At 35.6% G+C, this 120,438-nt stretch overlaps 15 protein-coding genes across 22 annotated transcripts; 6 read left to right on the top strand and 9 right to left on the bottom strand.

Moving 5' to 3' along the window:
- Positions 1 to 4,940: 4,940 nt before the first annotated feature.
- On the top strand, positions 4,941 to 10,214 carry LOC110681882 (monosaccharide-sensing protein 2-like). Of its 4 annotated transcripts, none has more exons than XM_021858036.1 (6): positions 4,941 to 5,219; positions 5,881 to 5,992; positions 6,428 to 6,994; positions 7,357 to 8,288; positions 8,947 to 9,134; positions 9,558 to 10,214. In XM_021858036.1, the coding sequence occupies exons 2-6, from the start codon at positions 5,914 to 5,916 to the stop codon at positions 9,997 to 9,999; spliced, it is 2,208 nt and encodes a 735-aa protein (XP_021713728.1). In that variant the 5' UTR covers positions 4,941 to 5,219; positions 5,881 to 5,913; the 3' UTR covers positions 10,000 to 10,214. The 4 variants fall into 4 exon arrangements, with proteins under 4 accessions (XP_021713728.1, XP_021713739.1, XP_021713732.1 ...); XM_021858047.1 differs by lacking the exon at positions 4,941 to 5,219 and adding an exon at positions 5,283 to 5,411; XM_021858040.1 differs by lacking the exon at positions 4,941 to 5,219 and adding an exon at positions 5,343 to 5,488.
- Positions 10,215 to 11,327: 1,113 nt separating this feature from the next.
- On the bottom strand, positions 11,328 to 15,312 carry LOC110681874 (RING-H2 finger protein ATL80-like). Its single transcript, XM_021858024.1, has one exon. The coding sequence runs from the start codon at positions 12,706 to 12,708 to the stop codon at positions 12,034 to 12,036; it is 675 nt and encodes a 224-aa protein (XP_021713716.1). The 5' UTR covers positions 12,709 to 15,312; the 3' UTR covers positions 11,328 to 12,033.
- A 143-nt stretch (positions 15,313 to 15,455) lies between these two features.
- LOC110681864 (homoserine kinase-like) lies at positions 15,456 to 17,007 on the bottom strand. Its single transcript, XM_021858013.1, has one exon. It carries the CDS (start codon positions 16,785 to 16,787, stop codon positions 15,675 to 15,677), a length of 1,113 nt encoding a protein of 370 aa, XP_021713705.1. The 5' UTR covers positions 16,788 to 17,007; the 3' UTR covers positions 15,456 to 15,674.
- A 225-nt stretch (positions 17,008 to 17,232) lies between these two features.
- LOC110681841 (glutamate receptor 3.2-like) lies at positions 17,233 to 23,495 on the bottom strand. Of its 4 annotated transcripts, none has more exons than XM_021857995.1 (7): positions 23,074 to 23,495; positions 21,462 to 21,735; positions 19,767 to 21,103; positions 19,334 to 19,611; positions 18,942 to 18,973; positions 18,453 to 18,847; positions 17,233 to 18,027 (listed from the first exon to the last, which is right to left on the bottom strand). In XM_021857995.1, the coding sequence occupies exons 2-7, from the start codon at positions 21,724 to 21,726 to the stop codon at positions 17,527 to 17,529; spliced, it is 2,808 nt and encodes a 935-aa protein (XP_021713687.1). In that variant the 5' UTR covers positions 21,727 to 21,735; positions 23,074 to 23,495; the 3' UTR covers positions 17,233 to 17,526. The 4 variants fall into 4 exon arrangements, with proteins under 4 accessions (XP_021713687.1, XP_021713670.1, XP_021713694.1 ...); XM_021857978.1 differs by having other exon boundaries at positions 21,462 to 21,827; positions 23,074 to 23,494; XM_021858002.1 differs by having other exon boundaries at positions 21,462 to 21,677; positions 23,074 to 23,494.
- Positions 23,496 to 24,114: 619 nt separating this feature from the next.
- LOC110681830 (putative disease resistance protein RGA4) lies at positions 24,115 to 29,008 on the bottom strand. The gene is made up of 2 exons (XM_021857966.1): positions 25,150 to 29,008; positions 24,115 to 24,987 (listed from the first exon to the last, which is right to left on the bottom strand). The coding sequence occupies exons 1-2, from the start codon at positions 28,425 to 28,427 to the stop codon at positions 24,984 to 24,986; spliced, it is 3,282 nt and encodes a 1,093-aa protein (XP_021713658.1). The 5' UTR covers positions 28,428 to 29,008; the 3' UTR covers positions 24,115 to 24,983.
- A 490-nt stretch (positions 29,009 to 29,498) lies between these two features.
- On the bottom strand, positions 29,499 to 37,544 carry LOC110681824 (nucleolar complex protein 4 homolog B-like). The gene is made up of 15 exons (XM_021857954.1): positions 36,645 to 37,544; positions 36,136 to 36,228; positions 35,948 to 36,021; positions 35,600 to 35,661; positions 35,449 to 35,491; positions 34,428 to 34,525; positions 33,755 to 33,843; positions 32,598 to 32,699; positions 32,036 to 32,094; positions 31,779 to 31,953; positions 31,511 to 31,684; positions 30,772 to 30,931; positions 30,561 to 30,618; positions 30,363 to 30,468; positions 29,499 to 29,789 (listed from the first exon to the last, which is right to left on the bottom strand). Exons 1-15 carry the CDS (start codon positions 37,146 to 37,148, stop codon positions 29,658 to 29,660), a joined length of 1,929 nt encoding a protein of 642 aa, XP_021713646.1. The 5' UTR covers positions 37,149 to 37,544; the 3' UTR covers positions 29,499 to 29,657.
- A 643-nt stretch (positions 37,545 to 38,187) lies between these two features.
- LOC110681815 (alpha-1,3-mannosyl-glycoprotein 2-beta-N-acetylglucosaminyltransferase-like) lies at positions 38,188 to 47,691 on the bottom strand. Its single transcript, XM_021857941.1, has 19 exons — positions 47,353 to 47,691; positions 46,519 to 46,569; positions 45,582 to 45,669; positions 44,202 to 44,264; positions 43,799 to 43,833; positions 43,626 to 43,702; positions 43,450 to 43,495; positions 43,096 to 43,158; positions 42,175 to 42,241; positions 42,025 to 42,093; positions 41,835 to 41,904; positions 41,596 to 41,657; positions 40,924 to 41,014; positions 40,741 to 40,834; positions 40,399 to 40,461; positions 40,243 to 40,281; positions 39,731 to 39,901; positions 38,913 to 39,039; positions 38,188 to 38,700 (listed from the first exon to the last, which is right to left on the bottom strand). The coding sequence occupies exons 1-18, from the start codon at positions 47,419 to 47,421 to the stop codon at positions 38,923 to 38,925; spliced, it is 1,335 nt and encodes a 444-aa protein (XP_021713633.1). The 5' UTR covers positions 47,422 to 47,691; the 3' UTR covers positions 38,188 to 38,700; positions 38,913 to 38,922.
- Positions 47,692 to 54,499: 6,808 nt separating this feature from the next.
- On the bottom strand, positions 54,500 to 67,279 carry LOC110681805 (actin cytoskeleton-regulatory complex protein PAN1-like). The gene is made up of 13 exons (XM_021857930.1): positions 66,649 to 67,279; positions 63,722 to 64,826; positions 62,058 to 62,267; positions 61,653 to 61,882; positions 60,539 to 60,613; positions 59,638 to 59,709; positions 59,453 to 59,551; positions 59,288 to 59,356; positions 59,083 to 59,197; positions 58,573 to 58,641; positions 57,492 to 57,834; positions 56,846 to 56,957; positions 54,500 to 56,150 (listed from the first exon to the last, which is right to left on the bottom strand). Exons 1-13 carry the CDS (start codon positions 66,784 to 66,786, stop codon positions 55,029 to 55,031), a joined length of 3,759 nt encoding a protein of 1,252 aa, XP_021713622.1. The 5' UTR covers positions 66,787 to 67,279; the 3' UTR covers positions 54,500 to 55,028.
- Positions 67,280 to 73,943: 6,664 nt separating this feature from the next.
- LOC110681794 (protein EXORDIUM-like 5) lies at positions 73,944 to 75,668 on the top strand. The gene is given in 2 exon segments (XM_021857921.1): positions 73,944 to 74,402; positions 74,404 to 75,668. Coding segments are annotated over 2 exon segments (1,038 nt in total). The 5' UTR covers positions 73,944 to 74,139; the 3' UTR covers positions 75,179 to 75,668.
- A 3,209-nt stretch (positions 75,669 to 78,877) lies between these two features.
- On the top strand, positions 78,878 to 79,472 carry LOC110737876 (metallothionein-like protein 4B). Its single transcript, XM_021918229.1, has 2 exons — positions 78,878 to 79,037; positions 79,132 to 79,472. The coding sequence occupies exons 1-2, from the start codon at positions 78,952 to 78,954 to the stop codon at positions 79,289 to 79,291; spliced, it is 246 nt and encodes an 81-aa protein (XP_021773921.1). The 5' UTR covers positions 78,878 to 78,951; the 3' UTR covers positions 79,292 to 79,472.
- Positions 79,473 to 79,746: 274 nt separating this feature from the next.
- LOC110681787 (transport and Golgi organization 2 homolog) lies at positions 79,747 to 82,906 on the bottom strand. The gene is made up of 5 exons (XM_021857915.1): positions 82,536 to 82,906; positions 81,871 to 82,054; positions 80,640 to 80,846; positions 80,273 to 80,464; positions 79,747 to 80,184 (listed from the first exon to the last, which is right to left on the bottom strand). The coding sequence occupies exons 1-5, from the start codon at positions 82,616 to 82,618 to the stop codon at positions 80,059 to 80,061; spliced, it is 792 nt and encodes a 263-aa protein (XP_021713607.1). The 5' UTR covers positions 82,619 to 82,906; the 3' UTR covers positions 79,747 to 80,058.
- A 1,653-nt stretch (positions 82,907 to 84,559) lies between these two features.
- LOC110681760 lies at positions 84,560 to 90,679 on the top strand. Its single transcript, XM_021857888.1, has 9 exons — positions 84,560 to 85,456; positions 86,051 to 86,105; positions 86,203 to 86,281; positions 86,391 to 86,436; positions 86,532 to 86,630; positions 87,837 to 87,905; positions 87,982 to 88,339; positions 88,448 to 88,602; positions 89,408 to 90,679. The coding sequence occupies exons 1-9, from the start codon at positions 84,683 to 84,685 to the stop codon at positions 90,341 to 90,343; spliced, it is 2,571 nt and encodes an 856-aa protein (XP_021713580.1). The 5' UTR covers positions 84,560 to 84,682; the 3' UTR covers positions 90,344 to 90,679.
- Positions 90,680 to 90,726: 47 nt separating this feature from the next.
- On the top strand, positions 90,727 to 95,147 carry LOC110681777 (putative disease resistance protein RGA3). Of its 2 annotated transcripts, XM_021857910.1 has the most exons (4): positions 90,727 to 90,809; positions 92,457 to 92,554; positions 93,000 to 93,282; positions 93,702 to 95,147. In XM_021857910.1, the coding sequence occupies exon 4, from the start codon at positions 93,707 to 93,709 to the stop codon at positions 95,120 to 95,122; it is 1,416 nt and encodes a 471-aa protein (XP_021713602.1). In that variant the 5' UTR covers positions 90,727 to 90,809; positions 92,457 to 92,554; positions 93,000 to 93,282; positions 93,702 to 93,706; the 3' UTR covers positions 95,123 to 95,147. The 2 variants fall into 2 exon arrangements, with proteins under 2 accessions (XP_021713602.1, XP_021713597.1); XM_021857905.1 differs by having other exon boundaries at positions 93,000 to 95,147.
- Positions 95,148 to 95,319: 172 nt separating this feature from the next.
- On the top strand, positions 95,320 to 107,042 carry LOC110737316 (putative disease resistance protein RGA1). The gene is made up of 7 exons (XM_021917679.1): positions 95,320 to 97,404; positions 98,521 to 98,562; positions 101,345 to 104,966; positions 105,091 to 105,164; positions 105,308 to 105,622; positions 106,197 to 106,284; positions 106,496 to 107,042. Exons 1-4 carry the CDS (start codon positions 95,347 to 95,349, stop codon positions 105,099 to 105,101), a joined length of 5,733 nt encoding a protein of 1,910 aa, XP_021773371.1. The 5' UTR covers positions 95,320 to 95,346; the 3' UTR covers positions 105,102 to 105,164; positions 105,308 to 105,622; positions 106,197 to 106,284; positions 106,496 to 107,042.
- A 164-nt stretch (positions 107,043 to 107,206) lies between these two features.
- Positions 107,207 to 112,591, bottom strand: LOC110681771 (bifunctional riboflavin biosynthesis protein RIBA 1, chloroplastic-like). The gene is made up of 7 exons (XM_021857897.1): positions 112,263 to 112,591; positions 111,271 to 111,664; positions 110,933 to 111,148; positions 110,436 to 110,758; positions 108,821 to 108,950; positions 108,216 to 108,512; positions 107,207 to 107,775 (listed from the first exon to the last, which is right to left on the bottom strand). Exons 1-7 carry the CDS (start codon positions 112,310 to 112,312, stop codon positions 107,506 to 107,508), a joined length of 1,680 nt encoding a protein of 559 aa, XP_021713589.1. The 5' UTR covers positions 112,313 to 112,591; the 3' UTR covers positions 107,207 to 107,505.
- Positions 112,592 to 120,438: the final 7,847 nt, after the last annotated feature.

Here is a 120,438-nt window from a genome sequence, read left to right as displayed (position 1 = left end):
AATTGTGGTGGCTAAAACGGAGCAGAATCAAAAAATAAAAGTAAAAAAAAAAATCCAGAAAATGTTAATTAATTCGGTAATAAAACAAAATTTGTATTATTTGGAGAAAAAAAACCAATAAAAAGAAAAAATAAATAAATAAATTGAGTAACTAGATTAAGAAATAATACTAGTATATTTAACTAGATAAAAAAATGCTACTCATATAAATGAGTAACTAATGTTTGTTATAATACGTCTTAAAAAAAATGTTTGTTATAATACTAATTCGGAAACTAACCATACTTGTATTATATTGTGACATTTTTTTTTTTTTTGAATAGCGTATTATATTGTGACATAGTAAGAACCTAAACAAACACATTTTAATACAATATATATGAAGTATTAAATAAGTACATCAATTATAATCCTTAATTAACGATGACTATCATTTCATACATTCCCGTTAAAATGGATGGAGAATTTAGTTATCACTCGTATTTTATAAAAATATCTTACTCCCACAATTGATGATCAAACACAAAATCTTAATTAATCAATTACAGTATTTCATTTTTTTTTTTTTTTGAGTGGGAAAAATAAAGTATAAAAGTCTAAAAAAAAATAGTAGATTATGCTATTTTATCAATTCCCATTTGAACCCTTTTTCTTTAGTTAGGGAGTGGGAAAAATAAAGCAGCATATTCGAATATCAGCCAAAGCACCACACTTGCGGAGTAACTATCATGTTCATGACGCCACTCCTCTTCTCTACAATCAAATGATTGATTGAAATAACATTGCAATGATTTCCAAAACTTGGAGATAGATATTAATCACAAGTAATATAAACCAAGTATCAATGCTCCTAAAGTCCTAATCCAGTAATCCTTAGTGAATAGTTTATAAGCCGACAAAATATTATAAGTTTGTTGTAATTTAGGTGTGTTATATTCACTTTATTTGGACTTATTTATTGTTAATCATCATATTGAGAAAGATTAGTATTATTCATTTGGTTTATAATAAAATAGTTGACTATTACACAATTAATTGCAATATTCTACCTATGAAAAAAAAAATCACAAAAGTGCTAAAAAAATTTGCTAGTAAAACTTAATTTAAGTAGATGTAAATTGACTAGTATCTTGCTTTTGCAAATTTCTGTTTAATTGTCCACTACTTTAATTATATAGTAATTCGATTGATGTTTTGTGGATGATACTTCCATAATCACTTATTCTAAGCACTTCCTCATTAAATTTAACTCATACTACTATAAAAAGTATGTAAATCCCTTCAAAAAAAAAAAAGAGTACGTAAATTACAAGGACTTTTTAAAATGGTAAAGTATTGTGTAGAATGGACTCATGTGAGTCCGATCCGGTCATACAAACAAAAAAATGCATGAACCTCCGCTTAGAAGAAGATCTCCCAGACTCTTTCTCTCTCCTCTCGATTACCACCAATTAGCTCTCATGCAAATTGCATCATAATTCTAGATCACACCCTGTTCTTGGATCAGTACTCCACAATGACCAACATTACACTCCTCAACCTCTCAAAGTTCATCACCCCAGAATACTAAGCTCCTGTTGCTTAAACCTCCACCTTCTTCGCCTGTAAGACGGTCACCAAGGTTCAATTGTGTTATTTAATCTGGGAATTGTAATGTTTATGCCTCTACATTGTCGAAATCGAATGGAAAGACGGTGAGAAATTCGGAAACGAGGAAATTAGCTTTGAGTTTGAGCTCTGATTCAGTTGTTAATGGTGGTAAGAGAAAGCAAAATTCTATGATTGATCGAGAGTTTGTGAGGCGGTCGTCGAGGTTTTCGACTTTCAAATCAGAGATGAGCGTTGAAATCGATCTTAAATTAGGGGAAAAAAACGCCATATTGAAGCTGATTGAATCTCCGAGATCGTTGCTATATTAGATCTTAATTGTCAGATTTTAGATTATAATTGTCATATATTAGATTATAAATATCAGAAATTAAATCATAATTGTCAGAAATTAGGTTATATATACTACAATATAAGATATTAGATATTAGATTATTAATGTCAGATATTAGTTTATTATAATCAGGTATTAGGTTTATTTTGTTTGGTAATAGAATAGTATGTTTTTTTTATCTATTTATTTATTTTTATTTATTTTTTTATAGTGTGGTTAGGTGTTAGGAATATTAGTGTCATGTATTAGAATACTATTGTCAGATATTAAAATATTAGTGTCATGTATAAGAATATTATTGTCAGGTATTAGAATATTACTGTCATGTATTAGAATATGATTGTCAGATATTAAAATATTAGTGTCATGTATAAGAATATTATTGTCAGGTATAAAAATATTAGAATATTATTGTCAGATATTAAAATATTAGTGTCATGTATAAGAATATTATTGTCGGGTATTAGAATATTACTGTCATGTATTAGAATATTATTGTCATATATTAAAATATTAGTGTCATGTATAAGAATATTATTGTCATGTATTAGAATATTACTGTCATGTATTAGAATATTATTGTCAGATATTAAAATATTAGTGTCATGTATAAGAATATTATTGTCATGTATTAGAATATTACTGTCATGTATTTGGTGTTGCGGGCCTTGTGATCGGGTTTAGTTAACCCGTGCCTTTTTGTTGGACTTTTGTTATTGAGTCCGGTCTCACGTGAGTCCGGTCTCACACAAAACCTTTTGTCTTAAAATAGATGTATGAGGGCTAATGTGGTATATGACTCGACATTCACTGTTATGACAAAATTAATAAATACATACAAAGATTAATTAATTAAATTAATGACTATGATTAATTCAAAGACTTTACTGCCTAATTATATGGAGAAGTAAAGATAAAAGAGGTTCAGAATTTGCCAAAAACAGGAATATCCAAATAATTCCAAGTAAAATATCTAGGTTAATCTTTTGAATAATAGTAGCTTATAATAATAATAATTTATATTAACATCACATCACTTTATTATAATATAAAGTTAAACCTTATAAGACCCTGACCTTTCGATTAGTTTCTTTAGTCATTACCACGCACTACAAACTTCTTTTTGTCTCTCAAATGATACAATTGGTAGTATTAGAGATAATTTGTGTCTCAAGAAATCAAATTCTACCACCTCATCCATATTTTCTATTTATCACGTAATCCAAAATTATTACTCTTTATTATGTAATAAATAAATGTTCACATTTATTTTTGTACAATTTATTGCGTATCGACTTAAGTAGTTGGTTTTATTTTATAAGTTGGTCTTATGTTAAGAGAGATGGTAACTTTGTTGCTCACCTATCTCTCGCAAAGTTAATATCGTTTGATGTTGAATAATTTTGGAAACGTTTATGCTCCAGATGTTGAATAATCTAAATAAGATAGATTATGAAAGCAACACAAACACAATTAAATTAGAACAGCCCAAAATAAAATTATATGAGTAGCAACTAATTAAGAAATCATAAGTCATTTTTGTACAGTAATATAAACATGAGTAGAATTCAATTTAAATCCATGAAACAATCAACCTCCAAGTTCAATCAAAAGAATAGTATCATTTCTTTTTTCAAAAAAAAAAAAAAAAAAAAAAGGTTTCAATCAAACGAATATATCTTTATCAAACCTTGCTTTTAAAGATGCATGATCACTAGCTACTAGTCACATCCGCACCAACAATTAATTGTATAATCGCATGATTAAAACTTTATCTTATAAATTAATCTTATATTTTACTGTAAAGTCTGAAATAGATCGTAGGTTGAGTGCATATTATAGAACCAAACTTTAATTTACAAAGTTGCCTGCTTTACAGTGAATACAAGAATTTTAAATCGAATAGCATGATTAAAAAATTGAATGGACATGCATAGTTGAATTGAAAGTGACTAATGTGAGAATAATATATAAATTAATCGTGTGTTTTTTTGAAAATTTGCGTAAATTTTTGTTTTATTCAATTCAGCGTAATCAGAGCTGCTCAAAGATTAATTTACACTAATTGGTGATCTAGAGTAATTCAATTCGTATTTGGAATACAATAACCCAAATTTTAACCATCAGTGTATTAACTTAGCTAGGTAGCAGTTGACTAACCATCAATGTATTCATTTGCATTACCATTATTCCACTATGAGAATAACCGTGATTTATGACTCCTGTCACTTTGTCAAGGTAAGTTTAAAGAGTATTACCAATATCACCTTTAAAAGTTACAATAATGCCCCTGAGATAAGATATCTCATTTATACATTAGGCATTACTCAGCATTTTCCTTAAACATTTAGCCTACAAAATGGATAATAAAAACACATTAATTGTCCAAAACAATCTTATAAATTTCTACTTCTCAAACAAATAAAATCTATACAAATGTAAACTTGTAAATAAATTCACTTTATTGATAGTATTAATATAATCTAGTCATACAATAATTTGCTATTGTGCCAATAAAAACAACATTTTTCTCCTTTTACAAATAAACATATTTTAAACCCAAACTAGTGTGTGTCCCGGGCGATGCCCCGCCCAAATTGCTAGTTTGTACTTCTTTAACTTGATAATTATGTTCAAGTGTTGTATAGCTAGTGTGTGATTTGGGCGTTGTCCCGGACGTTACGGTTTTTTTTTACTACATATGTATTTATTTTCTAATCTTGTGAAAAATAAATAAATTAAATAAACTCTAATTTAAAAAGGAATATATAATGTTAAATATGCGAAATTTAAAACACAAATAAAAGTTGGTGGAGATGGTAAGTGTGTAGCACTTATTTGTGTGAGGTTGAGGGTTCGATTCTTAATAAAACCATATTTTATTAATTTTGTTAAATGAAGTCGCAAGCTTACGTGTTGCCGTGGCACCGTTCCTTTAAAAGGAATAACGATGTAAGTGTATAACAATATAAATCATCATCCGATCCAATAACTAGCTATGTCAACAAAAGAATGAATAGCGCCAAGAGTAAGCACAACATCATCATATGATATTCCAATATTCCTATAATAATATCATCAAAACAGAATAGTAGTATATTTTAGCTTAGCTTGACAAAAAACTCAACAAAAACTGCGTCAATCACTCTGCTTCAAGAGAGAGTCACACTAGAGAGAAAAACACCAAGAACGAACTAAGCTTAGGTGTGTTAAACCAACAACAACAGCAAGGCACCTGTCAATTCACTACACAATCAGTCGGTTGCCAAAGGGCATGGTGATGACCTCAGTTTTTGCAACATTTTTATTTTACCATTTTTTTTTTGTTTTTTTAATTATCTTGGGTTTTTGTTATTTTGTGTTTTTTCACTTATATTCTTGAGATTTTGTTAATACAGTACTATAAGTTAAAAACTATTTTCTTTTTTACTAGCCAATACTTTGTTGGCCAAATTGCAGTTCATCAATGGTTAGAATTCTCTAAGATACTATTTTTTTTTTTATTTAATTTTATCCTCACTGAAAAAGTTTCGATTTTTCTGGAAGGTAAGTAGCAAATTTTCTTGAAAGTTGTATTTTTATTTTATTTTATTTTATTTCAGATTTCAGAATTTATCTCTTTCATATGATTAAGAGTAATTAGAATTATCTGAAATTCTGAACCATTCTGTTTCTAACTTGAAGTATAATTTCTTTTAAAGATAAGTAACAAAATTTTCATGAAAATTGGTTATTTTCTCATTTGGGTCAGTCTATTTTCCTGTTTCTTGCATGGGTTTTTTGTTTTCCTTTGATTTTTTTTTTCTTTCCATTTTTAATTAATTGGGGTTTGCTGTATTTTGCATGTGTCAATTTTTTCTATTTATTTAAATTTCTTTATGTGATTTAAGAATTAACTGATGTTAATTGAGTTTTTTTAATTGTGGGTTTTCTGACAGATTATTGAAGAAGTAGATTAATTTGAGGTAAAAATGAGTGGGGCAGTATTAGTTGCAATCGCTGCAACAGTTGGGAATTTGTTGCAAGGATGGGACAATGCTACTATTGCTGGTAATTTGCTCATTAATTCTTAATTCTTTCTATATTTGATTTTTCAGTAGTAATTGTTACTTTTTTATGCTACTCAAATTTGCCTAATTAAGACTATGTGTAAACTATAAAGTTGGATTTTTGGCCAATTTTACATTATTGGTAAAACATGGGAAAACCCTTGCAAAGAGATGAAATGGGAAAATTGGAAAAAGAAGATGACAAAAAGAAAATTACTGTCTTTTTTCATAAATGATCTTTGTGGTGGTTACTTTAATGGATGAAAATGGAAGTAGGAAGAACTTTAAAGAATGGAGGGAGTACATGATTTTCATATATGCATTATGTTTTTGAGGTTACATTGATTTGTTAGTAATTTTATTATCATGATTTCTGGTTCTAGTAACCAGACTTACTAAGAATTTTGGTGGGGTTTTTATATTTGTTTTATTCCAGGGGCTGTGTTATATATTAAGAAAGAATTCGAATTGGAGAGTGCACCAACTTTGGAAGGCTTAATTGTGGCTATGTCATTAATTGGTGCCACTATTATCACAACATGTTCTGGGCCGATTTCAGATCGTATTGGGCGTCGTCCTATGATGATTATTTCCTCTGTATGCTTCTTTGTTAGTGCCTTGATAATGTTGTGGTCTCCCAATGTTTATGTACTACTCTTGGGTCGGTTATTGGATGGTTTCGGAAGTGGTTTGGCTGTTACTCTTGTTCCTCTTTATATATCAGAAACAGCCCCAACTGAAATAAGGGGTACATTGAATACACTTCCTCAGTTTACTGGTTCTGGTGGAATGTTTGTTGCTTACTGTATGGTTTTTGGGATGTCATTAATGGAAAAACCTAGCTGGAGATTGATGCTTGGGATTCTTTTCGTTCCATCCCTGATTTATTTTGCATTAACTGTATTCTTTTTACCTGAGTCTCCTCGATGGCTTGTTAGTAAAGGAAAAATGATTGAGGCCAAAAAGGTTCTTCAACGATTGCGGGGAAGGGAAGATGTCTCTGGTTAGTCTTCTGCTACTTCCATAGTTATATTTGCACTTTGCTTGTAAACTTAAGCCGGTTGTCAAATTATCTGCATTTTTACTGGAAATAACACTTTCTGCCTTTTTAACTTTTAATGATAATGAAGACTTCCTGGTTAAAATAGACAAGCATGCTAGCAAGAGATTATATAGAGCAACAACTGAGAGTTCAGTGAAGTTAAGCATTATTTGCTGAGTGACAATGAATATGTATGATAATCAATGTTAGACAGACCAAAGTTGATAACAGTCTAACTAAAGTAAAAGGGAGTATAATTGTTGATTGGAGATTGAAAGCTAAAGCAATGTTGTATCATTTACATATGTTTTTTGGATGAACAGCTGAAATGGCTTTACTTGTTGAGGGACTTGGAGTTGGAGGTGACACATCAATAGAAGAATACTTAATTGAGCCAGATGCTGAAAACACTGAGGACCAAGATCCCATGGTTGTCAAAGATCAAATTAAGCTATATGGGTCTGAAGTAGGCCGATCCTGGGTTGCCAGACCCGTCACTGGCCAGAGTATGCTGGGCCTTGCATCTCGCCAAGGAAGCATTCAGAATCCTGGCAGTTCCTTTGTAGACCCTCTTGTCACACTTTTCGGTAGTGTACATGAGAAGCTTCCAGAACAAGGAAGCATGCGAAGTATCATCTTCCCAAATTTTGGTAGTATGTTTAGTATAGGAGGGAAAGATCCTAGAAATGAAGAGTGGGATGAAGAAAATATTCCTGGGGATGATGCTGATTATGCTCACGATGATGAAGATTATGCTGAAGAGGATGAAGACCTACGAAGTCCACTTATATCTCATCAGACTTCAGGTACAGATAAAGCCATGGTTGCTCCTGCTTCGGGCAGCATGTTCAGCATGAAGCCTAGTAGTTTAATTCAAGGAAGTGAAGCTAGTGGTATTGGTGGTGGTTGGCAGCTGGCTTGGAAATGGAGTGAGAGAGAAGGTCCAGATGGGAAGAAGGAAGGAGGATTCAAAAGACTTTATTTACACCAGGAGGGTGATGCAGGATCTAAACGAGGATCTTTGTTATCTCTTCCTGGCGGTGATGTTACTGGTGATACAGACTATGTCAAGGCGGCTGCACTAGTGAGTCAACCAGCCCTTTATTCGAGGGAATTCATAGAGCACCGTGCAAATGGACCAGCTATGGTTCACCCTTCTCAGACTGCTGGAAAAGGACCTAGTTGGAGAGACCTGTTAGAACCTGGTGTCAGGCGTGCATTAGTTGTTGGTGTTGGACTTCAACTTCTTCAGCAGGTAAAATAAGCTATTCCTTCTAAAAAGCATGTGGTGCTAGAGCAGGGCTTGTTTTTCAAATTTTTGTTTTACCTTTTCGACTCTTGCCTACCTTCATCCTCTTAGCCTCTTATAATTCCTTTCTCTTATAGCTGTTGCTGATACATGACATCAATTGATTTGTTTGACATTAGCGACATTTTGGACATGATGGACTGTGATTGTCTGATCAAGTTACAAATTGCCAGTAAACCAAAAGTGGTTTCCTATTGAATAATATAATGATATAATGTCTGAATTTATGTGCAGAACACTGTGTAAAGAATTTAAGTTTCCCTTTGAGGCCTTTTTGTGTATAGATATTTGATTCAAGAGCATTAGTTACCGTTCAAATCAACACCTTTGCCGTTTTAAATATTCCCCTGGGATCAGAGGATTTGGGTGCTATATTCTAAATTTAACACAAATGAATTCATTTTCATGCAAATTTAGACCCACATCCTGTCCTTCATTCTCATTTCCTAATTTTTAGAAATTAACTCTTTTCTTGAGTAGGCTACTGCCAATTTCCTTTAATGTTCAGTATTGTCTAAAATTCGTTTGTGCATTTTCTATTTTTCTTGTGAATTGTAATCTGGCCTTGTGATTCTCACATGAATTTACATTTTTCTTGGTGCAGTTCTCTGGGATTAATGGGGTCCTGTATTACACTCCTCAAATATTAGAGCAGGCTGGGGTTGGTGATCTTCTTTCGCACATGGGTATCGGTTCTTCCTCTGCATCATTGCTCATCAGTGCATTCACCACTCTTCTTATGCTTCCGGCTATAGCTGTTGCAATGAGGCTTATGGATATTTCTGGAAGGAGGTAAAGTTTGACTTTCACCACCCAATGGCCTTTTGTTTCAGTAAAAGCTAGTTATTTTGTGATTGCTTGTCCCTGCTCATTTTTGTTTAGAGGAGGCTTTAATTGAGCCTGAGCCAGGCCTCAAGCCACAGAAAGCAAAGCCTAAGGAATTAGAGTCCATGATTTAGTTTAACCTTGATTCTTCTAGTATTCTTTTCATAATTTTTTGTATAAAAAATGTTGTTATTAGCATATTGCCATATGCTATATTATATTGGGATGTTTTTTTAGTTGTGTTTCAAGTATATTTCAGTCATATCTGTAAATCTGTAATTGCATGATGCATCAAAAAGACTAACTCAGCTTAAGTCAAAGTTATACCTCAAATTTTTATTTAAGCCTTTCCTTTCCTTGTGTGACATATTAATTTATGTTTCTTGGCAGGACTTTGCTGCTGACCACAATTCCTGTATTGTTCCTATCGCTAGTTGTCCTGATACTCGGAAATCTGATAAAGATGGGCACCACTGTGCATGCTGTGATATCTACAATCTCCGTAGTTCTCTACTTCTGCTTCTTTGTTATGGGTTTTGGCCCAATCCCAAATATTTTGTGTGCAGAAATTTTCCCTACCAAAATTCGCGGTCTCTGCATTGCTATTTGTGCACTTACCTTTTGGATTGGTGATATCATAGTTACCGACTCCCTTCCTATCATGCTTAATGCTTTTGGACTAGCTGGCGTCTTTGGCTTCTATGCCGTTGTTAGTTTTATTGCATGGGTTTTCATCTTTGTAAAGGTTCCTGAAACAAAGGGCATGCCCCTGGAGGTAATCACCGAGTTCTTTGCTCTTGGCGCAATACACACTTCCGAAGACAAGGATTGATTTGCAGTTTTCATAGGGTTGCTAAGTGCTAAGGGAACGGATAGTATTCCCAACTCTGGATATTATTGGTCAGTCCAAGTAAATAGTTTTGTTGCAGGTCTTTTGATTACAGTTTTTCTTAAAACTTGGCTGTTTAATTACCCAATTTCAGAGAGTAAATTATTTCCAGTAATGGTGGTCACATTTACGAGCTTGAGTTGTTTTTCCACTTGTTAGTTCCGGTTGTTCATCCCATAATCATTACAGTTTATAACACCCCATAAACACTAGAGAGGGAAAATGTTTTTTCCCTCTTGATCCTCTATTGCCTTCCTTGTCGGACGCTTTTATTCTAGTCTCTTACCGTCTCACAATATTTGACATGAACACTAGACATAACTAATACACATTTGTCTACGTAATTATATTGACATAAACTTAGACTCTATTTCTTTTCCTGATATGAGGCAGGATGTATTTAGCAAACTCAACAAAAAGGGTATATAGAGGGCTTAATCTCTCTTTAGACCACTGACATAAAAAAAATGGAGCAAAAATATATTAACATTCAAAGTTATGAGTTTCATTCTGAACTATAAATACTTTTCTTCCCCTCATTTTGCATTGGACTTGCATTTATTTGAGTTTCTAAGTTTCGTTTAAGGTTTTATTTAACCGAGCATCGAGTAGCTCACAAATAGTTATCTCAAGACCCAAGCCACTAACTTAGTAACTTGTGCAAATAACTCCTAGAAGTGAGACTTTTGAAATTCTATCATGTACAGTAACAACGACGCATACAGTCAATATATGTGGGTCCCAGCATACATTTTCAGCTGCCTAACTTATATTAGTTGAAAACTTGAAAAAGTAGGGTACCTTATGCACAATTAATATACGAGTAACAAAAAATTCTAAATTCTCGAGTTACCTAATAATGACGTCATTTAAGCAAAAGTTTTTCCTCCTTGACTTTCCCTCCCCGTGTCAACTTTCTAGTGGAAGTGTTCGTTGACTACCACATACACTCAAGTAAAATGAAAGAAGTTAAAGCTATGAGTTTCTCTAAGGCATCTGCTAGAGTAAGCAAGGGAGATTAGAATCAGAACCAAATAATTAATTATGATTTGATACAAGAGCTTTTACGATTATGGAGCTTCCACTATAATAGGTATATACCGTATACTCTAATATTTATGCAAGTAAACCAAATAAAAAAGGGGCTAAGAATGCTTATCAGAACAAGAAAATTATTAAGGCACCATATTACTTGCAAGCATCTTGAATTTTAAATAACAGCATTAATCTCATGATTTCATGAACTTAAAATATCTTAAAATCATAACAAATTTAGTGCTGCACATAAGTTCGATTAATATTAAAAACCACAGTATAGTGTACATAAGTGTTCTGCAGCAACATAGTAGAAGTTGTACATAAAAAGCTAGCAAAGAGCTCTACAATGCCAAGAATAGACAACTATGAATTTGTGAATTATGCCCAAGTGCCTGGAACTTGGCTCCTCTGTCACGAACAATTGGACTTATGTTACTATCAGTATTGTATACAGGAAACTCAAGCAAGTCATCCACCGTTGGTGTTTTCACAACAGTTCTGGTCTTTCGTATTTGTTACATCATAACAGTGCTTCTTAAGCATTTTTGTGACTAACTTCCCTGGGGAAGGGGGGCATCTTGGCTGAGAATCAGGGTCTTGGACAAGTACAAGTGTACGACATTATAAGAGCACCAAAGATTCAGTGATGCTGAATTGCTGATGATTGAAGTATTTCTCTGCCAAACACTACATAGTAAATTTGTCTCACTAGACCAAAGCAAAAGCAACCTTGCAGCTTGATATGATCCCCAAACTCATGGCACATACGTATGTAGCAAGATGCAAAATCCCAAACTTCACATAATACCGTAACTGACAATGCTAGAAGAATGTCATAATCAAATGCACTTTGACATATATGGCACGCCCGCTCCAATCAAATGAAGGTAGGTAATTATACCGAAACAATAAGAAAAAACACATCACTTCCTGCTGTTATTAAGGTAAATATGTAAGCATATAGTCTTGAGGCTCTTGCCTGCCCATCACATCAGTCTCTCTCGTATGCACCTCATTGGCAGTGCCATGGAAGCCCTGATGGGCAGAAAATCCTCCACAGTGATGACATTTACCAGCTACTAGAACTAATTGTCTACAAGATGGACACGATGAGTGGGACCCAAGCCATTTATCAATGCAGGTTATATGAAATACATGGCCACATCGTGGAAGAACCCTCATCATTTCTCCATCAGAAAACTCTGTCAAACAGATGGCACAGTCAGCCTGTTTATTACTATCATCTGCTTCACAAAGATACTTCGTTGTAGGCAGTAACTGGAGGGTCTTCTTACTGAGACCTGACGGAGGAGGTGCTGAAGTATGAAAGACTGTAGCTGTTGTGAAAAGATTGAAAGGGCGGTGGAGACACACACAGCGTGCTGCCGTTGCAAGGCCAACTGCACAGATAAGAGCACAAAAGAGAGCAGCCAAGATGACAACATAGTCTGATTGGGTAGAAGTTAGTCCCGCATTATTGGCAGACACTGATGTGTTAACTGCAGAAAGAAGTCTTAGACTAACAACCATGATTTTTCCTTCTTTTCCTGTTCTCTGTAATCTTTTCAAGAGAGGGGGTTGGGTTGTGTTCGTAAAGAGTACAAGGGTGTGCATATAAAGGGTTTAATTTCTCAGAGGTTAAGTCTGAGTGAGCCTCTAGGTCTGCAAAGCTTTTATAGTAATAGTGATACGTAGCAAGTTGCTGTCAACCAATAACAGGACATAAATTATAACTTTCCATCCTGCCCCCTCAAAAAATAATTTTTTAAAAAGGCTTTTTCCTCTCTTGATTCTTTAGAGAGACTAGGTAAGCATGAGCTTATAGAGCATTTTGCAGCTCAACTAAATATCTTAAGGCCCACCATTTAAAACTGTTTCTATTGTAAATATACTAAATAACTACATCTCAGCAAGTAACAATATAAAGACTTGGCAATGCACTCATGTCACTCTTCCCAAGACTACATAAAATGCATATTATTAGAAAAATGAAACAATTATCTTTAAGTAGAATTTTAACCTCCTTTCACAAAATGGTATATAGTTTCACACACATGTTAGGGTAGATAATGTGAATTAGAAATCAGACTGCAAAACTACAGGGAATAAGTAAACTGCATACAAAGTAAAGCACCAACGGTAAACAAATTACATGCAATGAAGTTGTAAATAGTAAGCATCTAGTTCATTTAAGAAGAAATCAAACATACATGAAAAGACACTATGAAGTTTTATAAAACCTTCATTTCACTGAGCAGTGAGCACACTAGCATAAATTGGTATATAATAATTATTGACCTCTTCCTCTTTTTGATAAGTAATATATTGAAAAAAAAAAAAAAAAAGATTAGTAATATATTGAGCGTGTATGCACTGTGCCAGCCTGCTAGGAGATTAAGCTTCTTGAGACAAAGCTCCATAAACAATTGACAGTGTTTGAATAATTATGGCCAATGGACATGAACAAGTGCAATGCAAAAGTATAAACCATAACAAATCCTAACAAGGACACTAATTAACAGGATGTGGAACATGTGTTCTTTCCACCATCATTATATATCTTCTTATAAAACAGCTTTGTATCTGGCACTAACAAGAACTAAAGAGCAAATAGATTACTTGGACAGTGGCAAGTATCTCAGATTTAAACAAATGCTTGAACATGATAATAAGTACAAGCACACAACAGCATGACTGCTGCTCCTATAACCAAGTTTATAAGCAGAGTTCCATTTCTACAACTAGCAACTTTTTTCAATAATTAATTAAAAAAAAAAATGCATATTTTATTGCATAAACATGACAAAAAATTAAAGGAACTTTTGGTAGTGGGATAGACTACATGAAAAGGAACTCTCCACAATGAGCAGAAAAGGTGATCTATAGAAGAATCTGGTTCATTCTTTTACGCCTGTGCTTTTGTTCTCCATTGCCCACCATCCATTTTTCCAACATTAACCTAAATTCCATCCAGAAGTACACTGAATGATTCTCAATCAATAACCTGAAAAGGACTTCTTAATGAAGCTCAACTGGTCGATGATAACAGGTAACATTGAGTTACAGTGGTGACGGTTTCAACTAAATTTTTTAATTAATTATTTGTGTAAGTGAAATAATTGTTAAAGGACACTTTTAAGTTTAAACCCATAGAAGAATATAGCAAATCTAAGCAAATAAGAGAAGGAAGAATTATAGCAGTGTATTATAGATATGCTAAAGTATATTATCTTATAAGTAACAAGTGAAACAGCAAATGTATGAGCCAAGAGTCATTTTGATGGCAGGTGCCCCCAAGGTTCTCTCCATTTATTTGCCAAAAAGTAGAATAAGATAAAGATAACCAATTAGTAATAGACAACAAACAGATAGCAGCAATAATAGAGCAGCAGAAGTATATTCTCACAAAATATCTTCTCCCAGCTCCATACAGTGTCTGCTTCATCACACGAGTATTAGATTGTCTAAATGGGGTGTAATTCATTAAGCATCTGTGCTGGTAAAAGCAAGATTATCAAATTATAATTGAGGTGTATCCGCAGTATACTAACTGCAGTGGTAAGACGGGTAACTGATAAGAAGCATGCAATTTTATCGTTCATTTTCTTATTCCTTCAGCTTAGTGAAGTCATTTCAAACTATTTCAGCCAGCAAGAAGGGAATATGCTCCGCGGGAACTATTCCTACAACCATTCACTCATTATTGAAGATGGAAGGCTCTAAGTCGTAGCTGACCACAATATTTTATTATTTGACACTTTGACAAAAATCGAGAAAAGAAAGGAAGACAAATTCTAAGGAACCCACAGCTTCAAGAGGTTTTGTTAGGATTGTACACGTTTCAGGAGAGCTCCTCTACTTCCCATCTGCCCTCAAAAGATCCTAAGACAACACAACTCAACCAGCACATTAAAAGCAAGAATTCATTAAATCTGGATTCAATGGTGCTTGCCTGCTTGGGATAAAGTACATAGCATTACCACCAATAATTTCCTAGCTGCATAGTATTGCACCCTCTCTTCCAAACATTTCATCAAAGGAATAAAGTATGGGTGGTAAACATAAGGTTTGACTACAAATTCTTCTATTCTCATAATGAGACAACCAGTCGCAGCAACCAAATCCTCGTATAAGGCCTATAATCCTATATTAGTTCTGAAGTCCTTCACCCTTCGCCCTCCCACCTAAAGGGCCATTTCTAGTTTCACCACATCCTTTCACGCTATAAATCTATAATGATGTTCAGAGTTCAGATCACAAAGACCAAACTCAGTCATTAAGTTCCATGAACAAGATCATAATCAACAACAAAGTTCAGCACCCATTACAATTTGTATCAAGGTAACATAATCAACATCAAAACTTCAATACAATTCCAATTTATCATTATCATTAGAGAAATACAAAAAATCAGCAGCAATGATATGAGGAAGAGCTCAAAGCTCATTAGATTCTAATTCAACTCAGCAAATACAATTTATTTCTCTTCCCTAAATAATCTCAAAAGCAGTACTAATCATTCAAAAATGATCAAAAAATACAAAAGCTTTGAAATAAAAAACATACCCCAAAAACAAAATTCATCTGGGAACACTGCTAACAACTCTAGCACCCACCCTATCAAGCTTCTGAACAACAGCAGCAGCTTTCAATCCACCTTCCTTCCAAAATGCTTCCACCATTCTTTCCCCAATCTCTCTCCCCTTTTCCTCATTATCCGTTATCGCCACGGCTGTAGGCCCGGCCCCGCTAATCGTACACCCGAACGCTCCCCCTTCAATCGCCGCCTTCTTCACCGCCATCATTCCAGGAATCAACGGCGCTCGTGTAGGCTCCACCACCTTATCCGATGACATTGCCTTCCCTAACCCCGCCACATCACCCTTCAACACAGCAGCCACCAACGCAGCCGCCTGACTTGAATTCCACACATGATGCGGCATCCCAATCTCTTTCGGCAATGCCGCTCTCATCTTCTTCGTGGGAGCTTCAAACTCCGGACTAACCAGTACAAAGTACAAATCATTAACCTCAGGAAACTCCAGTTTCACCAAATCCAACGGCTCGTAACTCCTGATTAGGATGAAACCCCCCATGATCGCCGGCGCAATGTTGTCGGCGTGATACCCGGAAACCTTAGATTCCGACTCAAGTCCGGCATGTACAAGCTCGAGGTGGGTAAGAGGGGAGCCGAAGAGGGAGTTCACGGCTACGGCGGCGGCGGCTGCGGAAGCCGCCGATGAGCCGAGTCCTGAGCCGAGAGGAAGCCCTTTTTGGAGAGAGAGAGAAAGGCCGACTGAGCGAATGTTGAGGAGTTTCATGGCGGCAAGAGCGGAGATACCAGCGCAGTTGAGAAGGGGATCTTTGGAGAGTTTGGAAGAAGCGTTGCCGGAAATGGAGGAGATGGAGAGTTGACCGGGGTGAACAGAAGGGTCAACGGAGAGAGAAACGAAGTCGCCGAGGCCATCGACGGCGCAACCGAGGAAGTCGAAACCAGGGCCGAGGTTGGCCACGGTGGCGGGGGCGAATGTGGTGACGGAGGTGAGGGTTGGGGTGGGTTCAGTGGAGAGAGTTGGGGTTGGTTTGGAGGAGAGAGAAAAGTTGCAGGTGAATGGGGATTTGTGGATGGTGGGGTGGTTGAGATGAGGAGAGAGATTGATGGGTTTCAATGGAGATTGAGCACAGATTGCCATTGTTGCAGAGATTGTGAATGGAGATGAAGGTGAAGGTGAAAGTGGTGGTCAAGAAATGGAGAAAAAGGTGGAGAAAACAAGCAAAACAACAGATTGAAATAAATCAATTTCATGTACATGTACCCATCCATATAACAAAACCTTTTTAACACTGGTATTTCGTAATACCTAGGGCGGTTCTCTTCAACTTAACTCCAGTTCAGTTCAATTCAATATAAATTAAAACAAGCATATACCTTCACTTCATCAATAACACACCCTTTATTGACCATTATTGTCATGATATGTTACCTAAATGGATTACGAGACATTTTTAATTGTAAATATAGAAACTTTGTTAATTCAAGATTCATACAACATGTAAACCCGTTAGCTAAACATAGAATATCCTTGGAAAAAATGTCAAGTGAATGGTTGAATAAGATAATTAAGCAATTGTATTGGCTGAATTGAAAATTTCTTTTCATTTATGTTACCATGGTAAACACAATTATGTTCATAGTTCATTACTCCAAATGATATGAACATACAAAGGGGAGATTTTGAACTATAAGATAAAACTGTTCTTCCAGTCTTTATCTATAACACTAATAGCCCATTGCTATGGTATTACTACTAATTAAGCTAACCTGTATACATTCAATGATTTCTACATGATATATTTTCAAAAGGTTTAAGGCAAAGTTAATATATATTTGGACATAATTACAAGAAATTGGGATCAGCTTTGATCCTCTCATCAATTCCAAATATTGCTGTTACCATTGTCGTCACGATAACTTCTAAAATTTTCACTTTTAGATGATTTTCCCCCGGATTCAATCTCCACCGGCTCACTACCATGAGTTGGCATTGATGCAGATATCCGTTTCCTTTTCAACTTTCTCTGTGACAGGTCTTCCTTCTTGTCAGCAAATGACAAGAATGTCTTAATTCGTGCAGACCGAGAGCTGCTCTGGCTTGAAGGTTCCGTGTGTTGAGGCAAATGATGCTGGTGGAACTGGTAGAGCATTATGGAGAAGTATATGATAAGAGCGAGGATACAAGCAACACCACATATAAGGAATAAGCCGACGAAATTTTCCAGCCTAAGCTGTTCAGAATCATTTACAACGTTTGATGGACAAGCATGCTTTTGCTTGAGATTACGCTCAGTAATATTTTGCAGGCTGCCATTCTCTGATAGCTGGAGGATGGCTGTTGACATGTCGAGAGCTAATGGAGAGTCTCTCTTAAAAGCCTAAGAAAACAGGTAGAATCAGTGTCTGTCAAACTAAGTTATCAAAGCAAAGAACTGTAAGGCAACAACAGAACACACCAGCTTCAATTAAAAGAATCTGATTAATTTTGGTTTATTATGTTGTCATTTTTATGGTTAGTTTGCAATAAAAGACATACATAATATGACATAATTCAATGGTTAAGCCACTAAGTGTATGGGTTTACTTTGGAACACTTTAGTATACATGGAAAAGTATAGGTTTGCTTTTGAAATTCATCTCCTTCCTCTTTTTTTTAAGTAAATGCAAAATGATATTGCAGCAGGTGAAGCCTGACGATTCCTAGAATTGTTACTTGTTAGTTGTTAGCAAATAAGATTCTGGTGTAATTAATAATGTAAGAAACACAACTAATTACTTATAGCTCATAGTTAGTGATACTCACAAATCCCCAACCACTCTTGGTGAATTCCTGGCCTGCAACTGCAAATTGGCAGTAATTTGAAAGAAAAAGATCGACATATGGCTGTTCATCAACCACAGCAGCAACTCTTCCTGCTTTGAGAGCATCTGCATACTCTTGTGGGGAGTTTAGAGGCTTAAGCCTTGATCTGGGGATATTAAGTTCCTCCCGGAGATAATTCTCTGCATAAGAACCTACTTGGAATCCTATAGGTGCACTACTAGTAATCAACGAGTCGATTCCTTTTATTGAAGATGTTAGCTGTTGGACGGTCAGGAAAGAAGTCAAACTAGCTGTATAGCTTGACTGAATGATCAAAACCACAAACAACCATATGACAAGAACCACTCGGCCAAGTGTGCTCACAGTGTTTTCTCCTAAAAGTTCAGATATTTTCATCAAAAGTCAGAAAAATAAGCCAAGAACATATCCAGAACTGATATTCAGAAAGATTACTCAGAATAGACTTACTGTGGGCAAAAAACAGGGTTGAGAAACTAAACCTGACAATTTGAGAAGAAAATTATGAGTGAGCCATCATATACAGAAACGTACAATTCAGAACTGTAAGTGGTTGTTTGGCTAATACTCTGTATAGACTTGCATAAGAAGTTGAAATTTTTAGTATTGGTTGGTTGACAAAAATTCTAGACATTTGACTTCTTAGAAGCAAATTCAATGGAACAAGTTGTTTAACTAATCCCCAAGATAAGTGGAGACGTGGAGTCGACTTCCTATGTTTTATCAAATAATCTTTGACAAAGGAGCTACATCATGGAAAATGATACTTCATAGTTCATACAAACCAAACAACCACTTAAAGTATCTATCTTCTTAATGCACAATCGTGAATTATGACTTACCATAAAATTGTCATAATCTGTTTACTGGGAGGCCCACGAAATTCATCATTCAATCTGTGTTCAAGGATCCATATAACTGCCCCCACTACAAGGAAAAATACAGCCGTCACCACCCACATGAGTGGTGTAAATGGCCTTAAAAATGCCCAGTCACTAGAGCTCAACTTTTTCACTGGGGCTACTACAACCAACCCTGAATCTGCATATGGCTGAGTGAAGTCTGCAATTCTTGTGCGGTTGGTCACAATTGCAATGTCTCCCACAGCAGCATCGAATTCCTATAATGTCACATCTGAATATCAGTTATCAACACCCTTTATATGGTATTTTAAATCAGTAGAACATAAGAAAGCCTGGGATTAGTGCTTTACAAAAACCTATCAATATAGAACCCAAGAAAGCACAGGTAGACAAGATGAAATGCTATACTTACACCCGTTGTGATCCTTGATACGAGATCACTATAGCTGGGATTTCGATGCCCATCTCCAAAGAATATGAACTCATGAGGAACTGCATATGGCAGCAATTTTATGGCAGCTTCAAAAACATCGATGCAGTATCCACGAGGAGCATGAGTTTGATTGTCTACATAAACAAAGTCAGGAAAGCTGACTCTAAGAGGAACCCCAACTCGTAATTTTCTCCCATCCCGAGGGAAAACCCAACCACGAGGCTGGTTCTTAGTTCCTCCAGGCCACACAACACTGCGTAGCTTCTGACTGGCACCTGAACGATTCTGCGGTCTTTCACGAAGAGTTTCTGGTGCTATAACAGATAACCCAGAATAGTTTGCCCAGTATCCAATCTGCCTAGTTTGCCTACCAACTATGTTAATGACATCATAAGAAGGGTTAGCCAAAGCTCTGTCAGGATTGTACCAAATTGGGCCTGTGAGGCCTGTCATATTGCTTCCCAGTATAAAATTGAGCAAATCTTTTCCTCCATCAAAGATACTCAAAGCACTTAAATTCATATCTCCTCCTCCAACAGCAGTTAAGGCCGGATCATTTGAAAAGGAAATATTGTTGCCTTGGCGCAGAAATGCATCAATAGCACGGGCAATTAACCAAACAGTGTCATAGGCATAAAGCCCATATACGTTTAACCCAGTTGAGCCTTTGCTCAAGTTGTTCCACCTAGAGATAAATGCCTTTTTCTTTTGCGAGTCAGGAGTATGGGGGCGAAGTGTGATTACCCCCTGACTGTTTTTGTAGAGCTTTGGACTTGGAGTACTATCTAAGTTGGCAGGTAACCATGAAGTAGCTATCCAAACATACCCTTCTCCTATCATGCCAAGCTGCTCAGCTGCCTCGAGAATTATTGGACCAAAAGTATTCAAAGTATGCACAACAAGCACCCTTGATTCCTTATTCTTCACCTTTTCAAGTTCCTGTTTTACTACACTCAAATTTCCTCTGATATCAGGGGGAAGAACTGCCTTATAAGAGATCTTGCCACGCTTCTCTGCAAGCTTGTCGCCCAATGCAGTGATGCCATTCCGACTCTGCTCATCATCAGTGAAGATAGCTGTTACCTGTGTCCAACGAAAGTAGTTTACTATTTCAGCAACGGCAGCCATCTGAAACAGATCACTGGGGGCCGTTTGGAAAAAGTAGGGATATTGGATAGGTGATAATGTAGGATCAAGAGCAGAGAATGACAATAGTGGGATGTGCAGTTCATTTGCTAGATGAGAAAGCACATGTGCCATAAGGGATGTCTGAGGGCCAATAATAGCAACAGTATCCGTCTCCATGAACTGCAATGCTGCAATCAATGAATATATTACTAATTAACAGATGTTGAAATTCTCATACATTTTAATGCTTGTTTGACATAATTAAAGGGAAGGGACAAGTGGAGAAGGGGAAAGCCAATCTGCAACATATGCTTCTAAATTTTCTAATTTTCAGACCCAAAGGAGCCTCTATATTTCCTCCCAGTCAAGATGCCTCTCTCATGTTTCATCCATTTTCCTCTAAATATTTTTGGTTAAACATAACAAAGGAAGAAGCCTAAATGCATAAAGCAAGAAACATAGGAAGCAAAAATAGACTTTACTATACTATAATATAAGGAATCAAAAAGTTCCAATTGCAACATAAAAGTGTTTGTAAGAATTTACCTCCCATGATGCTGAGAAATCCATTATAATTAGAATCATGAATTTGGAGAGACAGGGTACGACCACCAAGTACCTTGGGATCAGAATTTATATCATCCACAGCAGCATTCATCGCGATCTTTGAAACCTTACCAGTGAGCGTGCCCAGAGTAAATATAGCACCGATATTCACTTTCTCTGACCCACAAGAGCCTTTAAAAAACATACTGCAAAGAACTAGCAACCATGGCACAATATGAAGCACTTTCATCTTGAAATTAGACATGAAACAGGCCTTCACAGAAGTGCAAGTTCTCTCAATTAGCCTCAATTATACAATAACAATATTATCATGCTTAGGAATCAGCTTCCTTCTTCCTTCAGCCACTACAAACCCAATTAAAATAAGAAAAGTAAAATGGGTGTAAAAAATGAACATATAAAATTAGAAAATGGTTAATAAAGCATCTAAAATATAAATTCTAATTCTCGCAAAAGAACCAAATGCCCAAAGGAACAAGAATCTAAGGTAACTCTAAAGTTAGGGTCACCAAAAGCTAGAAAACAACATATGGACAGGGCAAACAACACACTCAAAAAGTAGAAAGCAAATATCAGGTGATTTTATGCTCAAAACTGTTCTATTATACAAGAAAACCCCATTTGAAACCCTACAGAATCCTTGTACAAAGATGAATACTTTTACTAAAATTCTCATTGTAATCTACTCCATTCGCCCGTCCTTAATTGTTTGCACCATTTCCATTTTTGAGTCAAAGTACATCAAGTTGACCATGAACTTCAATTTATATTTGTAGGATCTTGTTAAATTTGCTTGAACATATATTTTCAAATTACCATTTTTTAAATACACAATTTCAAATATCAACTGTCAAATATGTTTTTTTTTTTTTTTTTTTTGGAGACCACGTGAAAGCAAATGGTGCAAACAATAAAGGACAAAGGGAGTAGTATGCTAAATCCATAAAATAAGCAAGAAATGAACTTTTAAGCAAGAAATGAACTTTTAAGCAAGTTTCAAGCTATCAAAATAATTGGTTTATAAATGACATGGAAGCTTACTTATTAACACAGAAAATCAAGGACATGAAGATTGTAGGAAAACTGATGTTGAATATAAGCTCCATTCATTGAAAAAAGTAGCAATATCACCAGACATAAAGGCGCAAAATGAAGCTAACTACCCACTTAATTAATAAGTGGAAGTTTATTCCAAGATTATAATGTGCTAAATAAAGCTAATTACCCACTTTTTTTTGCAAAATATAATTTTTAAACAATCTTTTTATTATTATTATTATTATCATTTGCAAATCATTAATTAGAAGGCGCAAAATGAAGCAACCGCCCACATAATTATTTAGAGTAAAAAAATACCCACATAATATTAAAGTGAAAATTTGCCCCCTTCATTATTTTTATTTTTATTTATTTATTTTTTATACAAAAAATTGCCCCTTTCTAATTGAGGAAGCAGCAGTTGGGAAAATAGGTACGCAACAACCACATAAGATTTAAAAAAAAAAAAAAATCAGGGAAATTACAAATATAGTAAAAATAAATTGAAATTGAAGAAGAATAATTAAGTAAGAAGATAAAGATAAATACTCACGAGAGAAAAGAAAAGCTGAAAGCTTTACTGGTGAAGTAAGAATCTGCCATTAAATTCAGAAGTAAGCATTATATTTTCCAGAAAAGAAAAATTCCACCCAAGTTGAGTTGACTTTTCTTCTCAAATTAGAAATAGGAATGCAATTGAAGGCTAAAATAGGTAGAGGATTAAAGATAAGGGTGAAATCTGAGAAAGATTTAGGAGAGAGAAAAACACCAAAAATAAAAAAATAATTGCAACAGCACAAATAGCATAAGAACAACATGTATCACTCTCAAGTCTCAAGTAATGTTGTTGTAAAGTATTGTTCATATTATGAACGTGGGAAATGAAAATGAAGGGTGAGGTAGGGATAGTGGAGCGTTAGTGAAAGACTGAAAGTGCATATCTTTATCACTCCAAATTTCCAAATGTGTCAAAAAAAAAAAAAAAAAATCACTCTAAAATTCCAAATAACCCCCCAATTAGGCAATTAGACAAAAATACTGTAATGGGAGTGTTTGAATAGACTATGTTCTCTTCAAATTATTTATACTTCGAAAATAAGTTAGAGTAAAAATATTTTCTTTTAAGTTTTTTAAAATCGGTGGTTTTGGTCTGAACAAGTAAAATTAAAACTAATAGAGTATAAAACATATTTCTCGGCTTCAACCATCAGCTTGTAACGTGTAACGTTTCAATATACAAAAGGGTTTTATAAATCCAACCCCTTTTGGGGGGTAAAAGCTTTTCTTCCCACAATCACACCTTTAAAAAAGCTTCACAACTCACAAGTGAAGAATTTGAAAGATGTGAAACAAATTTGATGGTGGAGTATGTAATACGTTGCACTCAGGGTCTTTCTAGGCTTCTAACCCAACTAATGGAGTTCTGGGCCTTGTGTGGGGCCTTAGACGGACCCAATAAGAACATTCTTCCTATCTTAAGGTATGGTTACTACCCTTTTTTACAAGTGTGTGGCTCGGTTGGTATGTCGACCATGTAGTTGGAAAATGTGTCTTGGCGCCTTGGTGGGTTACAAAAAATAATTACTCCAATTACTTCTGTTTTAAATTAGACATTTTTTTAACTTATATTTTATGTCAAATCGTTGTAAGTAATAAGGAATATAAAACTTCACACACTAATTTAATCAACACTTAGCAAGAATAGTTTCTCCAAAGTATAAATTATCAAAAAATGAAACTTACAAATCTCCCTATGATAGATACTCAAATGACAATTTTGTATATAACGTCAAAGGGAAAAACAAAACGGCAAGAAAATAATTACTGTGAATACTATCACAACAAGCCGACCCATATGCCAATCATAACTATTCATTACTTCATTTATTTGGCAAGAAATAATAATGCATTTTCTACAAAATTTATCAGTTCTCAATCCCCACTATAATGCATCTTTTTGAAATGGAAACTGGTTCTCAAAAATATTGCGCCCTATCTCTGCCTAATGGTACAACACCACCGCTCCACTAGACCAATTTCCAATCTTTTTGTATTTAGAGAATATGTCCTCTTTTATCAAAAGCAAGATGGTGGTGAACTCCATTGAGCAAAGGTCAAGGAGGTAGGACCTAAATCTCCTCATTACAAATATATAACTGTACAAGTGCAACATATAATCATTAAGATGAGTAATGGGCAATAGCATTTGAAAAGTAAATTGTCATAAGACAATCTTTTCTAAGTCAGATGCTTCTTAATAGTACAATAGCCCATAATAACAAAGAAAGAAAGAAAAAAATTCATACGCGTTCCTGAGTACTTTACTCTGATCAGGAATGTGAATTGCCAATTGCAGCAGCGCTTTTGGCCTTTTGGGTGTGTAATGTGTTCATAATTTACAGCAATGATCAGTCTTCAGTTTTCTGACTACTCCAAGAAACGGAAGGATCTGGCCGTGCTAGCTTAGCTACACAGGTGAGAATGCAATCCAAATACATCAGTACCAGAAATAGCTATAACAAAGCCAAGCAGAAATAGCTGGACTCATAGGAGCATAATTAAAAGAATACTAAAATAACTTAAGTTTTGAAATGGAAAGAATGAAGTACACCTTTCTAAAATTACTCACCTGATATCAAGGTCAATTTTGGGGATGTGTTGAATTTTGGGCCAATCATCTCCGTTGGGTTCTTTGCACCTTTCTTGTAGGCCTTGACAGTATGATATACGTAGTGTTTGAAGGGAGGTGAGATTCCGCATTGATTCAGGAAGTGATTTGAGGGAATAGCAATGTCTGAGGGACAGAAATTGAAGAGATGAAAAACTATACATCCGTTCTGGCAGGGCTTTCAGATCCTCACATTCAAAAAGTTCGAGCCTTTGCAGGAAGGTCAAATACTGCATCCCCTTGGGCAGATTCGTTGTATTCTTGAGAGACTTCAGTTCCAAGGATCGTAAGCTCTGATTAAGAAGTTTCCAAGGCACTATGTTATCATTGTTATCATATTCAGAGATTCTCAGTTGGTTGTTGCAGGATATTGATTGAAGATAACACACATTATCTATTTTCAAACTCCTCAATTTGATGTCATCATCTTGTGAATTTCCAGCAGCAGTAGTATCACTCTTCTCATCCCTTATGTTTACCATCATATTTATCCCCAACGTCTCATTGTTGCGATACAACTTCAAATCTTCCAGGCTTGGACAGGGAGGAAATGATGTCAGATTAACGCAACACTCAATTTTCAGTACAGAGAGACGAGGAAAGCTCAATCTTGTTCTGAATATATGATCATCCTCAACTGAAATCACTCTTCTCCACCATCCCTTCAACGCATTCAGATTCATAACCTCAAGAGATTCAAGGGAGGGGAAGAATGTTGTTAATTCTTCTCCATCATTGCTTATGTTGCTGCTTGCATTCTCCATATACTCCAACTTATCTAATCGTTCAAGTACCAGTGATTTCAAACAAGGCAATTTACTGAGAGATGGTATCTGATCCAAGTTCCCATTTCTAAGGTCAATCTTTACAAGATGGGGGAAGGAGATAGCCCAATCATCCTCTACTCTTCCCCACCTTCGAATCATCGTACCTGGATATCCGTACAACGTAAACCCCTTGAGATTTGTATGTGGCTCAAGCTTTTCCATCACAGCTTCAGTGTCAGCACATCCATCACCGAAGTAAATTGTAACTTCCCTGACGCGTTTCATATTCTTCAAATACTCTCCACCCTCATCATTTTTGTCTTCCACATTTTTATAATTTTTACCGATTTTAATATGGATGTCGCCTTTGATGTTATTTAGAGCTTTCAGATCTCTGAGCTCACCATTACATTGTTTTTCATTTGAGACATTATTCTTACCCCCTCCCACTACAAAGTATGGTAGAACATTGAGTTTAGTCAACCTATCAAACCCAGAAGGCATACTTGTCAATCTATTACAATGAGATAAATCTAAATGTCTAAGTTTTACTAGTTTGCAAAAATCTTTTGGCAACTCCTTTAATACACACCATCGTAAAACTAATGTTTGCAAATTATGTAGTTCAACTATCGAATCAGGAAGTACTGTAAGAGCAGCGTAAGAAAGATTTAGGTACCTTAAATGCAGTAGCTTGCCTAAAGAATCAAGCGAGGTTTCAACCCCTAAAAGGGGCAACTCCAAAACCCTCAGACAAGTGCACTTATCTACTTGTGAAACCACAACATTATTATTATGTCCCTGACAAGTATGTATTAACGAACGTATCTTAGAACTACTGAAAGAGCTCCCTGCACATTCCTTGCCAATAAAAGACAAATGGCGAGTCTTGTCTTCTAAGCTGTTTGTACTAGAACTCACTACACAAATTTCCTTCCTCCCTACATCCTGAGCAACATCGTGCATCAAATCATGGATTTTAACTGACTCAATATCACCATATTCATCCCTCTCTACATCTTGAAAGAAGCATCTACGTAACAAAATAAAAAAATGTTCCTCCGCAGCATCTTCTATGCTTTGACCTCTATCGAATGGCACAATGTATCCTTGTGCAATCCAAAGGCTAATCAACATCTCTCTCTCAATTTCAGTATCCTTGGGAAATAATGCACAATAGCTAAAACAACTTTTTAATGAAGAATCAAGATTGTGGTAACTAAGCTTTAATATAGACATAATCTTGTTATCACCTTTACCAATTTCAGCCAATCCATGCATTTCAAATGATCTCCACTTACTAATGCTCTGACCAAATAGAAGACTCCCTACCACTTTGATAGCAAGAGGAATGTTATGACATTTTTTGACAATATTCTTTCCAATCTTAACTAATTCTAGATGGTTTAAGTGTTTGTTAACTTTGACAAATGATGTCATCTTAAACAATCGCCAAGAATTCTTTGGGGATAAACCTTCTAGCTTATAGATATGCTTATCCCCTATAATTTTTGCTGTCATCTCAGAACGCGTAGTTACAATTATCCTACTTCCCTTCTGACCAAACATTAAGAAATTTTTCAAATTAAGCCACTCCTCACGATCCTCATTCCATACATCATCAAGAACAAGCAAGTACTTCTTTCCTCTTAATTGTTCTCCAAGTTGATTTTGCACCCATTCCAACGAAGATCTATCATCAGGCTTCTTATCAGAAACTAGTTCTAGAATCTTACAAAGGATTGTTGTGACATCAAATTTCTCCCCATCTTGATCAGACACACACACCCACAACCTCAATGACGAAAACTCATTTTTAATCTTTTCATCATTGCACACAAGTTGAGCAAGAGCAGTTTTTCCCAACCCGCCCACTCCCACTATAGTCACAAAAAGAAAATCTTCATCAACATCAGGATCTAGCAGCACATCGATGATGACCTTCTTATCATCCTCCCTCCCAATTATATCCTTTGACTCTACATAGGAACAAGTATCTTTTCTTCTCCTACTTATAGGTTTGTTGTCAACAGCAAACCCAAATTTTTTATGATTACTAGCAATAGCATCCAATAACTTTTTAATGTCTTTGACATGTTGTGACATTCTGCAAGCTTGACTCACCTCCTTTTTCTTAGAATAAAAGAAGCGGCGTACCTTCTTTAAAAGTTTGCCATCCCGCTCATCCTTGTTGCTGTCAAGCTCCTTCAACTCGGCGAGGGTGAGAAACTCGTCAAACAAATCATCAGCATCATAAACAGCTGCCTTGAGGTCCTCGATGTAGCCCTGTGCTACAATGGAGAGTTCGCGCTTGGCCTCAGCATCAAGGAGTACATTCTTAATGGTGCAGACAGTTTTGTTAAGGTCTTCAAGTTGAGATTTGTAGCCCCATATGTCACAAATCTCTCTAATGATCGGAGACCCAATAACTTCGATAAGTTTTTCAGCAATGCAGATTCCTAACTCGGCCATTGGAGCTTCAAAGAGATGAAGTGATGGGAATTGGGAATCAAATAAAGAAATGATGTAGTAGGCCTAGTGGCTAATCCGTTAATGCTATTGTATTAAGGTATAATGCTTAGTATAATGGTGGTATATATATAAACATTTTCTCCTTGTTTACTTAATGTATATGTGAGAAGCTTCGTACGCTGAACTCCATAAAAAAACACGCAACCCTTTAAAATACTCGGCTAACACTGATATCAGGATTGACTATAATAGTCTAATGTTAGTATGTTACTGATAATGCAAGGCATCTCTCCTAAAGACCTGGATAGGCGGATATATTACTCATTTAAGTAGCACTTCCTCTATTTTTTGTTTTAATTTCACCATTTGTCATTTCACACTTGCCAATTTAGCAAAAATTATATAAAGCTTATACTTGAAAAGTAGATATTGAAACGAAATATTAGTATGAACTCAAAATAGCGGAATTAAAAAAAAAAAAAAATAGAGAAAGTATGTTTTAAATGTGATACTAAAGCTTAACTTAGTTCATCTAATTTGGATTCGTATTATCCAAACTTGTACTTAAATTATTTTACTTAAACATAATTATTTTATCTATATCTAAACTTATCTAAAATTGTGCAAAATTTTCTGAAAAAAAAAAAAAAAAATCGATATAGCTTATGTTATCTTGATTTGTATAGGTAAAACAAGTTAAGTTGAAACAATCAGGCAATAAAGCAATATTAATTTCTTTTTTATTTCAAAAAAAAGAAAAAAAAAAGTAACATTAATTTCTTTTTTTTTTTTTTAATATGAATTTTATAATTTTAGAGTGCAAACATTAATTTGGCCTTGATATATAAGGGATGATGCAAAAGAGGTTAGTAAAATGAATTAAATCAAGCATACTTGATAAATATGGTAAGAAACACGCATATTGACAACGAGGTCACAAGTTTGAGCCCCACCCCCACCATCTACATATGTGCTTGCCTACTTGGGAATGTTTATCAATTAGGTTCACAATTATCCAGTGATAGTTTGATGGACACCAACTACGGTCATATTTCAAAGAATCCATCAGAGTTGAACATTTTATCTTTTCTCTGGTCAAAGAAAACAAATTAAATGAAGGCAAAACCCAACATTGGAATTTAGTACATGGAAGCATATAGGTTCCGGCAAAATTGAATATTTGTGGTCTCAATATATATTAAAAGCAAAAATACATTTTCTACAACAAAACTAACTCTTCACCTCTTCATTGATTTTGCTTCCATCGTAATTGAATGACCAGCCCGGAAAATGACTTTCTGAAAACAAAGAAGTTTGCGGTGCTTTCTTTGCAAGAGGTACTTGCTTTACCCTTCTTCGCATCTGCAATCAGAATATCACAATTTGAAAAGTGTCAGGAAAGCGTGGAATTGTGAGGAAAATCAATCATCAAACAATAACTGATGACTGGACAAACACATCTCTTCTAATTTTAGTTAGGCATAATTCTTCTATAAAATTTACGGTTTTAGAATGTGGTGTGAGACAAGTGAGAATGAATAAATTTCTGATTAGCCCTGACGCAGCTATGCAGAGTGCTTCAAACTACAATTGCTAAACAAGATACACCCCTAACCTCAGAAAATCAAAATGTATCATAAAGTTCCCTAAATTTTCTCACTCAACACATGTAGAACGATGGTGCTCTTGGTAGTGGACAACATTTGTTATTCCAAAATAGTAGTAGTCAACCTTTTGCATTTAAGATGTAAAACTACACAGATTTGGAGTCAATAATGAAAAGAACACATTTTTAAAGCAACCCTCCTTCAAACAAGTTAACAACAATAGACTTGAATAGGCAGAAACAATTTTATTTCTCCTGTAAAAGATACAGAAGCGTACAGAGCTGTAATTCAGCTATATCAAATTAATCTTATTGTATCAGAAAATTACCTCTTCCCTGAATATTGTAGCATATGAACCAGAACTAAAGTCACCTATCATTACTTCTGCAGTTTTCGCTCTCACTGTCAAATCATTCTCGAGTGATAGAACAAATCTACAAAAAAAGTCAAATGGAAGAAAACAGAAATTCAAGATAAGATGGAAATGCAAATATCAAATTATAAACAAGGTCAAAGAAGCACGTACCGTGAAACAGGCGGACAATAATGGTGACGCAGAGTATCAATCTCCCAAAGAGAGCTCCCTGTTACAAGTACTTTTGTTATTGCATGCATAATTATGCGCATAAATAATCACCATCACAAAGTATTATAAGTAGTAAGAAACTAAGAATTACAGAACACGGATAAAAATCAAACTGTATCTCAAGCACGTTACATGGATTGAAGATGCTTACTCATGGCCTTAGACCTTAACGGATCACTTTCTTCATTATTGAACAGATCAACACCTTGTTTTCCTCCGGCCACATCAGAGTCAACACTAGCATTTCCATCAGAATTAACACGCTCTTGCTCAGATTTTTTGTCACCATCTTTTATATCTTCACCGGTTTCCTATATAAGAAGAAAAGAGCTAATTTAATGGAAAAACCACTGAATGATAAAATTGATAGAATTGTACATTATGCTCCAATCAGGGACCAGTTGATCAATTTCTAACTTAAATTTTAAACTAAGAAAACATGTACAAGAACAACTGAACAAGTAAACAAATAATAATGCAAAAGAAATAACTAACCCAGGCTTTTATATAGATAAATTTAATCACATACAAGTATTCCCAAATCCCGGTGGATCAAACAAGATTTCAGCAGCAGATAATAACAAAAAATATTGCGCACTAACAACCAGGATGGAAACACAAGACAGCACATTTAAGTTGTAAGCCAAGAAAAGTTAAGTAAGTTAAGTTCTGCTCTGTATCTACAATATTTATGACAGGTGCTTTTCTAAATAGTTTGCCTATATTAGGCAGACAACATGAACTCAAAAACAGGCACCAAAAACTTGGACAACATTCTCGTGAAGCTTAAAAGAGGGCAGCAGAGATATTTATATCAAGGAGACCAAACTAGCTGTATATAACCTAAAAAAATATATCCAAGTTTCATAATTGTGGCAAAGATATTTTACCCCATGAACCAAACAGTTGATTGATGGATGTCTCCGCAAAAGATTGTGGACCAAAGCAATAATAACCAGTGCCCCAGAAGGAGGGACTGTAAGCGAGAGTCTGCTCAACTTCTTTGTGAAAGCAGCTGCCAGATATGCAGGAAGAAGTGGTGATTTCAAACAGGAATCGAGCAGCTACAAATAAAAAGTCATTACACATAAGTCAAATGAAATATTTGTACCAAGGGCCCAATTACATAATAAAGTTCAACAGAGTACCCTATCTCACCTCAAAGAATTTCGCACGATGTTTTGCCATAAATATAGAGGGTATCAGAAGAGCATAAAGTTTCTCATAAAAGTTGGGATACTCCAAGCCATACTTTGTCATAAGAATGAAAAGACCACTTAGAGCCATAACACTAACTACTCCACCAATGTCATAGGACCTTGTCAAAAAGTCACTGAAAAAACGAGTGTATTTTAAGCACATAAATTTTGAAAATACAAGGGCAGAGCAAAAGTAGAAGATGAAAATGTACTCACCATAACATGACAGGATTGGACAAATAGGGAATGACTTCCTGATGCAGATTAACAAGCACCTGAATATCATGGAAATTTAAGAATTATTTCTAATATCAATACTTTGGGTCACCTAAAAAATTATATCAGGTCAAAATGCCAAGTTCAAACTAGGCGAACAACACTTCAGTTCAACAGGGACCAATGAACAGATCAAATCATTCCTGCTGATAGACTGAACTAAATGAACACAGGGATTAAAACCAGTCCTGACCCAACCCAGCCTCGTTACGGTCAAAATAGCCTGAAGTGTCAAGAGTGGTTCAGCCTGTAGCCATCTCCATCCGTCAGCCTTAGAAAATGTGGAAAAGAAAAAGAACCCCACCGAATGTGTTTTTATTAACCCTACACTCCCACAGTAAAAACTTGACATATATCTAGGAATATCAGGCTAGAATAAGTTATATTTTACCTAAATGACTTCAGAGAAAGTGAACTTTGAGCAACATTCTTCAGCATACACATAGCCAAGAAATATATATCAGCACTACAAAATGAAAGGCTAAGATGCAGTTGTCTTTACCTCCTTGTAGACATCAAGAGGAAGTGGTAACCTAAGAAATGACATCCATGCCTTTGTGAACTTAAGTTTCATCTTTTTTGAGACACTGCTCAAAGGAACATCCTGGAAGACAAAGTGTATGATAGTAACTGTCAAAACATATAATTAAGGAATCCAAAATTCAATAACATAATAGTGACAAAAGATCATTTGTGAATAGAAAAAGTATGAAAAGCACAAATTGTAAATGAATTTAACATACAACTAGCACATGATCAATTGTGTACACAAATAGTATGCAATATGCATAGTGTGCACAGACTTTGGGTCCTAGGCATTCATCCCTAGTCATGATAAAGCAAATGTTAAGGAGGATTTTAAAATGCAAGATATTAAGCAAACGGGTGCAAATAAACAATTTGACAATGCTGTGAAAAAGACTAGCATGAAAGATGAACCAAAAGTGTCCAAAACATAACATAGTGAAAGACTGAAAGTGGAACTTAGAAAGGGTGGTGGGAAGGCTAACCAAGATAGTAACGATAATACTATAGAAGAATCATCATATCAACACCCCATGGCTCATGCTGCCAAAACGAAGAAAATGAATGGGAGAAAAAAAAAATAATAAATAAATAAATAAAAAGAGGTGGTGTTACATATCAGATGGTGAACAAATTCTTAGGAATATTAGTTACCATGACATTTTGTTACATGGTAGAAACTACTCCAAGTTCTAAACTACTTAATTCAATTCCAAGAGGAAATCCCTAGTAAATTATTCAATACTAGCCCTTCCCCACATATTTAAAATCTATGAAGAGGAAAACATTAGGTGAGACATGATTTTCTTAGGTAGGTCCATAAAACAGCCCTTGAAAAGCTGTCCACCCTACATAGTGTAAATTCATGTGTTTATCCTCCATTTCCACATAAGGGCTTTTACACTATTTATCTTCCCTGCAATACCCTGTGATAGATTTCAATTACCCAGCAAATTGTACATCAGAAAGAGACGTACACATTTTTTGGCTACCATGAAAACTAAACAATCAGAACAATAACAAGAAGCGGCGCATCAAAAGAAAGTTACTTTGCAGAATAATGAACCGGTAAAAATAATTTCAAACCGTAAAAAAAAATAAAGGAATAAAACAAAACAAAACACTAGCACTAACATTTTTGGTAATTTTTGCTCTATTTTTCTGTTTATCTTTCCCTTCTTTATGCTTAGCCTCCTCCTGCTGACCTTCTTTAGATAAGAAACCTAATCCATTAAAACCAAATAAAATCATATCTTAATTCATCAACAAAAATTGCAAGACTATCACAGGCTACTTATGGTAGATAGAAAATGCAAATGAGTAAAAGAAGAAAAGAAGAGAGAATTTTTCGAAGAAAATTTTCAGAAATTAAATCACACGTTCCAGCAAGAGGCATGGCTGTCACAGGAGGTTTACATAGAATCCATATAGTTTGGGAAATTTAACTCTCTTGTTTTGGCAATGATATAAAACAAAATTACGTTTACTAGAAACATTGCACTTAAAGACTTTAGACAAGACGACAAGTAGAACAGAGAGCAAGCTAAAACAGCCGGGACACTTGCCCAAGTAGCCCCTGACAAAGAGAGAAAGTCAACAAAACAAAAACAACTAGTAAACTAGGCTAGGTATTGTTAGAAAACAAGAGCACAGATATATCCCCCTCCACAATGGCACAACTCCCCATATGGTCTCCCGGTTGTGGGCAAACAAGAAGGAAGTCCATAAGGGAAGGAGTAAAAAAACACAAGGAACATGATGAGGAACAGATGCCAACACATCAAATCAAACAAAATAGGGGATTCACCTGCACTCAACATCTCAATAGCATTACTTTCATCCACGTTGCCCAAAGGAGGAATGTGAGATAAGATAAAATGAATCTTCTTTATTGAGCACTCTAGGCTGTTGCAGAATAAAAGAGAAAGAAATAAATAAATATATTATGAGATCAATTATAATTCACAATAAAATTAGGTATAAGTCAGTAGTTTCAGACTCTCAGCCACAGGCTCACAGAGCAAGCTTGAACCAACTGAATTAGGTTTGCATTACAAGCTTCAAACCGTCAAAGTCAATACCAACTCCTATTTAGTTATCCTGCCTATTATAATCCTTGGATTTGCCACAGCATCTCAGCAACTTTTTAAGGGAGCAAGGGGCAAAGACCCTCAACAAAAAAATTCCCCCATTCCCCCTCAAGGCGCTAGGCAAGGTAAAAAATACCACTCAAGTCTCATTATTTAGGGGGAAGGGGAGACCCATTAAATAAAAGAATGCTTCACTTTAAGAAGGTTACTACATTCCACCTGAATTATTTTGTATTAAAACAAGCCAATAAAAATAAACAGAACACATATTTGATAAAATTAACCATCTTCAAGATGTGCATAAAAACCATAGGTGATGAACGAATGACCGATTAATAAAACTAATAGAACCAAAATCTTTGTCCAATCAGAGGAGTGACCTAAAATCTATTAAAAGGCATCAGGAAAAAAAAAATTATAAAAAAAAAAAAAAAAAATTAATTTTTTTTTTTAACCTACTTGATGCAGCTCTTCTATTAATGATAGAACATCTTTCAAACATAACACGCCTAATGGCAAAAGCTAAACCAGTAAGTATTAAGTAGATACTGAGAATTAACAAATCACAAAGGTGCTGATTTCTTAATCGGGAGATTCGAGTTGTAATTGCACTAGGTGCTCAAAGTTACAATCACCTACCCAAAAGTCACGGGGCAATAATGCTGCATATATATCCTCTTGCTACACAAAGTACAAGATAGAAGGAAAAACTTGTGCTGAAGTAAACAATCAACTAACCTTGCCTTGGAATCATCTTTGTCTTTAATCCCAGCTTTACCACCTGGAATAAATTAGGTTAAGTGCTTGAAAACTATATTAAAATTTTACAGAGATAGAAGATAAGAGCAGCATTTAAAAAGAGCATACTCAAAGAAAGAAAATCAGGTACCTGAACTACTGTTGGACTCCAATGTTTTACAGAGTTTTTCAACTGTAATATAGGTAAAATAACTGCACCAAATTGTTCAAATCATAAATAACAGAACGTAAACCATCATATGAATTTAAATTGCATCCTATAAGGCCATGATGCCAGCTAATAAGGAAGAAACACCACCTAAATGGAATGCATAATCTATAATTTTCTTAGTATTCTCTGCACACTTTGAAATAGAATGTATCCAGAGTCTAATACATAGAATTACATGTCTTCCGAAAACACAATCGACAATGTCTGCTTAAATTTACAATATATTACGCAAATGGAGAGGCAAGTGATTCAGAAAAGAGCCCATACCGTACATCGACGTACTTGAAATATTTTGAAGCTAAGGTTTCGAGTACGAATTCAGCATCCAACGACGAATAAATCTGCCAATTAGAGAGAATGCAGATTACATCATTAAAAGCAATTCCTAAAAATCAACAAGCAGCAAGATGAAAAAGCAAAATTCCGTGACACAGCCACACAGGTAAGTAACTCACAATTGTCTGAATAAGCTTATGGTATAAAGCAGAATAAAACTTTTTGCCATTTCCAAGCTTCACAAACTCCATTAATGTAGCCAATACGATTTCCTGAAAATTAGAAACAGTAAAATCAATTATCTTGGTGGACATTACATAATAAGTAGAACTCAAGCTTAAAAACATAGAAATTGCTGACAAAAGTAAAAATTAAAGTAATTTCTTATCAATATCAAAAATTTCGGGATACTCATCAAATTGGATAAAAAATCTTACGCAATTTTATGTACAATCCAAAACTTATAAGAAAAATTAAGCTTTAAATTGAAAACGCAGCAACTTAATATCAATTATAATGAAACACAAAAATTAGAATTAAAGACATTTATAGTCATAGAATTTGCAAATTTGAGTAGCTGAATTAGGGAAACAACCAAAATAAAAAACACGCAATTTCATAAACAATCCAAAATAAGAAAAATCAAAGTTTAAAATGAAAAGGCAGCAATTTAATAGAAATTACTCACACCAACTGGAATGAACCCAGATTCAATACGAGCAAGTTGATCAGATAGAGGAGAAACCGCGATATCAAGCAACGATTTGACGAGGTCGTCGAATTTAGAGCGAAGCCAAGTTTTGTAAATGAAATCGGGGTCGGAAGTGTCGGAGTTTGCGGCGGTGGCGGCGGCGGCATTGGAGGAAGCAGGAAGATCGTGGATGTTAACGTGGAAGAAGGATTGAAGAGAGAGAACAGAATCGACGACGACAGAAGGAGGAGAAGAAGGGGTGATGTAAGTGAGAAGATGATGGAGATTGTTGCTGTAAGCTGCTGAGGAGAGGAGTTGTTGAGCTAGTTGTTGAACGTGCTCTAATTGACTGCTTTCGTCGAGATTGTTCTGGCTTCCGGCGGCGGTGGTTTTGGCTTTTTTGGTTTTAGGGTTTGATAGGCTGCGTTTGTCACGCTTCTTCTGGATTCCAGTGATGGCGGTGGTGGTGGTGGCGGCGGTTTTGGTTTTTTTGGACGCCATTGTTTAGTGGGATGTTGGAGGAGAAGAGGGAGGGTTTAAGGTTTTGAGGAGAGAGAAAGAGGGTTGGGGTTTAGGCGTTTAGCTTAGGTTTATTTTTTATTTTTTATTTTTTTTTAGCAATAAGGAAGCAAACAAGTAATACATCCCTGACGGTAACATAAGGGTAGGGGTGGCAATTCGGGTCAGCGAGTCGGGTTTGGGTGAGATTTCCGATCAATTTCGAGTTATGCTTAAAAACTGTCAAATTATAGTGCAAAACTTAATATTTCGTATTATTATGAAATATGAAATTTGGGTCAAATCGGGTCAAATTTAGGTTGGTCGGGTCGGGTCGTGTTATTGCCAACCCCACATAAGGGATAAAATCGTATTATTAGTGAACATTATTCGCTAAAATGAAGTAACGGTTTTACTCATGAATAATAAAAAACATGTTACAAGTAACTCATTTACAATATCGTCACTAGATAAAAAAAAAATGGTTGTTTATTATGAAAATCAACTTGTATTTTTTCTTGTTCACTACATATTTGCTTTGTTCCCAATCTTTCCCATCCGTGAATGCATTCACCGAATCCGACGAGTAAGTGAGCATCACAATTTGCATACGGATTTTGTCATTATTTGTCAATTGTTTTTTCTCTCTTCCATCTTTCTTTGATCCTTTAATATCATAGTAGAAGACTAGTCCAAAACACGATTTCAACCTCTCTGATTAGTAAAAAAAATTAAGAAATAGAGATAATTGTAGTGTTGCTAAAGTTGACATAATTATGATTTAACTCAAAGTTGGGATTAGTTGATAAATATTGTTCAAAACTGGGATTATACTTGTAAGCATTATTATTGAACTAATTATGAAGCAGATGTAAAAAAAAAATAATAATAATAATAATAACAATAATAAAAAGGATCATCAATATAAAGTGTTTTATGATTTTATCAAATCTATACATTTTTTTTTGTACAACCAAAAAAGCAACTATACAAACTGGTTACTCATAGAAAAATGTAAAATTGAACTATAACTATTACTATGTTAAATATGAATATCAGATTATCAATGTAATAATGAATAAGTAGTTCCTAGTTAATTTACTATGTATCTCAATTGTGTACATATTTTTAGAATACTAGGAACAAAGGTAAACCAAATTTTCAGTTGAGAATGAAACTACACTAATATTCTTGTCACATCAATAATTGTCTCTCATGGTATGATACTATGATATTAAGCCAGTCCAAAATTTAGGGTAGCAGCATTACAAGAAGGCTCTACAAATTAAAACCTACAATATCACTATCTCCAGGGCTCCAACTATCATGATTACAGCCCAATATACAACTATCCAAGACACCTACAAATCTTAGGAGTTGCTTGGGTCCAACTTAGGTTGCGTCTGTTGAACAGTAGCACAGAATCTGAACAATGAAGCTTGAGCATTGGCAGACCTTGAAACAGCACTGTAGACATTCACAGACCCTTCAATCATGTTCTATAAGTGGAATTTTGCCAAAACCCTTCGTCTGATTAGTGTGACAGGAGATTCACCTATGCCATCACAGAAAAAATAATTACACACGTTTGAAAGATGTACCAAATCAACAACATGATTCACCCACAAGGCCCCATCTTTCAGGCATTTCCAAATTTTGCTGCCAGCAAAATCCATTCAAGTTCATCTCCTTCGAGATCTACAAAATAGGAGGAAGCAGAGGGGGAAGAGGAGCTGAAGAATCGTAAATTGCTTCGAAAGTTCTTACCTGTATAAATTCAGGATGTCTCTATTCCAAGTTGCTTTAGGGAATCTGGGCCAACAAGGAAGACACGCTTTGAACTCTGATATCTGAAAACTACTACTCCCTTGTATGCTGCCCTGGGAACACCATCCTGATCCAACAAAAAGATTAGGTCATGTACAAGCATCCTAATTTTACGATGCTACTGATTCTAGGTCCAAAATGTAAAGCTACTACTGATTCTAGGTCCAAAATGCAAAGCTACTACTGATTATAGATCAAAAATGCAAAGCTACTACTCCGTAAGTGTACAATGTCAGGGTTTTGGTGCAAACCAAGGGCATTGAAGCAAATAAGACTCAATAAAGTGAAGTGGGAGCAAACTGTATTTTTCCACCAAATATCCCGGGGCCTACAGTAGTAACTTGAAGCAAACAAGACTATCAACCATATCACAAACTTCCACTGGGGCCTGAATTATGTCTAAAGCCTTGCTCTTGCTGTGGTTTTTTTTTTTTTTTTTTATTTATTTATTTTTATTTTATATTTTTTTCTATTGACTCTATCCAAGAATATTAAAGGACATGCAATTTAATGAGCCCTTAGTCCATTATTTAAACCAAAAATCAAATGAATTCTTGAAAGAAAACAAATTTTTTTTAAAAAAATAGAGAGATAAAGAACAAGAATTTTAACATATAATAGTTCATGTAATAAAGAGTCATCTTTAATGTGAATACGAGACCAAGGCATGACCCTGAATTGAATTTCAATATTAAGCCAATTAAAGGCTTGAAGAGATTAGACAAGGGGTCATAATAATCTATGGATGTAAAATATACCTTCCATTCTTCAAAAATACCAAACTGTCTGGCAATGCTTTCAAACTCTGGCTGATCCTCGTACTTAATGCGTACATCACCATCTACACCATTGGCCTTCACTACAGCATCAGCACCATATATTGGTTTAGCCTTTTTCACAAGGCTGGCAAAGTATTCTATATAGTTGTCCTGAACATCAATAAATGACATTATTACGATAACTGAACCAACAGCAGGCATAATCAAAAGTTGCAAAATCTACTCTGAGCCAAGAACTCAAATGCACAATATTCAGTATTCAATTTGACTCTAGAGATATTAAGTCAACAGATATTGTGTGTGGTTAATTTGTTTAGATTGTTACGTTTAAACTATGAGATTAATGAACTATATGTCTATATACAGCAGTACAGCACCAATAAGTTATCAGACATATAATCTGAACAACTAAATATGCTGTAAATTTAAATAACAATTATGCCTTCACAATTTGACATGTATGCTTGTAGAAAGGTTCCAATGTTACTAACCTCCATCAGGTAGCTTAAATCCATTGACTTCCACTTAACCTAGCAGAAGTAAAGACCACAGGGATAAGGACAATTGAAAGATAAAGAAAGTTCATAAATTTAGGGGGGGAGGGGGGGCTGACAATCATTTTAACACTGAAGATAACTGGCACTCACATCCACATCATTGAGCTTAATTGGCTCAAGGTATTGGCTGAAAAACTGCCCTAGACTGGAACCCTGCACAGAAATCATTTAAAGCTTTTTGATAAGCAGTGTGGAATCCATTCAGAGAATCAAAGCATAAAACAGCAAACTTTCTAAATGACAAATATAATCTATGCAGGAGAGCCAACGGATGAATAACATGACCACATATGTAACTTCAAAATACCCAGTTTCTGAATGTACTTATAGATGCTACAATAATGTGTATCATGAAAGTTTAGCTTCGCTGAAAGTTAAATTTTCAAATGCATATCAAGTTTAAAGCATAAAAATGGTAGGGCTAGATCATACATGCTCGCCAAAATTATACGTTCTGCAAACTTCTGGTCTTATAAATTGTCGACCCTTGTGATTCTCTTTCAGTCTCAACCAATCATCCCAGTAAGTAGAGTTTTTGTCAAGGAAAAACTTGTACATGGATCAATCAGCACCAGAACATATACAAGATGAAAAGAAAAAAAATGTGAAGGATATGCCTTGGGCCACTTTGGGGATAATTCATCCCATGTATCTTTCGATAACATCCATCCAAGCCCAGGAAAGAAATCAGATCGATAAAGTACATCTGCATAACATCACAGATAAGATTGATGATACAGGTCTGTGCATAGATGAGGGAAAATAAATAAAATAAATCAAACATGCAACAACAATAATTACAACAAGAATTAAGTGACAAAAAAATTAACAAACAACGTATCATAATGGATGGTTAGATACAGATGTTAGATTACCATGTATACAACGAACAAAAACCTTGAGATGAGTTACTTAACTCACATTCAAACAGGAATAAACATTGCATGAAATAATAATGTGGATTAGGTATGATGTGAAAAGTGCTTTCATTCATCTTATAACAAAATAAAGGAAAGACCTTTGACCTGATAAGCCTTGATATGAGTAAAGCTGCATAAATTCTGACTTACCTAGACCTTTTTCTTCAATTAAATAGGTCAATTTATAGGCTTAGAGAAAAGCCACATAAGTTTTACAGATTAATGAAAAGGTATGGATCCATAGGTATTGTAGAATCGGTCTGCTTTAGGTATAAGGCTATAAGCACATCCAGACTCCAGCAGGTTTGACAGAGCAAAATAAGTTTCATGAGTACGTCATTTCAGGAATAAGGAATAAAAAACTTACAAGGGTCATGCACAAACTGCTTTTGTCCATTATCATTCCAGGAGGAAACAGCCATGATTGACCTATGATTGAACAGTTTCACAAACAAGCAGCACAATACATAACATCAGCAGTTTAAGAAGGTCTGCAGAAAAAGGATCCCAAGTAACTAAACTTCAATTATCAGACTAATCCTTCAATACAGAAGTTAGCTTTTTGCAAATTATAAACATTAAATACGATGAACATGAGAGACACACCTATCTCTGTCAAGTAAACCTGCTGCAGCCTCAAAATACTCAAAAAAATCAGGGGCAATCTCCATGTCATCTGCATTTGACCATAAAGGTGAACTTAAGCACAAAAGGCCAATTTTTAATAACATATACTAATGGGAAGACACAGGAATATGGATGCAATCATGTGACAGCAAGATAAAGTATTAAGTACCTTCAAGAATGATCACTTTGCTGAAATTGTGCTTGTAGAACAACTTGTCCAGTGCCCACTTGTAATGACCTAGAAGAAGCAACTCATTCAAGATGATGAAATAGGTTTATTAAAGATTAAAAAAATAATAATATATCAACCTGTCCTTACGTGCAATTTTATAGTATGCAATCAATTCTCCAGGTCTCTCTGTACGAATGGCTTCATAATCCAGATGCTGCAATGAATAAAAATAAATAAATAAAAGCATTGATGAAGTATAACTTTAGGATTAAAAGCCACTTTCTTTATTCATGGAAAAACACATGCACTTATTAAAAGAGTAAGCTATACAGTACCCCAGGAGTGAGGGAGTATAACTTTAGGATTAAAAGCTACTTTCTCGGTTTGTCATTTATATAATCAAATCTAACAATCTTTGCAATTTTAAACCAAATGAATGCAGCCATTCCAGAAAAAGATGAATCCACTTTCACACAGTCAATTGGTCACTAATACAGAAAGGTTCAAATCAAAAACCTTTAACAGAAAACCTTTGGAGTTTGGACAATTCCCTGATCATGGGGGTACTGGAATCATGGGAAAGCACAAAATATTATCACCTCTTTCAAAATAGTTGCACCATTTTGACTTTTGACACAATTCATTTGTCGTACGTAGACCATATTTTTCTACTAATATATGGAAACATAAATCATGTACAAGGTTATTGGTTTATCACAATGTACATTTTCAATAAATTATCATTTTATATTTTTTTTTATAGTAGTTAATTATAAAATTTAATGATCAAAGTTACGCATGGCTAACTTGAAAATCAATATATTGCAATTTGCAACTACTTCGAAAGGGAGGAAGTTGAGAGTGAGGATAAAACTAGTCCTTCCAAATACGTGGTTGTGTACATGTCTCAAATATGTATAGGGAAGAATGGAAGATGATAAAAATAAATCTAACTCACAAGGAGCAGGTGAGAAACTCCATATAAAACATCTAACTGACAATCAAAACCAATATGTACTAATGATCAATAAATTCACAATTAAGGAGATGCATCCATAAATACAATACCTGCATATACGTTATTTGATTGAAAGTCAATGCCTTACTTTTGACTTTTGAGTCTGGTCCATCCTGATAGCAATACCAATATTACATTTTAAGTTTTCTTAAAATTGGAATATAATATACTACAAAAATCAGCGCCCCAACAGATAACCCGGAGAGGATGCCCCAGTTTCTCATGGTGAGAAACAAATTTTGTTTCTCACATGGCATTTTCGTAAATAAACCAACAACTTTATTCAACTGTGGAACCCACAATAATGAAAAAGTTGTTGATTTATTCACAAAAATGCCCCCATGAGAAACAAATTTCGTTTCTCACCATGAGAAACAGGGAATTTCCCTAACCCGGATGTTTACCTGGGATATAAAAAGTGGGTACTTTGATGCAACAGAACCATGATATCTGAAAAGATAGTGCTCTAGTCAGCATATATAAACACTTAAGCCTATTGAAAAACACAAAATCAGAATCAAGACAGCTTATTTCAAAAGGCAAACTTGAACATAAGACCTAAATTTTACAATAGACATACTTCAAAATAGAATTGACAGTTCTTTCCAAGTAATCAGCGCGATTGCAGGCCATCACCACAACTGCTGCCACTGGCACCTAATGGATTCAGCAGACAAGAAGAGAAACTTGATCAAGTACTCAATGAATACATCTGAAAATGGAATATAAGTGATTGCTCCACTTGATTTCAACCTCTAGTTTCCCATTCAATCGTTGAAGACCTTTTCCTGCAAAGTCATTAGACATTTTCTCGGACATGAGGCATCAGAAATTATAAATCATCCAGAAAACATATTGATAAAATTAAGGGTATCAAATTCTATCCTTTAGTTTTTATGTTCCATGCTTCAAAAGTTACAAGAACAAAATAGGAGGAGGGAGCAATATGAACTTTTATCTTAAGGACTCAAACACCATCAAGCTTATTCGCAACATAACACAAGAGCTAAAACCAATTGCTAGAACCTAGACACTATTCATTACATATGCACTAAAAAATTCAGATTAAGAAGGCAAAAAATTCCCAATGCAGAAAAGGAAATAACTACAGAGTACATGATAGCAGGAAATGGCAATATCAGTAATAAGTACATACTCTCAAGATCTCGGACAAGAGCTCTCAGCTGGGCTGTTTCTTCATCTCTGCGCCTTTTCTCATCTGATATTATATAAAAAATAAATAAAAATAAAAATAAAACCAGAAAAATTAGCTTTGGCAATTGAAGCAACCAACAAAGAAAGTAATTGTTCATATCTTAGCACAAGTAATTGGTTCATAAATTTTTCACATCTTATGCTTCTCAAGAGCCCCAATGAAGGCTATGATAGAGTATATGCTTCTCTAAGTATATCCCTGCAATATTGACTCTTCCGTGTAGCAAAATTAAAAAATGAAATATGTACATCAGATAAGTTTTTCATTACAAGTAACCTTGCAGAACAAATAGCTTTAATAAAATAAAAAAGCATAAACAACACCAAACAAAATAAAAACCTTTTTCGAAGGATGAAACAAGAATATATATCCATTTACCCATCCTCCAATTGCTTCTATTTTGCCCACATCCTCTTGCAATCCCAATTTCTTCACATCCTTTTTAAATCCCATTATCCAAGTACACTTACGACACCCTTGACTTCTTTATAATCCACATTGCCCCAAGACTACCAACCCTTTAAATTCCTAATCAAAGCATCCTCCAGGTAACATTTCACATGCCCTAACCATCATAGCTGACTCTCCCTCATCCTTAATAGCCACAAACACACACACACACACACACACACACACACACACACACACACACACACACACACGAGCACAGATCAAAAAACATATATACACTAAATATCAAGTTCAAATGGACAGCTCATGGGCATAATATGGCAATCAGTCCCTTCTACAACATAAAACTTAAACCGGTAAGATTATGGAGAACCTATGTAATGGGGGCCAATAGCCTACTCTCAACATGTTTACCTTCCCCTATCCCTATAGTTAAACAACCTATGGACTCGGAGGAAACTAAGCACTATCATGCAGCTTTAACATACATTGAAGAAAATGAGCAAGGATGACAGATCAAAATTCGTTTATGATGACAGTGTTACAAGGGGTGTGGAATTTACAAAAACAATTCGGTATCGAACCCTTTCCTCACAGTTTTAACTTTGCCAATGCAGAGTCCTTGGATTTCCAAACATACTGTTCTATATGCTTAGCACCAATTAAATTGATATCCAGTTTGATATCACTGCTTTAAGGCTATTAAAAGTTGAAACAGATTTAGTCTTACTTTTTTATTCCCCTACAAGAATCTAAATTTATGACAAAACGATGGCGTTGAACAAAAAATCAATTGACTCCTGGCTAGTAGCACTTAAGAATAGTGAGGATACGGGATACCATAGACAATATGCAGTCAAAAGGAGGTGACTGAAACTTAAAGAAGACTACATTATAAAAATAACACACCTTTTAATGCCACAATCTGTCCTTGTTGCATGCTTATTTGATCAATATATAACCGTGTCTGTCTTGTACAATAATTTTCGGCCTCCACCTGAAAACGAAGGAAAAAATAGGGTAAAAACGTGCAAGTAACACTGATGTGATCCAAATGTATCTTTCCTAGTAGGTTCATTCTACATTTAAACTATATATCAAGAACTGTACAGAGAATAAAGAAGGTTTCAACACCGGCATACCATAAAAACTAAAGAGTCACCATGCAGTGACATGATGCATTTCCATACATGCTAAAATGTACAAATATTGACATTAATTAAAATTGAGAACTTCTAAAAGTGGATTCCTATAAATATTCTAGCTTCTTAAAGATCTCTATGTCAATTGCTCTAACTGCCATAATTAATATTAAGTTGTATGACTCGTAACCTATTTTTAATTAGTAATCTAATACCCTAAGATATCAGCTATGCTATTTCAGAGATGGACAGTGTGATCAACACATAAAGCAGAATTCCCAAGCCCTATTCTTAATGGAAGCCTTTATATATCTAGCCTCGATGGCAACAATTTAGCAATGGTAATACCACTAAATTTTCCTTATGCCTCTAGAATTAAAACAAAGGCTTTCATCACTATTACCGACACAAAATTATACTCAATTTCTAAGCATTGCCTTTAAAAACTTGAGGAAATTGATTGGTCAAACAGAAGCTAAAGTTCCAAATTTCTGCCAGATAATGCCACCACAAGATAAAAGAGGAAGTAGAGAGAGAACTAACTGAATAAACACACCCAAAAAAAAAAAAAAAATTGGTATAACAAGTATCACGAAGTCAACATGTCAAGATAATTCAAAATTATTAAAAAAAAATATATATAAATCATAAGCATTCCATCACTAACACAAGAGCAGCATGAAATTTAAACAATGTCCACATACCGCAGCAGCCAGGCGATCAGCATACTTCGATTGCGTAGCAAACAGCCGCATCTAAAATAAAAGAAATAACACCAAAGAAGCAATACATTAACACTCCACAATTATTATAAGAAGTAGTTTATCAACAGCAATAACATTTAGTATGTGACAATATGCTCTTACAAAGTTTAATATATAGAATGCAGAAAAAACATAAATCACCAAGCAAACTCAAACATAAACCTACTTTCACACCAGAACTTGAAGCCCTTGACGACATTGACTAAGTATCTCTAATATGGGATCATCATCACAAAAGAACTAAACCCCATACACATTTAAAGTGTTACTAATTTTACAATAGTCGCGTCTATAAATTTAAACCTTAAACCCTAATCATTGCCGGGTATACTGGTATACCTCACCTTACACTGGCATTTATCCAACTACACTTCAATCATAGGGCCATAATTATCAACATTTTCAAAATTTAATATGCAATTTCTCTGAAAATCGAAACATAAACTAATAATTCTGACCATTAAATCCCCTTCTTAGCTTGAAGCAACAAATTCCACCACACTAAACTAATTCTCCTTAATCATTTCCATTCCATATCAGTACATACAATCAAACTAAATTCATCCTAACTACTCAACACAATAGGCAAATTAAAGGGATCCCACAAAATAAAATTTCATAAGAAACAGAATATCACTAATTAAACGACTACCGAACACTAAAATCGATGAAAATGTAATCAATTAATTACTTAAAAGGTGAAATTAGGGTTTTCAAGAAGTGAAGATTAAAGGAAAATAATAATCAAAGAACACTGAAATTGCTTATTATTACCTGGATGTAGATAAATGCGACGGCAGCAACAAGAAGAAGCCATCTGAAATCACAAGAAAATCTGGGCATTTTAAAGAATTGTTAAGGAAGATTGAAGATGGGAGTTATGATGAATTGATCAAAGCTTCTTCATCAAGCTTTGGAGGATGATGAATACTGTGATCTACCGCTGGGGAGCTTGGTAGACTTGAATTTTCAAGTAGGAAGACTTCAACACTTTTGTGGTTGGGTTCGCTAAACTAGTTTTTAATTTATTTTTTTTCTTTAAATAATTTATTTTCAGGACATACTCGTATAGTCGTATACACATATTTGGACAAAACTACGGAATACAATATGGATTAGTCATTAGGCACACAAACAAAATTATATTACCAATGTTAAAGCTATCGAGCTAAGTTTGGTCTAGTGGTAAGGATTGTATTTTTCAATCTTGAGGTTGGGGGTTCAATCCCATAAGAGACACTTTGAGGGTGAGGGTCCCTTACCTTTTGTCCTTTTCCCCCTCATTCTCAAAATGTCTGACCCGCAAATACCAACCCAAAAAACCTTCTCCTTACTTGTAGCCTTTGCTGGCAACTCTCGGAATAATAATTTACATTAGGCTCGCAGTTAAATTGTTCTTTTTAGAGAAAATACAAGTTTGCTTCATGTTCATGTTAGTCATAGAGTATACTTCTATTTGTTGTGGCCTGTGACCTTTCAAATTTTCAGTACAAGTATCTAGAGTCACAACTAGGTTAAATCCCGTGCCATGCACGGTCATAATTAAACTTTACAACAAAATTTATAAAGAATAGTGTTAATTCAACAAATTTATCCAAAAAAAAATATTTGTAACAAAATAATAGTCTCTAATTAAAGATGTTGATGGTCAAAGTTGTGTCTCAACAAATGTGTAAATCCAACCATAACTTATAAAAAAATGGAGGAGTATAATATAATAAAATGATTTTGTTAAGCTGGTCTTATAAACGTTATGTATATTTGTAAGATTTATACAAATTATCCTACCAAAATTGTTGTTCCTATTTTAATTAAAATAAATTTGAAGTCGGAGGAAAAAAAATTATAATATTATTATGATAATTTTAGATGATGATATATGTCAATACCTTAATTTTAAACTATGTTAGTATATTTGTAACTAAAATATTTATAGTATATAAAATATATGTTGAAAAAAAAATTAAGTATGATTAGATTAAATGTGTTGTCAAAATGGAAATAAGTATCATGGTAGGTATTATATGACAAGTTGAGTTCCCTCTAGGTTTTTCCTTGGGAGGGTTTTGTTCTAGTCCCCTTGACTAGGGTTTCCTGTTTTTTCAAGGTTCTTCTCGATTTCAGGTCGAGAATTATTGATTTGTGTTTATTTTTTCATAATCTTGTCTTGTTTTTCTCTCAATCATGGGAGACAAAAATAATTCGATCACAATTTCTGGAGAGGTTACAAATCCAATTTCAACCCTTGCAAGGGTTGCAGGCGAAACTCATAAGACAAATAATAATAATCATCATGAGGAGGATAATGAAGCAATTGATTGGGTTGTCGAAGGTGAAGAGGATGAGGATGCGAGGGTCGAACTTGCCTTGGTGGGGAAGATATGGACTAATAGGACGGTTAATGTCAATGCCTTCATTAACACGATGAAAGGAGTGTGGCAGCCAAAGCATGGAGTGGACATTACCAGCATTGATAAGAACTTGTTCTTGTTCCAGTTTTATCATTGGCGTGACAAAAGTAGAGTTCTTGAAGATCAACCGTGTCACTTCGATAGACATGCTATCATCCTTGGTGAGACGATTGATTCGGTAAAACCCTCTGACATTCAACTCTTTCATTTACCCATGTGGATTAGAGTATATAATCTTCCTCTTAAGGGGAGATTAAATGTGAGTAATGTGGAAAAAATTGGTAACAAGTTAGGAGTCTTTGTGAAGTTGGATAATGATGCTAGAGTAGGGATTGATAAATCCATTCGACTCAGAGTTCTTGTGGATGTGAGACAGCCTTTGACTAAGCATGTTAAATTAAAATTAAGAGGGATTGAAGAATTTTTTGAAGTCAAGTATGAAAAGCCTCCCTTATTCTGTTATTGCTGTGGTTTAATGGGGCATGGTATGAAGGATTGTGAGGAGTTTAGGGATGCTGAAAATCCAGTGACTTTGTATGGGGCTTGGATGAAAGCCTCGCCTTGGAAGTACTCGATGGGTGTGACTGAGGAGGGGCTGGGCTTAGACCGTATGAAAAGTGCTAAAACGCTCTTTGTGACTAAACCGAAGAAGAAATCCCCTAATGCTGATGATGTTGCTCGTGTTCTTGATATGTCTGATAAACTCAGTGATGTTAGTCTCTGTGATGATACGGGAAAGAATGTTGTTTTGCTGGTGAGTAATACTTCGACAGAGGAGGGCTCTGAAATCTTTGTTTTTGAAAGCCATGCTGAGCGGGAAGAGAGTAAAAAGGGGAGGTGTGGTGCTGAGGAAGTGGCGAGAGGAGGTGGGAAGGTGGAGAAAGGGTGGAAGAGAATACCTCGAGACAATGATCATAGTATGGGTGAAGGCATTGTGTTGTCAGGAGAAAAACGAAACCTTGAAAATGTGGTGAAGGAGAGTGAAGGTTTGATGGCTGGTTCGACAGATAGAGGAAAAAAGAAACGTGTTACTCCTATTGCTGCTGTGAGTGTGGCGAGCCCCACCAAAAGGGCTCTTTGTGATAAATGAGTTACATATTGTCTTGGAATTGTAGGGGGTTGGGGAGCACCACTGCAATCAATGCTTTGAAGCGCATAATTTTTCTTGAATGCCCCCAATTGGTGTTTCTCATGGAGACGAAGTTGAAGAAGGTCGAGATGGAAAAAATCAAAAATAAAATAAAATTCAGCTCTTGTTTTATTGTTGAATGTGAATGTGAAGGGGAAGGGAGAAGGAGAAAAGGAGGGTTGGCCCTTCTTTGGAACAGTAGCATTAAGGTCAATATTAATTCTTTCTCGGCAAACCACATTGATACTATGGTTCGTTCGATCACTCATGGGGAGTGGCGTTTTTCTGGTGTATATGGGTATCCGGATGAAGAAAATAAATGGAAAACTGGGAAGCTTCTAAGGACGTTAAAAGAGGGGAATGACAATCCTTGGCTTGCGGGGGTGACTTGAATTTAATGTTTCATTCGAGTGAAAAGCAGGGTGGGAGGCGTTTGATATGGAGGAGGCAAATATCTTGCGTGATGCTGTTGGGTTTTGCCAGTTGGAGGATCTTGGCTTTCTTGGTCATGATTTTACTTGGTCGAACAATAGGGGTGGGGAAAAAAATATACAGGAGAGGCTTGATAGGTTCCTTGCAAACCGAGCTTGGAGAGATGCTTTTCAAGGGTCTTTTGTCACCCATCTCACGAAGAGGAAGTCCGATCACCTCCCTCTCCTTCTTTGTATTCAAGAAGCCGTCCCAAAGCAAAAGAAAAAAAAGAAGAGAAAGTTGTATCGATTCGAGGAGATGTGGCTTCGAGATGAAAAGTGTGCCGACATTATTGCCGAGGCATGGGATTATGGTGGAGACTTGTGCTCAAAAATTGCTTTTACCTCCACAAAATTGAGTGCGTGGAGTAGGGATAAGTTTGGAGATTTTATAGAAGAGTTGAATGCGTGCAAGGCTCAAATGAAGTTTCTCATGGGCGAAGTACAATCGACGGAAGTTATAGCACAAATGAGAGCTTTAGATGGTCGTATGGATGAACTTGAAAGAAGGGAGGAGATGTATTGGAAGCAAAGGAGTAGACAAGATTGGCTCAAACATGGGGATAAGAACACTTCCTTTTTCCATCAAAAAGCCAAGCAAAGAGAAGTTCGGAACAATATCAAGTGTGTAAAAGATGTGGCCGGAAACACCTACAAGGAGGAAGAACAAATTGCTGAAATTTTTGTTAATTTCTTTGAAGACCTGTTCGCAACAAATAGCAATGTTGAAGTGGAGCCTGTGATTGACAAGGTAGATAGGTTGGTTGATGATAGACACCAGGCGAGCTTGGCAGCCCCTTTTACAGCAGAAGAGGTTCATACGGCACTTTTTCAAATGCACCCTACAAAGGCCCCTGGGCCCGATGGTATGTCTGCAATTTTTTTCCAGAAATTTTGGGATATTGTGGGGAATGATGTAGTGGGGAAAGTGTTGGATATTTTGAATAATAATGGGGATATAGGTTCTATTAATCAGACTCATATTGTTTTAATTCCGAAAAAAAAAAGAATGTGAGTATCCTGTTGATTATAGACCTATTAGTTTGTGCAATGTATTGTATAAAATTGTCACAAAGGTGCTAGCTAACAGCTTAAAATTAGTTCTTCCTTACATTGTTCATGAGTCGCAGAGTGGTTTTGTCCCGGGAAGATTGATAACTGATAATGTGCTTGTTGCTTATGAGTGCTTCCATTATCTGAGAAAGAAGAAGAAGGGCAGGAAAGGTTACCTTGGGCTCAAGCTGGATATGAGTAAGGCGTACGATAGGGTTGAATGGAAATTTCTGCAGGAAATTATGCTGAAGCTTGGTATGCCGGATAATTTTGTGAGCTTGGTAATGAAATGTGTCAGTACTGCTTCTTTTGATGTTCTTGTTAATGGTCAACCGTCGAGGAAATTCAAGTCCACTCGGGGGCTTAGACAAGGAGCTCCCATCTCCCCTTTCCTGTTTATTCTGTGTGCGGAAGGGTTGTCGTCTTTGATTAGAGATGCGGAAAGTAAGAGCCTTATTCATGGGGTGAAAATTGGCCGGCATGTGAAGCCAATTTCTCATCTATTTTTTGCCGATGATAGCCTTTTATTTGTGAGAGCGACAGAAGAGGAGGTTGAGAATGTGCTTAGTATTCTTTCTACCTATGAGATTGCTTCGGGTCAGAAACTGAATATGGATAAATTAGAGGTGTCCTTTAGCCGAAATATGGATCAAGAACGGAAAAACACGCTTCAGATGAAGTTATCTTTTAAGGCCGTCGAAGGACATGATAAATATTTGGGTCTTCCAACTTACATTGGAGGGTCTAAAAAGCAGGTTTTCCAGAATATTCAGGATCGGATTTGGAAAAAGCTAAAAGGTTGGAAGGAAAAATATTTGTCTCAAGCCGGGAAAGAAGTTTTAATCAAATCCATTGCACAAGCAATCCCCACATATGCTATGCAATGTTTCTTGATTCCGGCTAGTATTTTGAATGTGGTTGAAAAACTGTGTCGGCAATTTTTTTTTGGGGGCAACAACGGGAGGAAAGCAAAATTTGTTGGGTTGCTTGGGAAAAGATGTATGTTCCGAAGAGTCAAGGAGGCCTTGGTTTTAGAAATATGAAAAACTTTAATAAGGATCTTCTAGCAAAACAAGCTTGGCGCATTCTCTCTAATGAAGACTCCCTTATGGCTAAGGTTTTAAAGGGCAAATACTTTCCATATTCGACTTTCAAGGAGGCAAAAATTCATCCGAATTCGAGTTATACTTGGAGGTCTATTCTTGGAGCTAGAGATGTGTTGATGAGAGGAGTTAGAAGAAATATAGGTGATGGTGTTGCAACTCAAATATGGCGTGATCCATGGATACCTAGCCTTAATGGTTTTTGTGTAGCATCGAGTCAACCTGATGATAGCTCCTGCCCAGTGTATGTGAGGCAACTTTGGGATAGCAATAGACGATGGGACGTTGAACTTCTCAAGGCCAATTTTTCTGAGATTGAGGTTAGTGCTATTCGCAACATCCCCATTCCTATGTTTGACAGTAATGATAGATGGATGTGGCATTACTCAAAGGATGGATGCTTTACGGTGAAAAGTGCGTATAATATGCTGACAGTTGGGCAAATGCGTGACAAAGCATCATCCTCGAACAACAGCTCTTCTTTTGATTGGAAGAAATTGTGGAATTTAGAAGTTCCTCAGAAAATCAAAATGTTTGCTTGGCGTACAGTTAAAGATGCTCTAGCAACTCGGGATAATCTTGCGAGAAGAGGAATGGAGATTGAAAGGAGGTGTCCTATGTGTGGCAACGACAAAGAGAACATCCTTCATATGCTTGTACAATGTGAGGAGGCAAGATTGATCTGGTATATTTCTCCTCTTCGATTGAGTGTTGATATGCATAATGGAGAGACGTTTATTGAGTGGTGTACCTCGGTTTTTAAGTCTTGCAATGATGTGAATTGGTGGAGTTTGTTTTGGTGTCTTGCTTGGGGTATTTGGCTGCGTAGAAATGGGTGGGCATTTCAGAAGAAAAAGATCGAAGGGACTGAGGTAATTCGCAGAGCTGTAAGTTTGATTGGGGAATTTGAATTTGCAAAGGACATAAGCACTTTGAGCCCCCCTGCTATGTCCTTGGATACTACCTGGAAGCCTCCGTCAGTTGGGGTCATAAAGGTGAATTCGGATGCGGCAAAATTGTCTCAGTCAGCAGTTGGTTTTGGAGGGGTAATGTGAGACCATGTTGGAGATGTTGTGGCTGCTATGTGTATGAGAATGGAAGGGTGTTTCGAGGTGGATGTCATGGAGGCATTGCCTATGAGGCAGGCTTTGCAGGTTACTATGGAGTCGGGATTCCTTTGTGTTTGCTTGGAGACGGATTGTTTGAAGCTTTTCTCCCACCTGTCGAAGGCTGTGGTCACATCCACCGCATTTGGGATGATTGTTAACGATATTCTTATGCTTGCTAGATCATGTCAAATGTGCTCCTTCTCGTTTGTGAAGCGGTCAGGCAACAAAGTAGCTCATAGTTTAGCTAAATTATGTAATGTTTATTATGATTTTAGAGTTTGGTTGGAGGATTATCCTCAAGATGTAGCTGGTGTTATTCTGGCTGATTTGAGCCTTGTTTGAAGCTTATTAAAGTTTGCTTGTGCTTCCTGTCAAAAAAAAAAAAAAGTATCATGGTAGGTTATAAAATGGAAGTTATTAAAAAAAAAAAAAAAGGTGGGAAAATTTTTTATAGCATCGTAAAAAGTGTCACTCTAGGTTCGCTTTTAGTATAGGTTAATTGATATATCAGCCTTTTATTACAGCCTGAATATTAAGCAAACAACAGCAAAAATTACACAAATAAATTTATTCGGATCAATCTAAACAGCCCCTCTCCCGTAGAAAATTGAACTCCAATACAAAATTAGGATTCACCTCTACACGCTACTTGCAAAAACATTCAATTTTGTTGAGATACAATATTCAATGACATTTAAGATAAAATGCAAAAAATCACAGCTACACTACAGTAACACAACAGTCGTGTAACCAGATAATTGTAAAGAATAACATACACTCGTGCTGATACTACAAAGCCAGCCAACTATACTTTTCATTACAAGCCACAATATTGGCTAAAGAGGGAAAAAAAAAACAAGAATCCCGAAGGTTCTCATCAGCAGAAAATGGCAATAGCAAAAATTTCGCAAACCCAACAAAGCCCCAAGAAAATATATAATAGAGGAATGTTTACAAAGGTTAAAAAAAATGAAGCTGATAAGCCAGGAGTTAGCCGCTTCAAAGATCGTAACAGGGATTTTCGGCTGGTTGGTTGCAGGTGGCAAACCTGCAGCACGCTAGGGAGCCTGTAAAAACACCAGGATGAAGCATTCCCAGGCTCTAACATTTGTAGGCAAAATTGCTCTAGCATCAAAGCATTGGACAAGGGATCTAGAATAAAATCTCACAATACTCTAAAACGCACTCCAACTATCTGTTCGATCTTTTGGGGTTTCACTACCCACAGTTGTTTTAAATGGCCCAGAAGAACCAAATGCGTCCATGTCGCCCCTAGGTGTTTCACTGCCAAGTGATGAACCAAAAGGCCCACCAAACCCATAAGAATCAAACTCGCCCCTAGGCGTCTCACTGCCAAAGGGAGATTTAAAAGAACCAGAGTATCCAAAAAAGTCCGATTCTCCCCTGGGTGTTTCACTGCCAAATGATGACTTAAAAGGACCACCAAAAGGGTCAGCATCTGCTCTTGGAGTTTCACTGCCCCAAGATGACTTGAAAGGCCCAACAGAACCAAATGGATCACCATCTGCTCTCGGTGTTTCAACACCCAGTGATGACCGGAAAGGTGCCCCAAAAGGGTCTGAATCAGCCCTAGGAGTTTCATTGGCCATAGACGACCTGAAAGGCCCAACAGAACCAAATGCATCTATCTCTGACCTTGGAGTTTCATTTCCCAGAGAAGACCTAAATGCACTAGATCCGAAAGCATCAGAGTCACCCCTTGGAGTCTCACTTCCAAATGAAGACTTAAAAGGCCCAGAGCCAAAAGCGTCTGAATCATCAAATGATGACGATCGATCCCCGTAATCAAAATCATTATTACTTCGCATAGAATCAAACCGTGAAAAAGTATCCCTTTGCTGGAATGACCTATCATCGTGTGAGTCAAAATCTCCAGTACTGCGCATGGAATCAAATCGAGACAGCTTTTCTTGAGGCTGAAAGCCACTATCTGATGACCTGAAGGAATCAAATCTTGAAAAGTTTAAACCGCGCTCTAGTCCTTCACCAAATTTCTGTGGAGAATAGCTTGATTCATAAAGTGGTGTGCTTGGAACAGAATCGGCAAATATGCTCTGTTTGGGCAAAAAGCCATCTGCTGGTGTACCAGGAACAGAATCTGCAAAAATGCTCTTTTTCGGCACAAAGACATCTGCTGGTGTGCCTGGTACAGAGTCTGCAAATATGCCTTTTTTGGGCAAAAAGTCATCAGCCTGTGATGAACTAGTCCTGATAGGAGGCAGAGTCCATTGCCCGTGCCCAAACAAGTCGTCATTATGCTTGTCGAGTTTCATCTCCTAAAAAACAAGTCAGCAACAAATTAAGGTTAAGTTGGTTCAAATATAACAGGAATAGATAGGCTCATGGAACACAGTGTTTCTTTTAGCATCAGCCCAGGAGAGGGGGAGGTGTCTCTCCCGAATTTTTTACTACCGCAAACAAAGACCGATAAACTGCTACTCAATTACCTTTAACTAAAATACAGTAGCACAAACCTGATGATGCAACAGTCCAAGAACAAAGTGAACTAAAGACGAGTTCTCTATTTTCCAGACCTTATAATTCAATAAACTACTCCCTCCGTATTTTATTACTTGCTCCATTTCTCCATGCGCGGAGTTTTTGGAAGGAATAGTAGAAAGTAATATAATATGAAGTGGGGTTAGTTGAAAATTAAAAAAAAAATCTAAAAGAGCAAAAGTGAGTAAAAGTGGGGAGGAGAGTATGAAAAATAATAAAATATGATATGAGGGGACCAACAGTGGGAAGAAAAATAGTAAAATATTGTTAAAAGTTTCTAAAAAATGAAATGGAACAAGTAATAAAATACGGCCGCAAAAGGAAAGTGGAGCAAGTAAAAAATACGGACGGAGTATTAGACCTCATTGATGTCAGTTTGACAAAACTTTGCCTAGAAAACCTAGTTGTACATGGTTTTCCAAGTATAATATTTAAGTTGTTACAGGTGCTACAAGAGAATAGTTTAGTTTACCTTTGAGAAACCCCAGATTGAGTCGGCATCATCATTAGTATCAAAGGTGCCCTGAGACGGCTCATCAAAACTCTTCTCCCCGGAAAATGAAGAATCAGCAACCCCAACGTCACTGCATCAGATAAACAACAACAATCATCAGTATAGGCCCAGGAATAACAACAATACTGTACGTAGTTAACAAGACAATGATATTTGTAATCCCACAATGAAGTGCGATTGATGAGTCATATTGGATTGATCTATCCTTATAATCAGCAACCATTTCAAACATATTACCAGCATAAAAAATAAAAAAAAATGGCTGACTAGAGCTATAGGAACAGTGAAAAGTGTAATGTTGGGAGATATAATTAAGAAAACTTATCGATAGAAACAATGTAGAATCTGAAAGAGAATTTCATGTCCTGTTTTCTGCTACTATGAAAAATTGGAAAGTAGACCTGGTTATGGGGAAAGTCGTCAGGATTGGTGTGGGTCAATAACGGGAAAGGTCAAAGAGGGTCACATTTTATTGGGCCAAAGCTGGTGGGGTTATTAGCATTGCAGTGCCTGTTTATGGTATTTTCAGCTACAAGAAAAGTTAGCAAAAAAAAAAAAGATGCTATCCAACAAATGTGACGCCCTCCATAACATCAATACATACCTCAGAGATTCCTTGGCACGAGGTGAGGCAACAGAACTTCCAAGCCTTTGGAAATGATTGTCCTTAGATCCATCACGTGGACTTCCATGCGAACTTCTAGCAGGACTAGAAACTGTATTCTTTACCGTTTCAACTGCCTTCGGAGTACCTACGACACCATTTTCTGCCACCTGTTCATCCTCTGCAGCGGACTTGACAGGCTTGGTTTCAGAGTCTGACGTATGAACAGCAGCATCACCTTCAAAAATCATATTCTTTTCTTTCTTTGCAACTTTAATTTTTGATTTCGGAGGTGCAATAATGTTATTTACGTCAAGAGTCAGATCCTTCACAAAAGTGTAACCTGAAGCAGAAAACCAAATGCACAAAAAAACATGAGAAAACCAAACATATCCGCATTCTCTAATGCAAACAACACACAAAGATAACAGTACAACACTTGAGTAAAAATTTAATGAACAAAATATCAAGGCTTGCACAAGCCTATGCACTTTCAGCTGTTGAAACTGTTAGAAAATTAAAAAACTAAAAAAAAAATAATAATAATAATAATAATACTTAAAAAGAATGTGAAGGGGGAAAAAACATTAAAATGATTAAATGGCTGAATAAGGTTCCTAAATCCTAACAGCAAATCACATGGTTGACATTAAATCATTAAGGTCAGAACTGCCCATTGCCAAAAAAAAAAAAAAAAAAAAAAAAAAAAAAAAAATTATAACAAGTAAATAAAAAATTAAATAAAAATCCACACAACTACTGACTACTGAGCATATGATTACCCAAAAACAAGTTTTAGGTAATAAGTTCAGACAGGCCTTCCAAGTTTATTTCACAATAATTACAAATTCAGGAGAAATGTTAATATGGTCAGAAGGCAGCTGATATGGGCTAGAATTCTAATTGATTCAGACAAAGGAAAACAAAGGTGGATAAAATCCACAGAACTGCAAGCCATGAAGAATAAGACTTAAAAACAATAAAAAAAAAAAAAAATAAATAAATAAATAAAAAAAAAAAAGGGTCACTGACATAACATAATAAAACAGTTTGATCCTCCATCAATATAGATTCAACTTACCTTCATCTTCAAATTTATCCCAGTCTTCATCCCAATCAGCAGCACTCTCCTGAATGCCAGGTTGCCACCCTGAGAAAGAAATTAAAACAAAAAACTGCTTCAGAACAAAATCAATTGAAAATTGAGCTGACATTTCAGACAATATGAAGACTTAGCCAAGTTAACAATCTAGTAAGCCTTGGTACTCATTGCAATTTGAAAGGTTGTCCGGGTTTACATATCAGTACCTAATGAGGCTCAGCTTTAACTATATATATAACAGTTTACAGTCTAAAGCTAGGCCTTGTTTTATAAAAAATAAAATGTCTAGCCCTTAGAAACAGGATAAATTTTTTGGAATAAAAACAAGTGCACTATGGTGCAATTCCTAGACCCAAAATAAATAAACAAGAAGAGATGGCCAAAGATGTCAAAGTACTATTATACAATGTAGGTGGGGAAGCCTTCCCCTGCCTCATCAGTGATTTGAACTCAAAAGAAATGCGATAAAAAAAAAGTGTAAGAGATTACCAAAGGGAAGCTCAACTAGCGTGGTAGGTTTTGCACGCAATCCATATTTCTTGCAACGTTCACAGAGAGATCTTATTAATTCCTCCAAACTAGACTGGATGTGATCAGCACGAACCTAACAAGATACTCCAGAGATCAGAAAAGAAAAACTAAGGTAGATGTTCATGATCATCCTCTGTTTTCTTTCATAGCTAGTAATTAATACCTGAAGGTTCTCATCAGTGCCATCTTGCTCCATCTTCACAATTGCCTGATACATCTCCATTTTCTTCTCCTGCAAATAAGCATAATAAAATTACGCTATAGCAGCTAAAGGAAATGCTTCTTACAAGCTACAACCTGATGAGCTAATATAAATCACAACAAAAACCTGTATGTCACGGAATGTTGCTTCTTCAATTGTCAATCTAGATGCCACATCGCCATTTTGTCTGTACTTCTCCTCATACTTCTTAGCCAGAGACTCAACCTGAAAAGTCACACTTGTGAAAATGTGACCGCTGTTATCTGATAAGGTAAATCTCAGGAAAAAAAATAATAATAATAAGCCCACACCTCACGCTTATCTGCAGCAGCCCTCTCAGAAACTTCATTAAAGCGACTGTCACATCTACTCTTGTACAGAACCTTTTAAAAAAAAAAAATGAGATCAATGTTCCAAGGTAACATTGAAGTAGTAAGGAACTTTAAATAATCACATCCAAAAACAAAGCAAGCTAAACACCGCCAAAAAAATCCGTTAAAGAAAGGAATGATCGTTCTTGAAACCAGGGGAGGACCAGTAGGAAATGACATGATAAGAAATTAACAAAACTAAATTTGTAATTCATCAATGTATCATCGTTTTTTTCCTCTCGTCATAAGCACACAAACACAACACACTGCAATAAAATGGAAGTATGACAAGTGAACTTCCTCAACTAAATATTTTCGTTGAGCTATTCACTGTTATTTATATACTACCTCAGAAAGTTCTGAACATTATCAGTTTTCATCCATTCCAGAAAGTTTCCAACACTCACTTTATTCCAATTTTGGCAGATTCTTTTTCCAAATCCCTCATACCCTACAATATTATTACCTTTCCACTTACTCTCTCTTACTCTAACCACCCACTCACACCACACAACACTCTCTCTTCAAATGCATAAATTTGTGTGCAAATAGTACTCCGTAAATGCTAACAGCTGTCAAGAACGGATGTAATAGATAAAAGACAATGGTTCTTAACATATGATTGGGTAGTACTTGTTATCTACTATACATGCAAATTCGTTGCCATTATAAATCATTCGAGAGCCTCATTATCGCAACTATACAACCTTGCAAAATGCATATATACAAAATAACACATAGATGGAAAACTATGTTACTCTATAGAAATTCTCATAATTGTGCTATAATGAAACAATTGTTACACAACGTTACTAAATTAAGAAAGCTTAAAAATACTCACAAGCTCCTGCATTTTAACTCGGTAGAACTCCGTTTTCTCTCTTGCTTCTTTTATTTCCTTCTCCAATTCTTCAACCTGGCATCAACCATACAACATTCTTAGTAAAACAAAAGACAACACAAAAGCAAAGACAATTTCTATTTCTCAAACACCACAAAGCCTGCACTATATAATGAAGAAAAAATAGAAGAAATAATTCTCTCATCAAGGAGATGCTAGCAATCGAGGAGGAGACTGATATGATATATCAAGGGAGAACAATCATAATACAAATTAGCTCGAGTGGAAATAATCACAAATACTGTTAGCTCAGGTGGCAAAAATCGAAAGACAGTTCAAACCAAAAGAAAAAACTTTCAACAAGATTTCATCTCCATCATCAAAATTCTAATAATCAATTCCTTTTAAGGGTTCCTTGATACCAGAGCTACTGAGAGAGAGAGAGAGAGAGAGAGAGAGGTTACGATCATTAAGAAAATCAATTCCCATCCACTAATAAACCAAACATAATACAATTTCCCCTTAAACAAGCACAACCTAAGAGAGAGAGAGAGAGGTTAAGATCATTAAGAAAATCAATTCCCATCCACTAATAAACCAAACATAATACAATTTCCCCTTAAACAAGCACAACCTAAGAATAAAAATGCAGAAACAGAAAATAAATAACAAATTGAATAAGCCTTTGGTAAAAAAATAAAAAAAAAATATTGTTCCTCGATGAAAGAAGAACAGATGAAAGCTAATTTGGTATTAACAGACATTTAGAAGTCTAATATTAAGGAAACTTTCCCACCCTAGCAATTCTCACACAACCCACAGTACCCTGGATATAGAAAAAAGAAGCATATAAAGATAGTTCAAAGAAGAGACATTCCTCATAATTATGAGTTTCTAGTACAGCACTTGCCACAATAGCCCATTAAAAGTTGCTCCTTTCATCACCTTTCAATGTTCTCAACTTTACCTAGAAGTCAAATCCAGTCAACATGACCACAACTAATGTTTAAAATATGGAATCGGTGTGTGCGCTGACACTCAAAACTTCACAGCACTATTGCAACATAGAAGTACCTGAACTGGATGTATATAAGAGCAAGTACACAGCACATACCTTTTTATTTGCCTCTGATGCCTCCAAGAATTTCAAATTGAGTGATTTCTGCTCCTCTTCGCTTAGCTGTTCTACTAGGTGTTTCTCTAACGTTGGCACTTTGGCTTTTGGTGGCTTAGGTGGCATTCTATCATCAGATGACATATGAGCTGTAACAGGCAAAGGTGGCTTTCCTGTCGGACGTGCATTTGGTCTTGGAGCAGTTCCAGGTGCTTGTGGTTGCTGGAAACCTAAAAGACAAAGAAAGTTGCAAAGTTAAAATAAAAAATAAAAAATAAAAAAAGCTCCGTAAGGAAGTATCCCATTAAACAATATTTGCTGTTAAGTATTCAGTCAGTCCACAGTTCATCAAGATAGAATTCAAAACGAAGTTAAGGAGCAGAAAAATGCAACATCTGAGCTTACCAGCAGAATATACCCATCCTGCATTACCATACCCAGCAGGTGGTTGAGTAGTTGCAGGGAAATCAAGCACAACACTACTTGGAAGAACTGCTGGAAGAGGACGTCCTTCCCTGTATCTTTCCATCAGATAAAGTGCAATGCAGAATTCCCTGAGAGAAAGATTGCTATCATTATCCTGATCAGACAAGTCCCACACCTGCTTTAAGACCTCTGGAACATGTAACAATACTGAATAAGTGGCACATCAAAAAAGGAAACCTGCTCCTATCAAAACAAAAATAGAAATCTGACATGTCATACATAAAACAATCCAAATATTTTAAGAGACCAAATCCCTTGCAAATTTTTTCGACTTCATTAAAAAAGAATACATTTAAAAAGTCAGGGGCCTATAAACCCTATACAAAGAGGAGGCCAAAGAACCCAAAAAATGTAGTGCCCCCAACACCCTACAGAAATACACTATCCAGTGGTATACACCATACAAGAGACCGATTCCTCCATTGTTACATTCTCTACAGTATAAAATAAAAATCTCATTGAAGATCACTAAAGAATTGTTTTAATGCATAATAGAAGAGCATGCTTATGAATTCAATCCTCTTACAATACCAAAATGTATAAAGTTTACAGAACCAAACATCCCAGAAAGAGATAGTTGATCCAGCCAGAATAGCAAAGTGGCATAAAAAATTGAGAACCCATGACCGAACTAAAATAACTCTCAGCTCCATGGAAAAGTGCTTGTTTGGTTGAACATGGAAAATAGTAAGGCCAAGAAAGATGATTTTCCCATGCAATTTTATTCCTAGGAATGACTAATTGTTGTTTGGCTGAGCATATGAAGTTTACTTCCCATGAGAGGTTTCAGTAACATAGGCGCCCTAGGTAAGTAGCTCCCTCCATTTTGTGGGAAGCAAAAATTCCTAGGAAAACTGGCTTCCCGTTATTTTTTCAACCAAACAACTCCACCTTTCCCACTTCATAAAAAAATTTACATTCCATGAATTTCAATGTCAACCACACAAGCACCAAATATTTTAAAGGTACTACAAATAAATATTACACTGTACAGAATAATAGGGGAAATAACTGAAATTTGTGCTCGTCAAACAAAAACATAGTTCACACAATACAATTATTATAAGTTGGTTACTTCTAAATTTCAATCACATTGCACTCTAATCAGACTAAAATTTATAATGGAACAGAATCTGCAGAGAGACTTCAGCAATCTACCCACCCTAATTTTGCAGAGTCTTCAGATATCCACCCACACCACTTTTCTTTCACGTAATCAATACTCCAAAGTACCAGGATTTTAAGAGGAGGGGGGGGGGTTAAACACTCAAACAAAAACTACAATTTAAAATTAAAAAGAAAAACAGGGGAAAAAATGAAAACTCAAACAAAAACTACAGTTTGAGGGGGGAAAGGAACTAGAGCACAGCCAAAAAAAATATGCACAAGAGCCACATGACTTGCTTCAAATTTAAAGATATGAAACAAAAACAGAGGAGAAAAACAATAAAAGTGATAAATAAAAAATAAAAAATAGAATTGATAGATGAAACCAATACAGCAATAAGAAATCAAGCATACTTCTACATAAGATACTAAAAATTATAAAGTATTAAAGTAGATGACAAAATATAACCACCTACCTCGTGGTAACTTCCAACTCAAAAATAGATTGCGTGCTTGTTCGCCAGTAATTTTCCCATCTTTATCAGTATCAACCTCCATAAACACGTTGGTGTATTTCTGTAGATCAGTCTGAGTTGGTCTTGGCCAGTTCAGCTGGGGCTGATGTCCTGCAGAATTATTAGGTGGGGATGCAGGAAGGCCACGTGGAGCAAAATTTTGGACTGGAATTTGTTGATTCTGTTTCACGTGTGATTGCAGCTTTTGATGTTGTCCACCAAAAGAGTGTGCAGCGAGTGAATTCGGTACAGAAGCAACAGAACCCTGCTTGGAGAAAGACTGGTTGCCAGCTGCAACTGGAACCGAAGGTGAAGAAACTTGTACACTTCCAGCAGATGAGGTAAGAACAGAACCCTCTCTTTTCGGCAGAGACGGAGCGGAAGACAATGCTTCACCTCCGAAGAAAGAGCCTTGAGTGAACCCATTTTGCGATGGCTTAGGTTGCGTGACAGAGTTTCCTGCTGCTACAGACGGCTTAGGTGGTAAAGAAGCTGCTGGTCCTGCTGTTGATGTCACCCCAGACTGGTTCGTCAAAAGACTGCTACTTCTCTCTGAGTATACTGTTGTTGGTGACCTTCCTGTGTTAACAACCCCTACGTCATTTGAAGGTCTAGAATTAGGCAGATTTGATCCAGGTTGAGGAGCTCCTCCAGGAAATCCTTGAAACCCAACCCCTTGTACAGGTTGTGTAGCCACACCAGAAACTGTATTTTGAGGTCTCACAGTCCCACTTACTGCTGGTTGGTTATATTGCTGATTCATGTTAACATTAGGCGATACAGGTACTCCTCTAGGTCCAGGATTATGGTAAGAGATAGGAGCAACATTGCTTGTCTGAGGTGCAGAAGGGGTTGATCCAGCAGTACTTGACTGGGGACCAGGTGTAGGAGGCAAACTTATCTGTGGTGCTGGTATTTTAGCTGAAGCTGGACCATATAAAGCTGCCTTGACAAGCTCAGGAGTTAATTCACGCTTACTTTGTGCAACAGTCACAAGCTTAAGAGCATTATAGAATTCGGCTCTACCAAGGAACCCAGTTCGGTTATGGTCAGCAAACGTCCATATCTATAATAATTTTTTTTTTAAAAAAAAAAAAAAAAAAAAAAAAAAAGGAAATACAGTCAGCGTAATACAGTTAAAGAAGAAGACTTTCCAAAATGTGCATGTTCTAAGTCAGCACTTATCCAAAGACCAGAGTAACATCTCCCATCTTTGAACGACATATTCTCTCCGTTGTTTTTTAAAAATATACTGTGAACAACTTTGAGAGGAGAGTAACCAATGTTTTGATAAATACACTTTGAGAGGAGTGTAACCAATGTTTTGATAAATATAATAGTGATAATTTATGGTCAAACTTTTCTTTGACCAAATAGGCCAATATTTTAACTGATACTTACTCTATTTCTATTGCACCATTTCCCTAAACGTACTTCATATAGGTACCACCAATAGCCTTGATTCATGTAATCTTCTTTTCTCACAATACCCTTCACATCCCCCTACTATTACTCCGAAATTATAGTGCCAAAAAGAAATGTTGTAACTATAAAAAATAAAAACAAAATTAAAAGAAATAAAAATAAATAAAAAAAAAAAAAAATTTAAAAAAAAAAAGGTAATTTTGAATCGAGCTACTAATTACCTTGAACATATAAAAACTAAGTTCGTTTGCATCCATCCCCCGTTACAATCAACCATGCCATATGACCCAAAGATCCATTCTAATTCTAATAAACTACACGGCTATTTTTTTTTCCTAACTGTATCACTATTTGAATGAAACATTCCTGCATATACAGGATTACTTTCATCTGCTGATTCTTTCATCACTATCAAGTCTCGATAACTACGATAAGCATCATATGGGCGGCAGTTGCAACTTTGCAAGCTCAATGAATGAAAGTCTGAAATACCCAGTAAAGAATAAAAAATCCCAACCATGCAATTTGCTGCCAAGGAATGTAAGCCTTTTAAGTAATTGTTTTGTTGAACATGATTAATAATGTTATTAATGTATAATCAGGTATTGATTTATTCGTGTAGTTTTATAAGCTGGTAATAGTCATAAAAAGCAAAGCTTCCCATGAGAAATTCCGATTACCTAGGGTGGCCATGGTGAGCTACTTCCCACATTTTTGCCAACCAGATAACTACACATCCTTCCACTTCATAGTTACCCCATAGTTATAACAAACAAGCACTAAGAAAATGGGGAAAAAGAGCAAATTAGTTGGCCTATTCTTATAAACGTCAGTAGCAGAACCAAGGTAGTGATGAGTTATCTGCCTCTGTTAGAATGAATGTCAAGAGTCAACAAAACGATGAGAAGAGCCAACTAAACTTCAATGCCACAACTGAGGCAGCAATTGGTTCTCCGTCCCAATTGGGACGAATCAACAAATTGATGAGAAGGACCATTAAACGCTAATACGCTATAATAGGTATCCATGGAAAGTGCAGAGATGCTGCAGCTTAGGCGTCCTGTTGACTAATCCAATCGTACTAGTTGTAATTCTTGTAAATAAAGCTACATTCCCCCCCCCCTCCCCAATATCAAGATAATTACTAAATTCCCACTATTACAATCAATCACAACCATGTCAATTGAGCGAGTTTTCTAAAACACCATCAAACCATTCTAGCAAATAATCCCAACTCACTACTCTAACAGTGCTAATGATCCAACGACAACCCTTACAAATCAAATAACAAAATCAACCTAGAAATGGCCATAATTAACCAACAAAATGCCAAACAACATTTCGACAATCATAAATTTGGATCAAATGCATCTTAATTCACCAAAACATCAAATTCAAAGTCGCTAAAAAAACCACCAAATAATCAACAGAGAGAAAATTCAATAGAAAGAGGGAAAAAAAACCTGCGCGAGAACTTGCTTCGGCAAATTCGAACCCTGGAAGAAAGCGACGGCTTCAGCGCCACTAATTCTACCATCTCGATCCAAATCAGCTCTCCTAAAATACGAATCAAACAGATCCCCTGGGTTTTGTGCCGCCATTTCGACCACCCTACACAAAACCAAAACCCCAAATTCTCGAAAATTCGCCGATCAAATCATCGATTCGAGAGAATCACAACCACCAAAAACCAATCATAAATTCAACAATCACTAAAATCAAGTATAATACTACGAAATCTGGATCGAAGAGACGAATGTATTAAAGGAGTAGGTAGACAATTTCAATTGCGATTAGATTGTAATCAAAGTAGAGAGAGATTATGACAAAGGAGTGAGGAGATTTGCAGGTGAAATTAGGGTTTTGAAATTGGGGATTTTTTTTTTTTTTTCTTTTGGGAGAGGAGAGAGAAAAGAAAAAAAAAAAGGAAGTGTTTGATTATTCTGGCGAGCCAAAAATAGGCGTCGGCGACGACTGCCTGTCACCGATTTAAGACAGGGAAGGATTTTGATTTTAGCAGACTGTAAGTGCCTTTCTTTTTGGTGTTTTTCTTTTCTTTTCATTCAATTTTTTTTTTTGTTTTTTTTATTTTTTTTTTATTTCTATTCTTATTTTTTTAAAACGGAGTGATATGAGATTAACTTAACAATACCCTACAAAAAAAAAAAAAAAAAAAAAAAAAAAGATTAACTTAACAATTTTGGGAACTTTTGAAACGTGGTCCAATTGTTTTGTGCACCTTCCTTCATTTATCCAAAGTAGTAAAGTACACAACTAATTGCTAACTTCAAGATGTGGGGATTAGTGTAGTTGGTATAGATTTTTTTTTTTTTTTTTATATATGATTAGTAATTTTGATTGATCTTATGTACCATCGGGACGATAGTGTGTTATTAGTATAATTCTCATGAGTGAATGCATGAGAGAAAAGCTATGAAAGAAGAAACGGGTAGAGAGAAATACTGTAAAAGATAATGTCTTTGTTTTTTTTCTCCTTAATTCATCCATTTTTTTGTCTATGAAGTTGATTTCTCCTTAATATCTTTTATTTTCGCATTTTCACTTATATTTGAGATATATTTAATATCGATTGAGGTGTTATTATGCTAGTACTTGTGTTGACTACTAACAAGTGAGCTATTATACTTGCTAATGTGGATACCATTTGCATTGTTTGGTTAACATATTTTGGGAATTACATCTTAGACTTTATACTTCGTATCTAAGACACGGGATCAAACCACGTTATTACCATTCGCCCTTTATGACTCTCTTTACATAGAAAATGTGTAAAATTTACACTTGTTGATAATGTGATCAATTCCACTGTTATGTAGCCCGATGCATTCAAAAGAAATTTGAATTAAGCCAAACACATCTTGACAGTTGGTATGATGCATATACACACGGAAGACGCCAGCAAACCAATTTCACAAGTGCCTACATAATTATGTTACTAATAAGTAATAATATTAGTCATAAAGTAAATATAGAAGTGCTATTTTGGGATGTTTAAAAAAATAAATAAAGACTTGATACTTTGACGTTTTTTAAAAATTACTTTGTGCAAAACTTTATTTTGGTAACTTTTAACAACTTAAACCAATTTCCTTATTTATATTTCTTTGTTTTTTTGGTGAAAATTACCTTATTTATACTTAATCACCTTCTCTCGTATTCTCTATAAACTCTGAACTTTCTTAAGATAATGCATGATAGTCTTAGTCTTACTTTTTTTATGATCACATGAGTTAGCAATCCACCCATAGCCTTTTTTTTCTCTTGCCTAAAATAAGGATTTTTTTTTTTTTGGGACAAGAATTAAAGGTCATTTATTAGTGTTGCAATTTAGCAATTTTATTAGGATAATGTACTTGGATTAGTTGAATAATTATTAAAGTTTTGCACTTTTGCCCAATCATCACAAATTCACAATTATCTGGGCCTTCACTTGAATATGGGCCTAGTTCGAAGACTTTCACTTTAAACTTTTGATTAAGTAACCTGGATAAGGGCCCAATTCTTAGGGATACTACAAAGCTACAAGGAATGGGTTACATTACAAAACAAAGATTGGATATTGAGTATGCACTCCAATTCGGCAATTCCTTATCAATTTTTTCTTGAATATTACACTACCTCCCTTAAATATTACTTGTAACTTAAAAATATTTTATACGGAATATCACAAATAATACCCCAAACATGCAAATAACACTTAACGGAGGTAGTAATTGATGATTAAAGCAAAGTTATAGAAAATGGTTTATAAATGACTTCATGTAAAAAGTTATTTCTAACCGCATGATACTTACTTATTAAATTTATATAGTCTTATCGATCTTGTTTGAACTCAATTAACTGATTAGATCTTATTTAAACATATTTTAGTTGTAAATTGAAGTTAGGTAATTCTTATATTGAATTTTAATATGAGCTTATATGTCTTAAACTTATTTTTTATTAAAAATAAAAAGTGAAAATAGAGTGAACAAATAGAATCTAAATTGTTCTTTTGTTAATGCGATGAACTTATTTAAAATGCTTGGACGAGCTCATATTTAATATTTATTGTGTTTACCCCTTTCGCATGTTTATAAGAATAATAATCTTTGTTAATATTAAGAATAAAATCCAACTTGATATACTTTATCCATATGTGCCGTAAAGAAAGTAATACGATTGTATCTTGAATTCTTGACAATTGATCAATATATGTAGCATTGTCACCTTAAATAGAATAATTATTTGAATTATTATACTTTATAGTAGTATCAAATGGATAATACAGACATACAGTCAACTATGGTATCATTCATAGAAACATGAATGTTTGAATCACGGAGCATGATAACCTAGTATGCATGCTTCTTAACACGTTAATTATACGCCATGAAAATAAGTTGTTAAAACATCACTTTAGCATCTTATAAGCTAAATACGAAGTCATTAATAATAGGACCGAGCCATATAGTATCATTCATTTTCATTCAATTAAATTAACTTTAAATTAATAAAATAATAAACATACATCTCTTATAATTGTGGTACATTGCTAACTAGCTAGGTGGACTAGCAACAGTGGCTGAGCTTTCTCCTGGAAGTTGATAGCAATTTACAAGTGCATTTTAATTGGCCCATTAATTAGTGCCATTATATAATTACTTAATTAATTAGCTCTCTTCCCAAAACATTTGCGCAAATGCTTGGCATACATCATTATTTAATAATTGAATTTTATGCCAACTTTATTAGGAGAGACATTAAGAAAATATCTGAGCAAGAAGCCAAGAAAAATGAGTGAAACTAAATTACTTTGGGGAGAGGAGGGTTATCCTAACAAGGCAATTACATGTAATCTAGCCAACCATGAGAACGGAGTTTAATACACTAAAGTTGCATATAATACAATCAGGAGGTAGTATAAGAAATCACTCTTTAATTTGTTAATAATGAGAAAGCAAAAGTATAAGTTTTGTATCGTAAGTGCATACTCTTCTTAAAATTTGTTTCAAATCATCTAGTATTTAACTTATTCTTTCTCAAGAGGTTGATCAAAGTTCATATCGCTTCTATAAACACATATAATTAGTTTATTTTACTTTTATTTCCAAAAATCTTTCTTGCGGCTATACTCAAAACACATACTCCGTACAATACACAATGTAAAGCTATTTCTCTCGACAAGAATTAAAAGAAGAAGATTAATCGCCCTCATATTATGATTAAGGGAGAGTAATTACCCCATCTTAGGGCATGTTCTCACCGACTGAACTCAGTTGAACTGAACTGAACTGAATTGAGCTGAACTAAACTGAATTGAGCTGAACTGAACTGAACTGAAATGAATATTTTATAAGAGAATGAAATTAGGAGCTGAACTGAAGTGAACTGAAATGAAATGAATATTTTATAAGAGAAGGAAATTAGGAGCTGAATCGAGCTGAACTGAACTGAACTAAGCTGAACTGAACTGAACTGAATTTCAACGTAAGAGAACAGACCCTTAGTTACAATAATCACAATACCGTTACAAGCTCATAATCCACTATGCACTAATTATAAACTAAAGTATGGCAAAGTACAATTAAACCTTAAAACTAGATTTCTTGAATACGTACAATTTCATTATATTATACGAGTAATATTATCACTCGCACTTTATGTTAGTCCACCAGCAGTTGAAATTTGAAACAAAATGAATAGAAGGCCATAATAATATTAATTGGTAGGTGAAATACTGCTATAAAATTGCAATTGTGTCAAGTGTCAACCCAAAAGATATATATGCCTTTTTGAATGCTTTATCAATTAAAAATAAACAGTGACCATGTGATCAACCGAATAAGATTGGGATGGCTCCAAAATCCCACACTTCAAACAATTATTACTCTTCTTTAATTTTTCTTTATCATTTTTACTCAAAGAAAATTAAAATCATTTAGAAAAGACCAAAATAAAGAAGTCATTATCTGTGTAATTAATTAATTACCCCTTTGGCCTTAATTAACTTTCACTTTCCTCTTTAATGTATGATTTTTATTTTTTATTACAAAAAGTATGGTAAATGTTGTGTATTAATTTCAGGTTTTAAGTTTGCTCACATGCAAAAAGACTTAAAATAAAAAAGACAAAAATTCAAAAATAATTGCATCGTACTAAATGATCAACTAACTATTTGTTGAGACATTCAATTGCAAGATACAAATAAATAACATTTTATTAGGAAAAAGGGAAATCAAAGGACATGAAATAGATCGATTGGAGATATTTGTGAATAGAAAATTTTAGAATAGTGCTATCCACATGCTAAAAACTTTATTTCTCTCATTTATGTGTTTATTTATAAATTTTCCCATTTTCCTCTCAATATGTTACGGATGATTTTATTTCATTTTTTTGATTTAATTATACCAATGATTGATACAGAGTACAATTAATTAGTTGAAATAATAATTACTAAAAATAAATACATTAAATGAGAAATAATATGCCACATTGACGTAGTATGTATAATGAGAAGACCGGCTACCCATCTAGTGATTTATAAAGAAAACTTAACTTTTAATACAAAGTTCATAAATACGTAGTGTGAACAACTTAACAACAAAAGAATATCAAATTTATTTGGAAAAAATACAACAAAAGAAAAGATCAAGGGAACAACGAATAGAAATATACCAAAATCCAACCAATTATTAGTCATTAGCTCCACTCTAATAAAAATCAAGAATCAACGGTCAATAAATTTGTCCTTGCACACTAACCCTAGCACTTCACATAAAAAATAATACGAGTATGAATAATTATGTCCTTGAAATTACATGATTTCATGGCAATTGACCTTAATTACTTCCATCCCTCGTGTTAATAAGAAGCTTGTCAAGCTTTCGCATTCCTAGGAAATGTGCCTAATGTGGTGCAATATATAATACAAAACTAATCAATCAACTAATTAATTATATTATTGATTTGTTGACAATTTTCAACATGAAATGACTGGTATAGTGACTTAATTAAGTGAGTGAGTGCCAGTCAGCCAGTGGCATGCGTTGAGTAGGAACGGAAGCATGGGAATAAATAGACGGTACGACATATACTCTCTCAAGTTGCCCTGCTTAGCTGTTGGCCTTAAGATTTCCTACGAGTATATAATTCTGTTTCCCTAGAATAAAAGGCACCTAAATTCTGTTGAGAAACAGAAAAACAAAATCCACTCCACTCATTTTAATTCTCAATTATTACAAACAATAAAATAAAGTTGAGGAATATATAATGGGATAATGTCCTTCCTTTTTCCTATTGCAAAATACTCTACTATTTCTCGATTCCTCCCGCAATTTTTTATTTTCAATTTCCATTTTACTTGTTATTTAAGGGATGTGTTTAATTATCGATGAATTTAGTCATTTTTAAAGATTAATTTTGCATTCGAAACTAATAAAATGAATTACTTGTACATGATAAATAATTGAATTAATCAAAGTGTTATACAAAATGGCTTTGACTATATACAAAATATGTATTGCATACTGTATTTAGTAGAAGAATTTTAAAAAACAGAGATAGTAATTAGTAATAGACAATAAACTGTTGAATTGTTAATGACTTGCGATAGCACAACTGCACAAACGGATTAAAATGTTTTACCAACTATTTAATTAAAACGCAGTGTATTCGTTCATTAGCTTTTTACTCCATTCAGCTAGAGATTCATTAATAATCTCCCGGACAAATGGTTCAAAACACTTACCAATTGTAATCAATATAGGTAATGTTAGTACCATGACATTATAGTAGGGAATAAATGAATATATTAATATAGCACAGTCAATATAGATCCACCTATTATAAGATTTGGGAAAACCTTGATATTAATAGTCATACCTAATAGTGAGAGTGTGAGTTTATTGTTAATCAACAATCCTATATTTATCATGTATCACTTATTGTCTGATTGAGTACATTACACCTTAAATAACCTATTATCAAATTAGACATTTTTTTTCTTCATAATACTATGTAATTGTATTGTTTTCCTTTTGTTAAAGTTTTCTCAAACCTTATGTTTTAAACTTTCTTGAATTTTATTCTTGATTTTCCTTAAATTCGTTTACTCACTTTACTTACCCTTTTTCAAACTCTTTTAAATGATGGTTTTGTTATGCCCATTTCTGTATATCGTATGATTCCTTATGACAATTCATGTTAGCTGATCCAAATCATTTTGAGACTAAGGCTTTGTTGTTGTTGTCGACCTTGTCGTTGTATAATATTATGTAACTGTCTATTCACAAGGTAAATAGTAATCCATATACACTGGAGTGTATATATGATGAACAAAATATAACCTCTGAACGTATGTTGTATTTAAATGTATGGTGAAAGTGGCTACTCAAAGATAACGACAATCATGTAAGAAACAATTGTGATAAGTATTACATTACTGACGAGTTCCTAATCAATAGAAGCACGTATCAAATAATACACACTCGTAGCAAATTTGTAAATACCAAGCAAAGTCTAGTGAAAAATACTTGAATGAAGAGGCGAAGAGGTATAGCTTATGCAATTATTAAAACCTTAATAGTGTCGAGGCTGAATGTGCCTCTAAAAATGACCCCTACTGTTGCTGAATTGCTCGTCTATACTATACGAAATATATACTCGAACGCCCGGCTACATTACTCGTATAAAACAATAAAGCAATTATCAAACACTACAAAATTAGAAGAATTAGAACCACCCCTTTAAAATTTTCCTCCATGTCCAAATCTCCCAAACAACAAAACATTCAAAGAAGCCAAGTGCCCACCAACTGCAGCTGTCTCCAGCCCATCTCTCTCTCTCTCTCTCCTCTCCACCTTCTTCTATAAACCCACCTCCCTAACTTCACTCTTCTCACACCCTTTTCCTTTTCCCCCCTTTCTCTTTCTCTCTCCTCCAAATTCAAAATGTCAATCTTCTCTCTCCTCACTCTACTCCTCTTCATTTCAGCTTCATCAGCTGAACAAGCATTTCAAACCCTAAACTTAAACCCAGAAATCATAAACCCTAGAATTTCTCCCCCAAAATCACTCTCCTCCAACAAAAAATTCGAGGGTTCTTCCAATCTCGTCGACCTCAAATACCACATGGGTCCAGTTCTCTCCAATTCCCCCATTAACGTCTACATTATCTGGTATGGTAAGTGGGCCCCTTCTCAACAATCCCTCATCAGACTTTCTTCACTCTATTTCTTCCTCTTCTTCTCCTCCTTCCTCCGCCAAGACTCAAACGGTGTCGGATTGGTGGAAAACGGTGTCGCTTTACACCGATCAAACCGGAGCTAATGTCTCCAGAAACCTCCTAATCGCCGGAGAATACTCCGACCACAAGTATTCCCATGGAACCCATCTAACCAGACTATCTGTCCAGCAAGTCATAGCAAACGGCGTCAAAACGGCGCCGTTCCCAGTAGACCACAAGAACGGGATCTACCTCATATTAACTTCAGTAGATGTTACTATGCAAGATTTTTGCCGGGCAGTTTGTGGGTTTCACTACTTCACATTCCCATCTCTTGTCGGGTACACGCTCCCATACGCGTGGATTGGGAATTCGGGCAAGCAGTGCCCGGAGGTTTGCGCGTACCCGTTTGCTCTGCCCGGGTATATGAGTGGTGGCGGCTTGGCTGCGCTCAAGCCGCCGAACAATGACGTTGGAATTGATGGGATGATTAGTGTGATTGGGCATGAATTAGCGGAGTTGTCATCAAATCCGTTGATTAATGCGTGGTATGCCGGTGAAGATCCAACTGCTCCGACTGAGATCGGTGATCTTTGTGAAGGGTTGTATGGTACTGGTGGAGGTGGCGGGTATACGGGTCAAGTAATGAGAGATAGGAGTGGTAAGACGTTTAATATGTATGGGAAGAATGGAAGGAAGTTTTTGGTTCAGTGGATTTGGAGCCCTGTTTTGAAAGCTTGTGCTGGTCCAAATGCCATGGATTAATCATATATTCATATCTTATGAATTTATGATTATGATTAGGATATTATTATGGTGATTAGTTTTGTAGTATAAGATTTTTTGGGTTTTGAGTTAGGTGTTTTACTTTTTACCATGTATATTAGTGTTGTTATATGGTGAAATACTACTCGTATTTTTACTATGAAGATCATGTAATTTTAAGGATTGTCACTTTTCATAGTTGTCAAGTTGTTATACATGATACATATTATGGGGCTAAGTGATTCTATCACTTGAGAAGGTGCCTTGGATTGGAGCAATTGGCCAAAGATTGAACTCAATTCGTGGGATAACTTTTAAGACGGGACCATTGGAGGATTGGATTCGATTTGAAATTCTTGGGATTTTTAAGATGAGAGGATTGGGTTCGATTGTCAATGTTTTGGTATCGGGTGTTTACATGTATTCTTTAAAGATTTTAGTGTAAATAATGAATGTGTTTTAATTTTTGGAGACATTGTTGGATTTGCTACGAGTTTTTGTTAATGTTTAAGAAAAGAGTCACTAGAATCTATATTTAGAAAATTAAGTATGGGAAAAGGTAAGTAACAATGACACATAGTTACACACTAATACATTGTTATGAAACATGTCACACTCACACGTATCGGATTTGTACAACTAATGTCCAGGTAGAAGATTGAAGGAATGGTGGTAATTTAAGCAATTATATGCATTTATTGCTATGTTTATCTTCTTTGAATGTTCATGCTATTAAAGGTCATTTCCAATGGCTACTATATTCACAATATATGTACTCTATAAGTTAGTATAATGAATCTTAAAAGTGTTATCAGTTTAGTCAATTACTGAGTACACTTTCCATATTTAATAAAAGTAGTTAAAACACATTTATGGATGTGAAACTAGCCAAATTGCCTGTAAATGAAAGACTACACACAATGTGATTATACAATTTGACCAAATATTTTTCGTTAAATAGATCAACAATCTACTAGACAAATAGACAATGAGTTTCCCAGTTGTATGCGTGGAAGACTGGAAATTGGTGTGTTGTTAAAAGGATTAATTTGGACATATATATGGAAAGCAAGCAAGGACTCAAGGAGGCTAAGTTGGGTTGTGAGATTGATGAGGAAACACCGTTCTGTTTTTTGGACTAGAGTTTGAGCTAACTGATTTTGCTTTTTATTACAATCCTCATTCATTCATCCATCAACATAACGCAGAGAAGTCAAAGTCCATGCCAAATTATTGAAGGCAAAGTCCAACCCTACGTCAGCATATATGTGCGATTGTATTGACTTAAGGTCCAAGGATATTTGGCTTAAATTACATCAAAGCATTCACATATACAAGTACTTCTTTGGAAAAAACAAAAAATTTCTTTCCACCCCACATTAGTTTTTCCAATTTAATTAATCTTTAAGCTTATTTTTCCTGAATAATTATTACAGAGTAACTTTTTAGTCAAGTTGTAGAGCCTAAATGCATTTAACTTCGTTTTTTTTTTTGTTTTTTTTTTGGACAAGGAAAGAAAATCTAGAAAGGATCTGTTCACATTTACTGAACTGAACTAAATTGAATTGATTGAAGCTGAACAGAACTAAATAGAGTTGAAATGAATATTTTATAAGAAAAGAAAATTGAAAGCTGAACCAAACTAAACTAAACTGAAATTAAGCTAAATTGAACAAGTCTTAAAGGTATTTTAGAAGTTGAAAAGGATATTTAAAAACTCGTTAAAAGACAAAATAAAACCGAATCAACAAAGGCACAAAGCATTACAAGTCTTACAAGCTACAACCTTAGAAGAACTCTCCTTTGCCACTAAAAAAATTAGTCGCTTAATTAGCCTTTCAATGCTTCTAACGTAATAGTATACTTTGTAGTAAATCGTATTCTATCAATTTATTGTAAAGCAAATCTACTCGAATTTAGCAAAAGAGAAGACTATAGTAGCAAAGTGAAAATTACACTTACCAAACGAAAGGATACAAATGATAAAATTAGTTGAAATGTGATGATTAGTTTTCCAAACTTTATTCAATCGCTTTATGAAGATTGGACTTAACCTCTCATATCATGGACTAAAAGGGAGGGCACATAAATGACGGAGGAAACAGAACTTGGTAGCAGACAAATTGATTGTCCTTTGATTCCATGCTTTGTGATTTAGTGGCCTTAATATAATTGTTTTTTTTTCCTTACAAATTTCTTGTTAAGGGTCTGCAGCTCATTCATGGGACCCAAAAGAGATGAAACAGAAGCACCTCCCCAAGATATTTTTATCTTCCCTTGTAAGGCCATGCGATCCATGCAATTGACCCACAGTAGTCAATACTTTTTTTTTTCCCCCTCATTTTTCTATTAAGTAATAAGAAGTTATTTTATTAGATCGAAATCTTATACGGATTAATTCAACTTTAATAGCGAGAATTAATATCTCTAAGGTTGTTTAGGGGGAGAGTACAAAAATCTTAATTAATATGAAAACGACTCTTTAACTCCATAGGTTAAGGCCATATTATCTACTTTAACAAAAAAAAAAACAGAGTTACCCTTGAAAATTACAATTTAGTCTGACTACAAAATAGAAAAAAAAATAAAAAATAAAACCAATACTTTGTCCTACTATTGAATTTCTCCTTTTGATATTGATTTTTCTTGAGGAGAAGAAAGAGAAATAAATAATGAGATGGAATATACGAAGTATTTATCTAGTGAATAAAATGTATCTAGTAGCTTACAATTTTTTGTCATGCTAGCTAAATGAATTTTTGATTGAACACAATTTCTTATATTACTTCGTCAGTTTTAAACAATGTCAAATGCTTGTGCTAGACATTGCCTGGTTAAACAATGTCAAATGTGTTGTTGGTCTAAGATGAAGTGCCAAGTTTCCACATTTGTTAAAGTGTCAAATTCATCCCATTTTCATTTACATTTTATTAAGAGTTGTATTTGTAAGGTTAAAAAGTAGAGATAATATGTGGGGATCTGGGATCATGGTAGCCAAAATGAATTTGAAGCAATATGTTAGAGACAATACTGCCTTCAACCGCGGTGAATTTTGAATGCTTGAAGGCTTTGCTGACTCGATGTTTTTATTTAAGTGCCTCTGTTTGACTTTAGCCTACAATTCACATGCATCACTTTGACTAATGTTTGTGTTTTATATATAGGATCAAACATGATCACATTGTTAGAATTGCTTCTATACATTGTTTCTAACTAATTGATAGGATTTTATTAGTCAAAATTATGCATTGACATGTATACCGATCAAACTGTTGCGATTAGACACAAATAAAAACAAAGGGAGTACTAGAAAAGGCGAAGAAAGAAGTATAAAAATAAACCAAGGCAAGTGTCGATATATTGAACAAGGCATTGGGCCATTTAACCCATTAAAATAAAGAAGGTTGAGCCGTTTCTGTCAACCTTGACAAAGACGTAAGCAAAACAGGCCACTTGGCTGGGGTGGGCTAGTCGGCGCCCACGGGTGCACGAGCATCCACAGTACAAAAGATAGAGCCAGAGAAGTCTAGATCTCAAACCAAATAAAACAAATATTTTAGTTTAACTGACATATCTTCCAAGAACATTGCAGAACATACTTGCACTGTACTAGTTTAGGTGGTGCCACGTACTACTTATGCAGTGATTTTATGCCACGTGGTCTTTATGGCGGTGTAGTAGCTGCTTATATAATATGGGGGCAGTGAAGGTAGATCTTGTGATTGAAAAGAGAGACGAAAATAATTGAACAAGTACAACAAAAATAGGAAGAAATGGCAGATATAAAAGGATCATCAACTGCTGGTTGTAATGACAAGTGTGGTTGTCCTTCTCCTTGCCCTGGTGATAATACTTGCAGGTGATCTTACCCCCCTTTCCTAATTATGTCGCGCTTTCATCCTTTAGTGCTTGTTTAGTTGACATAAAAAGTATCGCGTTTTATGGTTGGACAGGTGCACAACATCAGGAGGAGATATGGATCACAAGATATGTTCATGCGGGGAGCATTGTGGGTGCAATCCGTGCACTTGTAGCAAGACGGAGGCGACGGGCACAGGCAAGGCTTCCTGCAGGTGTGGGAGCGGCTGCACTTGTTCAACATGCTCTGCTTGAGGAGAGGATGGAACAGTGATGTTGTTTGAAAGTGTTTTCATCAAGAGTCAACTTTTATGATGAGAGTAGAGTCTGTAGACTCTGTACTGTACCTTTTATATGAGCCTTGTATTATGTATCAGTTTGTTTGGGTATCTGAATAATAAAAGTTTCAGTTCAGAACTTCAACTTGGCAGGTTTATTTCACTGGCTGTGATTTTCATGAGAATTATGATTAGCATCACTTAATTCTGAATAAAATTGCATAATAAGATCATTTAAGAAATCTTCGATTCTGAATATATACAATGACTTGATCCCAAGACAATACTAGCATCCTTAACTTGGGATGCAGCTTATATCGCAGTCTTCTGTTTATATGGATATGTAAAGCTTCATTAGATGATTGATTTTATTCAGATTGAACAATTAAGAACAAGTAAAGATACAAGTACGATAAAATAAAGCAGAAACTATAAATAGCAGAACTGATACAACATTATCATATGTTATTAATTCTGATACAGGGAAATATATTTTTTTTTTAAAAAAAAAACAAAAATGTATGTTGGATTGTTGGTATGAAAAACTTTGTACATTGCAATATCCATTTGACTAATTACAAGCTGAGGTATGGTACCATGGACTTATGAGCTAACTACAGTACTATTTTTTCTTTTGCTGATGATTTAACTGAACAACAAAGCATAACTAATTATTATACAGATCTCTATCATAATTTAACCAACTTTTCACATATATCCAAGAGAAAATAACTTGATAACTTCTTACTCTATTTGGTATGTTATTGCATGCTCCTTCCAGGAGTCATCCTCAAGGTACCGCTCATGGAAGCAAACTTCTCCACTGTCCTTGACAAGCACAGCAGAAATGCTTCTGGTGCCATACCTTCCCTAAATATAAATATAGATGGTTTACATCATTTTCTCAAGAATTTAAGCAGAAATTGATAGATGGAGAGGAGCGAAGAATGGGAATCACCTTCGGAGAATTAAAGTCAATGAAAATGGAACTTAGTTGATACTCAAAATGGGGAGGGTAAATTCCTGGAAGTAAGCTTTTGTCTGCTTTTGTTGTATCCATCATCAGATTTTCGACCATTTCATTCACATGTACTTCACCTTCATCGTATGTGTCCATGAGCTCCTTAAAGTTATGGTGAAGTCGTAGAGCCTTACCACATTCCGGCAAAATAGAAAGTAAGAATTAAAGTGATAGAATCAAGAAACAACTTGTTTTGCTAGATATACAACAGAAAAAGGAAGGAAACAGAAAGAAACGAAGAATTAAGGGAGTATTAAAAAGGTTTTTGAGCGGTAATTAAGTTAAAAGAGGCAGATATACTTACTTTAGGCCAAGGTGAATCTAAACTGCTGTTGGTTAAAACATGAATGCCAGGTGAAACTTGCAAGGCAGATGGTTTATTTTCTTTTGGCCTGTTGGTCACGTACACCATGGTTTTGGAGTGAAGATCTGCCAGTATCAAGTTAAATCCATTATACTGGTCAGACTCTTGTATTATCTCATCAGCAAATTCAGCAGGATCTTTCTTACACTAATAAGAAACAAACTGAAAAGCGTCAGCTCAAGCTGAGAACAAAGTGTAAAATTAGTCACAGAAGCTGATGAAAATTCGTAAGAAAATGCCAACTACAAGACTTTGAATCGTCAATACTGGTCCATTTCAATAGCAAGAGACTGAAAGTCATTGAATCACAAATCATTGAGAGGGTCAAAGAACTCTACAGATAAGTTACTTACTAGCTGATATGTTGCTAATTAACAGATGGTGAACTGGCGAGATTCCTGGCAAAAACCATCATCTCAGATTGAGAAATTACTAAGAATGACATGGGATCCACTGATCCAGTGAAACAAGCCACTACCTCATAACAATACTTCTTCATTAGACATATATATGAATTTGAACTGCAGAAAGAGCCAAGGATTTTATGGTCAGGGAAGATGGAATGGTGTAGGGTATCTGTTATCATCTACATTCTGCGCAAATAACACATGTCTTAATTTATGCACACTTACAGGTACCCACAATTGCATCATCAACAAGATAGTATTAGCAATTCGAAAGGCCAATGTACCTCAAATCAGCAAGGTAAGATAATTTAGCTTCAAGGGACATTCTAGGTCTTTTGAGTATACATAATTCTAGCTTTATAAGCAAACTCATGTCTTGCACTCCCACACAATTGGGGTAACCAATAAATGTCACCAAAATTACTACAAAAGACAGCCACAAAATACAAATAAACCATCCTAGATCATTTTTTATTTAATCTTCCATTAGAATCAGTTTGTACTCCCTTGCTTTATACACATAATCAAATACTTCTGTGTATATCTTATTTCCTAGTCTTGTATGTAACACGTTTCTGCAAGTCAAATCAAGTTAGTTGATGACATTTTCCAAAACATTATCAAACATCACTCAAATTCAAGTCCAAAGAATCAAATTCCACCAAAAAGCATGAAAATATATAATCTAGGAATCAAATGATAAGTAATTAGTTCAAGTAAGTAGCAGAAGCAAAAAGTGACCCACCAAATAAAAAGAAGATTACCTTAAGAAAACGAACAGGCAAGTCACCTCTAGTCCTAGCAGAAGGAAGAGATTCGGTTTCTCTAAAATTAGTAAGAAAAGCTACTCTTCCATTTTTAGAACAAGCCAACCATGTCCCACCTCCAACCTCGTCTTTTCCGCCAATTATGTCTTCTCCTTCCCACCATCCTGCTGGTTTTGTTGGCCTTCCCCATAAATTAAAATTAAAATTAATTCAGATATACCCACTTCATATTTTGGCTCAAAAACAACAAATTAGGAGTATGAAGTTTTTAAAAATCAAACTTTCAGTAAACCCACTTCATAATTTTGCACAAATCTTCGATTTTTTTTTTTTTTGCGGGGAACACAAATCTTCGATATAAGAAAAGCAAGAAAAAAAAAATCAAACTTTTAGACATAACCAGCTTATAATATTGATTAGGACATCAAATTTAGGAGAAAGAAGTTCAAAAAACCATTTCATAATTTTGCTGAATACATCAAATTTAAGAGATAAAGGGTAAAAAAAAATAAAATTCAATTTTTATATGATCATAACCAGAATCAGGAAATTTTTAAGAGAGCAATTAATTAAGAAAAAAAGTCAAACTTTGTGCAAACCCAATTCACAATTTTGATCAACAAATCAATTAGGTTCCAATCAATTAAGAGAAAGAATTTTACCGAGAATGGTATTCGTCACGATTAAGGAGTAGAAGAAAAGGGTAGAGTGGATGAGCTTGCCATAGAAATACAGTGATGCACATCACCTTCCTTTTGTTTGCCTTTTAATCAACCTGATTTAAAACTGTAATTCGATTTTGTTGCTTCAACTCAATCGGTGAAGGGAGTTGCGACTTATTGTTTCGTGAATTTCTTGGATTGATGCTTTAGTTTGGCTGTTTTAATTACCGTGGATCAGGAATTGACTCATTGAGTGAGTGCATCGACACGTTTAAATGGCAATTTGCGAGGCGCATTAAACTACAACAGAAATGCCTAGTTAATCTTCTTCCCAAAAAAAAAAAATCTAGTTAGGACTGGTTCAAATTTACTTAATTTCAGTTCGGCTCCAATTAGTTCGGTTTAGTTCAATTCAGCTGCTAATTTCCCTCTCTCATAAAACATTCATTTCAGCTCAGTTCAGTTTAGATTCAGTTCAGCTCTAATCAATTCAGTTTAGTTCAGTTCAGTTTAGGTTCAGTTCAGTTCAAGTTAGTTCACCTCAGTTCAATAAATGTGAACAGACCCTTAATCTCGGTGATCTATTGAGCTTGCAGATTGACTGATCTTTATTAAAAAAAAATGTTTTAGGAAGAAATATTGGTTAAGTGCTTGAGGCTAAGTTTAGTTCACTTCCATTCATACGGAGTAGTTCTTATACCCAATAGAAAATATAAATTCATATCATCAATTCAAAATCATTATAGTGTGATTTTATATCTATGAAAATTACATAATTGGAAAATACACATAATACAAATAAAAATGAAGTTCATTATTTTTTTATATATAGATTAGCGCTCCTATAAGATCAAAGTTTAGTAAAAAATAAAAATAAATAATACAATTAGATTTGATTAGAATACATTACATGCACATAAAAAATGGAGTATTTTTTCATCACACATCCAATACATTGGAATAAAATATCAATTGTCTCCACTAAATTATTTATCATTTATTAATACACAAATTACCCTTCCTGCCTCTTATTATTTACTAGTAAGTCAATTAAATTACTTAAAGTTATGTATAGGTCAAAGTGTAATACTTGAAAGAAAAAATGAAGGGAGTAATTCACACCAAATCATGAAAAAAAGGGTTTTCTTAAGATCATATAAGAAAAATTAAAGTGAACTAAACATAGTCTAAGTAAAATTGAACAAATATTGGAAGCATAATGTTCATGCCTAAACTTGCAAATTAGAGTATGAATTTGAATACCGTGGGGTCTTTTTGGGGCCGAGCTTGGATCTTGAACTAAAATTGTGTTTTAAGGTTACTCAAACATAGGGCTAGGGTTTGTGATTTTGGAATTAGGGCAAGGCGGGCTCAGGTTAAAGATGTATACAACATCCGTTTGTTGTCAGTTTTTTTAAAAAGATATTATTTGCGAGACATAAAAATTTCATTTATTACAATTAAAAAGAAATTGAGGTAGTAATATAAATTGATAAATTGATGTTGCTTACTTAAAGAAAAAGACTCATGAAAAGATGGTTGACTTTTTCATTAAATTCAAAATTTAGTTATAATAACATTTTAATTGTTCTATGAAAATCAAATCAAAACTTCATTTTCACAATCTATCTAGGAAAAATAGAAATAAAAACCAAAGTACAAAGGGAGTTTCTTTATTTTTTTATTTTTACTTTTAACCTCTACTAAAGATCATAAGCTCATCTTCATTAGGATCAAATTCATCAAAATATTTTGGACTACATTCTCTAAAAAAAAAAAAACACATAAATATCTGACCTCACAAAAAGTGTATGTCACGTGTAAGTTGAACCACACGAACTAAGAGTAAAGCCATTGGTTGCCCTTTTGTAGTGGGCATGAGGAGAGAGAAAATGAAATAATATTTAAAAAATAAAATTTCATCAATTTTGGAGAGAGAAATGCCATGACCAAGTCATGGCCATGACCTTTGGCAAAAGGTGGGCAAAGAATTTGAGTCCGTCACTTGTCCATCTATAATTGGCTGATAGTATTTATATTTTATTTTCTCTGTACAAGTATAATAAAGAAATTATTTATAAGTAGGGCAAGTAGTGGGCAACCAATGAGAGTGTATGGTCATAGGTGGGTATGAGAATTGAGCATAAATGAGATGGAAGAGAGAGATATGTATTAAATATTTGATGACCACCATTGGCTTGGGCAACCAATGGCTGTACTCTAAGTTAGGTGTTTTTCACGTGACTAGCCTGCTCCCCTATTCCTCCCAAAAAATAAAAAAAAAAAGGAAAAAAAAGAAAATAAGAGGAGAGAGAAAAATAGAAAGGGGGGTCTCACACACACAACCAACACCTAACACAGCAGCAGAAGAAAACCCAACTCTTCTTTTCTTTCCCCAAAAAAATTTAAAAAAAAAAAACAAAAAAAGAAAAAGAAAAAAAATGGGTAAGATAGTGGAGAAGAAGAAGAAAGGTCGACCATCTCTGTTAGATCTTCAAAAACGTTCCTTAAAACAACAACAAGAGCAACAACAACAACAACAATCTCAACAAAAAATTCGGAATCATAAAATTAATAAAATCCCCAATTCCAAAATCACAAACCCTAGCCCTAATTCCAATTCCTCCGCCGGAATTCGCCGATCCACTCGCCGGAACCCTAACCCTAATTCCGACCTCGACGAGGATACTCCTTCTGCTACTAAGAAGCAATTGAAGCTTGCTAATTTGAAATTGCCGAAGAATGAAGATGATGATGAGGAAGAAGATGATGAGGAGGTTCTGGGTAAGGGTAACTCTGACGAGGAGAGAGAAAATTCGGGTTCGGAATCTTGCCCGGATGATGGTGCTTCCTCGGGCTCCAATCTTAAGAAGCGCAAAATTGATTCAATTTCTCATGGATCTGGAGTTGAGGAGATTAAGGTTTATAATTTATTTTTTAATTTTTAAAATTTTTATATTGATTTGGGATTATTGTTGGAGAAATTGAAATACTGACATTTATTTTTGTAGTTGATAAAAGCGCGGGTTTTTTTTAGTAAGCATTGATTTTTGGTTTAATTTGTGTTAATTTTTGAAAAATCGTTACTACTACTTCTTCCTTGAATTTCGCGCATTTTAATTTCAAGTGAGGGTGACGCACTTTGACTCAGTCTCTCTCTTTTCTTGGTGTAAGAATTGTGTAATTTGTTATCTTTTTGGCTGCTGATTTCTTTTTTTTTTTTGGGTTTCTGTAAATTGGGTATTTTTTTTTAATTAATTAATTTTTGCTAAATTAAAGGGAAAATTATTTGTTGTTGATTGTGGGCATTAAATGATAAGACTGTCATCTCAACAAAAAGTTCAATTTTGTCTTTACTTTAAAAATATTTCCTTTTTCAAAAAATAAAAATAAAAATAATGGTTGGAGTACTATGTTACTATGCAAGTTTTATAACTGTCGCTTTGCTTGAGTATTTTTGCTTTATTATTGTGGATAATATATAATGCTGACTGATATGGGGTTTGTTTTTGCAGAGTGAAAAGCACAGCAGTGCTGTTGTAACAACAAAGCAGGAGAGCACTCAACAAGGTTTCTGTCTGTTTTATGTATCATCTTAAGTGAATTGTTAGAATTGTGATTGTTTTGATCATCTCGTGCTGAATGTCGATTTCGATGATGTTTGCAGAATCTAAGGTCGATGATGGACCGATGACGCCTTTGCCTGATAAAAGTCTGTTGCTTTTTATTCTTGATAGACTTCAAAAGTATGACCTTTTTAGCTAAATGGAGTTTTAATCTCGCTTTTTAGTGATTTGGCTTTTTGAATTGTGTACTGAGTATATACTTAGAGGATGGGTATTTTTCTATGACCAGGAAGGATACTTATGGAGTTTTTGCAGATCCCGTGGACCCGGAAGAGGTGAATTGAAAGTAGTGATGATATTAAAATCTTTATGGAAGTTGTTGCCAGTTTGATTCTTGTTTAAATCTGTTCTCTGTTTTTGTGGGGTGCAGCTTCCAGACTACCATGAAGTTATTGAGAACCCAATGGATTTTAGTACTGTAAGGAAGAAACTTGCCAGTGGTGCTTATTCTAGCCTGGAACAATTTGAGGTTTGTTTTTGTCTCAGCTTTCTTCTTTATTTCTTACTGCATCATATTGGGGAGAGTTATGGTTGGTAGTTGTAGGGCTTACTCTGCTCAGCTTTTGATCTTTATGTGTGTGAATATTGCCAACTATCTAGTACAATCCTACATAGTAGGGATTTTTTTAAAAAGCCCATTTCATCTTCTTGGTTGGTGCTTTCACTGATTATCTAAGGTGAGTTGTAATTAGTAATTGAGACTCTGTGACCATGATCATGGTTATATTATAACTGGATGAAGAGCCATGGGCCTTTGGTATAGCAGTCTATATATGAGAATGAAGTCCCCTGATAGCTATAGAATTTTCATCGCCAGCTTTCAGCTTGCCTTGTGAATGCAGTGTTGGAAGGAAATGGAGCATATTTGTCAGTAGTTCCTTTCTGTGTTTAGAGGCTTTGCTAAGCTCTCTTTTGCATTAAGTGTCATTTACATGATTTTCTTTTTGTCAGTGGAGGTCCTCCTCAGAATCTTTTTAGATTCAAACTTCCAATTGTTTTGGAGGTTCTCTTTGAAACTCAGGAGTTTGATATCTAGATTTTTACAGGGAATTTTGCTTACCATGCGACTCTGACTCAATTTGTCCATTGCTGTCCATCATAGTTTCATCTATAGTTATGCTGCATGTATTTTGTTAATTTCTCACCCAGTTTTCCTTGATGCTTAATAGAGACATGAACTTCAAGTTCTGAGTCTTCTGACCTATGTGATTTCTTCTTGTCTTCTTAATTTTTTACTGTGTCTGTGCATAAAAGCCTGGAAGACTATAATAGAGTTGAGTTATTAAAAGTAAATATTGTTATATTATTTTTAAAAATAAGGGACAAAGATGCAATCCAAGATCTGCAGAACTATGACACGTTCAACATTATGCACTTAAATGTTATTTTATGGTTAGGTATTAATATCTCACATGACTACTATAGGTGTCTGTTGTGTTCACTGATTTCCTCAAAAAATGTGTGATACTGTATTGGTGTTGAAAACTTGTTTTTCTTTACTTTTGTTTTGGGTTGGGTTGTTGGGGGGGGGGGGGGGAGTGGTGGTGTTGGCTGGTTTGGCAGTCTAGATCTCTGTGTAGTGTTACAGCCATGTGTTTGAATGATTTATGTAACCGATTATTACTATATCTCATGCCTCCAATTTACATCCTTTTGACCTTCCCTTGTTATGCAGAAAGATGTTTTCTTGATTTGTTCCAATGCAATGCAATACAATGCTCCGGATACTATCTACTTTCGACAGGTAAAAAGACTTGCTTTTATAAAAAAATTTTGTATGCTATGTATGCCTTTCTTTTTAATATTGCTTTTCTTACCAGGCACGGTCTATACAAGAGTTGGCTGTAAAAAATTTTGATAATCTAAGGGCAGATAGTGATAATAATGAACCAGAACCAGAACCCAAGGTTGTAAGAAGGGGAAGACCGCCAACAAAGAATTTGAAGAGACCTCCAGGTAGACCTCCATTAGAGAGGGCTAGCTCTGACTTCTCCGAGGCAACTCTTGCTACTGCTGGGGGAAATTCTAATCGATCCAATAATGAGGTGAGGAAGGCATCTCATTCAGATAAGTATGGATCAACTGATACTTTTGCACGATCCTTGTATGGTTCTCGTGTTGGTGAGACTTACATTGGCTGGTCTGCTGAGAGATATGATAGAGCTGATGACATGTTAGGTAAGCATTCATCATGCTTATGGGCTCCCCTGAACCATTCAGTGTGTCTATATCTTGTGCTTTTCTTGTTACTCAGGAATTTTGATGTTCTACCTGTAATTTTGCTAGGGTCTGCTTCAAGGGGGATTTTAATGAAGCATGGAAAAAAACATATTGTGCTTGATGAAACTAGACGCAATACATACAATTCCTACTCCCTAACTTGCGGACAGGAACCATCAGTATTAACAACCTTCGATAAAGAGAGAAAGCAGCTAATTGCTGTAAGTATTCATCACTTGAACTGATAAGGATTGTGAGTGTTGAATGCCTTGTTAGACATGAAGCCATTTTCTTTGCATTTAATTTAATATGCTTGAGTATGGTTTGAGTTGTTACTTGGCACGGTAGCACAGTATCAGGGTGTGATCGAAAATATCGTAATCCAGAAGGTTTAGAATTGGACATTGACTTATTGGCATGGTCATTATAATAAAGCTTTGATTGTGGTTTTAGTTTTTACTCGGCAAGCTTCAGAATGATATCAGGCTGTCGGCCAAAGCATCGTATCTTAGTTAGAATTGAATACCAACTTATTGGCATGGTCCATATAATAAAGCTTGAGTGTGGTTTTACTTTTTACTTGGCAATGCTCAGCATGATATTCGGCTGTTGGCTAAAACATCGTAATCTAGAAGATTTAGAAGTGGATGGTGACATATTGGCATGGTCAAATAATTACCTTTTTTTTTTTTTTTTTTTTTTTTTTTTTTTTTTTTTAATTATCCTTGTAGAAGGTAATTGAGTTGGTATGGCCGCATGGGTGTGAATTTTTTGGGTTGGTATGGGTGTTATTTTTTTAGGCCTCTTTGTGAAATTCATGTATCCTGTGAGTGTTGATCTCACCTTATATATCTAGATGACGCGCACTAGGGTATTAGATTTTTCTGTCTTTCATCCTCTGTGGTCCGATTAATGGTATATGCATGAAAGAAATGCAATATCCTTGAATTGCTGTTAGTCCCAAATTGAAAGTTTGGACGCTTCTTTCTTCTGCTCTCTGACTTTGTTTTTTTCTATGTTTCTCAGGTGGGGCTTCATACAGAGTATGGTTATGCGAGAAGTTTGGCACGGTTTGCTGCTAAAATTGGACCTGTTGCGTGGAAAGTCGCTTCAAAGAAGATTGAGAGATGCTTACCTGCTGCTGTCAAGTTTGGCCCAGGATGGGTAGGAGAAAATGAAGCTCCTGCAGAAAGGCCGATGCAGCAACAGTCACCTGCTTCTGTTGGTCAACAAAACCCACCATCCTCGTTGCCTGCACCTACAGATACAACTTCTACTCCTACTCAAGGTGTAGCAGATTCAAGTGGTGATGGATCAGCGCAAAAGCCACAAGGAGAGCAATTGTCTGAGATGCATAAAGTGTGTAATAAATCAAACTTAAACGAGGAGTCTAGCAAAGCCCTTTCTCCTCCAGCTGTTGGCAATGATGCTACTCCAGTTACTTCTTCCAAAGTGTCCAGCACTGGTGCTGAGCCCAACTTGATCGCACCTGAAGCTAGTGCAAGTTCACCATTGACTACAATGGTCAGCATATTAAATAATGGCACTGGTTCCAGGAAACCCGGAAATCCACACCCCATTAATCAAACTTCAACTTTGCAATCCTGTATTAACGGGGTTAATGGTAGTTATGGGCTTAATTTTGCAGCCCAGATGGGGAAAATGATTGGGGCAGCAAGGCCTGCAATGTTCAATCTTCAGTCCAATGCATCAATTGTGACTGTGTCCAGAACTGAGACACAGAGTCCTCGGCCTCAGACCATTGATAATAATGGTTTTGGAGAAGCTAAGTTGTTGGAAAACTCTAGTACAATAAAACCTATTGAAGGTTTACCGAACGTGGGGTCCAATCCAAAAGTTGGTTCCACTCCGCCTGACTTGAATGTTGGATTTCAGTCGCCAAAATCTCCAGTTTCTGGGAAGGCTGATTCAGTGCAGCCAGATTTGGCATTGCAGCTCTAGTCTTCAGGTAATTTTTCCCCTTTCATTACTTTAACGCCGGTGAACGGGTTTCAGATTGTTGCACCCAATGAGTAGAGTAGAGAGAGCGAGTGTCTCTCCTCTTTATGGGGCGATTGAGTTGAAGCCGTATCTAACTGTATTCTTAGTTGAGTAGTTCGTGTACAGATTTGCGTATGGAAATTCTTAGGTTAGCAAGTGATGAGGCGTCTCATGTAACATTAATTGGAAGCTGTGTTGTAGACTAGAATTTATTTATGTGCAAGATCATATAAATGTCATACATAAAAATTGTTGCTCAAATTGATAATAACATAGTTGAGTTTGTTAAGTCTTGAATATGTGTCTTCCAAACCGCTCCTTATCTCTTAAGGTGTCCTGAACCCCAGGAAACGGGCCTCATTTTGGACAGGACACCTGAAATGATTTGTATTCGGCTATTCGCCTTCGATGTTTCAACTCAGCCATGGTATTCTCTTTAACTTTTTCTCCTTCAAACGTTTATTTTTTCACCAATTATTTTTTATTTTTTTTTCTTTAATTTTTCGTATATGGATAATGATGCCTTCCAAGTTTTCTACATACGAATACCACGTAATTAGCTACAATTTAAAAAAAATAAAAATAAAAATAAAACCTGACTACTAAAAAGTGGCGACTTCGTATATATTCTTCACTTGTGTCCCAAGAGTTGGGCATGGGCTTGGTTGGCAGTTTGGCACAAAGGTGGATTAGACACAGCAAGAAAATGGGTTGACCTAGCAGGTGAAGCATGCCTATGTGTGAACATCATTTTCAAAATTTGGCACGATCACAATCTTGACACCACACATTCTAACGTTGTATAGGCTCTATTTATACAAGGTTGGCTCCATATGACTTTCTTGACTTGTCTCAGACAATCCTCATTTGAACACGAGAATTGTAAGATAACTTAATCATTACATTATACACTAAAGGCGAATCTAATATGACACTTGTCATGTTTTGAGTAAAAAAATTCTCGCCACTTTTACTTTTCTATTTTTAACAAATATTTATTACATTATACTAAAGACGAATCTAATATGACACTTGTCATTCATGTTTTGATTAAAAAAATTCCCGCCACTTTTACTTTCCTATTTTTAACAAATATTTATGAACATTATTTTATAATATCCTGTAATATTTAACTTTCAATTTGACAACTATATATAAAGTATATTCTATATGCATTCAATGAAAATATTTTGACATATAATATTTTATAATAGGTATTTTACGAAAAAGAAAATCAAGTATTTATTTCAATTAAAAATATTGATTTTTATTTTTAATTAATTATTAATTATTGTTAAATTAACATTATAATTTATAAATATGCTAAGTAAAAACCGTGCATTGCACGGGACTTAAACTAGTGTAATACTAGTACGAAATATATGTTATAATGTTATATCCTTTTGCATTAAAAGTAAGATGGCTTGAAGACTTGCCCCGCCCGACCTGTACCCGTATGGCCATATGAACATGTCTATGACGTAACCAATCACTACCTCCGGTTCGTATTATATTATATCTCACAAATAAGCACCAAAGTTGCATATAATACGAACCGGAGGTAGTAAAAAAAAAAAAACATTCAAATGCTATCGCTCTTATCAATATATGCGGACAATACCACATCTACAATTAATGGGATATTAGAGGACTAAGCTATTAATTCTTTGGTTGAGCATAAATCATATGGAGGAATTGGAAAGGTCATGGAAATCTGTTTGTAAATACAGTACTGTAATATTTTCTCACACAATAGTTATCCCCATTATGAAATTCTGATATCATTTGAAGTTTCATACTCCCTCCGTCCCTAAATTACATTCCTGTTTTCCTCTATTATGTGAGGAATAAATGCTAGAAATAGGAATATAATTTAGGGATGAAGGAAATAGCATACTATACTAATAGTCTAAAATCAACTAACCTACGGAGTATTAAAGACGGAGGTACCCCACAACAATATCTTTCTTGATACTGCCAAAAACAAAAAAAAAAAAAAAAAAAAAAAAAAAAAAAAAATAAGAATTTTTTTTTTTATCATACTTTACTAAGCAAATACTGACAAATAACACAGATTGATCCACAGGGAAAATATGTTTACCAAGGATTCAGTTAAATAAAATCCACAGGTTGTTCCGTCAGAGGCGTTTTGCAGTTCATAGAATCATAATTGTAAGCTCCTCCTTCCTGTAGGAAAATTATGTTCTCAGCTAATTTACTACTTGTCTGAAAAAACACTCTGATGTACGAAACCTTCATCCATTACTGATGAATTTTAAGCTATACAGGAGATAAAATGCAGACAGCGAAGCATTTCCATTCCTGAATCCTGATATTTGCTTAAAGCTGTCTTATTAGTCTTACACATATCCGGGTTAAATGACCTGATAGCACTTGATCATCACAAAATTATACTCCGTAAAAACTAAATAGGCAGATTTTATGAAGTGTAGTCTTTTTAAGGAATTAAATTCACTGTGAAGTAATTGTCTAGAGCAGAAACTGCTGCAGGCTTGCAGCAGATATTGTTTTGAAGTTGAGAACTCTGGTTAATCTTTACTTCATGTTTCATCCGAAACTTTGATAACATTTTTGGTGAAATGGCTTCATTTTTCAGCTCTCTCCGTCAATGTCATCCTCTCCATGGGTGGACTTTTAGCGCCATCCCCGTGTTTTCACTCTGAAGACTTTGTCAAATTCCTCTCCATTTCTCTGCCGATACAGTGATCAGGAAATGTATGTATGATGTATATCTACTGAGAGGTCCTACAAATAGCCCAAGTCAAGTAAACGGAGGAAAATCTAATGTGAAAGGGTTCAATTTCTAAGCATTTTATTAATTTTTGATTTTGTCTACTCTACGCTTGCTAACCATGAATTAGCCTCCCCAGTACACAAAGGTAATAGCTTTTTTCAATTCTTATTAATTATTTACCACTTTTATTCTTAAGTCTTAGTCTTTGTCTGCATCTTCGTTGCATTCCTCTAACAATCCTCTTCAAAAAGATAATAATAAAAATTGTAACAGTTTTTTCACCAGAGTTTCACATATAATATATGTAAGAACTAAGAAATAATTTGGAAATTTCATAGCAGAGTTATTTTCCTGAAAGTTGATTACAGATTTACAGAGCATTTTCCTAGTAATTCCTCCTTATCACTCATAGTCATAGGGCTTTATTGTGCTGTCTAAATAAACTGTATTATACGTGCACATAAATTCAAAACATACCATTTTCTATTGTTGTTTGCATTTCCTTCATCACCTTTTCTTGTAAAATTACTGATTGATTACTCATAAGGAAGTGAATAAGTGCAGTAGGAATGGATGTGTCAGTAGTTCTCACGCTGGTACAAACTCTTATCCAACTGCTGGACACTCCCGTTGGAGAGGAAATCGAATCCTTATGGGGTTATAAATCCCAGCTTGAGAAACTCAAGGCCACTATGTCCACCATCAGAGCGGTGCTCCTTGATGCTGAGAAGCAAGAGAGACAGCAACTTGAGCTCAGCCACACATTACAAGACAAGCTCGGGAGGCTCAAGGAAGCCGTTTACAAAGCTGATGACTTGTTTGATGAGGTCGCTACTCTTGCCCAGCGCAAGAAGCTCATGTCTGGTAGCAGTGTGAGGAAAGAGGTACGCCTTTTCTTCTCTCGCTTTAATCAGCTCCGTTCTGCTTTCAATATGTCTCGTGAAGTTAAAAAGATCAAGGAGATATTGAATGATGTTGTTAGAGATCATCATGGCTTTGGCTCGAGACCACAGCATGGTCATGAGGTATGCGAGGTGAAAACCGAAAGGGACTCTCACTCTTTTGTACACGAGGAAGATGTTATTGTTGGGAGAGATCAAGACAAGAGGATAGTGATAGATATGTTACTAGACAGTTCTGTTGCCGAGGATGTTTCTTTTGTGACCATAGTTGGGATGGGAGGGTTGGGGAAGACAGCTCTTGCCCAACTTGTGTATAATGATGAGGCAATTGAAAGGGAATTTCCATTGAAGATGTGGGTTTGTGTCTTTAATGATTTTCATACCAAATTGCTTCACAAAATTCTCACATCTGTAACAAACCAAGCAGATTATGTTGGCTTAGAAATGGAGCAGCTCCAGAGAAGATTGCGACAGGAACTTGAGGGAAAGAAGTATCTGCTTGTTTTGGATGATGTTTGGAATGAGGATTTTAATAAGTGGCACAAGTTGAAAATTTTGCTGATCGGAGGTGGTAGAGGTAGCCGAGTTATTGTGACCACACGCTCTAAGAGGGTAGCAGACATGGTGGGAAACCGCTATATGTTTGAATTACATGGTCTTTCAGAGAGAGACTCCTGGAACTTATTTGAGAGAATGACTCTAGAAACTGGGCAGGATGAAATTGAGCCATACTTGGTCAATACTGGAAAAGAAATTGTCCAAAAGTGTGCTAATGTTCCTCTTGCCATAAGGGTTGTAGGAAGTCTTCTTCGAGGCCAGGCAGAAAGTAGGTGGCGATTTTTGAAAAACACTGCCTTGGCAAACATAGAACCTGATGAGAATGACATAGTTCGTGCATTGAAGATTAGCTATTATTATCTTCCGTACCATTTGAAGAGCTGCTTCAGTTATTGTGCTGTATTCCCCAAGCATTACAAGATCAAGAAGGAGGATTTGATCAGTCTCTGGATGGCACAAGGTTTTATCGTTCCATTAGGCAGAGAGAGTCTTGAAGATGCTGGCCTGGTGAGGAGTACTTCATGAAATTTACTGCAAAGGTGCTTCTTTCAAGATGTAGAGCGAGCTGACAATGGTGAAATTCTGACATGCAAAATGCATGATCTGATTCATGATCTCGCTACAGAAGTAGCTGGAGCAGAAATCTTGTCATTCAGCTACGATACAAGCTATTTTGATAAGAAAACTCAAGTCATCTATTTGTCAATAATACTGTTGGTCGAAAAGATTTTAGAAGATATTTGACCACAATGAAAAGAATGCGTACAATTTTGAACATAGGGTACCCCAACCCTTTAGAAAGCCCTGAAGTGCTGCTTCCAAAAGTGAGATATTTAAGGGTATTAGATTTACATGGGGCTTCATTTGAAAAGCTACCGAACATGATAGGTGAATTGTTGCATTTAAGATATCTTGACCTGTCTTGTAATCGTAGTTTATCTGTGTTGCCCTTGTGCATTACCGAGCTTTATAACTTGCAGACATTCTTATTGCGTGGTTGTGAGTCACTAAAAGAGTTGCCGAGGGGCTTCAGAAAATTAGTTAATCTTAGGTGTCTAGATATATTTGATTGCAATAGTATGACACATATGCCTCCAGGGATGAATAGTATGACCTATCTCAATAAGCTAACTATGTTTTTAGTTGGCGGTACAAGCAGTGCTTGCTGTTTGAGGCCAGTAGGTGCTGGTGGACTTAGCGACTTAAAGTATCTCAACAATCTCACTGGAAGTATGGAAATCAAGGTTCACAGAGGTTTAACATATGATACAGCAGAAGCCAAGAAAGGCGGGCATCTGATACACAAGCAAAATTTACGGGGTATAAACATATGCTGGACGCAAAAGCTTTGTGGAATGGAAAACTCCAGGTTTATTGAAGATGACAGTGAGGGTGCTAATGCAGAAGCATTACTTCACGGCCTGCAACCCCACCCCAATCTAAAGTTGTTTGGATTGTGGGATTATCCAGGTGTGAGGTTTCCGAGCTGGGGGAGCTCATTGGTGAATAATCTTGAAGCTTGTCTCCCGAATATTGTTGAAATTGAACTTTATGGATGTAAAAGATTGGAGCATCTGCCATTATTGAGCCAACTGCGTTATTTGAAATCCCTTGAACTTGTTGGATTAATCAAATTGGAATACGTGGAGAGTATTTATGGAGACGAGGCACCCACAGCATCAGTAGTGTCAAGAAAAGCAGTATCAGTAGCAGATGACTTAGTCTTCTTTCCATCCCTTGAAAAGCTTGTTCTAGGAAATCTTCAAGAGTTGAAGGGATGGTGGAGATCATCATTGCATCTTGATACAGACTCAGGCAACAGTGAGGCCGAACCATTCACAAAATCTTTCCCCCGGTTGTCTTATCTGCATATATGGTTGTGCTGGAACCTGACAGATATACCTCTCTGTCCAAAACTGGAAAAATTGGAGTTGAGCAGATTCAATAAAGCATTAGGCCCAATAACTAGACCAAGAAGTGAGAGGAGATGCGTTGGTGATGTAAGGTCTTCCTCTACAGAATCAAATAGGCTGTACCCTGGTGATGATTCTCCATCAACATCAAGTACTCGACAGACGCAGCAGGAGCAGCAGCAGCAGCAAATACTAGGAGGACTGAAGGAAGTTAAGATAGATAAAGTAGGGTATCTGAAATCCTTGCCCCACGAGTCTTTTCAGAGCCTTTCTCATCTGGTGGTAAGAGGTGACCATGATATGGAAAGTTTAACAGAAGAGGCAGGGGAGGTGTTCCGAAGTGGCCGTCTGTCCTCTTTACACTCCCTTGTAATTTCTGACTGCTCCAATTTGAAGAGGCTATCAGGAGAGGGAGTGTGGGAGCATCTCACCGCCCTTAAGAGCCTACATCTGAAGTTGCTTTCTGAGTTGGAGTTGGATGATGATTATGGAGATCTCAACACTCGAGGATGCACAACCGAGGATAATCATGGCATTGATACTGACATTCCCTGGAAATACCTTTATCAGACTCTACATTCCTTGGTATTATGGTACCTCCCAAAGCTGGTGAAGCTACCAAAGGGAATGAACTGCCTGAGTTCCCTTCAATTCCTCCAAATTACAAACTGTGACAATTTTGAAGCCCTACCATCATGGATAGCCTGCTTCTCATGTCTCCAGTCTCTTGTAATTCGGAATTGCAAACAACTGAAATCACTGCCGGAAGAGATTTGTCACCTCGGTTCTTTACAACAACTTGATTTACGGGGATGCTCGCCAGTGTTAAAAGAAAGATGCCAGGAATCCACTGGTGCTGATTGGCCTAAAATCCAACACATACCTCGCATTGATGTCTAAAGGAAAATAAAGAGGTAATTATTATTCTCGCTTGTGATTTATTTATTTTGGTCTGTTGGGGACAAAATGATTTTAAGTATCGATCATAGGTGAGCATAGGAATCTGCAGAAACTGGGATGATAAATTCTTCTCTAAGCAGACTTAAACATTATCATGCAGATGCGAGTGTCACCAGGATGACTACCTGCAACTGAGGTGATAGCTTATGAACGTTTTAATGGTCAAAGGAAACTTGCTTCAAAGAAGACCGGCAGATGCTCTCTGTGAAAAAGTTTATCAAGGTTGGATAAATATGAATAATCTTCAATTCTTCATCTTTGAAACATAGTGGAACGGGGTTTAGATCTGAGAGTTAGTCTCTAGTGAGTAGTGACCGTGTATGAAAACTGGAATGAACTGTCTCTGATGGTCTGACCTCCGACATCAGCTGTAATATTATAAACTGAAAACCGGCCTCATTTGACAAAGTTGAAGCCACATCTCTAATTGTATGTTTAGAGTAGTAGTTGTAGAGATTTTTGTACTGATGTTTGCTAGCAAATGAAGTAATACCTCCTGTTACAAAATTACCTTATGACCTGGTATATATTTTTCCTAGACTGTGTAAAATCAGGGGATCTCATCTTTTGCAGTAAATTGCTTGTAACTTCTTATAAGCAATTCAACTAAACATATGAAATAAAAGAGAATCTACGCTCATAAATCTTACCATACGTCTATACATATTTGTTCGTGTAACACATACCTGATATACGTAGTATTAACAGCAAAAATGTTAAACCTCATTATTATGGAAACTATTCTATAAAATTCATTAGTGTTACTCTCTTTCATTCCATACGTTTGGGTGTGATTGAATTGTGATGTGAGGTTTGCATTGCATATAATATTGGGATAGACATCCTGATCTAGACATTAAATTGAATAATCTGGAACTAGCAGTGCTAGTCCTGTAAAACATTATCCTTTCATCAAGTAATAGATGTGAATTACTTGCTGATTGGCTACACCTACACTGCTATAATTGATTCTTGCCACATCCTTTTTGTCTCTCGTTTTTTATGGTCCAATTTCTTGTTCACTGACCTGGTGTTTTCAATGTGACTCAGGTAGGGCTGCATCCAGTTATCGGTATATGCAACAAGTATGGTGTGAGTTGATGCTAATCTTGGACCAGTTACTTGGAGCGTCGCTTACCCTCCACAGGTATAATGAAGAATATCAGCGTCACTGTCTGCTGGGCCTCAACTCTCAAGTCAAGTAAACCAAGGAAAATAAGGGTTAGTTACTTGTGGTTCTCATCTCTAGTGTATACAACTTGTACAAATAAGACAATGTGGTTACATTCCGCAATTATTCATATCACAATCACATTCATTGCAAGTTGAAAGAGTAAACTAATGGGAATTTTCTTAACCGTGTATGAAAATATTACAGAGATTGTAAAACATTATCTTAAACTTTTCAATCGAGAAATGAGAAGAATAAATATGATCAAAAAGAATATTATAATTTTTTCATTCGTAGTGGTTAGTTCTTTTTGATGATAAACATTTTTTAAAAGTGAAGGTATTTTTTCCCTCCATAGGTGAAAAGCATTTTCTAAATGTAAGAAAGATATCCTCTTTACTCCCTTACGTATCTTTTATACCAATAACTTCTAGTTTTTGCAAGGAAACAAATTAGAGAGAGGAAGGAGAAATAACGGGAAAGAATTATAGACAATTGAAATTGATGGGAAAAAAGGGAAAAAAAAAAAGACAAAATAAAGAGGGTTTTTATTTTTTTTTATTTTTTATTTTTTTTAAGTTACTTGTTGGACACATGATGATCAATGACTTATTTAAGAAAAATAAAGTTTAGAATTCGGTGAAAGATCCATCCTTTTTCAACATACATGATTACATGGGATATAAGGATTTTTTTTGGCATCAATATACCTATATTAAAGGCGAAATTAAAAATGACACTTGTCATAACCTGGTTAAAAAATTTCCCTCCAAAAGGTTTTTTTTTTTTCCAAAGCTTCTTAGAGAAGTATTTAATTTAATACTTACTTTACAATAATATTTCTTTTCTATTTGACAAGTATATTTATTTTTACACATTCAACAAAGATTTATTTATTTTATGACGGGAACAAAGTCAAATAATACAATAATATAATCTTATCTATAACTTTATAATGTAATCCATAGTTATTTTTATTAGTCGTGCATGCATTTCTTCCTCCGTTTTCTTTAATAATTTAAAAAAATCGTAATTACAGAACTTTCATCCTATTTTAAAATTTGATATTATTTTTTATAGTAAAATAATTGTATTAAACTAACGATAAATATTGAAATTACCGTGCATGACACGGGATCTAACCTAGTATTTTTTTATATAAGAACATTTCTCACAATGTCAACCACTTTAAAGGACCTTTGTGACAAATTTCCTTTATTTAATTATACACTTTGGTTCATTGGGGGTTGAGCTTGTAAATTTTCCACTCCGTAATAAATACTTTAACGTCCAATCAGGGTTGAGCTAGCCCATTATTGACTTACTGTACTACTCTCAATTATACCTGTATGTATGAACGTAGACTCAGTTGTAGGGACGTTTTCCCAAAGTAAGCTTAAGTAGCAAAATATATACGTAAATGGTTGCGTAGCAAAAGTATTTACCAAACTAAGATTTCAGGGTAAAACGCTGTCTCGTACAGCGTTTTATGCCCTGGTTTTTTTTTATAAAAAATTCAACTTAAAAACGCTGTCTCAGACAGCGTTTTACATGTTGACTTTTGTTTTTTAAATTTCGTAATTTTTGATATTAAAAAAAAAAATTTACACTAGCGGTTTTAGTGCATAATTTTTTTTTTTTTTTTTAATTTCTAGTTTAAAAACAAAAAAAGAAAAAAAAATATTATACACCATTGCGTTATTATGATAATGATTGTATTCTTTGGGGTGGATAATTATCAATATGTGATAATGATTGTATTATTTGGGTGGATAATTATCAATATGTGATAATTATCATATCGTATTCGAGTATTGCGGTTGGGGTTGGGATACGATTGTTGCTTCCTATCTTCTTCTCCTCTTTGTATTTAAGTCCATATTCACATGATTGCAATATACTGAAAATACATATGCTTTGATTGCTGTCATTGTTTTGTGTTTAACAAAATCAATTCATGAGCAAATTCTACATACCATCCAAAACGAAGGTGTGTTGCTCAAGTAAAGCCACAACAGAGGACAGAAAAGGTTAAAGGTAGGAGTATAGTGAAAGTGAAGGAGAAAAGAACAGTAGAAACTTTGATTAAAGGAGTGAAAATAGGAAGAGGGTCAAATAATTGGTAAAAACCAAATATAAAAAATCCTAAAAGGAGACACTAATCTATAGTGCATGAACATTACGTGTAGAACAAAGAAGAAAAAAGGTTAATTAAGCTAGGAAAATGGGGCAGCTCAAGAACACAACAGCTTTAATATTTTTTTTTCTTTTTTTATTTTTAAACTAGAAATTAAAAAAAAAAAAAAAAAATTATACACTAAAACCGCTGCCTCAGGCAGCATTTTAGTGTAATATTTTTTTTTTTAATATAAAAAATTACGAAATTTAAAAAACAAAAGTCAACATGTAAAACGCTGTCTGAGACAGCGTTTTTAAGTTGAATTTTTTATAAAAAAAATTAGGGCATAAAACGCTGTCCGCCTGAAAGCTTAGTTTGGTAAATACTTTTGCCACGCAACCATTTACGTATATATTTTGCTACTTAAGCTTACTTTGGGAAAACGTCCCAGTCGTAGAGTACCAATTCAAACAGTAAAATGCTTATAAATTATTGTACCGAGGAATCTTAAACATTCACATTACCAAAAGAAAGAAAAAACAAACACCTAGTGTATTTCCTTTGTATTCCTCAAAAACCATTAGCCCACAAGAAAAAAGAGAGAGAGAGAGATGGATGTGTCAGGAGGTCTTTCACTGGTGCAAACAATCCTTCAAGTGTTGGGTTCTCCCACTTGGATGAAATTTGAAGCTGTTTTAAGTGTGAAGTCCCGGCTAAACAAGCTCAAGGACACCATGTCCACTATCGAGGCCTTGCTCCTTGATGCTCATGAAATTGAGCAGCTGCAGCAACATCGCTTTACCCATATTGAGCGTGACAGGCTTCAGAGGCTTAAGGAAGCTCTTTACCAAACTGATGATCTGTTTGATGAGATTGCCACTCTTGGTCATCTTAAGGAGCTCATGCCTTGTAGTAACTACAAGATGTGTAATGAGGGACGCTGTTTCTTCTCTTGCTCGAATCAGCTTTGTTATGCTTTCAAATGGTCTCGAGAGATGGACAACATTATGGAGATGTTGGATGCTACTGTCAAAGATCATCGATTTGACTTTGGCTTGAGACACCCGACTGGTCTTGGACTGAAGAAGGAGAGACTTAACGCAAGGGAAACTTATTCCTATGTGTGCGAGGGAGATGTGATGATTGGGAGGGAGGAAGACAAGCGGAAAGTGATAGATGTGATGTTACTCAACACTACTGTTGAGCAGCAGGATGGTTTTGTTGTCAGCATTGTTGGGATTGGAGGCTTGGGGAAAACTACTCTGGCCCGTCAGGTTTATAATGATGAGATGATTGTGGAGAAATTCCCTCGGAAGTTGTGGGTTTGTGTATCCGATGATTTTAATGTCAAAGCTTTAGTTGGTCAAATCCTTGCAGCTGTAAACCCACTAATCAAGCAGGATCAAATGAAATTGGAAGAGCTCCAGACAGACCTTCGGAAAGAACTGGATGGGAAGAGGTACCTCCTTGTGTTGGATGATGTATGGAACGAGGATTCCAACAAGTGGCTTGAGTTGAGAAATGTATTGATTGGAGGTGGGAGGATTAGCGGAATTGTAGTGACTACTCGCTCCAAAAGGGTAGCTGAAGTTGTTGGAAGTTTATATACACATACATTGATGGGTCTCTCAGAAGATGAATCTTTGGAGTTGTTAAAGAAAATGGCACTCAAACCAGAGGAGTATCCAATGAAGCCACAATTAGTTGATATTGGAAGACAGATTGTTCAAAAGTGTGCAAATGTTCCACTTGCCATAAGGGTGGTCGGAAGCCTTCTTCGAGGTCAAGATGAAAGTAGGTGGCAATACTTGGAAAAAACTAACTTGGCAAGTGTATTACAAGATGAGAGCAGTGGCATATTACCTGTGTTGAAGATCAGTTACTATTATCTTCCGTTCCATTTAAAGAGCTGCTTCAGTTACTGTGCTGTATATCCCAAGGATTACAAGTTTGTCAAGGAGGATTTGATCTGTCTTTGGATGGCTCAAGGCTTCATTATGCCGTCAGATGGAAAGAGTTTAGAAGATACCGGTGAGGAGTACTTTGAGCAGTTGCTGCAAAGGTGCTTCTTCCAGGATATAGAACGATCTGAGGGTACTAACGAAATTATATCATTTAAAATGCATGATCTCATTCATGATCTAGCCTCAGAAGTAGCAGGAACAGAGATTGTGTCTTCCAACTGTAATCCAAGCTGTTTGAATGAGAAAACTCGCCATATCTCTATTGATGAAAGTAGTAAACTACGTACTTCAGATAAAATGAAAAGGTTGCGTACATTTTTGTTTACTGATCGGAGTCTTCGTTTCTGGCTGAAGTCGTCCAAAAAAATGAAATATTTAAGGGTATTACGCTTAAATGATTCTTTTCTCCAAACAAAGTTGCCGGGTGTGGGTAAGTTGGTGCATCTAAGGTATCTTGACCTCTCACATAATAGAGGATTGCGTGTATTGCCCTCGTCCATTACCAACCTTTACAACTTGCAAACATTAAAGTTGTATAAGTGTACGAGTTTAGAAAGTCTGCCAAGAGACTTGAGAAAACTAGTTAATCTAAGGCTACTAGATATTTATGGTTGCCGGAGTTTGACTTGTATGCCTCCTGGAATGAACAGCATGGCATCTCTGCAAAACTTGACAGGGTTTGTAGTTGGTGGAACAAGCAATGCTTGGTATAGAGGCTCGGCTGGTGTTTTTAAGCTTGAAAATCTGAAAAATTTAATACGTCATAGTGAAATTCTGGAAATAGTTGTTAAAAAAGGTGTGAAATATAATGCTGTAGAATCAAGGAAAGGGGGATTTCTATGTGAAAGTAAAAAACTAAGAAATATCAGGTACTATTGGATAGGTTGGTTGCATAGTAATGAAAGTGATAATGCCGAAGCATTGCTGCAAAGCCTACATCCCAACTCTTATCTTAGAAAGTTAGAGTTGCAGGGATATCCAGGAGTGAGGCTCCCAAGTTGGACAATGAATCTGAATACTAGTCTCCCAAATCTTGTTGAGATTGTTATTCATGGTTGTGACATGTTGGAGCATATTCCATTGATGAGTCAATTGCGTCACTTGAAAGTCCTTGAATTAGATGGATTGTATACAGTGGAGTATGTGGAGAGTAGTAATAATAGTGGAGGTGAAGATGAGTTGGTATTCTTTCCATCCCTTGAAAAGCTTCGGCTTTGGAATATGCCAAAGTTGAAGGGATGGTGGAAGTCATCATCAGTATCAGAATCAGAATCAGAGGAGAGTGAGACACCGCAAGCACCAAAACTTTCTCATCTTGAGATACATGGATGTCCAGAATTGACAACTTTTCCTTTATGTCGGGGACTGCAACAATTGGACTTAAAAGATTTTAATGAAGCGCTGGGCCCACTTATAAGGGAGACTACTCAGCAAAAGGAGGAAGAACGACATAGAAGATTGAGGGAAGTTAGGATAGATAACTTGGCATATCTTAATTCTCTACCCATCCGATCATTCCACCATATTTCGAATTTTCGTATTAACGAAGATCAGAAAATAGAGGAATTGAAAACAGGAGAGGTGGGTGAGGTGTTCCGAAGCGGCCGCCTGTCCTCTCTTCGCTCCCTTGATATTTGGCGATGCTATAATTTGAAGAGTATATCAGGACGAGGAGTGTGGGACCAATTCACTGCCTTGGAGGGTCTATCACTGTGTTATCTTCCTGAGTTGGAATTGGAGGATGAAGATGATGTCATCAACAACAAAAGCACAGAAGAAGGATGCATTAATAATAATAATGAAGGAAGTGACGCAGAGATGCCATGGAGATACCTTGCTCCCACTCTCCGTTCCTTGAGATTAGAGAGTCTACCAAAGGTGGTGAAGCTGCTAAGGGGGATTGGATGCTTATCATCTCTCCATTCCTTGACATTATGGAGACTACCAAAGGTGGTGAAGCTGCCAAAGGGGATTGGATGCTTATCATCTCTCCATTCCCTTGAAATAGGCTTTTGTGATAATTTGGAAAGCCTAACACCATCAATAGGCGGCTTATCATCTCTCCAATCCCTTGAAATTGAGTACTGTCTAAAATTGAAAAGAATGCCAGAAGAGATGCGCCACCTCACCTCCTTAACCAAACTTCATATATGGAAATGTAGCCCAGAGTTAATGAAGGAATGCAAGAACAAGAATGGTGCTAACTGGTCCAATATCCAACATATCCCCGACATTAAACTAGGTATGACAGATAAAATAGGGGTTATTATTATTAATGTCGTCTTTTCACTGTTCTTAATTTTGCAACGTTTTTAAAGAATGGATTGCTTATCATATCTCTAATACCTTTTTCATATTTGCTTCAGATTATGACTAAAATCAGTGCCCGAAAGAATTCGTTTACTCAATGTTCATTAATATATAACTCAACTGCTCAAAGGTAATAATGTCTACCCCATATTATTCAATTTTGTAGCATATGATGCCTTGTCAATTATCATGTTAGTATTATTATTTTAGTATTACCAAAATAACTAATGATGCAAATTTTCTATGATGATCACTTGAGAGTTCTGATCTTAGGAGTAAGAGGAAATCCATCAGATTTGTTTGGCTCGAAGATTTTCAATTGCTTTAAGTTTTCGCTCTGGGTTTTGTTGCCGAAATTATTGTTCGTGAACTTCGGTTTCTGGGTTCCTCGGTTTCGATTGGAGACTACTAATTAGTGTTACTTGTTGATTGGGTTAGTGTTAAGCCCGGTGGTTGGTGGAGTTTGTGGCCTCCGTCGTCGTCACTGCGGGTTGTGTTCTCCAGTGGTGATGGAAGGAAGTTGGGTGTGTTCTGGTTCACTATTACTTCCCACATTCTTTATTGGCTTGAGACTTTCTGCGAAATCTGGTATAATTCTCATGCTTTCACTCCTTGCTAGATTGGTGATTTAGTGTTTTTGGTGTATATTGATTGATTGGAGGTGTAGTCAAAATTTGTTGATATTGGATTTGGGTTGTTCTTGATTGATAGTTGAATTGAAGTTTGAGCTGTATTGGTGATTGATATGTTTTGTGATGTTGATATTGCTCTGATACCATGTTAAATTTGAGAGTTCAAGGAGGAAGAAAAGAGAAAAGAGAGTGTGCTGCCATTGATGAACTTGAGAGAAGTTTGAAGGAAGAGAGAGAAAATGAGAGTATATTCTTTAGAATGAGAATGTTGGAAAATACAAAGATACTTACATCATACTACTTGTGTATATTTATACTACTAAGTACATTAGCCAAGGAATACAAGTAACCAACTACTTTACACTAATATGTAATCTCCAACACTATCAGATTGTGCTATTAAAAGGACTAGAGAAACCAACTGCTTTTTACAACCTTGTCAAAGTGCTTGTTTTTTATATGGTTCTAACTGCTGTTTTTTTTTTTTCTTCTTTTTTTTTTTTTTTTTTTGTCAAATACTTGTCATGCAGAAAGATTGTTACTTGAAGTGTTTGAATTGAAGGAGACTCAACATAATACTCCAGATTCCAGAATATAGCTTTGTTCAAGTATTAACAGGTAGCAAGGACTCATTTCTGAATGCTATACCAATTCTCTTTTTCGTCGTGTTCAGCAGTTTTTAGCTTTTGATATATCTTCCAGAATCCAGATATTACACTATATTTAAAGTTAATTCAATGTAATTCTGGACTAAATGTTTACTGTGGTGTAATGTCAAAATATGGAGTTGTAAATTGACTGAACGTTTTTTTGTTTGTTTTCCTTACAGTTGCCAATCAGCAGGGCTGTGAATTTAACATAAAAGTTTCGTGGTTCTCATCTTGGTGTTTTGCGTGATATTTCCTGATGTGAAGAGGACTTCAGAGCTGCTTTGATGAACTGATTATCGGAAACTCCCCGTATAACCCCTCTGAAGTTAGGCAGATTTCCAATAACAGAATATCTACATCTTTTCTTTTACCTTATCAAGGTGTGAAAGGTTCCTTGGTGAAGGAATGCATTCGTTGGATGCGCTGGTTTCAGAAATCAAATGTGGCTACATTACCTACACACACCTAGGAAATGGTTTAACAAGAGAATGTGCTCTATCAGATCAAGTGACATATTGCAGCAGCTACAGGCTTTGTTGCTCTTGCTATATCTGGAAGGCTACAAATTACATGATTTTTCTGTCAAAAATAGAAGTATAAGAACAAAAGTCGACTGAATAATGTTTTAGGGAATAAACCCAACAGAGTTGTGTTTATAGAGCGTCTCAATTGGCTTAATGGTATTTGAGGAGAACCCTACCTAGTAGGTGGCTCTTCTTCCCTTAAGCTCTAGTATAGACTTGTAAAAAATTTCTCTTCACCTGTTTTACTGTGCAAATGAGTAGCCTATTTTTTATAAATGTTCTCTTCAACTGTTCTAGATTCCAAAGAGAGACAAATTTTTTTTCCAGAATTCAGATGTTATGACATGCATCATTATTAGAATGGAGTTAGAAACCCAAATGTATTAAGGCAAGAAATTATTATTCCATTGAATGAGGTGGACAAATTACAAACCTGAGACTTGCTCAAAGCTATTTTACACATCTTGAAAGGGAACAAAAAAATGACATGATATTACAAAAACATCATAGATCTTTCTCAATTTATACAAAAACGTATAAAAAGCCATTGCAGATCATTTGATGAGGTGCAACCTTACTCCAGAGTGTGAATATGAAGGGGCTTGAAGGGATCCAAAATCATTTTGCCTGGATGCTAAATTAGTGGGCAGAATATCAAGTCAATTCTATAAGTTAACTGCAGTATCTGGTGAACTGGTTGTGCTGGGTTTGCCATTTTCAGTCTTCGAACTGCTTCCATTGCTAATTAGGTCTAGGCCATAGACATGACCCATCTTCTTACGCTTTGTTTCCAGATATCTCTTATTCTCACTGGTTATTGGAGTGATAAGTGGCACTCTCCCAGATACAGCAAGACCATAACCCTTCAGCCCTATATATTTAGCAGGATTGTTTGTCATCAGCTTCATTGTTCTAATTCCCAAATCCCTTAATATCTGCATTCATCCCGAAGTTTAATTAGGTCAAATCAACATTCAAACCAAGTCAAGTTACTCAGACAAATCATAACGTGCTTAAAAAATACATGTATTAGAGATGATATAAGATGGTCAATCCAGCTAAATTTAAACAGGCTGCACAAAATTTTCCTGCTCGATAGACCAGCCAATTTCAGGGGTGCAGCCTGGCTTTTGTATACCGTTTGCCCTTTACCCATAAGATTACCAGGTTTGAGCTGATTTTTAAGAGACGAAAAAATGAACTATTTCTTTTGGCATCGGCGCAGCCTGACACATGATTAGCTCTTTCTAAAGAATCTCACATGCAGTAACACATTCATAGGCCAAAAATCTAAGGAATTAATTATAAACAAAAATTTAAAAAAAAAAAAATCAAGGTACTGAAATAGAATTGAGAAGGAAAGAGCAGAAGTTACCTGTGCACCAATTCCATATTCTCTTGAGTCAACCGGTAATCCTAGTTCCTCATTGGCTTCAACAGTATCACGACCAGCATCCTGCAGATTATATGCACGAAGCTTATGGCCCAAACCAATTCCCCTGCCTTCATGCCCGCGAAGGTAGACCAATGCTCCCCTTCCAGCAGCCTCTATTTGCTTCATTGCAAGTGCAAGCTGGTTTCCACAGTCACATCTAGCTGAGCCAAATATATCTCCTGTAAGGCATTCTGAATGAACTCTCACTAGGATATCTTGTCCATCTCCTATTTCTCCCTAATGAAAAAAGAATAATAAAAAAAGATAATCAGTTGCAGAGCAGATAAGTTAGTCAAGCAAAAATCCAACGATTGTTCCCCAAGTGCTACTAGTGCTTACCTAAATTCTTAGCGACATTATTATTTTCAAACCCAAGGACACATACCGAAAGACCTTAAGGTGAAAACAACAATGCTAGCAAAAGGGCTGAGCATCTTGGTTTCCTTTTTAACATTTACTTCCTTGAGTAAAACTAAAATTGGAATAATGATGAAAGAGTTTAGTTACATTTGACCAAATCCAAATACTTGTATAAATAAACCCACCTTAACCATTGCAATATGCTCAATGCCATCCAGGTATGACTTGTAACAATAAGCTGTGAAAGGACCCCACATTGTAGGTATCCTAGCAGCAGAAGAACGTTCAACTAATTGGGCTCTTTTTCTCCGATACCTGCAAATCATAAAATCACTAAATCATTTAACCAATTTTAGAGCCACTACTTTGCCTCAAAATAAGAAAGACGAAAAAGAGATGCAGGTTTCATTCAAGTCCCCTAAATAAGGGAGTGAGCTGTTTCTGAAATTGTGATTGACAAAGAAACGAGGGAAAACAACATAGTTTCCAGCAACAATCTGCTAAGGTTAGCTTTTATTTCCAAAAGCATCCTTTTTTTACCAGAAATGGAAGACTTCATACTAAAATTTTGGAAGAGTACATCAACCACACCATCAAACATTAGTAGCTAAATAACAAGAAGCAAAGGAAGCTTAATAAGGAGGAAAACCTGTCTTTGACCCTTTTATCATAGATTCATAGTTGCAAAAAAAAACCTTTTAGAATGTATTAGCAAAATAATGAAAGTTTATGGGCTCAAAAGTTGAAGAAGAGGTTTGAGAAACGATGCCGTAGCAAAGTGACAAATAGCTTATGGGGTGAAAACCTGAAAATTAGGCTTAAAAGCATAGGGAAAAAAAATGTACACACAAGTTATAGACTTTAAATAATGAAGATCTGGAAAAGTAAGAAAATCAAGCGTGTGTTGGGAATACAAATGGAATCCTCACCAAGTCACCAGATTGTTGAGCTTCACCACCTAAATTATTTTTAGTATATACATCACTGTTGAGATAAGAGTAATTTAGATCTAGCCTGGTGCCCACAGATAATACACAAGTATACTGAATAAATGAGTCCTTTAACTTCTTCTCCATTTGTTTTTTCCAAATTCCAATTGAATAAAGACTCCTCAGTCATACTAATAATCTAACAGCTATCCTCAGTCATACTATTAATCTAACAGCTATGGAGGCTGTTTCTAAACACAGTCAAAATTCACCAGCGAAACAAATTTTACAACTCCAATTCCTTCCCCCTGCTTAGCGGAACTTCTACCGGTTCCAGAGTGTATTAGTATATAGCTACCAATAATATAAGAAGAAGAAAATAAATAAGATCTGAATTGCTCTGACTAACACAAACAGCATGCCCTGATATGTCTGAATTTCTCATCTCTTTAAACAGTTTTATATAGATGAAGCCTAGATACATCAATAATTCCTGTTCTGCAACTATACTTGACAGTAGATTTATGCTTAACCTTGCACATATTTATTAATTATTGATCTCTTCTCCAGAAAATTCTAGTAAAGGCAAAAGAATACTCTGTTCAGTGCTCACCACCACAAGGTTGTTCCTAATCTCTAACATACAAGTCTAATTGGTTCTTTTGGTTCCCCCCCCCCCCCCCCGGCGTGGGAGATAAGCCGAAACGCAGAAAAATAAACTCTGTAATAAACTGCATAGATTGGTATGAATTTCACTCATTGACCTCAGTCTCTTCTACATATGTGATATCAGTGTTACTCCACAAAGAAAATGTGAAAATGGTATGACACTTAAGTGCAATGATCCAGATAAAAATTAGTGATAAAATACCTTATTAGATCTGCAATAGAGACTATTTTCAGGTTTTCCTTCTGTGCAAATTCACGAAGCCTAGGCAATCTAGCCATTGAGCCATCATCATCCACAATCTCACAGATAACTGCAACGGGATTTAATCCAGCTAACATAGCAAAATCAACAGAAGCTTCAGTGTGTCCAGCTCTCTTCAGAACACCACCCTCTTTATACTTCAATGGAAAGATATGGCCAGGGCGGTTAAAGTCCTCAGGCTTGGAGTCCCTCGATGCCAGGGCCTTTACAGTAGTTGCCCGATCACGAGCTGACACACCAGTGGTCGTACCATGTTTTGCATCCTACAGATTTTCATAAGAATAACAAAGAAAATCAGAAAATATGTGTTTTCCGAAACACTATTATCCCTTCAGTAAAGCCAGAAATATCTAGCCAAAACTCCAATGGAAGTTCTAGGAACAAGTTCACCAAAGGTTGTTTATACATGTAAAACCATACTGCATAGGAGTACATACCACTGTAACTGTAAATGCTGTGCAAAGTTTGTCCTCATTATCTTTGACCATGAGAGGAAGCTGCAGTCTTGCCAGATCATCTTCTTTCATGCTGACACAAACAATCCCAGTTCCATGCTTCACAAAAAAGGCCATAGCCTCAGGTGTTGCTAACTCTGCAGCCATTATCAGATCCCCTTCATTCTCCCTGTCTTCATCATCAACAACAATCACCATCTGCAACATCACCAAGGCAACAAACACACCATTCAATCAGCACATCATACCTAATGAAATACCTAAACAAGCACAAATTCTACACATATAAAATATCTACAAACCCATGTAGGGGGACAAACCTTTCCTTGACGAACATCTTCAATGGCCTCAGCAATGGAAGAAAAACCTTCAGTTGGGCGATCTAAATCACACTCATCATTCTCTGCTGCAAACCCCGCAGATGTAGGTGCAGTATCCGCAGAAAGTGCCCCCATAGATACAGAATCGGCTTGCCTCTCAATTCCAAGGGATTGATCATTGTCAAATGCATTTTGGTTCAACATACCATTGTTGTTGGAGTATAATAAATCACCTTCTCCAGAAACAATAGCAGCCCTAGTTCTAAAATTTCCCTTGACTTTGCGCAATGATTTATTCCCTAAACAAAACATGGCTAAATTCGATTTCATTCCTCCAACCAAGCTAACCTTTGTGCTATACAATCCATTCCAAGCTTCATAGTTTTTACTAGCTCTACATCAAGAGAAATTCACCCTCATCATTTCATTATCCGCAATAATTTAACACGAAAACAAATCAAGAACCTATGATGCATTGGTCCTACAAGAGTATGTACCCATATATCTTCAAATCAAATTTATAGCAAACTTTAAAAAAAACTGTACATTATTGCACAAGTTTAACTAGATCATTGCTTATAAAGCTAATTTTACCTTCATCATCTAGTTCACTACCAAATCATATTAATTCGGCAAACGAATAGAAATCTAAACCCAGAATCTTTCACCCATCAAAAATTTCTACATCATCAACCAATTTCAGTCATACATCATCCCCTTGTACAAATTTCAACATACTCACAAATCATATTAACAGAAGCAACCAGAAATTTAAAAGTTCCCGGTAATTCAATCATAAAATCAACCCAGAAACAAAAGACGAAAGCTTAAAAATTAAGACAACCCCAGAAAAAATTACAGCCAAAAATCAAAACCCCACATAATTCCAATGCAAAAAACAGTTGAAAATAAGAAACCAATCACAAATCCAGATTAAAAAGTGCTGAATTTTCAAGTAGCCATTAAAGGAAGAGAAGAGAAAGAGAACATACTGTGAATTGCAGAGAGCAGCAGAAGGAGGAGAGAGATAGACAGAAGCCATGATTGTTGGAAGAAGAAGCCGAAAAATTGTAAGAATATCCAATCCCAAACAAAATTGAATAAATAAAAGTTGAAAAAGATGAGTGATTTGGTGATTCAATCAAGCAGGTATATATATAAATAGGTGAATCGTGTTTGAAGAGGATTTGGTGGAGAAGATTACAGAAGAGAAGTGGAGAAAAAACAAGAGATTTTTTAATAAAAAAGAATGAATGAAAGAAAGAACAGCGAAAAAGGCATGGGTCAGAACAAGCGGCTTTTAAGTTTTACCTGCTGCTGCTAATTGTGATGTGATCTCATGCGTCAAAATTGGATTAAAAGGTTGTGTGTGTTTTACTTACATCATGACTAGTCTATATTCTAGTCAATATGTTGGACATAGCCATATAACCCAAATGTGGCAAGATTTGAAACAAATGCCCACCAACCCTCTCCATAACAAAATACACGAGTAGAGTACTTCTTTTATTTCTGAATATTTGTTGGGTTAGAATGAGTGACTTTTATTAAGTTTTGATAGTTAAGCGAACTAGTTTAGAGATAATCTTATTAATAACATCTAAATATTGTTGTTCTCGAGATCGTCTATAGGATTCACCTAGACTAACATCATAACCACTATAACACATGAGAGATGAGACTTATTTACAACTTACTAGTTTTACAACTACCTTTATTTCAATTTATTTGCAACAATGTGACATTTATCAACATTTACCTTTACTACCTTTATTTCAATTAATGTTGCATTATTTGCTAATGTATCATAAAAAAATTGAGGTTGTAGCTTAACCATTGGGAGATTTTGTCACCAAAAAAAGTCGAGTTTAAGGAGATTTTGTCACCGAAAAAAAGTCGAGTTTATTGCTAATGTTGTTACTGTTTACCAGTTTTCCATACTAACTTGAATTTGTTCAATATTATACTGTATGTTTTTTTTAATTTCAATTTTATAAATCGTGCATAGAATAGATAGCAGGTAGCAATAATTAATTAATCATGTATATTTGATACGATATCACTGACATGATATGAACAACAAAAGGCATGAGCCACGAGGCACAACTGCACAAGTAGCCATTCCATGACTCCTCGAACCCAAGCCCCCAACTTCCACTTTTTTTTTTAGTTTTTTTTTTTTTTTTTTTTTTTTTTTTTTTTTTTTTTTTTTAGGTGTGTAATTAAATTGCCAAGCTGTCATACAGTGCCAGCAGTTATTTAACTACATCAATGTTTTTGTCCAGGTACCATTTCGACTTAAAGAGGAAAATGACATGGATAAGACTCGTTGATAATTGACTGCGTTCTATTTGAATATTTAATGATAATTTGGGTATGTATGTTTTTTTTTTTTTTGGGTGTTTAGGGAGCCACAAGGGCGAGGGTGAGAATCAATCCCAGGATCTCCTAGAATCGGAAGGGAAACTCTAATCACTTGAGCTATCCCTCACTCTCATAATTTGGGTATGTATGTAGCTAGAAATAAATAAGCTTGATTCATGGTTTCCTAAATAACAACCTGAGTCATCAGCCCATCACTCATCGAGTCATATATAACCCCATTGCATGCGTGATTGAATAATCCTATATATTGCAATGTTGCATGAAATTCCACTGTATCATTTTGTAAAGTTGTAATGTTTGTATGGACTTTGTTTGGACTGATGCACCACCAACTTGGAGCAAATTTATAGTGGAAGTATTCGTTGTTTAGGTTTGGATTAAATAATGGTCGATTGATATATGACTATACTCTACCTATCTGAACCATACATCATATCTATGTCAATCGCTCAATCCTACATACTAGTATTTGTTTTTCTTCTATGAATTAAAGGAACAATTAGTATATTATCCTTCATCCTACATAGTAGTACTTGTTTTTTTTTTATACATTAGGCCCTGTTTTTTAGAGTTGTTTAGCTGAAATCTGCTCTATGGGGAGCCCTGCTCTGCTCTATCCTACTCTGTCCAGAAGCTCATAAGTACAGAGCCTAAATTAAAGGAGCAGTTGTGTATTATCCCTCGTTCCTTCTCATCCTTACCCTCTTTGTAGCAAGTTGAGGAATTGCTAATTTGCTATAAGAACTAGAGAGAAGATTTAAAAAAAAAAAAAAAAAAAAAAAAACTTCTCGGTTAATACTGGCATATCTCATGAGTACTAAGTAACTAACTAACTTATGCATATATAGAAATTAAGCATGATTAATGCTGAAAATCAAACATAATAATAATAGTGTGTCACTGTCTCATTTTGTGAAATTGTGAATGCATAAAACGTGCTTAATTTTATAGGTATCAGCCTTGGGCCTACAATCGCTGTAATGATTAGACCAATTAGAATGGGCCAAACACAATTGTTCATGTAAATATAGGTCAAGCTGCACTAGGTAGAAATTATTGACCCAAGTATATTACTCTAGTTCGGCCCAAGACTGAAAATATGACCCTTTTCGTAACATAAGTGTTTGTTTGACTGGAAAAAAATAATAAAAAAATGGAACTGTAGTTTGTTTTAGGCTTTGGTTTGTTTTGATAGAAAATATTTTTGAGAAAAATGATCTTTCATTTCTCCATAAGTGGAAAGTTACTTTTATGATAAGGAAAACCAATTTTCTTTTGTAAGGAAGATACGTCTTATTTTCCTCACTTCTTTGATTCCTGTCTTTTATCTAGAGCTGTCAAAAACTGACTCAATTCGAAAACTCGACCTAAACCGACAATGATCTGAACCCAACCTGTACTCGGACAATGGGTTGAAACTAGTGACCTGTAACCCAACCTGAACCTGACTATATGTTAACCGACAACCAATTTTATCCAATTCTATTTTACTTGAACCCAAACCTGCTCCCGACCTGAGAGTAAGCGTCAACCGATTTAATCCGACCCAACAAAAATTTGAACCCGAACTAGTACCCGATCCAATTAGAACTTGTACCCCAGTCATGGAAGGTTTACTAAAATTTATATGCCTTTTGTTCAACTTATATACTGGTACAAATCTGTAAACCCACAATCCGATTCGGCTTGTATACCTTTTGGTCTCAAGACTTTTCGCCACCAGGCCCCGAAACCTCAAAATTTCCTCAAAAAATGTGGATTATAGCCTTCAATTTTGTAATTTTTTGACCTTTTTTCGCTCGGAAATAAAAATTACCAAGATGATTACCATGGTCCCTAATACCCTCCTGGAGTACAATTGGGTCGGTGGAACCATCCACTATGCCCTTAAACAGCCATTTTACCCGTTCACAATTTGCAATGATTTCGTAAACTCAAGCCTACGACGGACGTTTATGACAACATATAATGATCATATGTGGTTTCAAACGGCATAATATGACCTTGAGATGTATCCCTTAGGGGTTTAAGGCTTTTCGCCACGTGCCCTGAAAACTCAAATTCCCTCAAAAAGTGTGGATTATAGCCTTCAAGTTTGTAATTTTTTGACCTTTTTTCGCCCGGTAATAAAAATTACCAAGATGTTTACTATGGTCCCTAATAGCCTCCGAGAGTCCAATTGGGTCGAGGGAACCATCCAATATGCCCTTAAACGTTCATTTTACCCGTTCACAACTTGCAATGGTTTTGTAAACTCAAGCCTAACACAGACGTTTATGACAACATATAATGATCATATGTGGTTTCAAACGGCATTATATGACCCTGAAATGTATCCCTTAGGGTTTCAAGGATTTTTGCCACCGGGCCTTGAAACCTCGAAATTTCGTAAAAAAACGTGGATTATAGCCTTTAATTTTGTAATTTTTTGACATTTTTTCGCCCAGAAATAAAAATTACCAAGATGTTTACCATGATCCCTAATAACCTCCGGGAGTCCAATTGGGTCTGTGGAACCATCCAATATGCCTTAAACGGTCATTTTATTTGTTCACAACTTGCAGTGATTTTGTAAACTCAAGCCTACTACGTACGTTTATGACAACATATAATGATCATATGTGGTTTCAAACGGCATTATATGACCTCGAGATGTATCCTTTAGGATCTCAAAGCTTTTCTCCACAGGCCCCTAAACCTCAAATTTTCCTAAAAAAGCGTGGATTATAGCCTTCGATTTTGTAATTTTTTGACCTTTTTTCGCCCGGAAATAAAATTTACCAAGATGTTTACCATTGTCCTTAATATCCTCCGAGAGTCCAATTGGGTCGGTGGAACCATCCAATATGCTCTTAAACGACCATTTTACCCGTTCACAACTTGTAGTGATTTCGTAAACTCAAGCCTACCACGAACGTTTATGACAACATGTAATGATCATATATGGTTTCAAACGGAATTATATGACCCCGACATGTATCCCTTGGTGTTTCAAGGCTTTTCGCCACCGGGCCCCGAAACATCAAAATTCCTCAAAAAGCGTGAATTATAGCCTTCAATTTTGTAATTTTTTGACCTTTTTTCGCCCAGTAATAAAAATAACCAAGATGTTTACCATGGTCCCTAATAGCCTCCGGGAGTTCAATTGGGTCGAGGGAACCATCCAATATGCCCTTAAACGGTCATTTTACCCGTTCACAACTTGCAATGGTTTCGTAAACTCAAGCCTAACACAGACGTTGATGACAACATATAATGATCATATGTGGTTTCAAATGACATTATATGACCCTGATATGTATCCTTTAGGGTCTCAAGGATTTTCGCCACCGGGCCTCGAAACCTCGAAATTTCGTAAAAAACGTGGATATAGCCTTCAATTTTGTAGTTTTTTGACATTTTTTCGCCCGGAAATAAAAATTACCAAGATGTTTACCATGATCCCTAATAACCTTCGGGAGTCCAATTGGGTGTGTGGAACCATCCAATATGCCTTAAACGGTCATTTTATTTGTTCACAACTTGCAGTGATTTCGTAAACTCAAGCCTACCACGTACGTTTATCACAACATATAATGATCATATATGTGGTTTCAAACGACATTATATGACCCTGAGATATATCTCCTAGGGTCTCAACACTTTTCACCACCGGGCCTCGAAACCTCAAAATTTCGTAAAAAAGCCTTAAAAAACGTGAATTATTATAGCCTTCAATTTTGTAATTTTTTAACCATTTTTCGTCCGGAAATAAAAATTGCTGAGATGTTTATCATGGTGTCTAATACCCTCCAGGAGTCCAATTGGATCGGTTGAACTGTCCAACATGCCCTTAAATGGTCATCTTACCCGTTCACAACTTGCAATGATTTCGTAAACTCAAGCCTACCATGGATGTTTATGACAACATATGATGATCATATATGGTTTCAAACGACATTATATGACCCCGAGATGTACCCTTAGGGTCTCAAGGCTTTTCGCCACCGAGCCCCGAAACCTCAAAATTTCATTAAAAAGCGTGGATTATAGCCTTCGATTTTGTAATTTTTTGACCTTTTTTCGCTCGGAAATAAAAATTGGCGAGATGTTTACCATGGTCCCTAATACCCTCTGGGAGTCCAATTGGGTCGGTGGAATAATCCAATATGTCCTGAAACGGTCATTTTACCCGTTCACAACTTGCACCGATTTCGTAAACTGAAGCCTACCACGGACGTTTATGACAACATATAATGATCATATATGGTTTCAAACGATATTATATGACCCCGAGATGTATCCCTTAGGGTCTCAAGGCTTTTCGCTACCGGGCCCAAAACCTCAAAATTTCCTTAAAAAGCTTGGATATAGCCTTCAATTTTGTAATTTTTTTACCTTTTTTCGCCCGGAAATAAAATTGTCGAAATCTTTACCATGGTCCCTAAAACCCTCCGGGTGTCCAATTGGGTCGGTGGAACCATCCAATATGCCCTTAAACGGTTATTTTACCCGTTCACAACTTGCATTGATTTCGTAACTCAAGTCTACCACGTACGTTTATGACAACATATAATGATCATATTATGGTTTCAAACGACATTATATGACCTCGAGATATATCCCTTAGGATCTCAACACTATTTGCCATTGGGCCCGAAACCTCAAAAAGTTTCCTCAAAAAGTGTGGATTATTGAGTTTTATGCATCTCCTTCCTAATACTTCCACTTTTTTTCACTCTATGATTTCCTATTTTATATAATGAAACCAAGAAAATTCCTCTTTCATAATCATAATTCCATTGTATGTTTTTTTTTAGAAAATTATTTTCTATATATGAAATATGTTTTTCTTTCATTAATACAAATTGAACATTAGAAATGATAAAACGATATGTTGACTGAAAGAAGTGAGAGTGTAAATCTCCGAGAGAATAGAGAATTTAGTAACTCACTCACACTCCCATGATAGCTCAAAATTCTCATCAATTAGTTGTGACACAATATAATTCAAATGCCTCTAATTACTCTATGATCTAAGCCAAACCTCTAACACATTTCTCGAAAGAAAAAATCCACTTATTATTGTCATTTTCCTTAGGCGAAAAAAAAGTTGACAATCACTAACACTTCCTCTTATCTTCCATTATTTTTTTCTCTTTCCTAGAATCATTCTCCATCAATGGCTCAAAACATGGAAGTATCCCAACAACATTCTTCCTTCGTTAACAACAACAACGAACCAAATTCCATAAATACCCCTGTTCTCCCAACCCGACTAATCTCCCGGTTCCGAACCCGGTTCCATTGGCATGGAGTCAAACCCATCCCTCTCATATTCGCTCTCACAACCGGTCTAATCCTTCGGTTCGCCGTCCCTAAACCGGACAAAGTCACAACTCGTGCATGGACACTTCTCTCCATTTTCCTCACCACAATCACCGGTCTAGTTTACGCTCCGTTACCGGTCGGAGCATGGGCATTTGTATGTCTAACAGTGACATTGATCACCAAAACGCTGTCGTTTGAAGAGGCTTTCAGTGCTATGACAAATGAAGTAATATGGTTGATAGTCGTTGCATTTTTTTTCTCACGTGGGTTTATAAAAACCGGACTAGGAGATCGAGTTGCGACGTATTTTATAAAGTGGATGGGTCGAAAGACTATCGGTTTGGCTTACGGTTTGGTGCTGAGTGAGGCTTTAGTTAGCCCGGCTATACCGAGCTCGACGGCTCGAGCCGGGGGTGTGTTTGGCCCGGTGATAAAATCGGTTTCGGTGAATAATGGAAGTATGCCATTTGATAAGAAATCGGCTAAGAAAATCGGGTCTTATCTAAGTATGTCACAATTGCAGGTATGTACGTAGAATGAACATGTAGTGTTGTGTTGCATATTGCATTGCTTTGTTGCCTCCCTTTCTATGTCATCTAGTGTACAATTGTCGCAGTGATAATTCATAGTATAAGGGACGTACATTAACGCATGTAATGAGGGAAATACAACAAATGGAAAATCAAAATATGATCATTATTTTTTATTATAAGCTTTAAATAATTTTTTTATGCGATGAATGTGGAATGTGGTATAAGAAAAGGGAGATATTTACAATGAAATAGTCTTTATGTCAGATTCACTTACATTATTATTTTAGTGAGTTTTATTCATGTAATTGTCCTGATACCTCAACTAAAAAGTTCATACTTCGTATTACCTAACTCGTACTAGTACAATTTATGTAATATGGGCTTTCCACCAACTATTTCACTCTCACACAAAAGGTTTACACTATCAAGGGCAATAATTTGAGAAGCAATATAAAGTATTTGAGTCAATTTGTGTTGATACTTTGAGTTAGTCGTGTGTGATCTCTTATTAATTTCCCCTCACTCCATAGTGTATACTAGTACTCACTGACTATAGTTGGGTTGATCCTCAACTTTCAACTCAATAGAGTTAGTTTTGAGTTTAGACTATATAAATACTACCTTCGTTACAGGTTATGTGCAACGATTTGACATAAAGTAGAGAGGAAAAATATCTAATCGTTGCACAAAACCTATAACGGAGGTAGTATATATAAATGCTTTACTTGTATTTCATATAATGAAGTAGGAGTATAACTAACTAACTATGTTAGCATCACCTTCAGAAGTTGGGCTGTCCATTTTATGAATGGGCTACAAATTTAGACCCACTAATCTGCTATTTCATCACTACTCACTAGTAGTGCTTTTTTTTTTTTTTTTTCCTGTTAATATCATCGACATAAAATTAAAATAGATAATTAGAGGTTTTCTTTTTCAC

This window comes from Chenopodium quinoa, unplaced genomic scaffold, assembly GCF_001683475.1.
Source record: "Chenopodium quinoa cultivar QQ74 unplaced genomic scaffold, ASM168347v1, whole genome shotgun sequence".
In the NCBI taxonomy this organism is placed as follows: Eukaryota; Viridiplantae; Streptophyta; class Magnoliopsida; order Caryophyllales; family Amaranthaceae; genus Chenopodium; species Chenopodium quinoa.
This window is presented reverse-complemented; position numbering and strand designations above follow the sequence as displayed.

Coding starts and splice junctions, on each gene's coding strand:
- LOC110681882 (XM_021858036.1), top strand. CDS start 5,914: ATGAGTGGGGCAGTATTAGTTGCAATCGCTGCAACAGTTGGGAATTTG. Junction 8,289..8,946: donor GACTTCAACTTCTTCAGCAG/GTAAAATAAGCT, acceptor TTCTTGGTGCAG/TTCTCTGGGATTAATGGGGT. Junction 9,135..9,557: donor ATGGATATTTCTGGAAGGAG/GTAAAGTTTGAC, acceptor GTTTCTTGGCAG/GACTTTGCTGCTGACCACAA.
- LOC110681874 (XM_021858024.1), bottom strand. CDS start 12,708: ATGCACACCCTTGTACTCTTTACGAACACAACCCAACCCCCTCTCTTG.
- LOC110681864 (XM_021858013.1), bottom strand. CDS start 16,787: ATGGCAATCTGTGCTCAATCTCCATTGAAACCCATCAATCTCTCTCCT.
- LOC110681841 (XM_021857995.1), bottom strand. CDS start 21,726: ATGTCTAATTTCAAGATGAAAGTGCTTCATATTGTGCCATGGTTGCTA. Junction 21,104..21,461: donor ATTTCTCAGCATCATGGGAG/GTAAATTCTTAC, acceptor CATTGATTGCAG/CATTGCAGTTCATGGAGACG. Junction 18,028..18,452: donor CCAAGAGTGGTTGGGGATTT/GTGAGTATCACT, acceptor CTGTTTTCTTAG/GCTTTTAAGAGAGACTCTCC.
- LOC110681830 (XM_021857966.1), bottom strand. CDS start 28,427: ATGGCCGAGTTAGGAATCTGCATTGCTGAAAAACTTATCGAAGTTATT.
- LOC110681824 (XM_021857954.1), bottom strand. CDS start 37,148: ATGGCGTCCAAAAAAACCAAAACCGCCGCCACCACCACCACCGCCATC. Junction 35,662..35,947: donor TTCAAGTACGTCGATGTACG/GTATGGGCTCTT, acceptor AATTTGGTGCAG/TTATTTTACCTATATTACAG. Junction 30,932..31,510: donor TCAACTGTTTGGTTCATGGG/GTAAAATATCTT, acceptor CTTCTTATATAG/GAAACCGGTGAAGATATAAA.
- LOC110681815 (XM_021857941.1), bottom strand. CDS start 47,421: ATGCCCAGATTTTCTTGTGATTTCAGATGGCTTCTTCTTGTTGCTGCC. Junction 40,462..40,740: donor CGTATAATTTTGGCGAGCAT/GTATGATCTAGC, acceptor ATTTCTGTGCAG/GGTTCCAGTCTAGGGCAGTT. Junction 39,040..39,730: donor GTATTTTTGAAGAATGGAAG/GTATATTTTACA, acceptor TTGTTGGATCAG/GATGGTGTTCCCAGGGCAGC.
- LOC110681805 (XM_021857930.1), bottom strand. CDS start 66,786: ATGGCGGCACAAAACCCAGGGGATCTGTTTGATTCGTATTTTAGGAGA. Junction 59,357..59,452: donor CAACATTCCGTGACATACAG/GTTTTTGTTGTG, acceptor GCTTATTTGCAG/GAGAAGAAAATGGAGATGTA. Junction 58,642..59,082: donor GCTAGTTGAGCTTCCCTTTG/GTAATCTCTTAC, acceptor TTTCTTTCTCAG/GGTGGCAACCTGGCATTCAG.
- LOC110737876 (XM_021918229.1), top strand. CDS start 78,952: ATGGCAGATATAAAAGGATCATCAACTGCTGGTTGTAATGACAAGTGT. Junction 79,038..79,131: donor CCTGGTGATAATACTTGCAG/GTGATCTTACCC, acceptor ATGGTTGGACAG/GTGCACAACATCAGGAGGAG.
- LOC110681787 (XM_021857915.1), bottom strand. CDS start 82,618: ATGTGCATCACTGTATTTCTATGGCAAGCTCATCCACTCTACCCTTTT. Junction 82,055..82,535: donor CGTGACGAATACCATTCTCG/GTAAAATTCTTT, acceptor TTTATGGGGAAG/GCCAACAAAACCAGCAGGAT. Junction 80,847..81,870: donor TGCCTGTTCGTTTTCTTAAG/GTAATCTTCTTT, acceptor GTTTCTTATTAG/TGTAAGAAAGATCCTGCTGA.
- LOC110681760 (XM_021857888.1), top strand. CDS start 84,683: ATGAGATGGAAGAGAGAGATATGTATTAAATATTTGATGACCACCATT. Junction 86,282..86,390: donor ATTCTTGATAGACTTCAAAA/GTATGACCTTTT, acceptor TTCTATGACCAG/GAAGGATACTTATGGAGTTT. Junction 86,631..87,836: donor CTAGCCTGGAACAATTTGAG/GTTTGTTTTTGT, acceptor CTTGTTATGCAG/AAAGATGTTTTCTTGATTTG.
- LOC110681777 (XM_021857910.1), top strand. CDS start 93,707: ATGGATGTGTCAGTAGTTCTCACGCTGGTACAAACTCTTATCCAACTG.
- LOC110737316 (XM_021917679.1), top strand. CDS start 95,347: ATGAAAAGAATGCGTACAATTTTGAACATAGGGTACCCCAACCCTTTA. Junction 97,405..98,520: donor AACACATACCTCGCATTGAT/GTCTAAAGGAAA, acceptor AATGTGACTCAG/GTAGGGCTGCATCCAGTTAT. Junction 98,563..101,344: donor GTATATGCAACAAGTATGGT/GTGAGTTGATGC, acceptor AAAAACCATTAG/CCCACAAGAAAAAAGAGAGA.
- LOC110681771 (XM_021857897.1), bottom strand. CDS start 112,312: ATGGCTTCTGTCTATCTCTCTCCTCCTTCTGCTGCTCTCTGCAATTCA. Junction 111,665..112,262: donor GCTGCTCTCTGCAATTCACA/GTATGTTCTCTT, acceptor CTCTTGATGTAG/AGCTAGTAAAAACTATGAAG. Junction 110,759..110,932: donor CAGCATTTACAGTTACAGTG/GTATGTACTCCT, acceptor GAAAATCTGTAG/GATGCAAAACATGGTACGAC.